The 144,179-nt window shown below is 44.8% G+C and overlaps 1 protein-coding gene across 6 annotated transcripts; it reads right to left on the bottom strand.

Annotated features, from left to right (window-relative positions):
• Nucleotides 1-51,900: 51,900 nt before the first annotated feature.
• On the bottom strand, nt 51,901-121,293 carry P2RY1 (purinergic receptor P2Y1). Of its 6 annotated transcripts, XR_008318711.1 has the most exons (4): nt 120,819-121,292; nt 113,893-117,987; nt 55,387-55,523; nt 51,901-53,598 (listed from the first exon to the last, which is right to left on the bottom strand). XR_008318711.1 is itself a non-coding variant. In XM_053305323.1 (3 exons), the coding sequence occupies exons 2-3, from the start codon at nt 117,928-117,930 to the stop codon at nt 110,134-110,136; spliced, it is 1,068 nt and encodes a 355-aa protein (XP_053161298.1). In that variant the 5' UTR covers nt 117,931-117,987; nt 120,819-121,293; the 3' UTR covers nt 105,083-110,133. The 6 variants fall into 6 exon arrangements, 3 of the variants coding, with proteins under 3 accessions (XP_053161298.1, XP_053161299.1, XP_053161296.1); XR_008318708.1 differs by lacking the exons at nt 51,901-53,598; nt 55,387-55,523 and adding an exon at nt 105,083-110,171; XR_008318709.1 differs by lacking the exons at nt 51,901-53,598; nt 55,387-55,523 and adding an exon at nt 105,083-110,171 and having other exon boundaries at nt 116,668-117,987.
• Between the last annotated feature and the right edge of the window lie 22,886 nt (nt 121,294-144,179).

Raw genomic sequence — 144,179 nt, 5'->3', positions numbered from 1 at the left:
AGGTTTTATTTTGGTTTTGCTCAACCCCACCCCCACCCCGTGGTTCTAAAAGGTTCTACATAGGGTATAATGGGGACTCAAACTGGCCAATTACTCCATATGTAGAGCACCTAGGGGCACAAAACCAGGGTGGGTGGTAAGCACCCAGGGGTGTCAACCACCCACCAAACCCCAAAGCAATTGGACACTTCTGTGATTATTGATGAATTTCTGAAGATTTTTCCAATTTTTGTATTCCTCCCATAGGGAATAATGGGGATTTGAGGCAGCCCCATTTCCTCCTTTTGGGGTTCCAGGGCACACCAAAGTGGGTCTGGGAGCATGGCAGGTCTGGTCTCAACTCCACCCCGGCACCCCCAAGTTTGTAAGATTTATTGTATATTTTTAAAGAATTGTTTAAAAGAATGTTTGCCTCCCACTGCAATGCATTAGGAGGAGTATCTCCAGTCATAAGTAGAGCTGTGTGTGACCTAATTACTGTGAACTCTGCACTCAGATTTTAAAGCAGTAGCCAGCCATCAAAAGCAAAAAGGGTGGGGGAAAGTGCAGACTGGGTTAGGGAAATGGATGGGCCAGAGAAAGGCCTCAGGCCAAAGGGCCTGGGCCCCTCTGACCCAGAGGAGAGGGGAGAGAGAGAGACACAGGCACTCACTCACTCACTCAGGGGGAAAAATAAATAAAAACAGCAGAACAAACACACAGCAGAACAGACACACAGTGGGGGGAAAGGTTTAAAGCAGGGACAAAGAGAAACAGGCAGAAGAGAACAGGGGATTGGGGACAAAAACACAGCAGCAGCAGTCTGCCAAGCAGACTCTCACCGCACCAGCAGAACCAGTGGCAGGAGGCCAGAGGAAGCCAAACAGCAACTGCAGCCAAAGTGATCTTACTAGGCCAGAGGCTTGGCATTAAATAGAATTTGAAACTCCCTCCTTTGGGAGCCCCACTTTTGCTCTCCCCCCATGGCCAAAAGGGTGCCAATTCTCAAGTACTGGCACAGTGCAGAGCCTACCAGAGAGCCAGACTCATCTGGCCAATCGGGGAAGCAAGAGCTCAGCCAATGAAATCAAGCAACACAAAATGGAGGACAAGATCTAAAATGGCCTCTAGAGCCTTTGAACCGGCTCAAACTGGCTCGAACTGAACCGGGCTCGATTGGTTTGAACTCAGACCGGCATTGCCAATGCAATGCCCTATTTGGTCTGAGTTCGAACTGGTTCGAATTCGAACCAGTTCGAATTCAAGCCAGTTTGCACATCCCTAATATACAGTACCCACTGATGAATCCCCTCTATAGTTCTCATATAGAGCACAGGGCTTATTTTTTGGCAATTGATGACCCTTATCTTTAATTTTAATTTATTCAATGTTCACAGGCTTTACAAAACTATTTTGTGATATAACCAGAACTGCCTCCATTTTTTAAAAAAAACAAACCACACACACACACACACACACACACACACACACACACACACACACAAACACCTTAACTCTCATCGCATTGCTAAAAAGCCTGAAGAGCTGCTGCCAGCTAGTGAAGACAATACTGAGAATGGACCAATGGTTTGAGCTATTCATGTTTGTATCTTATGGATGTCTGGAAATTGTGCATGGCCTGGCTTTGTAGCTGAGTGCAAAAAATAATGATATATGATGTATTCTATGTGAGAGAGAGAGAGAGAGAGAGAGAGAGAGAGAGAGAGAGAGAGAGAGAGAGAGAGAGGCAAATCTCACTTTATCTTGCATCATTTCATGTCTGATTTGGAACAAAGTGGATGGAGATTTCAAAGTGGATGGAGATTTCTTGTCTGGTGATTAAAAAAGCTTTGTAGCAAGTGGGGTGGCTAAAAGCCTGAACAAATTTGAAAAGAGAAAGAAAATCATTTGGGATTTGAAAAATGTATCGAAAAAAAGAGGACGTTTAAAACACACTGGCTGCCATAAATCAAGATTCTGTATAAAGCAAATGTCACAATTGCAAGTTTGCTTATGTCCCTATCCAAAATCAGTCACTCAAGGCAAACACAAACTGTGGTTCAGATTTAGAAGACAGATGGCACATTCACATGTAATGGGAAACTGGAGTTAAATGGGGCAGAGGTTGGATTTCTTGTATGTCTGAATGCATGGAACCTCTGTCCTGTTCAAAAAGTGACCTGATGTTTCCCTACCCAGACTCTAATTTGAACCCTCAGGTCATTGTGAGTTACACTGCTCCTGCCTGAGGTTTGCATTCAGCAGCATTGCATCTGAATGCTCAACTGGAGGCAACCTTCTCCAAGACCAGAGTTGGAGGAAGGAAGCTCCTTCCTCTCTCCATTCTGATTGGCTGACACGGCTGTCCCCACTCCTCTTTGTAGTCTCCCTGACTGCAGTTCGGGTCCTGGGGGTTACAACTGAATGTGTGGCGGGTGGGGGGGCAGAACCACTGGTTTCTTGGATCCTTGGTTCTGTATTACGTGTGAATGCAGCCAGAAAGTATCTAGAGCCAAAAATTGAAAAATGCAATTAAATTCCAAAACAGTATAAGCTTATATGCTGAAGCAGAATACAAATGTAGAAAATATTCTTTTCTTGGCAATACCAATGCCATATAGAGTGCTGCTGTGGCTGTAGCAGTAGTCTTGGCTTTGTGTGATGAGTCTTCTCTGCCCGCCTGTCGAGAGCAGCTGGGTTTGGAGCTTGGGAATCCCAGGCTGCACTGGGAATTCGGTGGGAGTAGGGGGTGGGTGGGTGCAGAAAAGAAGTGGACCAGTGGGAATGGCTCGTCCATGCTTGCTGCATGTAGCCAGCATGGTGTAGTGGTTAGAGTGCTGGACTAGGACCAAGGAGACCTGAGTTCACATCCCCATTCAGCCATAATCCTTGTTGGGTGACTCTGGGCCAGTCACTTCTCTCTCAGCCGAACCTACTTCACAGGGTTGTTGTGGGGAGAAACCTAAGTATGTAGTACACCACTCTGGGCTCCTTGGAGGAAGAGTGGGATATAAAATGTAAATAATAAAATAATAATAATAATGTTGTTACCCCCTTCCCCTTGGCTTCTCATGCTGCCAGTGGCAGGGAGGAGGAGAAGGAGGAGGAGGAAAACTTCTAATAAACAAAGCAGGAGGGGGAGGGAGAATTTGGGGTGTCTCCCCAGGCAAAGTGCAATCCAGTCAAAAGCCCCCAGGAGAGGTGAGCCACCACAGAGAAAGAGGAAGCAAGAAGCAGGCGATACCAAATTGTTTAAAATGCCCCAGCTCCCTCCCAAAATTGAATGCTAACTCACTTGACTCTTCACCCCCCCCCCCAAATAAATCCTAAGCACAGATGGCTCTCTCATATTGCCTCCAGTTAGCAGCAGACTGTCCAGTCCTTCTGGCAGCCTTGTGTAATTCAAGTTTAGCCTGCTTCCTTCCCTGCCTGATTTCCATTTGAGCATTGGGAAAGCAGCACCCAGATAGAAAGCTAGATCCATGCGCTTTTAACTGCCCCAGCCACCCAGTCTACTCCTGTTAAAAATAGCCTTCTTTTGGGTGACAAGTTCCCAGTGCCCAGTTTAAGAAAATGTATAGGAAATGGGGCCAAGTCAATCAGGGGAAGTGAGGCCTCTCAGAGGCCAATTGCGCAGGTGAGCGGCCTCCAAAATGGCCACCATGCAGAGGGGGAAGGCCTGAACGGGCTGAAGAGCCAGCCAAATGGGCCAGCTTGGGCTGCATTGAGGCCAGTGGGGGGGAGGGGAAACATCCACGTACACCCCCCCACCCCGCCGCCTCCAACAACTCCCCCCGAAGGGGTAAGTGCCTTAAAAATTTTTTTCCAGTTAAAAATAAAAACTAAAAACTCACGAACCCCCGAACAGTCGGGGGGGGGGGTTCGGTCCAGGGTCGGACTGAACAGGGTGGTTCGGTTCGACCCCAAACTGTTGAACCGAACCAGTTCGACATCAGACTGGCTCAACGTCAAGCCAGTTCACACATCCCTAGTAACTGACAGCTCTGGGAATTCTCGTGAGATTTCAGCTGAAATGAGATCTCATTCTGAAATCTCAAGAGAACTCAATCTCATTGAGTAGCAACTGGTCTCAGACAGGGCCATTCTGGAAGCCGCCCAGCTGCAGCCATCAAATCAGGCAGCTACATGGGCGAGTGGCATGATGGCTATGCTCTTCACCATATCGGGGTAGGTTTTTTTCCATATTTCCCTGCCCCACGCCCATCATGTCCCAACTGTCATTCTGATGACTAAGTGGGCAAGTACTTTGTTTTAAAACTGGTTCAACTGAGATGTGTAATTAAATGTTCTTAAGTGTAGTTTAAAAAAAACCAAGAAGAGGCATTGGGTTGCAATGGCAGATTCTGTATTTGCACAGCCGCAAGTAACTGTACACACACACACAACGCCAAATTTCTTTTTGTACAAATCAGTGTGACATTCATCCTAAAACAGTATAATTGCATCAAAGGTAGAAAATTGAAACCTCTTCAAAAATGTCAATATACTGGCATTATGTGCCAAGCACCTGCAGTGTGATTACAAGCCACATGATTGGAATGGAAGAAAATTATAGATTTTATGTTCTCCACCGACAGTATCTCTTCACGAACTCACCTTAAAAAACTAAACTGGCTAAAGCAGAAAAGATAGTGATAGTGTATATAACTGATGACATATCTAATTAACCAGGGAGCAAATACCAACTCAAGGAGGGGATTCAGATTTAGAAAATGGTAGAGGGGAAAGGCTGAATTCTCTCCCCAAACAGTGAGCCAAATCTTAAACAACCCCTTGAGCAGTTGCGTTTAGCCTTTTAAACCCACACTAGAAGATCCAATCTGGGCTCTCCCAATGTCTTGTCTAGCTAGGCCCTAATCAGTGCATAAAAACAGGCACAGGTGAAAAAGGCCCTTTCAGGGCACAAAACGCACCAAACCTTCTGAAAGGTGCTTCACCTTTTGTGCAATGCAACATGGGCAGCTGGAGAACCGCCCGCACTGCTGTGTCAATATAAACACCATCAACAGGATCGCACACCAGAACAATTCTGTTCTGTCTGAAAGTTGTGCAGACACAGTAGCATGATGGGATGTCTATTGGAGATAATGGCCTTGTGTGGTATGTGAGTCCTTAAAATGAATTACCTTTTTATTTTGAGTCACTAGGCATATAGGCAGGTTTCAAACACAGAGAACAAAACCAGGGCTTTTATGTATGCATAGTCAACGTTTGCCCTCCTCTGTAGCTTAGTGGTAGAGCAACTGCATGCAGAAGGCCCCAGGTTCAATCCCAAGCATCTCCAGGTGGGGAGAGACTCTTACCTGAAACCTTGGAGAGACACTGACAATTAGTGTAGACAGTATTGAGCTAGATCGATCAATGGTCTGACTCAGTATAAGGCAGCTTCCGATATGAACTTCTACTTGTTGCGCTTGGATGAGGGTCTTGTGGAAGCGAGCATGAACTAAGCAGGGTCTGCCCTGGTTGCATTTGAATGGGAGACTACATGTGTGAGCACTGCAAGATCTTCTCCTTAGGGGATAGGGCTGCTCTGGGAAGAGCACCTGCATGTTTGAATGGAGAAGGCTCCAAGTTCCCTCCTGGCATCTCCAAGACAGGGCTAGGAGAGGTTCCTGCCTGTAACCTTGGAGAAGCCACTGCCAGCCTGGATAGACAACACTGAGTTAGATGGACCAATAGTGTAAGGCAGCTTCCTATGTACCTATTGGCAACTATATCCAAACAAAGGATGCATAGATTGGAATGAATAGAAATTGTTTTTTGAAATAGGTAGGGTAGTTACTACTGATGGTGTGTCAGGAAGAGCAAAGAATAGGCAGTCTACAATCACATACCAAGTGAGCCAACCAAAGTTTCAGTCACTAGTCTTTCCACCTTATCCCTTTCAGTTTTGTCAGGAGTGGATAATCTCAGTGAAGAACAGTGTTTTAAGAGTCATTTAAGGATACGCTTAATTTCCCCATGGAAATTAATAGGATGTGAAAATACAGTACCTGGTCCATTCAGCTATAAATAACAATTGCAACTTTTTCTCCATATTTGTGTAGAATGAACATATTTGGAGGTTCAGGGCCACTGTTCACACATTTTGTTAATTTAGAAAAAGTTACCTACTGCTTTTCAACAACAACAAGAAAAGTTTTCAAAATGGTTTAAACAGCAAAACCGATGGTTCCCTGTCCCAAGGGGGCTCACATACAAAGAGGAAAGACAAGTGAGACACTAGCAATAGTCAATTGTGACGGACACCATGTTGGAATGAATAGGCTTAGATACTATCCCCGGGCAGCTTCTGGACTCTAAGCACCTCAGGGGTGGCCATTACTGGTGCCTGCCAAGGTCCTTGAAGAGGACAGGGACAAGCTAGCAACCAGTGGCCAGAGGCTGGGTTGTCTCCTCTCTTCTCACTTTGTTGACAGCTGTGGTGGTGGATGGAGGAGAAAAATAGAAATCCACATCTGTTGCCACACCTACTACTAAGATCTGGGGGGGGGGGGTTTGCACTCCAAGGTAGGAGGTACCTTGCCAAGGACACCCTCATGTCTTCTGCTGGACCTGGAGGGTACCATTTTGGTAGTAGGCTCAACTTCCTGTCCAATGCCCCATTATTAGAACATATGTAGGGAGCCCATGAGGGTTCCCTACAGATGTTCTAATGAATATGCCTGTACATAAATGAACAACTGAACTCTTGTGTATAGTGAGTTCAGCAACAGCAGAAGTAAAGGTACTCCTGAAGAATAATCACATGGGGTCCAAAACACAGAAAGAGGATGAAGACCCTACCTCACCCTCCCTAAATGATGCTCCTATCCCTGTTTTATATTTTCAGAAAAACCTCAACTCACTAGAAGGAAGTTCTGTTGAAATGGGCAGATCAAATTTTTGTATATACATGTTTATTTTTCTACTTTATATTGACTTCTAAGTCAGCCTTTCTAAAAATAACTCATGATACTTTGCAACCATTAAAACAATCAACATAACAAACAAAAAAGTAAGGCAATTAAGGTGTAATTGTGGTTCCAGGAACATATTTAAAACTTTATTTTCTTGAGATTGGAACGGTTCCTTCAAAGCTTTCCAACTCTACTGGATGCATATTTCATATTATATATTAAAACTAATGGATGTTTCTATCCCAGGGGCTGTTAGCTCCATAGGAACAACTTAAAAATCCTGTTAAGAATTTATCTGAAGAATAACTAATGCACAGATACACTAGTCACTTTTCAAAAAGTTCAGTCCCACAGATAATTTGGCAGATTCAAAACAGGAGCAGCTGTAATGATGAGCATTATGTTTATTTGGACAATCCATTAAGTATACTTGGTTCTGTAGATTGGATTTATAAATAGTTTTCATATAATAGGTTCAGTTAAAAAAGAGGAGTGTAGAGTGCTGGTGCAGTTGAGAAATTTGCAACTTTGCACTGACATGACTCCTGCCAGCACAGGTGGGAACTAAAGCTAGAACATCCCTTGGGAGCTGGGATATCACTGCATGTCTCAGCAGCTCTGGATAGGGCTGCTGTATTCCAGTCCCCCAAATCCAGGTGGCCTAATTTGTATATAATGCAAATTGTTTGCCAACTATGCCAACTGTGGTGGGTTGGGGCAAGATTAAGCAATGCCTCTTTTCCCACTTCAAATCACTTCCAATTCTGCTCTGTGGCAAGGAAATGGGCTGTTGGGTGTTTCTTCTACCTTTTTGCCTGTAACGTGTAGCTGAACTTTGAAATGGTATATAAAAGTGAATGTAAGAACAGAGAAGGTCTTCTCACAATCTGTGAGAAGAGCTTCTTCCGGGTCTGTAGGGAGACCCGGCTTAGTCTGCTCTCCCCACAGACAATCCTTCCTAGAGCCCTGGGTGGCTGGATCGGCCGCCCACATGATTGCCGGCTCTGTCATGGAGCTGGAAGGTTTGGCAGGGATTGGGGGTCGGCTGGCCCCTGGAAGTTCCAGGATGCTCTGCGCAAGCATGCAGGGCATCCTGGAGAGATCCCCGAGCCCGGGAAACTGCTTGCAGCCTCACGGTCGGGGGACTATTCGTCTGTCGCTGCGTGCTGCGGCAACACATGAGCAATAAAATGTGGTTAATGGTGCACTCAATCCATTAACCTCATTTAAGGGGAGGGTGTTTTAGGAGGGTTAGCCACCTTGGGAGCACTGAGCTCGCCCGCAAGCCCAGTGGTTTCCACGATCAACAGAAAGCGGGCTAGGACCCGCTAGCCCACTTTCTGTTGATCGTGGGAATAGCCTCAGAGTTTAGTAGATTAACACTCAGTGCACTTACATAGTCTGCAGTGTCCTTCATAATCTCTGCTCCTTCTCCTTGGTTTCTAAGGAATCAGCAAACTCCTTATGCACCCTAAAATGGGGCTCTTTTCCAGGACAAAATTGGCACATGTAGCACAATGAAATTTCTACTGAAATGAAAAGGGTGTGTGTGAAGGTACCTTTTTCCATATGTGGTGGACTTGTAGGAAGGCTAAGGCCTATTGGGATATGATATATAATGAGTTAAAGAAAATATTTAAAATGACATTTCCTAAGAAGCCAGAATCCTTCCTGCTGGGAATAACACAAGGAGTATTTCCCACAACTGACTTAACATTTTTTAATGTACGCTTCTACGGCTGCCAGAATAATATATGCACAGAAATGGAAGAGCAATGAACTCCCTTCAAAAGAAGATTGGCTGATAAAAATTTTGGAATATGCGGAGATGGCAAAACTTACAGATAAGAGATCAAAATTTAGAATGCTTTAAAGAAGATTGGAAACCATTCTTGTTGTATCTAAAGAACTATTTTCCTACTATGGATTTTACAGCAGGGTTTGAAATTTAGTAATAATAGCAGGTTGGGTAGATTAAAAATGTGTTTGTAAGGTTTAAATTTATGTTTTGAATTATTATTATAGCAAAGGTTAATTTTATAGGTGATGATTCACGAAGAGGTGTGAGCGGGAAGTCCATATTTGTTTATTTGTTGTGAATGTTAATAAGAATATTGTCAAAATCAATAAAAATTTAATTTGCAAAAAAAAAAAAAAAGAAAGAAATGAAATGAAAAGGGGCTGGGGGGGGGGAGAGGTGAACTGTCCTGCAAGTTTCATCCCATTATTCCAAACTATGAAAAAGTTATAGGTGTAACCTAGATGAAGTATTCCTCTCTCTGATCGGTTGTCAGATTTCAAAGGGAGAATTTTTACTCTGTCTGCACAGAAACTTTAAAAAGAGAGGAGAGCCGGTCTTGTGGTAGCAAGCATGACTTGTCCCCAGTGGCGGAGGGAGGCCAGAGGCAGTCTGTGTTTGGCCACCGCCCCCACACCCCACTCCTGGATCTGATGTCAGATGTAGGGAGCATTTAGCCATGCCCGTACACCTGATGTCAGACGTGGAGGTGTGGTTTAACTCCCAGATGGGGTCATTTGTGGCATGGCTGGAGAGACTTTCCCTGCCTTAAAGCAGCGAGAGCCACTCCTGGCCTTGCTGCAAATGCAGCGCTGGCTATCTAACTCCTGAATGGGGCCACGTGGCTCCGTTCAGGAGCTAAACCATACCCCCTGCACCTGACGTCAGATGCAGAGGGCATGTCGGTGCCACGAGGAATGGCCCCTGAGGGACGACAGCCTGGGTTCTTTGAACCCTGTCACCCAATTGTGGCTCTAGCCCTGCTTGTCTCCTTTGCTAAGCAGGGTCTGCCCTGGTTGCATATGAATGGGAGACTTGATGTGTGAGCACTGCAAGATATTCCCTGTAGGGGATGGAGCCACTCTGGGAAGAACATCTAGGTTCCAAGTTCCCTCTCTGACATCTCCAAGATAGGGCTGAGAGAGACTCCTGCCTACAACCTTGGAGAAGCCGCTGCCAGTCTGTGTAGACGATACTGAGTTAAACATACCTATGGTCTGACTCAGTATATGGCAACTTCCTATGTTCCTATGTTCCTAAACATGAGGACTTATCTGCCGGCAACTCATGGGAAGGGGGTGCTTAAGCCATTTGTACCCCCAAATGACTACAGTCCCTGTAACCTTCATCCAATTTAGTCTCAAATGAAAATGTTATAGATGTTTTAGTTATTCCCCATTAGAGTCTAGGGCCAAAGTAATGACTCCTATTTGAATCGACCCCTCCAAATCAAGATGCATCCAATCATAATGGCCTTCAAAGCCCTGAATGGAATTGGGGGGTACTCTGAAGCACTGAAGTGGCCTCCAAATATAATCCTTGCTCTGTTGCACAATACTAATATGTCCCACCAGTTGCCATGGTCTCAACCTTGAGTTACAACCAGGACTCAGATTATGAGGGGGAAGAGCTTGACAAATCTCACTCAACAACACCAGCTGCCAAAGTTTAAGAATGAGGCCCCAGTGGCAAAGATGAACCAAGTAATGAGCAGTAGGGATGTGCATAACCAGTCCGCGGTCCGGGGGTTCGGTCTGGGGGTTCGTGATTGAACCGAACCCTGCCCCCAGTTCCATCTGGACCAGAACCAAACTGCCGGTCCGGTCCGACAGGACCGCAAATCTTGTTTAAAAAATTAAATGAAAAATAACTACCTGTAGCCCCTTCGGGGGGCTTGCTGTAGCCGTGGGGGGTGTGTGCCTGTGTCTGCGCGGGTTCCCTCTCCTCCCACCAGCCTCCTTCATCACCACCGCATCTGGGTAAATGTAGTCTTTTTGGCCCTTTCGGGCCTCCGTAAAGGCAAACGGCAGCCATTTTGGCCACCACCGTGCATGCACAAATGCCCTCTGCATGGCCTGGCATGGCCTACGGCCTCACATAGGGCAGTTGCGCATGCGCGGCAGCAGCCAAAATGGCCACCACTCACCTATACGGAGGCCTGAAAGGGCCAAAAAGACTACATTTACCTGGCCGCGGTGGTGATGAGGGAGGCCGGCAGGAGGAGAGGGAACCTTTGCGGACACCCCCCTTGCTACAGCAAGCCCCCTGAAGGGGCTACAGGCAGTTATTTTTTATTTTAATATTTTTTTAAAAACCGCGGACCTGTCAGACCGGACTGGATTGGGGGGGTTCGATGGGGGCTGGATCAAACTGGCCCAGTTCCGTTCGAGGCTGCTTCGGCCTCGAACCGAACCGGGCCAGACAGTTCCATACACACCCATAATGAGCAGCCCTCGGACACAAACCAAGACTCCTGATGAGCAGCCCCAGACATGAACCCAGACTCCCCCTTGAGCTGGACTCAGTCGAGGAGTTGAATTTGGATGCACCACTCACCCTTCAGTGCCCTCTCACTGACACAGGGAACGTATCAGCCAAGAGGTCACTGGGAAATGGCAGAGTGTTTGACTCTGGGCTCCATACTGTAACAGAAGGGTAGAGCCTGAAGGGAAGTAGTCAAGGTGAGGAAGCATAAAAGGGATCAGTTGGGACTCAGTCAGATCTGCTTGCTCCTTTGGAGCTCTCCAAGGTCCTGCAGACTGGCCTTGTCTTGCCTTGTTTTACTCTGCCTTGCAGGAGACCAGGACACCTGATCCTGAAAACTTCAAATGCTTTGAAGACGGCTGCCATAGTTCCAAAAAGGAAAGGAAAGGCTGGTTCTGCAGGGCTTTTGAAGTCTTCAAAGCATTTGATCAGTTAAATCCAAAAAAAGCTATTGGCAGTCACACCTTTTAATATCTGACTTAGATCTACTGAGGGAAAAATAGTTGACAGAATTTACTTTAAGGCCTTGAAATGCCCACTTTGTGATTTGAATTGGGTTTCAATATTCAGTTAGACACTGTTGTGACAGAAACATGACTTAACAATAGATAAAGAACAATAAAAATGTAGTCATTAAAAATGGTGCTGCTTCGCAATCCTTTTGGCTTCAAATCCCGGAAACAAATGACATGCTTCTTGTCACAAACACAAAGACTGTATTTGGTTACTTCAGAAATTATTATAACGTGCCCTCTATGCTATCCTTCCATTAATATCTGCTCCAGAGATGAAGTGATCCAAATCATGTGCTTCCAGCAAAGTCTCTCAGTTTTTAGAAATGCATCTCAATAATGAAATGTAAATGGTGTCAGAATTGATGCCTGTAATATTTATGCTCATGGTCAGGCCTGTCATAAAGCACTTTGTCCCAGATGCCCTTATGGTGCTACAGTCCACATGTTTAGAATTAAATCAAATAATGAATCTCAACACAGCCGCCTTTTCTGATACCCACCACACCTTCTATCAAGTCTTGGTCAACAACACGGCAAACTGAACATTCAGCCCTATCACTACTTTTTTTAGAAGACATACAGCTTAATCTCCCAGCTGGCTCCTTTGCTACTGGCAGGTGTTAGAGGCAATGTGGCTTCTATCTCAAGTAAGAGCTGCTTAAGTGTAGCAAAGAGATAGAAGTTCTCAATCTTAGGCGTGGAATGCAGTCATTGATCTTATGCACACTAACTTGGGAGACAAACCTGTTGGGCTTAGAATTGCATTACACCAGGGGTACATCTAGCTTAGTATTGTCTACACCAAGGGTTCTCAACCTGTGGTCTACCAGATATTGATGAACTACAACTCCCATCATCCCCACCCACAATTTTGTGGCTGAGGATTATGGGAGTTGTTGTTCCTCAACATTTGGGGGACCACAGGTTGGGAACCCCTGCATTACACAATCCTACAGAAGACAAGCCTTCTATGTTCTGAATTCTCCGACCATTTTGATTGGCATAGTCCTTCAGCAACATTTCTCTAGAGAGCAATTCATCATTTTGGCTTGAAATATCAGCAGTCTAAGTATTAGTAAGGGCTGTGCAAAGCTTTACTGCCTAATTAAATTCAGCCATATTTGACTCAGTTCAGTCCAAATAAAAATTCTATTCTGTTCAGGCCAAACCAGAACCCAATCAAAGCTGATCAGGTAGCTTTGTGTTGGCCTTTGCCCCCTTCTCTCCCCCCCCTCCTTAAGATACTTACTGGACTTTTCCGGGTGCAGGAGACAAGCACTTTCCCCTGGAGTCCTGGGAAATGGCATGGGTTCTCCTAGAATTGTTGTTTTTCCCTAAGTACAGCCATTGCTGTGAATACTGGCCTTTAATCCTTTCTGTTTGACACAGTGGTGGGCTTGGATGGCTGATGAATAGCTTCTTCAATGCCCCTTGGACGGCCAATTGAGAAGTCACATTAATCACACAATTAATCCTGACATGTTTGCTATTTCTGATATAAATACTAGATAGCACGTGTGGGGAACCAAATCTGGATTGGGACCATATCAGGGGTTAAAATGTGCCATCAAGTTGGTGTCGACTCCTGGTGCTCACAGAGCCCTGTGGGTTTCTTTGGTAGAATAGAGGAGTGGTTTACCATGGCCATCTCCCACGCAGTATGAGATTATGCCTTTCAGCATCTTCCTATATCACTGCTGCCCAATATAGATGTTTCCCATAGTCTGGGAAACATATGAGTGGGGATTCAAATTTTGAACCAGCATCCTCCGGCTTGCTAGTCAAGCATTTCCCCGCAGCGCCACATAAGGTGACCTCATATCAGGGGTTAAGGGGGCTTTAATCGTTCCTCCTACTATCACCATGATCATCATGGTCTGGACTGGGCTTCCCAGTACATGCTGTTTACACAAGGACCCATTGCCTCCGATGAGAGCTTATTGCTTGTGTACATAGCAAGTGCCCAGAGGGTCAGATCAGGACTAGAGCAAAGCAGAACAAAGGACTGAAGTCCTCCATTATGCTCCCCATCTTCAGGTGCCCCCCAAATGAAAAAAGAACTTACAGGTGTACAGTTTGTGTGCTCTTAGGCTCTTTCAGACCTTCAATTCAATGCATATCCAGGCAGGAGCAGAAGCAGTGGGCAAGAATGGGTGTGATCTCACTTCTCCCTGTATGAAGAGTGATGAGGACTGGGTGTACACATGGGCATGTGCAGCCCTGTCCCAGAAGAACACAGCTGCTTCCTGACACCTCTGCTCTTATGGGCACAGCCCTGCAGGAGATGAGGACACTGGCAGATGGACTGATAAGGCAACTGGCAGTTAGAGAAGAGAAACAGAAGATGAATGGTGAATGAGGGGTGTCATGGGAAGAGCTCTTCTGAGAGAGGGGCACTTCCCTTGGCTGGGAGTGACAGGCATTTCAGACCCTATTTAAAGATGATTGGGTCAATGATGAGAGTTTGGAAGCCAAGGACTGGGGAACCTTACTGAATGCAGTGAGGTCTGAGAGACCACAGCCCAGAGCACTAGAAAGAAGGGGCTGCAGTTCCAACTCTGAGGCTCCATGGGAGGCATTGATACAGAGGATGTCTGAACAGTGCTTCTGTCATACTCTTGGAGGTTTTGTGCATAATTTCTGCTTATTAGAATGCATTTTTGCAATAGCTATTGATAAGTAAAATTTCTAGCTTGACTTAACTTTAGCACAGGCCTGATCTACCTGCAATAAGATGGTAGGCCATGTTTTTCTGCTTTTGCCTGCAAATCTTTTGCTGTTAAGTGAAAAACATGTAGTTGGGTAATGGAATATTTCAACATGGAGGCGAAAAGGGAGTAAACAAGTAACCACAAACGTCTGGGACAGTGACGTGGCGGTGGACATTCTTGGGTGGTGGTCATGTAATGTTTGTAAGCATGTAAAGATCCATAATTAAAAATTATAAAAAATAATTGTATTATATGTTAAGGAGTCCTTTCACAGGTCTCTCATTGTTGGGCTAAACTGTTCTTGTGGCGTTCAGCTTGAATTGTGGCAAGTAATGAAATAGACTTGTTCTTAATCAAATAGACTTGTTCAAAATTAATAGACTTGTTCAAAATCTTGTCTCTGCCAGAGATTATTAAGGAAATCTATGCCTAAAACTTAGAATCAGTCTTCTGATGGTGATGCTTCTCATTGCATTTAGGCCATGCTCAGTGTGAACCATCCCTATAGCAACAATAAATCTCTTTCAATACATGCATACTGGTTAGACCAGACATCCCCAAACTGCGGCCCTCCAGATGTTGCTGAACTACAACTCCCAGCATCCCTAGACACAATTTTTTGTGGCTGGCTATGCTGGGAGTTGTAGTTCAGCAACATCTGGAGGGCCGCAGTTTGGGGATGCCTGGGTTAGACAGTTATTATTGGCATACTTGGCACTAGACACAGGTTTGCCCTACATAGTGTTTTAATGTTGTGTTGTAAGTCGCCCAGAGGACAATCTGTAATGGGGTGGCTAACAAATAAGATGATGATGATGATGATGATGATGATGATGATGATGATGCTAATGCTATTTACACACAGTCTCCCAGATGTTATTGACTGGACTTGGTACTTTGATTATCAGGCTCTTTCCAAGGGTCTAAGATAACTAAAGAAAAAATAAAGATAGCATTGTTGTATTAGTGCTGTCCCAAGTAGCATGGCCTTCTCTAGCTGATGTGTTGTAATTTTATTGATACCCAAGGTGTCAAGATGGTGTTCAAGTTCTTTTGGTACTGCACCAAGGGCACCAACAATGATTGGCACCACTATTGTTTTCTTTTTCCATCTGAAGGTCCTTGTATTTAGTTATTTTCTCCAATTGTTTTTCGTCAACTCGTTTATTAATATTAATATTATTAGTGTTAGTATTATTGTGTGAAATGCTTCTTGGGGGGGAAACATTGTTTTTAATAATTTGGCAAGCCCTTAATTTGAGTCACAAATCAGTATCCAAAAACAACCATTCATACTCAGTCTCCTTGACAGGTTTTTTGGGGGAAAGTAAAGACGTGGCTCTTAAATGAAAGTATTGTTTTTACTGCTGCTGCTTTGTGTTTTATGCATTATGGTTTTAATGAGTTCTTAGATTTTTAAATAGAGATATTATTTTTATATTTATATTATCTGTACTTTTGTATTTTAACTATGCATTGTTTTAATTGTATTGTAAACCACTTTGAGACTATTTTAATGAGCCCTAAATTGAACAATAAATAAATATGCTATGTTTTTAGTGAAGAGCTCTGTTGTGAAAATGTACATGGCACATAACCATTTGCAGATTGGATATTACAAAAGAAACTGAAGGGTGTGACTCACTGTGAACAAACAAAGCAAATTGCAAGTTAACACAGGGGAATGAGAAAAGGATTTGAACTGGAAAGAAATCAAAGAACAGTAAAACGTTGAGTGTGAATCATACTGCAAATAGAGAACAAGAACGAGGTCAGCTCCAGCTTTGTTGTACAAAGCAACAGAGAGAGAGTTCATGGAATCCTTGGCTGTGTACAAACAATCACATCACTAGAGGAACTCCTCCCTTATTTCTCATTGCCCTAGTCCAGCATGGGGAGACTGACAACTATACAGGGGTGGGGGGCAGCACCCTTTCCACTGTACAGCCTTTCTGAAATGTTACATGTAAGTAGTTTTTATTTTTAATATTTGATCTAATGACAGAGTGTTTCTGAGAATGTGCAGAAACTTCTCCATATGAGTGGTTTATAATTCATTCATTCATTCATTCATTCATTAAATTTATAAACCACCCCATCCAAAGGCTCTGAGAGGTGTACAACAAATTTAAAAAGACATAAAACGCACACACACCATTTAAGACACAGTGCTAAAAACAATATAAAAACAATTTAAAAACATTTAAAACTAATTAAAATACTTTAAAAAACAATTTTCAAACCTTGGAAGGCCAGGCCAAACAAGTTAGTTTTTAGAGCTTTCTTAAAGGCCGACAGTGAGCCTAAACTGCGGATATCTGCCGGGAGTGCATTCCATAGGCCAGGAGCAGCTACAGAGAAGGCCCAGTTCCGAGTCGCCACCAGACATACTGGTGGTAACTGGAGACGGATCTCTCCAGATGACCTCAACAAGCAAAGGGGATCATACCGAAGAAGGTGCTCTCTAAGGTAGACTGGACCGAAGCCATTCAGAGCTTTAAAGGTAATAACCAGCACTTTGTATTTCGCCCGGAAACACAAAGACCTGAAAACCCAATGAGGGCCTCCTTGGAGGCTGCTTTCTACTATTTTACTGCAGTGCTGACATAAGTCAATGTCAGTAGTGTTTCATTGAAAACTGTGGTGGTTGCCATCTTATTCCCAGTGTTTGCACAATACTTTCCTATGTGTAATTAGCACTGCTGAAATGGGATAACCTGAAAGACTTCATTAGTATCAAAGGGGGGAACAAAGCACTCATCATATTATCATGAAAACCAAAAATGCTAAAATTAGAATCACCTGGTCGCTTCCATGCCAACGCACCTGATAATAGATTTTAATAAAGGATTTTTTAAAAAGAATTCAGCTCTATTTATCAAGTAATAAAGAGAATAAAGCACAGGCAAGGAAACTAATTTAAGAGACAGATCTGCCTGTTTGATTGCTGCAGGAAATATTAGTCCTATGGGGAATAAAACCTGCTTATCGTGGCAGGTAATAGGATAAATCCTAAGAAGAACCACTGTGTTTTCTGTGTATGGACACCCAGCAAACTGTAATTCAGGTATACTTGTAAAATATTCACTCTAAGCAAGCTACAAAGTGATTTTCAGTACTGGGTTCCAATGAATTAAATACAGTATTGATACTGGATATAAGGTCAAATTCTAGCTCAACTGTACCTTAGTCACATCACAATCTCTTGGCCTTAGTTGCCCACCTGAGGCCTAGTTTTCATGAACAGCTGATGATGCAGGCCATATTTGCATGTAATGCAGAACCATGGTGGGTCCAATGGACCCATGGTTCCATAGGCGGAACTGGGGGGGGAGGCAGGGCACGTGCCCTAGGTGCCACCAGTTCCGGCCACCCCCACCCCATTGCCCACCTGCCCAGCCCCATTGCCCACCTGCCCAGCCCCAGGGCCCCTCAGCCACTTGCCTCCAGGTCCGGCCTAGGATCGGTGAGGCCTAGGATCGGAGCAGGCTGCAAACTGCAGAGCTCTTCTCTCACCGCCTCTCAGCTGATCGGTGGGTGGGCGGGGCTTCCAGAGAGGCCTCCGAGTAGGCCTCCCTGAAGCCTGAACTCGCTGATAATGAAATGTTTAATTCAGGCCTACAAATAAGTATATAAAAATATATAAAAGTATGCATTAAAGTGTAACTCAAAAGTTTGGTTCACATCCCTAATGGAATATGAAACTAACAGGAGGCCAGAGTTAAGAGCAAGAAGCTCCCCTCCCAAGAATGTGGGTTGAGGGGCCCACCGAGGCAACAGGTACCAGGAGTGGTCAAGCACAGGCCATTAGTTGAATTCCTTCGCCAGCTGAAAGAGGGTCTGGCTGGTATGAAAAGATACCATAGGGATTAAAAGTTGTCAGAAGCCAGGTAGTTAATCATCTTCTCAGGCTCTAGATGACACCTCTGGAATATGTAAGTTTGATAACTAATGACGTGTATTAATCGCTTTATTGATATGCATGTATGTTTGAAACTTATAAAAACTTACCTGCTGTATAACTGGGGGCGCGCAGTATCATCCAGATGCGCTCTGATGATACTCGTGCCTTTCATGACTGAAACAAAGCGCTTTCTTTGAGCACGTACCCTTGTTGTTTGACTTCATTCAGTTGAGACAACAAGTATATTGGCGAGAATTGAGTCTAATCCTCTTTGGTTCTGGCAAGACGCCCCATTCTCTATCCAAGTGATAGACGGATGAAAGCAAAGTGGCTGAATCAAACAGGAAGGCTGGATTCTAGAGGGATCTTTTCCCCGCAACAATTTCCTGGCACCCCGATCAGATGGGACTGTCCACCCTGTCTGCCTGAACCCGGGAGGATCCAGTGACAACCAGCCGGCGCCAAACGGTGAGTTCACCATTGCTGGGACTCGGTGGGACCCCCTGGGTTGGGTAAGGCGAAAAGGACAGCTTCCAAGATTCCACATTGAGATTCAGGTGCGTGCTCTACAGGTTTTAAGGTACCTTAGGGAAGGATTCCTTGGGAGGGATCCTTGGAAAGGATGGGGACTGGACAGAGCAAAGGACTAGTTCCAGGAACCCCGCTAGCATACATGTATGAAAACTGGAGGGATTTGACAGGGACTGTGGGACTGTCACGGGTTCGGATGGTCACTCTTTGTACCTCCGTTTGGCCAGGATATACCTTTGAGACTCCTGCAAGACAATGGCCAGCAACTGGGTCATTTGAGCATGATCGTCTCAGCTATTTGCGAGGGTTCCTGGAGGTCCCACAGCCTGGGCAAATGGATTATTGGTTTGTCTGGGCAAACGCTGCTGAGAAGAAAGCAGGGGGGGGGGGTTCCCAGCCCTATCAATAATCAAATGGTGGCCACCACAGCTCCCCTTCCTCCTCCCTACCTTTCTACACAGGAGGATGGGTGGAGACCAAGCACTATGCCCCCGGCTCCTCTTCTCCTTCCCGGAGCCAGTCCTATGTTAGCTGGGGCAAGTCAAAACGTTCAGCCTCCGACCTCTCCCCCTCACACCAGGTCTGGGCTCCCCTTTGGAGCAGCTGGAAAAGATCTCACTGAAACTGCCTGTCAGAGCAAACTCATGCAGGAGCAGCAGTCTCTCTCTCTCTTGGAAACAGCAACTAAGGCAATTTCCACTGTCCTTGAACAAGCATTAGGAAACCAGCCCTCTCGAATGGCATCTTTTGGGGAGGGAAGTCCCCAAGTGATAGCCCCTCTCAGAACTTACCCTGTTCCCACTAATGACAGGATAGCACATCCCTATAGTCATGTCCCTTTTGCTGCAGCAGACCTGGTTCTGTGGCAGCAAAACACCCCGCGCCTGCGAGATGATGCAGAGCTGGTGCACTGAAGATTTCAAACAATCTTCAATACACACCAGCCCAATTGGCAAGATGTAGAGCAACTAATGTCATCCCTGTTAACCACAGAAGAAAAGGCATTAGTACTGCAGAAAGCTCAGCAATATGCAGTAGGGCAAAACCCAGCACTTAATCCATGGCCACAGGAGGACCCAAAGTGGGACCCAAATGATGAAGTTGACATGGCTCGCCTCCAGTCCGGACGGAAAACTATATTGGAAGGAATTAAAGTGGCAGGACAGAAGAGTGTCAATTGGGCAAAGGTGAAGATAGTGGTTCAGGGTCCTGATGAACACCCCTCTGAATACTACCATCGCCTCATGAAGGCTGCACGGACCCATGGGGGAATAGATCCTGAAGCCCAAGCCAATCAAGCCATGATGGCTTCCCTGTTTGTAGAGCAAGCTGCCCCAGATATTAACAAGTATTTTACCAAGCGTGCCCCAGGCTGGCAAGGAAAGCCACTCCCCGAAGTACTGAGCATAGCCACCTTTGTATTCAACGGGAGGGAGGAACAGAAAAAGAAGGAAAAACAGAATTCCAAGACACAAGAACTCAAGCTGCTGGCTACAATGTTACAGCCCCGAGCGCAAGGGGAAAGAGGAAGGAACCAGTTGCGCTATGGACAAAGGAGGGGTGGGGGACCCCAAGGGGGGCGAGAACGAAGAGAGAGCGGCGGACCCCAAGGGAGCGGGGAACAAAGGGGGGGCCTCTGCCACTATTGCAAGGAATATGGTCACTGGAAGCGAGAGTGCCCCTCCAGGCCCCGGGGCCCCCCTGGGCCAAGGTTCCCTGGGAACCCTCGGCCACAGGGAGGCAGGTCAGATCAACATCCATACAGCAATGAAGATTTTACTCAAGATATTATAGATTGACGGGAGGTGGAGGCAGAGGGTTTGTGGGTGGTTAGGAATTGGGATAATGCTGATGCAATGTCTTTTTGTTGTGCTGTAAATGATCCAACTTTGTCTATGAGGGTGGGGGAACAAGTGTATGATTGTCTGGTGGATACAGGTGCCGCTTATTCGACAATTCAGGTGGCTCCTGGATCTGACTTACAACCTTCAGGGAGGGGTGTGCGGGTGATGGGTATAGAGGGAACACCTTTCAAACTTCCCCTTTCACACCCCACCAAGGTTTCTATCGGTCCTCTCTCAGAGGAACATGCTTTCCTGCTATCCTCTGTGGGACCTGTTAACTTGCTGGGACGAGATTTATTATGTAAACTGCACGCCACTCTTGAGTGCTCACCATCTGGTATTCGAGTTGTACTACCTGTACATCGAGTTCCAGCCCTTCAGGCTGCCCTCCTGGAGGGACAAAGTGAACTACCCGAAGGAATACCTGAAGAATTGAGGCACCTACCCACTACCCTATGGGCAAAAGACTCTAATGATGTAGGACTCTTGCTATCAGCTGTCCCTGTCGTGATTACTGTCAAGCCCAACTCGCCTCCACCCCATGTTAAGCAATATCCACTAACCAAAGAAGCAAGAGAAGGCATACAGCCCTTGATAGATTCATATATGCAACAAAAGATTCTTGTGAGATGTCAGAGCCCCTACAATAGCCCAATTCTACCTGTAAGAAAAACCAAACCAGGGCCAGATGGGAAACCCGTGTACCGGTTTGTGCAGGACCTAAGGGCAATAAACCAACATGTTGTGGCTAGACATCCTGTGGTCCCAAATCCAGCTACTATATTCACTGGAATCCCTCCCTGGGCGACATTTTTCTCTGTTGTAGACTTATGTGCTGCCTTTCTAAGCATACCTGTGGCCCCCCAGTCCCAACCCTTGTTTGCTTTTACCTGGGGGAAGGATGGACACCCCACCAATCAGCTAACATGGCAGAAATTGCCAATGGGGTACATAGAAAGTCCTGGGATCTTTAGCCAAATCCTGCACCAGGACCTTGCTGACCTGGTACTACCTGCAGGATCGGTTTTGGTTGTTTATGTAGATGACTTGATGATTTGCAGTAAGACCCAAATTGACTGCCAAATAGACTCTGAAGAATTATTGAAAGGACTGGCACTGAGAGGACATAAAATTTCTCCCAGTAAACTCCAATGGTGTAAGGAGGAGGTGGAATACCTGGGCCATCTAATTTCTTATGGGACACGGAAGCTGACTGACAAAAGAAAGAAGGCCATTCAAAACTTCCAAAAACCCATATCCAAACGACAAGTTTGAGCCCTACTCGGGGCTGCAGGATTCTGTCGCCCATGGATACCTGGGTATGGGGAACTAGTGAAGCCACTAGTGAAAATGACCTCCAAGGAGGCAGAAGATCCTGTGTTCTGGGACAAGGAAAGAGAGTGTGCTTTCCATTCACTAAAGCATGCTTTGATGCAAGCTCCAGCTCTAGGTTTACCCGATTACAACAAGCCTTTTGTATTATACGTTCATGAGAGAAAAGGAGTAGCATCAGGGGTCTTGGTTCAACCTTTGGGCCCCAGGAAGCGTCCAGTAGCCTATTATTCTGCGCAATTGGACCCAGTAGCCCAAGGGACAGTGGGATGCCTAAGAGCTTTGGCAGCCACTGCCCTGCTAGTTAGCAAGGCCCAGGATCTAGTCTTGGGACACCCCCTCACTGTAATGGTTCCCCATGCTGTGGAGACTCTCTTGCTGCAACACAACACTCAGCATTTTTCTAACCAGAGACTGAATCGTTATGAGATACTGTTACTGACTGCTGAAAATCTGAAAATTGAGAGATGTAGCACTCTGAATCCGGAAACTCTGTTGCCAGGGCCAACTGAAGGGGAAGCCCATCATGATTGTTGCCAGTTGGTTGAAATGACTGAGAAACCCCGAATGGATCTAACAGATGTTCCATTACAGAACCCAGACTGGATTTTGTATGTGGACGGGTCCTCCTATATGACAGAAGGGACCCGAAAGACTGGGTATGCAGAAGTAACTGACCATTGGGTGATAGAGGCTGAACCCCTACCCCCTAGATTGAGTGCACAAGCAGCGGAACTTGTGGCACTTACCCAAGCTTGCAAGTGGGCCAAAGACCAAAGTGTAAATGTATACACAGATTCTCGCTATGCATTTGGGATCTGTCATGCTACTGGCCAGCTGTGGAAACAGAGAGGTTTTATTACCTCCTCAGGGAGTAAGGTAGCGAATGGGCAGCAGGTTCGAGAGTTGTTAGAAGCAATACAACTACCCTCTAGTATTGCAGTGATGCACTGTGCAGCCCACACACGAAACACAGACCCGGTAAGTGTAGGAAACAGGCTAGCAGACAACGCTGCCCAAGCCGCTGCTCTACAACCTCTCAGTTTGCAGGCCGTGCAGCAGTCCTTAGATGAAGACACCTCACTTAAAGGAGCCGTGCAGAGAATCTATGGAACAGTGCCCCAAGAGGAATTAGAGTCCTGGAAGAAGTATGAGGCTAAGATTGATCCTGATGGGGTTTGGAGAGTCCCGGATGGGAGACCTTGCTGAGAACCTTAGCCCAGTTAACCCATCGAAATGGCCATGCCTGCAAGACTGGGCTGGCTGACCAGATTCTCCGAACATGGTTTGCTCCAGGGATACATGTAGAGGCTAAAAGGGTGGCCTCCATGTGCCCAACCTGTCAGGCCTTCAATCCAACAGGCTGCAAGCAGAAAATACCTGGAGCCAGACAATGGACTTATGCACCCTTCCAGCATTTACAACTTGGCTTTGCAGACATGCCCCCACGACAGGGTTTTAAACACTTACTTGTCATCATGGACCAGCTAACAGGATGGCCCGAGGCGTTTGCATGTAAGCGTGCAGACACGGCTGCTGTTGTCAAAAGCCTGCTGAAGGAAATTGTACCCAGGTATTCAATCCCTGAGGTAATAGATTCAGATCGGGGGGACACTTTACTGCTAAAGTGTTGTCAGAACTGTATAAAGCCTTGGGAATTCAACAAGCTCTCCACACCCCTTGGCACCCGAGTTCCTCTGGGCAAGTTGAACGTATGAACAGAACGCTAAAGACTCAGATTGCCAAAATATGCTCAGAGACTTGCCTCACCTGGATAGATGCCCTACCTTTAGCTTTGTTTCATATTCGTACCCGCCCCAGGTCCAGGCTGAAGTTATCCCCCTATGAGCTCCTGTTTGGGCATCCTCCCATTGTCTATCGACCATTCTCTCCAGCCCACACCAGTTTGCTGGGGGGGGGGATGAAGAACTAATGGACTATGTTATTTCGTTACAGAGACAGTTAACCTCTCTTCACAGATATGCTGCAGTCTCTCAGCCAGTAGCAGTAGATACTGTACTGCATGACTTCTTGCCCGGAGACCAAGTGTGGGTAAAGAAGGTGTCCAGGAAAACCTGTTTGGAACCAAGGTGGCAAGGGCCTGTAACCGTGTTGCTAACCACACATTCTGCAGTTAAAGTAGCCGGTCGAGCGTCCTGGGTCCACTATACCCATCTGAGACATCACGTTCCCGGGGACGAGGAAGAGCCACGCAAGGTGCCCTCCCCAGAAGCAAGTGCAGCAGTATCTGGAGACCAAACTCCAGCCTCGAAGGAGCAACGCAGGGTGCCCTCCCCAGAAGCAGATGAAATACCACCAGGTGGTCGAGTTCCAGTCCTGAGACTCGGGAGAACCACAGAGGACGAGTGGGAAATCGATTCAGACATCGTGGGAGCAACGCAGGACTAGCTGCCTGGAAAGAGCTAGTCCCAGAAGCAGAGGACAACCAAACTGGACTAAGCTGCCTGGAAAGAGCTCGTCCCAGAAGCAAAGAGAAAACCAAGTTGTTGATTTTATGTACTGTTTAACACTGATGTAATATTGGCTCTCTTGCTAGTGTAAGAAACAGGGTGGGAATGAATCCACCCCACCCTTGCTGGCAAAACTATCTGTCATTAACTCCAGCCATTGACCTAGCCCCTACCATAGTTCTGTTTGATGCCAATTTTGAAGCCAATTTAGAAACCACCACTTTAGACATTTGGGAAGGTGTTCTGTCTATTTTCTTGGGTTTTCAAGTGGGGAAGTGTTTACTATAGCAGGGAAACAGAGGAAGTAATACTAATTTGGGAAGAGAACGTAGACACTGAAACCTTCCTCTGCCTAAAGGAAACAGGCACCTGGTATAGAGTCCCGGCCTTTTGGGAGAATAGGTACTGGCCATGGGAACTCTTAATGTAATAGGAGTCCTTGCTGTTTTTTCTGTGGCCAATGGAGCATGGACCCCCAATAAATATATTGCCCTGTGTGGACATCTTGCAGAACGCTTAAACAGATCCGAATGCTGGATTTGTTCACGACTTCCAGTATACCATGGGGGTGGGCTACCTCTTATTCCCCTTCCCCTTACAAACCAGACTTACATGCAACCAGAGTGGTGGGAGAAAGTTAAGGTGCCCCGGTTACGTCGCCCTAGCTCTTCGGAATATATAGCTTTAGCCTACACCCCACCAGGCGAAATTTGTCGAATATTAAAAGGAAAGGGGCCATCACTAGGAAGATCTAAGTGTAACTATTACTGGGCCCCAGCCAACAACAGCCTGCAGTAGGAAGGCAAGTGGTATGATCACTCACATCTATCCTCAATCTCAAAACCATTTATTGGAGCATTTTGCCAGATCTATTCCACGCTATGGCAGACTTCTAGAAATGAAACCTGTAACACAGGAGTTCGCACTGGAGTTCTCACCTCTTATATCACGGGGGATCCCTTCATCTCAGCCTTTACAGAAGACACAATACTTTTCAAATATTATGTAGCCCTTTGGTGGATCTGTGGGCAGCGTGCATATGCTACCTTGCCTGACAATGCCTCAGATACGTGCTATTTGGGATGGGTGGTCTCTGGAGTGAGAATTCTCCAGTCCTTTCCCTCTGGCTCACTACGTAACTACCATAGTTTGGGCCCCAAAAGCACTGGAGAGGCTTGGATGCGCTCTATCTTTTTTATGTATGGAACTGGAGCAAATTATGATAATATACACCGTGTGTCCGCAGCCTTACAGGAATTCATAAATGAAACTACTAAAACCCTTAGCCTTATCAACCAAGAGCTGTCCGAAGTCCGACAGTTTGCCATACAGAACCGCCTAGCCCTGGACTTTGTTTTGGCCTCTAAAAATGGTGTATGTGGCCTTTTAAAACAAGAGTGCTGTTCCTACATTTCTGATTATAAAGTCAATATCTCAGGTTCTATTAAACACATGGAGTCCATCAGTAATGAGCTGTCTCAGGTACAAAAGGGAGATGCTCCTGGATTGTGGAATTGGTTAACCGGATGGCTACCAAACCTGAATTGGCTCAAAGGACTCATTGTAATGCTTACTGCTTTAGCTATAGCTATATTAAGTGTATGCTGCTGCTTTCAATGCGTATGTAACTTGTGGAAATTGTGGTCTTAAACCCTGAATGGGCAGTTTCCCCAATTCCCCATGAGAACGCTGACTGAGCAGCAGAAAGCTAGGCTGCGCACAGTATATGTGAATGAAGCATATGAGAATGAGTGATCCTTTGCTCCCTATGCGGGACAGGGTCAAAGGGGGGACTGATAATGAAATGTTTAATTCAGGCCTACAAATAAGTATATAAAAATATATAAAAGTATGCATTAAAGTGTAACTCAAAAATTTGGTTCACATCCCTAATGGAATATGAAACTAACAGGAGGCCAGAGTTAAGAGCAAGAAGCCCCCCTCCCAAGAATGTGGGTTGAGGGGCCCACCGAGGCAACAGGTACCAGGAGTGGTCAAGCACAGGCCATTAGTTGAATTCCTTCGCCAGCTGAAAGAGGGTCTGGCTGGTATGAAAAGATACCATAGGGATTAAAAGTTGTCAGAAGCCAGGTAGTTAATCATCTTCTCAGGCTCTAGATGACACCTCTGGAATATGTAAGTTTGATAACTAATGACGTGTATTAATCGCTTTATTGATATGCATGTATGTTTGAAAGCTATAAAAACTTACCTGCTGTATAACTGGGGGCGCGCAGTATCATCCAGATGCGCTCTGATGATACTCGTGCCTTTCATGACATGAAATAAAGCGCTTTCTTTGAGCATGTACCCTTGTTGTTTGACTTCATTCAGTTAAGACAACAAGTATATTGGCGAGAATTGAGTCTAATCCTCTTTGGTTCTGGCAAGACGCCCCATTCTCTATCCAAGTGATAGACGGATGAAAGCAAAGTGGCTGAATCAAACAGGAAGGCTGGATTCTAGAGGGATCTTTTCCCCGCAACATCGGCAGGCCCGAAGGGAGGCACGAAGCCAGGAAGGAGGCTGGCAGCGTTCCCTGCAGCAGACCCTCTGCCCAGACCATCCAGTACAGCCTTTGCCAGGTAGGCTGTGAATTCCTTTTTGTGATTTTTGTGATAGGGCTTTGATATGGGGGGTGGGGCGAGACTGAGAAGTCTCTGAATATTTAATTTAAAACATGTACTGGCTTTAAAAACAAAAACTATCTAAAAAGGCCTATAAGTGGCTTGTTTCAGGGCAGAAAATTACAAAAACTCCTGGAACAAATATTTATTTATTTATTCATTCATTCATTCATTCATAAATGCACTTAGGTTCAAGTTGTTTTGCAACCCAGAAGGTCTGAGTGAGAACTGTGAAGCATGTGTTGTGCTTTTATTTTATTTTATTTTATTTTATTTTATTTTATTTTATTTTATTTTCCTTGTGTGCGAACTGCTCTCCAATAACTTGCAGGGACTTCAGGGTAAATCTGGCCAACATGTGAATGCAGCACCTCCATTCCAGAGGAGATGTGTGTTAAAGGGCTTTAAAAGCCTCGTGTGAAAAACCTCCTGGAATCAAACTTTACTGAATTTGTTCAGAATTCTGAGAAAACAAACATAGGCTCACCCTGCATGGTTGAAAGTCTCCTTTGCTAATCTGCAGCGAGGGGGCCATTTTAATAATTAGCATTGCTAGTGTGTTCTAGGCATTAAAAGTAGCACAAATATATAGTACTCAATGTATATCACTATATACTGTGAAGTGTGCATGTGTGTATTCGGTGAAATGTATTTCCAGGCAGTATACTTATTTTGAAATATCAGACTTAAATCCTTGGGGGCCTGGGATGTGTGGAGGCCATGGACTTTGAGGGGCTGGGGGCCCATTTTAAAATCTCATCTTGGCCCATTCGAACCTTGCTATGCCCCTGGCGGTCACTACACATGGGTTTCTGCACAACACCTGCACAGAAGAAACTTCCATGTAGAAAATGTGTCTCTTGTAAATTGACCCTGAATTTTCCATCCATGACTGGGATATTTGAGAGTTAGAGTCAATAATAAAAGAACAGCACGCTGCTTGTGACAGGAAGGGACAAATTACAATGATTTCTTAGTCTGGCAGGGGCTGGTTTTGGCCCTGGCAGAACTTGGCTATCTGCTCCTGTTGCAAATGCCTCTGTCTAGTGTGGCAAACTAATGTATCCTCCTCCCTCTTGGTGTCAAAGTAAGCACTGGTGTGGTGAATGCACATATACCCCATCATGAGCCAACAGTCATCATAAGACAAAGGCTGGCAAGAATCATTCACTGGTTTATAGACACCCCCACCACCTTTTTCTTCCCCTATTTTGCTAGTGGCTATTTGGACAGTTGACCCTCTAGGACAAAGTCATGTTTTTTTAAAAAGAATGAGATGAGACAGAGAAAATGACACTTGGAATCCTCGCATAACTCCTGACTGTTGTTCTAGGTCTTTTACAGAGATGGCTCATGTTTTCAGGTTTTGATCAACAACCATGTCTAGATCGTACAGTGTTCCTTTTAACAAGGATTTCCAGATATTGTTGACAACAAGTCCCATCATTCCTGTTTGGACAGGGGCGCAATTTCAGTGCTTGCCCTAGGTGCTATTTTCCCTAGTTACGCCTCCGCATGATTCCCCTCCCCACCCCACCTCCGCTCTCCTGTCTGGAGAGACTGGGGGAACTGGCTGTGCGGGCTTCCTTCTTGCATGAAGGACAGCCGAGACAGCGAATCATGGACAGAGAGAGGGAGGAGCTTCCCTCAACTTTGGTTTCAGGCAGCCCAGCCTGCAGTTCTACATTCAGATGTACTACAGGCATCGGCAAACCTTGGGTATGAGCAACCCAACATTTCAAATTGGAGTTTGGTGAGCAAAACCTTGAGTTGCTTTCTGTATGGGACCAGAGTTGCATGCATTCACACATGCAGTTTTAGCAACATCTGCCCCCTTCAACTCCGGTTTTCTATTACATGTGAATGAGGCCAGTGTAAACCTATGTTTGACTGTACCACTTCCTGCAGGTGGCAGTTCACATCATAGAAGACATGCTCTTTTTAAGAGAACAATAATGTGCACAGAAAATTAGCACATCAAAGAGAAGGCTTTGACGTAGTGTTCCACAGGTTCCAACCGTCCCTATTGACCAGGGGTAGCCCTTATTTTCTGGGATCTATCCCTGGTAAATCATTGCCCTATTTCATCCCTTTTTTAGTCTCTGGAGGATGCCTTTTGATTATGGTAACATGAGTTGTTAGAGCCATCATTCTTCAGGATTAAATCTGCAAGTGGTGATGGTGGTCTCTTTGTGCACCTGCATGCACAGCACTAAAGGAGTATGCAGTCAGGGTTGACTCCAAGGAGAAGAAAGGGGTAACAGATATTCCCATAATATTTCACACTCCCCCACCCACCAGACTGGAACTTTCCAACAAAGAGTCAGACAATAACGTCATAGAATACTATGGTCCTATAATATTGAATTCATGATTTCAAAAGGCCTCCATTGTTTAAAGAGGCATCATTCATTTTGAACTTTTGAAGAAACTTGCACTGGATCCCTCCGAGTTAGCTAATTACAGACCTGTTTCTAACCTTCCATGGTTGGGCAAGGTGATTGAGTGGGTGGTGGCTTCTCAGCTCCAGGCAGTTTTGAATGATGCAGATTATCAAGACCCCTAGATTACCTAAACTGGCTTTCATGTGGGCTATGGGGTTGAGACTGCCTTGGTCGGCCTGATGGATGATCTCCAATTGCCTATCAACAGAGGGAGTGTGACTCTGCTGATCCTCTTGGATCCCTCTGCAGCTTTCAATACCATCGACCATGAGAGGGATGGGATTGGGTGGCACTGTTTTACAATCATTCCACTCCCCACTCCTACCTCTCTGGTAGGTTCCAGATGGTATCACATGGAAACTGTTGCTCTGCAAAGTGAGTATGGAGTTCCACAATGCTCTATACTGTCTCCAATGCTCTTTAACATCTACATGAAACCGCTGGGAGGGATCATCAGGAGGTTTGGTGCAGGGTGTTATCAATATGCTGAAGACACTCAGATTTACTTTTCCATGTCAACTTCATCAGGAAATGTCATATCTTCCCTAAATGCTTGCTTGGAGGCGTAATGGGCTGGATGAGGGATAACAAACTGAAGTTGAATACAAATAAGATGGAAGTACTGAGTGTGGGAGGTTGGGACCCAAGAGATAGTTTAGATCTGCCAGTTTTGGATGGGGTTGCACTCCCCCTGAAAGATCAGGTGAATGTTCCTGGACCCAAAGCTTTCCCTGGTTTCTCAGGTTACGGTGGTGGCCGGGAGCACTTTTTATCAGCTTTGGCTGATAAAGGACGTCAACTATGTCCATTTCCAGATGTGAATGACCTTAAAACAGTGGTACATATGTTGGTAACCTCCAGACTTGACTACTGTAATGTGCTCTACATGGGGCTGCCTTTGTACATAGTCCGGAAATTACAATTGCTACAGAATGCGGCAGCCAGATTGGTCTCTGGGACAACACGAAGGGACCACATAACACCGGTTTTGAAAGAACTGAAATGGCTGCCAATATGTTTCCATGTGAAATACAAAGTGCTGGTTATTACCTATAAAGCCCTTAACAGTTTGGGACCAGGCTATTTAAAAGAGCGCCTTCTTTGTCATGAACCCTCCCACCTTTTACGATCTTCTGGAGAGGTCCAGTTATAGTTGCCACCAGCTCATCAGGTGGTGACTCAGGACCAGGCTTTCTCTGTGGCTGCTCCAGGACTTTGGAATATGCTTCCTGCTGGAATAAGAGCATCTCCTTCTCTGTTTGTTTTCAGGAAGATTCTTGAGATTTTCCTGTTCTCGCAAGCTTTTAATTAGAATTTTAATAATTTTAATGATTAATTTTATATTGTTTTTAAAATGTTTTATGTATTTTAAGCTCTGATTTTAATGTTGGGACTTGTACACCGCCTAGAGATTTACATATCAGGTGGTAAAAAAATATGATAAACAAACAAACAAGTCAATCTTCTATCCTAGAAAACTTCCATTGAATTTACTTTTGGAGACCTCAAATACTGATACCTTGGCTATCCTGGTCCACCAGGTAGCACTCATGCAACATGTATTATCCAAGGATCATACTCGATCAACCATTATCCAAGGATCATACTAGGTATCTGATATTATTCTTGGAACATGTTTTTGTTTTTTTTAATGTACGATTTTGTGAAGTGGTGCAGAAAAAGGGAAAGTTCTGATCCTGTCAGATGTGTGTTTTCAGATTGGCGGGGATGTGAAAAGCAACACATTTGTGTAGAGTGCAAATAATTTCTATAATCCTTTGGGGGAAATCCCCAAAGATTATCCAGATGCGAAAAACTGGATCTTTTCACACACACACACACACACACACACTCAGGTACAAAGGTCTTCTTAGGGGCAAATGGATTAAACCATCAAATTAAACATAGGAGGATTAGCTTTACCAATGTTATGCTCTCAATTTGATAAAATCTGATTGTAATCTGCTCAATTAGCAGCAAGCGTGTTTTGAAGAAAAGATTGTCACAGAATGCCTTTTCATTTCCTTTTTGTATCCATGAAACTGAAATTATATAAGAGCTTCTTTTCTGTTTCATTTATAAACCCATTTTTGAATAAGGGGAATTGGATAGGGATCATCAGTTGAACTAATCCATAATGTTAGCAGGGGCATAACTATAATAGGGCAAGGGGAGACAGTTGTCTGGGGTCCCACTGCCTTGGGGGGCCCCCAGAGACAAGTCACATGACTGACTCCCCCAGCCACGCACCCACCCAGGCTTCCTTCAGTTGTGTTCATCCTCCGAAACTGATGTGAGTGTTAAGACCTGGAGCTACCCGAACAGCATGTCTTTCTCTAGTACCATTAAATGACTTGCATCGTCCACAATTTACAAAACCTTTTAAAAAGTAATTTAGGATGATGTTCTGTTGTGGCACATAGGGTGTGTGTGTGTGTGTGTGTGTGTGTGTGTGTACACACATATAAACTATGCTTTTTGTTACCACTATTCAGCCTTATTTAAGATTTCTTTACTTCATGAGCTGAGTTTCAGTGAGGGGGGGCATTTTAAAATCTTGACTCCAACCTTGCTATGCCCCTGAATGTTAGTTCTTGGCTTTGACCTATTAAGCCCTATATAAAGAGAGCCAGCATGGTGTAGTGGTTAGAGTGCTGGACTAGGACCGGGGAGACCTGAGTTCAAATCCCTATTCAGCCATGATACTAGCTGGGTGACTCTGGGCCAGTCACTTCTCTCTCAGCCTAGCCTACTTCACAGGGTTGTTGTGAAAGAGAAACTTCAGTATGTAGTACACCGCTCTGGGCTCCTTGGAGGAAGAGCGGGATATAAATGTAATAACAACAACAACAACCTGAAGGAGCCCCTCTCTAGGTATGGGCATTCTTGTCATTTATCAAGTGGAGCAGCAGACTGAATGAGTTGAGCTCTGTGGGGGTAAAGGTGAAGGAAATCTACCACAGCTCCATCTTGCAAACTTTTAAGAAGGAGCATAAAGCCTTTAGAAATCTGCTGTGATAAAAATCCTGAACTTTACTGACACAAAACAACTCACAGATTTTTGTGATCATTCCCTATGTTTTCCCTATGATTACACTGCACTTAAATTTTCAACTCTCTATTTACATACCTGTAGCTGGTACTATATCAGGCAGCAGCGATATAGGAAGATGCTGAAAGCCATCATCTCATACTGTGTGGGAGATGGCAATGGTAAACCCCTCCTGTATTCTACCAAAGACAGCCACAGGACTCTGTGTTCGCCAGGAGTCAACACTGACTCACCAGCACAACTTTAGCTTTACATTGCTATCACTCTCCATTAACTTCACTTGCCCTCTGTGATGACAAATCTGAATAATGTTGCATTGTAACTGCATGACACTCTAATTGGGGAGATCCCTGATTGGCTGGTATTACCTTTGTGACTAAACTGGGAAGGAGGAGGAGGGGAGGAGGAGGAGGAAGCAAACTGGCACAGAAGTAGCAACAGCCAACTAGTGTGAAACAGGATTTTAAGAAGTCAATATTTTCATGACTCTTTTTGGGTGGGGAGGGTGGGCGGGGTGAAAGCAGGGAAGAACCTACCTTCCCCCGAGATGATGTATGGTGACCTCTTTGGGTGCACCGTCAGGCACCCACATAATCTATGGCACTTTACTCTGTGTGCACTTGCATGGCAGGGAGCCCTAGCACACACACAACCCTGGCCCGCGTACCCTCTAATCTATAAAGGGCCGGGTTAAAAACTTGGGCTAAGGGTGGTGCTGCACATGAGCAGCCCAACCCAAGCTGGGCTGCCCTAACCTGGGTGGGCTGCTTGTGCAAACAGCCTTTATGTCCACTCAATAAAAATAGTCTTGGAAACTGAAAACTGAAATGAGGTATCATTTGGCACAATTCAAACATTTACCGTTTTTATTTGTATGTCTGTTTGTCTGTTTGTTTACTGCATTTATATAATGCCCTATACAAAAAATTCCTGGGTGGTTCACAATATAAAAACCATTAAAACATTACCCTAACCACAACAATTCAAAATACAATAAAAAATCGAAAGAGCGAAACTTTAAAACTATAAACTAAAAGTCTGACTAAACAGGTATCTTTTTACTTCCTTCTTAAAAATATTCAGAGAAGGAGAAATTCTAATTTCATTAGCAAGCGAGTTCCAGAGTTCTGGGGCAACTCTGGAAAAGATCCAGCATCAAGTCGCCACCAACCGAGCAGGTGGCAACCACAACCAGACCTCCCCAGATGATCTTGAGAGGTGGAAGGGTTAGCGAAGAAGAAGGTGTTCCCTTTTATACATCAGATCCAAGCCATTAAGGGCTTTATAGGTAATGACCAGCACTTTGTATTTTGCCCGGAAACATATTGGCAGCCAGTGTGATTCTTTCAAAATGATATGATCTCTTCGGGCAGCCCTGGAGACCAACCTGGCTGCTGCATTCTGTATTAACTACAGTTTCCAAACTACATATAAAGGCAGCTCAACATAGAGGGCATTGTAGAAGTCAAGCCTGAATGTTACCAGCATATGCAATCCTGTTTTAAGATCATTTCTCTCCAGAAATGGACATAGCTGGTGAATCAGCCAAAGCTGATAGAAAGCACTCCTGGCCACTGCCTCAACCTGAGAAATCAGGGAGGGGTCTGGGTCCGGAAGTACTCTCAGACTACATACCTGCTCTTTCTGGGGGAGTGTGATCCCATCCAGAACAGGAAGATCTAAACCACTTCCTAAGTCTCAGCCTCCCACAATGAGTATCTCCAACTTGCTTGGATTCAGCTTCAGTTTGTTCTCCCTCTTCCAGCCCATTACTACCTCCAGGCAGGCATTTAGGGAAGTTAGGCCGTTTCCTGATGAAGTTGACATGGAGAAATAGATTTGGGTGTCATCAGCATACTAAAAATCCCCTGCACCAAATCCCCTGATGATCTCTCCCAGTGGTTTCATGCAGATGTTAAAGAGCACTGGAGACAGTATGGAGCCTTTGGGGTCTCCATACCAGAGCTCTTGTTCTGAAGAGCAACAGTCTCCAGGAGACACCATCTGGAACCTACCCAAGAAGTAGGAGCAGAACCACTGCAGAGCCGTGCCTCCCACTCCCAACCCTTTTAGATGTCCCAGAAGGATACCATGGTTGATGGTATCAAAAGTTGCTGAGAGACCCAAAAGAATCAACAGTGTCACACTCCCCCTGTCAGTTCCTAATTGGAGATCATTCAACAGGCTGACCAAGGCTGTCTCAACCCCATAGCCTGCCTGAAAGCCAGTTTGAAATGGGTACAGATAATCCACATCCTCCAAGACAGCCTGGAGCTGAGACACCACCCCCTCTCAATCTCCTTGCACAACCATGGGAGGCTGGAGGCAGGCCTATAATTGCCTCCTGCTATCCTGACCAACTTTGTCCTGCTGCCTTACTGCTGGGCCTCATGGGTTCTTTCCTGCAGGATGGGAATGGACAATCTAATGCTAAAAATATAAATCTCAACCGGCAATGAGATTCCTGAAACCTGGATGACTATTAGCACCCACAGATCTGACTGTGGAGTGAAAGCTGCAAATTCTTCTTCATGCATTGAAGCTATTCCCACGACCACTGGAAAGCGGGCTAAGGGAGCTTAGCCCGCTTTCCAGTGGTCATGGGAACCATCACATGGGAACCATCTCTCTCTCACAGGAGAGCTCTGTGCTCCCAAGGCAGCTAGCCTGCTCAAACCACCCTCCCCTTAAATGAGGTTAACAGACTGAGCACTCCGTTAACCTCATTTTGTTGCTCATGTGTCGCCGCAGTGTGCGGTGACCCATGAGTAGACCCCCAGCTGGGAGGCTGCAAGCGGCCTCCCAGGCTCGGTGGTTTCTCCAGGATGCCCTGTGCGCTCAAGTGGGGCATCCTGGAACCTCTGGGGGCCATGCAGCCCCTGATCCCCGCAGCCCCTGCTGGCTCCATGATGGATCTGGTAGTCATGTGTGGGTGGCCAATTTGGTCGCCCAGCTACGAGCGACTGCTCGTCTGTGGGGAGAGCAGGCTAAGCCCGCTCTCCCCACAGAACCTCCTCAGGTGCTTCACATGTGTCATGTGAACTGCCTCATTGCGTTTGAAGCAGGGAAAGAACAGAGGTGAATGATTCATTCTTCCACTTAGACAAATGGTCTTGAAGGTCACACTTTTATGTTGCTTAGGTATACTTCTAGGATTTTAAAATATATATACTAAAAATGTGCAAACAAGAGAAATACATGTTGAGAAAGTATATCAAATGGGTATATTCACTGGTGAGCTGAGATTGGCTGCTGTCAAATCATAAGTGTGCCTACCATGAGGAAGTGAGGAAGCTGCCTAGGGTGGAAGAGTTTTGGAGCCTCACCAGCCACACCTGCATCCCCCTTCTGCCCACCACCTGGGAGCAGCTCTTCACTGACAGGTGCCACACCACTAGGCAAAGAACTGCTTCAAGATGGCCCTCCTTCTCCTGGAGCTTTTTCACACCACTTGGCAAAGCTTTTACTTAGCATCTTCTCCGGAATGGAGGGGGTGCATTCATATCAAATTCACATATCAAATCTTATAAATTTGGGGCCAAATTTACCCCCAAATCCCTAAGAGCTATCAGGGAGCACTTCACATACAATTCAGGTTTTTCATTGTGCGTCAGAATGTAGCCCGATTCATATCTGGGGCGGTCCACTTTTTGCATTGGTTTTTGGAGGCAACTTCGAACTTGCAGTAAAGCTTGTAGTAAACCTGGGGCAAAGCCTGCAGTCTGGGAAAGCTCCTGCTTGCACTCTGCTAAAAAGCAGAGGCTGGCAAAAGAAGCAGAAGGATGTGGACCAAACCAGTAGAATGCTGTACTCGAGCATCCTTGTGGCTACATTAGTAGTCGTCATAGTAGTTGTCTTCATCATAGTATATACTACCCTTCCTCCTAAGACCCCAGGGTGGTTAACAACAAGGTAAAAACAATCAAATTCAATTTAAAAAATACTATCAAACCAAACCAAACATAGCAAAAAGGTTTAAAAGAGCAGGAGACAGCTCATTGGCCAAAAGCCCAGTTGAAAAGGGCAGTCTTCACTTTCCTTCTGAAGGCTGGGAGTGAGGGAGCCATGCAGATTTCGGCAAGTTCCACAGCCTGGGAGTAATAACTGAGAAGACTCTGTCTACTTCCACATGCTCAACAAACAGGTCTCAGCAGGTGCTGGAACATGAAGCAGAGTCCTCCCAGCCAGTCTAGTCAGATGGGTAGATTCAGCTGAGAGTAGGCCTGTGGCCCCAGTTGTTAGAGCTTGCTGGCTCAAAACACTTCCTCCTTCGGCTCCCTTTTATGGCAGGAGCAGAGGAACTAGACAGGAGAGTGAAGGCAGTAAGTGTACCCAATTTGGTTCAAATGGGTTTGACCTTACACCTCAGATGTTCATGTGGCCACCATCTTGTTTTAGAGTGGATGGCATCATCACACACCACACCAGGCCTGCTCAACTTCGGCCCTCCTGCAGATGTTGGCCTACAATTCCCATCATCCCTGGCTATTGGCTGCTGTGGCTGAGAATTATGGGAGTTGTAGTCCAAAAACAGCTGGGGGGCCTAAGTTGAGCAGGCCTGCACCACACCATTAGGGCATCCCTATGTGTCCCTACAGCTGTAGTAAATTTGGTTCAAATCGGTTAGGCAGTTCACAAGTTAACCCATTTGCACCTCAAAAGTTTACATTTCTACCATTTTGGATTGGGGTGGATAACATCATCACACACTATGCCGTTGAGGTGTCCCTATGTGTCCCTACAACTGTACCCGATTTGGTTCATATGGTCCAGGCATTGCGAAGTTGATAGCGGGGGACACACAGACACACACACAGAATGCCGGGTGATCTCTTAAGCCTTCTGGAAATTAGGCTAAAAACTAATAATCCATAGTATGTAAAGTACTTTTTGAGTATGCAAAACACTTGTGCTATCTTGATGCAACAACCATGCAAGTCGAGTAACTTTATTGGGGTGCTGAGAGGAAATACCTTGCCTAGTAGAACCCTCATGCAGTGCTGGGTTCTTCTTTAGAGGTTGTATCAGCCTTGGACGGTGGTGTTCTCAGTTTTCAAACTGAGACTTGACAGCCATATCTCAGGAAGGCTGTGCCAGTTCAATGCACTGAGCAGGGAGTTAGACTAGAAGAGCTGCAAGATTCCTTTCAGCATTAATATTCTAGGTTTCTACATGAGAGCTGAACCACGGCATTGCTAATTTGCAAGTCCGTTTCTTAGCCACCACACAACACAGCTCTCAGTGTACCATCTGCACAATTAAAGCCAAAGGAAAATAAGTCCCATTATTTATAGGATGGTGAACATCTGCTTCCCCCCACCCTTTGGAAAGTGGTGGCAGCTCAGAGCTGGGAAATGAGTGAAGCTTTTCAAATAACCAGAGAGAGAATCTTCTCTATTAAAATTAATAATGAGGAGGAGGAGGAGGAGGAGGAGAGAAGAATACCCTTTTCAGAGCATTATCCATGATGTTTTCATGTTTACTGAATGGATTTTCAGGGCTGTGTGCATGCATCACATGTTCTATTTTTGACAGATTTGGAGCATGAAGGTTTTGTCTGTGCCTAACAAGATTGCAGCTCATCTCCATATGGCATGGAATCAGAGTACAAATGATGGAAAAAAACACATTGTGAATGATCACATTTCTGACATTTTTATACAGTATCCTTTAGCCCAGGCAATGAATGAGGCTGCATGTCAGGAGTAGCAAAATGTCCTTTATTCATTATTGCCACTGCAGCTGTGAAAGGCATGAGGAGCTGAAGCCTGTAAAACCGAAAACAATAATGAATTCAGCTTGTGGCTTCTTGCTTCAATGCCCGGAGCAAAGAATGCACAAGGGAAAGTCAATGATAACATGGTTGCCCTCTCCCCATGCCAGTTAAGGACCACAGTTGTGTTTAATTGAGTTTGAGCACATTTTATTTCTGGCATTTAAATCTCTCTTGCTTGTCCAGAATGAATGTGTGCCAATTTAAAGCAGAAATGAAGATTAACAGCCAGGGGGGAAATCATCTGGCAGCAACACTTGCCGGCGACAAGGAGGGCACAGGTTGGTCAATGTTGCAAAGGCCTCTGGGAGCTCCGAGAGGACCAAAGCCAACTCAATAACTAGTGAGCCACCACCACTGCTGCCATTCTCAACTTCCATCTCACCCATTCCTGACAATTTAAACAAGTATTTGTTGTGCTGTACATAGCAAAAACTATTCATGATTGTGGCGTTTCCTCTTCGCAAGCCTCACAACCCCTGGGCATACAGGCCTCAGAAGGAGGCGGAGTGGGGTCTAAGCACCCTGTTCCTCCTCCAGCTTCCAGGAGAGGAAATGCCTTGATCCTCCCTGGGAGCCCATACAGGCAGCTACTCTCCATCTCCACTAGTCCCATCACTGGCTTCAAGCCCATTATAGATGTTCACAGGGTCTGCCGTCACCCCTTAACCCCTCCCCTGCCTTCCCTTCCCACCCTCCTGTATTCTGCCTGTTGGCTCTTAAAGGGGCTGCCTTACAGGACTCCATTTCCTCTCCCTGCATCATCCCCCAGGGTTCTGCCGAGGGGAGGGGCCTGCTAGCTCCTGGCTGCTGCCAAGCAATGGCTTGTTGAGCCATTCTGGCCCACTTAAGGCTGGCTGTCTTCCTGACTTCCTCACCTTCCCCTGCCTTCGGCTTCATGCACATCCAGGCAGCCCCTAGCCAGCCAGGTGAGTACCCTGCCCCATCCTGCTGGGTGTTGGGGGAGAGTCCCGATAATGTACATTGGCACTGAGTCATCTGATATTGTTTTTGGTATAGGGAGACATTTATGTGAAATAATGCCCATATGCAGGGGCATAGCAAGGTTGAAGAGGACCCTGGGACAAGAAATAAAGATGGGCCTCTGAGCCCCTTGCCTTCTTCCCCCCCGCCCCCCATGTCTTTGCTGATGAACTACATAGACGTTGGTTGGTTGGTTGGTTGGTTGGTTGATTAAGTGCCGTCAAGTCAGTGTCGACTCTTAGCGGCCACATAGATAGATGTCACATAGTGAAAATAAAACATTCTCAGCATGTTCTTTCTCTTGCTTCTATGTAAATAATATCTCCCACTCTCCACACAGTGATCAGGACGTCAGGAGCCAGCGCTTGCCATAAGTCAGGGAGATGGGAGGGGGGAGCAAAGAGTGGACTGTTCCCCAGTCAGTGGGCCCCCCTCCCTCAAGGACACAGGGATATTTGTGTCATCCCCCCACCTTGTTCTAATATAGCTACAACCCTGCCCACATGAGAAGCTCAAAGAATACCGTATTAGAGCCCCTCTCTTGAAATCGAGTTAAATCAATCCACTAAGTACTCCTTGTAATAGACAGACATTTTTGGTTCTTTTGTTTTAAAATCCTGTGCAGAAACATTTTCCTCTCCTTTTCCAGAGATGGGGAGGGGGTGTACTTGCTACACTTGCTTGCTTGTCTTATAGAGCCTTATGATTTACAAGGAGTCATTATCCTTAATTAAAATAAAGCATCCGGTCTCAAGCAATGTGGCAGTCACCAGTCAAATTATAGGGCTTGTTTCTATTTAGCATTTCAAAACATATTAGCTCAGATGTCTACTTCATCAGTTTTGAATTCTGTTTTTTTTAAAATCTGCTCATTAAAATGGAAATGCAGCGGCTTTAGAGGTTCTTGACGATGGGTATCCTATCTAATGTATCTGCCCTTTTTTTTGCTGATTTGAGCTCTGAAGACCATACACTGTCTTGAAGACCATACACTGCCCTTATATAGAAAGATTCTTAGGCAAATTGTGGATTTGACTGCAATAACATTACTGACAGGGCACATTCTGCAGAGCAGTAACTTTCAGGACTAGAAAATTTAGAGTTCATAAACTTAGAATCACAAGAATGCATCGCAGACCCTTTATTGGTTCTCCTCAGATGGCCCTTATATTCACGTTCAAAATACTTGTGAACAAAGCAAGAAAAAGAATCTCACATTATTGTGTATTCCAGGGGCGTAGCTAGGGGAGAGGGGGCCCGTGTTCATCCCTATCTCCCCGGGGCCCCTCGGAATAAGGGAGGTATTGAAGAAAATAGGGAGGGTGTAACCGGGGGCTGGCGGAGCTCTTTCAGGAGCTGAGGCCCCCGGGTTCTTCGAACCCATCCACTCAATTATAGCTACACCCCTGGCATATTCATTCACAGACAGATCAAAGCTCAAAGCTCAAACAACAGTCATGCATGGTCTACTTTCTTTTATTTGAACCCCTGTGATTCACTAGCATGTTTTAAATGTACACAGCAAGAGTGCATAGCATACTTGGGAAGGATCTCTTACCAGATGAGGCAGAATCATCTGTGCTAAGTGGTCCTGAATATACACTCTTGTTTTAAAATGTAAAGGCCTGATCGCAGCAAAGTCTACCCAGTCCAACATCTTTTGCAAGCATCCCAGCAACCATGAGGGGCTAGGTAGAAACAGGCCATTGGTTCATTGGTAGAACACACTGTTTACCTTTGGCCCACTGCCATTGAAAGCGAGGGATGGGATCACAGCTCAGTGGTAGAGTTTGCATGAGGAAGGTATCAGGTTTAATCCCTGGCATCTCCAGGTAGGGCTGGAAGAGACTGCTGCCTGAAATCTGGGAGAGCTGCTGCCAGTCACAGTAGACAATACTGAGATAGATGGACCAATGATCTGACTCCGTACAAGGCCCTATGTAAAGGACTGAAGTCTTGTTTCCCTTCCTTTCCTCTCCTTCCATAATAACAGTGTGTAAAGTGGAATGTTATAGCCCCTCTAAAATAGAATGTGGGAACTACCTGGTGTAGTAGTTGGACTTTGACTGGTAGGATGTTCAAATCCCTACCCAGCCATACAGCTCACTGGGTGACCTCAGACCAGTTGCTACCTGTAAGTCTTATTTCACAGAGTTCTTTAGAGGACAAAATGTGGGTGGATGGGTGGGAGCTCCTTCAAAGACGGCTGGAATACAAATGTCATAGTGATAAGGAAGCCATGAAGCCCAGTAAGGCATTTAAGAAGCGTCTTTGTCTCCAGACAAATTCAGGCATCTGCCCCACAATGGGGTATATTTTTCTCAAATTCAAGTACTAGTTTTCTAGAGTCTGGCTTGGGTTTACTGTCTAGAAATTACATGATTGCTCTGCTAGTAGTAATTATGTACCTACTTAACAAGTACATATTTCATTTCCAGCATTTTAAATTATGTAATAATTTTAGCCTAGATTTTACAAGGAAAGAAATAGACAAGACGTTTTTCATTTCCACAGGACAAAGGCTTCCTGTCTGAGAGCTTTGCAAAAGGAACACTTTTCCGATTAAGTGAGAATTTGTTTCATCATTACATCTGCCTTCTGTCTAAGATAAGTGGTCTCTGTACATCAACAAAAATTGGAAAATTTAATGGTGGTCGCATGATTAACAGTCCAGAAAAGCTTAATGGATAATAGATAGCATTAGAAACCACTGACGACCAATGGTATTAGGGATGACATCACAGAAGGAAAGTCAACTGCTCTCTGTACAACAGGGCTGTTCAACATCAGCCCTCCTGCAGATGTTGGCCTACAACTGCCATAATCACTGGCTATTGGCCACTGTGTCTTGGGATTATGGGAATTGTAGTCCAAAAACAGCTGGAGGGCCTAACCTGAGCAGGCCTGCTATACAGGTATGGAGGGGAGGACGCTGGTCAGGATGTGTTACTAGTAATTCAGGAGATAGTGGTATTTCCTATTGCAGTTGCTAGATTCTACACATTGGCCGCATTCTCATTTAATGCGAAACCAGAGGTCTCCAGACGCATGGTTAATTTTTGAAACTGTGAATACCATCACAGACATTTGTCCAACTGCAGTCCAGCAACCTCCAGTTGTAGGGCAGGGAAGCCCCTCTCTCTTCCTCCTCTGCTGAGGCCACAGTCCAGCAAGCTCCATAGCACTCATGTCGCCAGACTGCAGACAAGGCATCAGCATGTCACTAGAGTGGCTGCCATTGGCCACAGTCTTAAAGGGGGCATGCCAAGCGTGATCATGCCTTTTTGGAATGCTCCACTCATCCTTGGCAGGGAAAGGGCGTTAAAATCCCTTTAAATGCTATGCCAGTGCTTCTTCTGACAGTGATTGCACCACCACCCTCCTAAGAGCCTCAACACAAAACTGTCTCACACAAGCACAATTTCTGGTGAGTAGGGGTCCTGGGGGGCAGTTGTTACTCAGGAAAGGGAAGGGAATATGATGGCTTCCTAGGATGGGAGATAGATAGATAGATAGATAGATAGATAGATAGATAGATAGATAGATAGATAGATATGGGCAAAGGATCCTGGGGTCTGGTCTGCTGTGACTAAGGATGCTCTTGTGAGGTTTCTCCCCAACAAAGCAGTCAATGCAGACCAAATCACACTCCTGCCCCATGGGAGCTTGCCACCAGTGGACTAGGGCACTCATGAGAGTCTAGCCATGTGTGCAGACTGAGGAAACACTGAGGTGGGGTCTCACAATCAGTGAGACCCGCTTCAGCTGGTTTTGTGGGGAGAGCAGGCTAAGCCCGCTTTCCCCGCAGACGAGCAGGGCAGGAGCCCTGGGTGGCTGGATCGGCTGCCCATGTGACTGCCACCTCTGTGACAGAGCCGGCGGGGGCTTGGGAGTTCAGGGGCCCCGAGCCCCCCAGAAACTCCAGGATGCCCTGCATGAGCATGCAGGGCATACTGGGGAGACCTCCTAGCCGGGAGGCTGCTTTTCAGCCTCCCGCCGGGGGTCTACTCATGAGTAGCCATGGTGCAGAGCCACAGCACGGCTACTCATGATCCCAAAAACCGGGTTTGCAGAGCGCTTGCTCCGCAAACCCGGTTTAAGGGGCGGGCTACTTGAGTGGGTTACCCGCTCAAGAACCACTAGGTTTGCAGCCGAGCCTGGTGGTTCACACGATTGTAGGAAATCGGGCTAGCGGAGGCTAGCTCGATTTTCTGCAATCGTGTGAATAGCCTCAATATGTGTGGGGATGGATCTTTACTCTCATTCAAAATTCCTGAGTTCAGACAGACATTGTGCTGTGTGAAGATCTACCACTGTGGAGAGGGAAGCCCTGATTTCCAGCGAACCCAGGAAAGTGGGGTCACTGTTCCTGGCACAAACAAAGGTGGACATGTTCAAATGGGTAGATGGGCTGACACAGGCCATGCTTTGACAGCTTCTTGGTGGCAGTCACTAAGACAGGGAGAACTGTTGATGGTGTACCCTATATAGAGCAACCTGGTTGGACAGCATCTGCCATCCAGCCCCCATGGCCTGACACTCTCGTGAGAGAGCAATCCATGTAAGAAGGGGGACGGTTGCCACACATTATTAGAAATTTTGCCTGACACCCCTGTCCCCACAGATGGCTATTCTCATGGGTTTTGGAGGGGTATCCTCATGGCCTCATACTCTCATGAGTGAGTGGTCCACTCCAGATCAGCATCCATCCTCATCACATATGAGGAATCACTCTTTTCACTTGAACAGTGTCGATTCTGCTGCCCAGCATTTATTAGGAGTAAACTTAGGGACCACACAGGTACCTCCAAGGGTACTGGGCTCCCCTTCCCCAACATCATTGTACAAAAAGTAGTCCTTGGCCTTTCAAGAATCCTTGGTTGGGGCTGGCTTTTAAACCTGATCTCGGATATCCCCACCCTGCCATATGTTTCCATCCTAGTGCTCTAATGGGGTTGCCCTGCCTGTGTTGCCATCTCAAAGGGATGTGCTTGTGAACATACATCATTGTTGCTTCATTTTGGGGGAGAAATCACTTAATACCCATCTTGACATCCCGTTCCCTTTCTCTCCTGCTTGCCAGGAGGAGGGAGCAAGGGGCAGAGTTGGAAGAGGAATGCTCCTGTGTGACTTCACTGCTTGACAGGCTTTGAAGCTTGGGACAGGACATGGTAGCATCCCTGTTGCCGGGCAACTGCTTTGTTTGAGACAGGAGACAGGAGGGGTGGAAGCAACATCAAGACAAAGGGCATGCCCACACCTCTTGCCTGTGGGCTTCTCAAAAGCATCTGGTGGGCCACTGTGTGAAACAGGATGCTGGACTGCCTTGGGCCTGATCCAGCAGGGCTAATCTTATGTTCCTTCCCTGGCGTGTCCAAGATAGGGCTAAGAGAAACTCCTTTCTGCAACCTTGGAGAAGCCGCTTCCTCCAGCCTGGGTAGACAATTCTGAGCTAGGTGGACCAAGGGTCTGACTCGATATAAGGCAGCTTGCTATTTTCCTATGAGGGCAAGCCAGTCATAGTACTGTCAGAACAAGCACTTTCAAAATTGCCGGAGCAAGCAGATTGTCGGAACAAGCACTGTGTTTTAATTTGTAAACTGCCCAGAGATTTTATATGGGGCAGTATATAATATACATGCAAGCAAGCACTTGCAAGGCTCTTTGAGGAACCAAAGCTGCTTTATGGAAGAGACAGGGCTGAGCCCCCCGCCCCACCCCTAAGCAGCAGGGTATAAAATCTAGCAGCCTGGTGGGAGAAATTGCTGGAGCAGCTGACTTTGTTGCAGCACCAGTGCCTGTATTTCCTGGTTGGCTCTGGCTGAGGTCTTGATCTGTTGCCCTTGCAGCTATCCATGGCTGGCCTAGTGCATTCCTGACCTCTGCCTTAGAGGAGACCATGGCTCGGCCTACAGCAGGATAGTTTGGCATTCTTTTAATGTTATTTCCAGGATATCTAAAACACTGCCTTCTCCCATCTGAATGTCTCCACCTTCAGAGAGCTCCAGTTGCTTCCCCTTTCTGAAATCAGGGGGGCTACTAGAGACATGGTCTTTTCTGTGGAGCTGCCTGAATCTATGACTTCACAGCTGCTCTCACAAACTCTCTTTTCCCTTAGATGATAGATAGGAACATAGGAAGCTGCCATATACTGAGTCAGACCACAGGTCCATCTAGCTCAGTATTGTCTGCAGAGACTGGCAGCGGCTTCTCCAAGGTTGCAGGTGGGAATCTCTCTCAGCCCTCTCTTGGAGGAGCCAGGGAGGGAACTTGGAACCTTCTGCTCTTTCCAGAGCAGCTCCATCCCTTAAAGGGAATATCTTACAGTGCTCACACTTCTAATCTTCCATTCATATGCAACCAGGGCAGACCCTGCTAAACTATGGGGACAAGTCATGCTTGCTACCACAAGACTAGCTCTCTTCAGCTCTCTCCTGAAGACTGGCCTTGGGCTTTTACTAGTACACTACATGATATTTTTTAATGGCCTTTTATCTGCTTTTCTTTTATTGGTGTATCTTATTGTCTGCTGATTTTGATGTTTTACTTAGTTTGATAGAATTGCATTTTTATTTTTGTTAGTTGCCCGGAGGGCATGTTGTGTCAAATGGCACAACAAAAATGTTCATTCATTTATAACACACTGAGTTGGTATGGCACTGCTAGTTGAGGATGAGGGCCTGGTTTTCTTATACTGGTGCAAGCCAAGGGGCTAAGGCAGCCATATGAGCTGGACTATAGAGTTATAACAAGGATTTCTGCTTTGATCTGCTTTATAGTACTTGTTTCTACTGGTAAATGATCAGAGTCAATCAGGGAGGATTGACCTCCTGCCCTTCCCCTGTTCTTGATGAGCATTTTTTTTTTGGTCTGTGCTTCCAGGTTATTATGTCTAATGCAAGTAGATGAGCCTAGAGGGTAATGAACTTAAATCCCTGCATAAGTGCAGCTTGTCATACACATCACTTTCTTTCATATCTCGCGGAGATCTTTCAAGACTACATTTAAGTCCTTCAATGACAAAACACAGCCTTGCAGGGAAAGCAGCAGTCTTTAGCATTAGCTTCTGGTTCGCAGTTTGACAGACTCAACCTAGCACATAAGATACTCAAAACAATGTTGTGCCAGCTTCAGTAGGTGATCCCTGTATGAAATTAAACAGGATCACAAGAAAGCTGTTGCTAGCATGTTGTCTCCTTAAATTGTACAGAGGAATCAAAGGTAACTGCAGCACTTAGAGGTAAGACACCTGCAAAATTGCTTCCTTCGTGAACAGAGTGTTAGTTCAGAAGGCAACTTGACAAGTGCATCTGCATTAGCATTCACATCTCTAATGCAAAATCTGTTACACCCATGGAAGACCTTCTCTCCTATAAAAGCAAGCACATTGCTTGCACAGAAAAAGCCTGCTTTGAAAACTGTTTTAATTTTCATTGCCTGGTTGGCAGGGATTCTAGGCAACAAATATAAAATATTATGTAAAAAGAATGATTGCTGTACAATCCAGTAAACTTATCAGACACCCGAGGAGTATCTTTACATTGAAATAGCTTGTGGTTAGGAATGTGCACCATGATTTGACAATAAGAACAGCCGTTCAGGATCAGGTCCAAAGCCCATCTAGTCCAGCATCCTGTTTCGCACAGTGGCCTACCAGATGCTGCTGGAAGCCACAGGCAAGAGTTGAGGGCATGCCCTCTTTCCTGCTGTTACTCCCCTGCAACTGGTACTCAGAGGCATCCTCAGATCCTCCTCTGGTAGGCAGAGTACCAGACAATGAATCAATTACATTCGAATTGGGTTGATTTGAACATTTTGTCCACTAATCAAATCACCATTGACCTCAATGGCGATTCTAGAGGTCAAATCGAATTGACCCTGACTCAATTCAAACCGATCCATTGATTCAAACCACCATTTTGTTTGCCCATTCCACTGGTTTTCTGTGGGGAGAGCAGGTCTACCAATAGGTTTTCTGGGAGAGCAGGTCTACCCATTAAACCTAACTGGTAGATCAACTCTCCCAAGAAAAACAGTACTCGTATGTGCCCTACTTGTGGGCTGAATGGAGAAGTGAATCTCAGCATGCCCTCTTGACAAAAAGAAAAACAGAGTAAGGGAAGGCCAAATGACACATTACCACTAACACATGACTGGCCCTTGCATGTTTCTTTTTACAGCAGCTGCATTATTGGCAATGAGAGGTTTCTTCCTGGGACAAACAGCAGCCATGGTGGGGTGACTGTCTAGATGGACCATAGTTAGCGCCAAGAATTAAGGGCCCTCGCCACACACAATATGGTCTCAGTCCAGATCCCTCCTTTGGCTGCAATTAGGGGACAAAAACACACGCAAAGGTCAATCACATGCTTGTCCTAACATGTATTTTAATCCTGAGACAGTAGCCCTCTTTTATGTTGTACAGTGGACCCTCGACTTACGAACTACTCGACATCCGATGTTTTCGACTTACGAACGACAAAAATGGCCGCACGCTTACGAATTTTTCGAGCTACGAACGGAAACCGTGGGCGGTTTAGATGCGGTTTCCTCGACTTACGAATTTTTAGATGCGGCTTACTCGACTTACGAATTTTTTTAAACCTCCGTGGGTGCGCTTTTCGACTTACGAAATTTTCGACCTCCGAACGTGCATTCGGAACGGATTAACTTCGTAAGTCGAGGGACCACTGTATGTGTGTTTATGCGAACAACTGGACTTGCATTTATTTTAAAAGTGAACCTGGGTACAAGCCCCTCAAATGCAGGGTGCAAATCGGAAATCTACTGCTATACCTGTGTTCAACATAACACAAGAATAACTCAATGTGCATACAGATCTGTACCCAGTAGCAGTCGGTGAGTGCCCCTCCAGGGAGGCAGTGAGGGTGGAAAAATATCACTTTAACCAGTCACAAACTTTGCTGCCACCAGTACTTGGAATGCTGTGCGGGACAGAAGAGCTCATCTCAGCATCCCACAGAGAGACTGCTCTGCCCCCGCTGCTCAGTTGGTCTCTGCTCATGCGCTGAGGCCATTCGAGGGGTTAGTACTGCACAAACCCACCATACTAACCCCTCAAATGGCCTTGTGCATGTGCAGAGAACAATTGAACAGTGCGGGTGAGGCAGCCTCCCCGTGGGATGCTGGGTCGAGTGTCTCCACCCTGCACAGCATTCCAAGTACTGGTGGCAGTTAAGTTTGTCACCAGTTAAAGTAATATTTCCTCGCCCTCACTGAGTGGCACTCACCAACTGCTACTGTTTCAGTCTGTATACACTGTCGTCGTAGAAGTGTTGGACATAATGTGTGAATACGGCTAGTATCTTTCTGGCCTGTACCACTGTGTTCCATCAGTCCAATTATAGGCCATCAGCTATGTATGATGGCTGACCAAAGTCTCAATAAATGTTCATTTTAACTTTTTTTTTAAACTGTCACTAGGTTTGTGCATGGAACTGGCAGGGGGAGGTTCGAAGGCAGGGTGGCATACCTTTAAGGGTGGGGGAGGGTGCCCTTACCCCTCCCGCCACGTTTCCCCTGCTGGCACTCCATTTAAAAAGTGTCTGTTGGGGCGGCAGTGTACCTCCCTGCTGCCCTGGTGTCCTCCTCGGCCGGAAGTACCCAGAGCGTGTGTGCACACCAGGCACATGTGAACACTGGGCATGCTGACGTGCGTGTGAGTGAGCGCGATGTGTGTGTGCGCACACTTGGCATGCATATGTGTGCTGCATACTTCTGGGTATTTCCAGCCGAGAAGGACACTGGGGTGGCAGCCACCCCGATGGACACTTTTTAAATGTAGCGCTGGCAGGGGAAATGTGGTGGGAGGGGTAAGGGCACCCTCCCCCGCCCTTAAAGGTATGCTCCCCACCTTCATACTGGCTGAGCCGTCGGTCATTTGAACCAGTTTGGAGGCCCATAAAGGGCCTCCAAACCAGTTCTGTGTGCATCCCTATTACTCACTAAGAGAACTCAAGGCAACATTTGAAAAGTTAAAATGAGCATGATAAGCTGCTCTGTACGATAAGCTTCTGTGCCCATAGCCTCTGTGCAGTGGTGGTGGAGCGATTCTCTCAGCCAAGACAGTTGCTCTGCAGTCGCCTCCTTCCTGCCTTCCCATGTGCCAAGATAAGCCCTATCACGAATGTTGGGGCCCCACTTACGTAGGAGGGAGCCCATGGAAGGCAGTTTGCCAAGGGGTCCTTGACGGCTGGAGCTAGCCGTGAGCATTAGGGAAGAGAGCTGGTCTTGTGCTAGCTAGTAGGAATGTGCCCAAACCGTGGTTCAAAGCATAGTTTGAGCACTTTTAGGGGGAATGAAAATGGAACTTTAAGAAAAAAGAGAATAGGTGCTTATCTACTCTCTGCAGCCCATTCCAGCTAGCTGCTTGGGAGGCGCACGTCCCCAAAAGCCCCACATGCCAACAGCACGCAGAGAGCGCAGGCACCATTTGCGTGGTTAACAATCTCATGCTGACCACGCAAATGGTGCCCACACTTGCATGGATGCCATGTGCATGCTGATGTTGCATGGGGCTTTTGGGGTTGTGCGCCGCTCCTGCAGGTAGGGGCAGCGGAGAGCAGGTAAGCACCTGCTTTCCTTTTTCCTTAAAGTTCCCTTTTTGTTTTCCCTAAAAGTGCTTGAACCACACTTCAGACTGCACTTTGGGCACATCTCTTGTAGCTAGCGTGAATTGGCCCCTTTGCTAAGCAGGGCCCACCCTGGTTTGCATTTGAATGGGAGACTACGTATGTGAGCACTGTAAGATATTCCCCTTAGTGGATGGGGCCACTTTGAGAAGATCATCTGCATGTTTGTATGCAGAAGGTTCCAAGTCCCCTCCCTGGCATCTCCAGATAGGGCTGAGAGAGACTCCTGCCTGCAGCCTTGGAGAAGCTGCTCCCAGTCTGTGTAGAAAACAATGAGCTAGATGGATCAATGATCTGACTCAGTAGAAGGTTGCTTCCTATGGTCCTATCTGCTATGTGTTTCCTATTACTTGGAATTTGTCCATAACAATCTTGGACCCAACCTTAAAGCATCTATTTAGAGAACAAGAAAAGAGGGCTACGTTAATATTCAACATTTGGCTCTAGCCATAAAGAACTATGCAAGGACTAAGTTGTACTGTCCTGAGTAGCCTGTCCTTTTTCCAAGCACAGATATAAGACTCCAGAAAGTGTATACTTTACAGTTATTAATTACAAAAGGTGTTACTTTTTGCAGATGTTTCTGAGGGGATTACGATAACCAAGAGATTTACTATTACTACATTTATTTATTTATTTATTTATTTACTCATGCAGACCTAAGATACTGCCCTTCCAAAAATGGCTCAGGGTGGTTTACATTAAAAACAACACTAAAATCAATTAACTGTTAAAATCGAAAACTGTAAAAACAACATAAAACCATTATTAAAACAGTTAAAACAGTTTTAAAAATCCTGGAAAACCAGGCCAAATCTTTATGGTTAAAAAACAATTAAAAAACAGTTTAAATACCCTGGAAGGCCAGGACAAACAGATAGGTCTTAAGGGCTCTCCTGAAGGCCAAGAATGAACTCAGATTGCAGATTTCTGCTGGGAGGGCATTCCACAGCCCAGGAGCAGCCACAGAGAAGGCCCGCCTCTGAGTCGCCACCAGACGTGTTGGTGGCAACTGAAGATAGGTCTCCTCAGATGACCTTAATGTGTGGTGGGGATCGTACCGAAGAAGGCGCTCCCTAAGATACCTCAGACCTAAGCCGTTTAGGGCTTTAAAGGTAATAACCAGCACTTTGTATTTTGCCCAGAAACATATCGGCAACCAGTGCAGCTGTTTCAAAACGGGCATAATATGGTCTCTCTGAGTTGCCCCAGAGACTAGTCTGGCTGCCGCATTTTGAACTAAATAAAGTTTCTGAACTACTGTCAAGAATGACCATCTGCTCTGTTCTGTTTTGCTTGCTTAACTTAATTAATGTGACAGTGAACTTTTTATCAAAAAGTTTAATAACTAGGTTCTACCTAAGGGATTCCAGATGCATGTTAAGGTGGGGGCGGGCTCAATGGTCAGGATGTGATGAATGTTGTTTTGGGGTTCATTTTAATATCTGTTTATTTAACAGGCAAATAATACAGACGGAAACTATTTCATTATCGATTTGCCTGTTCTGGATGGGGTCACACTTCCCCGGAAGGAACAGGTACGCAGTCTGGGGGTGATTCTGGATCCGAACCTCTCCCTGGTATCCCAGGCTGAGGTGGTGGCTAGAAGTGCCTTCTATCAGCTTTGGCTGATGTGCCAGCTACGTCCATTTCCTCAGATAAACAACCACAGTGGATTGAAAGATCAATAGATAGATAACGTTTATTACGGCCATAGACGAGCTAATCTTTATATTTTGCAAACTATTCGATTGAGTAATATAGACTTTGAGAAGCTTACAAACAGTAAAACAAAATTTGGCCACATTAACAAACATCTCAGGTTTTAAATTGGACAGCAGATACTCCAAGTAGAAATGATCCGTGTGGACATATAGTCAGTCAGTCAGTCAGTCATTTATTGTTACAGTCACAGACCAGTACAATATGAACAGTACATTAAATAAAAGATTAAAAGAACTTAAAATACATTTATATCTAAAATTGAAAAAGTTAAGACAATGATAATTTCTTATTAACCAAACGCCAAGTATTAATAGCAGCAACACAGTATCTAGCAACTCTGTTTGTAACTGTAAGCTCAGAGTCTGAAAGTAACAAAGAGCAATAAAAATGGCTCTGCCAACCTGGAATTTACCTAATAATGGTGTAATAAATGCTGCACAGATATCCTTATAGAACAAACAGAATAATAAAAAATGTTTGATGGTTTCAATCTGATCCAAACCGCAAGGGCAAACCCTCTCTGAAAAGGGGATCCCCCTATAATGACCCTCAAGAACTGCTGAGGGTAGACTGTGACAACGAGCTAAAGTAAAAGCTGCTCTGTACTTGGGGATTTCGAGCCGTGTCAGATAATTCATTGGGGAAACTAAATATCTACGTTCTTCTGTGATATAAATTTTTGAAACCTTACCAAGATCAATTTGTCTCTCACAATCTAGAATTCGCTGTTTAATTAGCAATTTTGCTTGATCATATCCCACATTACATAGGAATGAAGAGGAAAGGCCCAATGTAGCTATTTTAGCCTCAGTAGTCTGAATCCATCTAGATTGATGGTTGTCTTGTAAAGCTAAAGGGGCTAACCCAACAGGATGATAAACTAATTTAAGCCAATAACCTAAAATAATCATCGAGACATTGGTCTCAACCTTAATCATACCTGTCTCCAGGCAGATAGCAGCATTAGATAGAAATATTGGAAGGCAAAGTGCAGTTCTTAAGAATTTAGACTGCACTCATTCTAAAGTTTCCATGTTTGGAAAAAGCCCATACTGTGCACCATAGAGAAGTTGGCCTAATGACTTAGCTTTAAACAATTTCAGGGCTGCAGGTAAATCGTGGCCTCCTTTTGTCCTAAGATATTGTAAGATGGCAAACAAACTTTTCTGAGCATTGGAAGCAACTTCTGGTACCAATAGTCTGAAAGATTACTCCCCAATACTTAAAGAGTGTTACTTGTTCAATTGGGTGTCCCCCAATTCTCTAAACATGAATCTTGGGCCTCCTAGTGAAGGCCATAATTTTAGTTTTCTGCAGATTAACCTCCAGTCCATCCTTTTTACAATATAAGCTCAATGCCCTCAGCACTTTTCTTAGACCAGCCGGTGTCCTAGAAAGAATAGCAGCGTCGTCTGCATAGAGCAGGGTAGATACATGTCTCCCTGCAAGCTTAGAAGGGTGAAAGTCTGGGTCGTTAATGTGAGCCACCATAGAATTTATATAATCATTAAATGAAAGTGGGGCAAGAATACAACCGTGCTTGACACCCTTCTGAGTTAATATCATAAGAGCAGCCCTGCTGGATCAGGCCCAAGGCCCATCTAGTCCAGCATCCTGTTTCTTACAGTGGCCCACCCAATCGCTCTCATTAAATGTCCTTGAGGATTAGATCAGACCTTAAGGGAAGTGATTTTATATATGATATTACGTTTTTAATGTATGGTGTTTAGCATCTGTCTCAAATACTGATCTGACAGCTTTCAGGTTTGAACATTATCTACAAATGTTAAGAAGGGAAGCCAGCACTCCAGGAAGTAATCTTTATATTGGGAATTCTTTGTGCCCAGATCTGCAATGAGATTTTGTCCATTATCATTAGTTCATTAGTTCCCAGACTTTGTCAAGTAATAACAACAACAACAACAACAAGCCAACCCCGCACAGAGCATCTGTGCGCTCTTTGGGGCTGGCGGTTACTTCTTCCCCCCCACCTTCTGCCCCAGTCTCCACTTCTGGGCCCAGCCGCCTCTCCTCCCCACCGCCTCTTCCCCCCCCCACTTTCTTTCCCCCCTCCTGGGCCTTGCCTCCACTCCCGGGCCAGGCCCACTGCCACCTCTGGCCTCCACGGCCAGGCCTGCCGCCGCGGCAACCAATCATCCTGGGTGCGCCTCAGCCAATCAGGCGCATCCGCCACCCAGCCAATCAGCTGGGCGCTGGGACGCACATTCCAATGCACACCCAGGAGATAGATAGATAGATAGATAGATAGATAGATAGATAGATAGATAGATATAAATAAAATATGATGTCTGGATAAAACAAACCAGTCAATAACACCTGTCTGACTGTGTAAACAATAATAATAATACTAATATCTTATTTGTATTAATATTATTTTAATAATTCACAACACACTCAAGCCTTCCTATATAATAAAGGCAATACTTTTTCATCTATATGCAGTTCTTTTTCTTGCAAATGAAAAACTATAAACTACAAAATGAAGGTTCCTACCACTTCTTCACAAATAATTTATAATATACCCCACACTCGATTATTTTTAGATAGATGCAGTGTAAACTGTCTGTATTCATAAACTCTGTAGATAATAATAACTGACCCATATGAGAGCCGATTGAAAGAAGATTATGTTTGGGCGAAAATAAAAATGCAAATAGAGTCTTAGAAAGGAATTTAGAATAAAACCAGAAAAGATATTTCCAGTCTCTGGAGTCCTGATCCTAATCCTTGTGCAGTGTGATCTTGCATGTTTACTTGGAAGTAAGCCCCAAGGAAGCCTCCCAAGTAACTGTCTAGCATTGCAGTCTTTGTCTTTGTCTACAGAAGCTGAACAACTGAGTTGTCATAGTAAATTGAGGTGGTTTTTTTCTGGGTGACTGGGTCCTTTACTGCATATAAATTGTTGAAGAACTCCGCTTAGAGTGTCATTCTGCCAGAATTGGTAATGACTAATATTTTAATGAGTTCAAAAAAGTTCAAGCCACATTCATGAAAGATATAGAAATGATGCTTTTATGTGGGCAAGTATCCCAAGTCATAGGATATGCCTGCCTTCTTGCCATGTACTTTTCAAAATCCTGAACTCAGCCTAAGGTGACCTGTTCAAAATGTTCTTCACACATGAGGTGTAGTAGAAAAGCAGACTTGGGATCCATCTTTCTTCTGTTCATGCACCATCTTTGGAGCGGAGCCATAGTCCAGTGGCAAAAGACACATAATTTACATGCAGATGGTTCTGGGCTCAGTCCCTAGCATCTCCAGTGTAAAAAAAAGAAAAAGAAAAAGGCTGAGAAAGACCTCTCTCTGAGATCTTGGATTCACTACCAGTCGATAGACAATGACTGGTATCAAAGGTGGGCACCTCAAGCAGCTGCTGAGGAGAAGCAAGTGGGCTAGCAAGCAAGTGGCAAGGGAGAGGCAGAGCATCTGTAGCCATATTTGCACAGAGTAAGCAAGCATCAGGGGTGGGGAAGGGCCCAAAGGGAGAGTACAGGCGGGTGGGCGGGCAAGTGGGCAGTAGCGTGAAGAGCTGGGCTTACTGAGGAAATGTTGTCAAAGGCCTTCCAAAAACCTGGAGTTGACAGTGGAATAGACAGCAGGTGCTGACGAGATGTACCTGTGGTCTGACTTGGTGTCAGCTTCATATTTTCAATGCCATTCCTTCAGCTTTTAGCTCAAGCATGAAATAAACTTCTCAAATGATATTTCTGTTTGGCCAGCTCCCTGCTGCAGGACACGGCTATCCATTCAGACCTAACACACAAAGTCCACAAATACAGAGCAAATGTACCTTCAGTGCTGTGTTCATCACTCACTAGACCCCTCACTCTCACAAGCAGTGAAATGTACAGGAGAGCTAGCAGAAATAATGCTTAATCAGCTTTCCCCTCACTCTGCAGGATTCAGCCAGGGGCGGATTAACCTTTTCACCGCCTATAGGCAAAAAGTCTTTTGCCACCCTAAAAAAATAAAAGCAGCTGCTATGTGGCAGCAGCAGTACTGCCAGGGGTGGGGGAGAGGAAAGTTCCACCCTTTTACTTCAACTTTTTTTAAGGCCTCGGCAGTGGCAATAGCTGCAGGGAAGGGGGCTGAGAGGAAAGTCCCCCCCACCCCTTTACTTCAATTTTGTAAAAAGTCATGGCAGCAGTGGCAGTAGCTGCTGTGGGGAGGGGAGGGGAAACAGGTGAAAGGAAAGTGCCCCCTCCCCCAAAAAAGATTTCTGCTTCTGGCAGCAGGGTGGGGTGTGGTGGTGGTGGTTGGCTGCAGGGAGGGTGGGCGAGGAGGGGGAAATGCCCCTCTTTAAACCTCTAAATGCCTGTGAGCTCAGCTCCTGTGAGCCTGCGAGCTCAGCTCCTTGACTGCAGCAAGCTCAGCTCCTTCCTCCTCCCAAGTGAATGCACTCGTGCTGAGGCTCTGCTATAGACTGCAGCCCATTTCTGGCTTTCCTTCCAAGACTGGTTGCCCCCCCCCCCCCGGTCCTTGCAGCAGCTACTACCACTGCTGCTGTGGCTTTTAAAAAAATTGAAGGGGGGGGCTTTCCTCTCACCCCCAGCTGCTGCCCCCAGAGACAGAGAGACATGGCAAAATTTGAGGAGCCGCTCCTCAAATTTTGCCACCATAGGCAGATGCCTCCTCTGCCTCTGCACTAATCTGCCACTGGATTCAGCAGGGCATAGATTGCACTTCAAAGGTGTGCCTTAGTGAAGGAAAATTGCTCTGTACACCACCATGCATGCTAGTTTTGTCTAGTAAACACTTCTCATTGAGAGCTTGTTGCCAGTCATGGCTTGTCAACCAGTATACACCCAACACCTGAGTTATTTTTATACATGATATATACCAGTGTACTTCACCAACGTACACCAGTGTACAACAGCATGAGTGAAGCAAGTGACTTGAATACACACAGAGAGAATAGCCTTCTTCAGACACGACATTCCTTATACAGGAAGGGTTTTGGAACACAGAAAGAAACTCTTCCATGAGAATAGTGACTTTCCTGATTAACTGGTTTGTTTATTTTTAATTCAGCCCTTGTGATTATAATATTAATCTATATGTATAAACTGGTTAGGACATGCAGCTGTAAATATAATACTGTGTTACTTGGACAATTGAGGGTAAATTTCTGTACTACTGTGTTACAATCTCCCTCAAACATTTGCATCAGGATACTGGTTTAGCCAGGTCTTTGATCTGACCTAAAATGACTGTTCATATGTTCATTGCAGTGTTTTGTTTCCAGAGTTCATGAAAGGCCAGCATCAGTGTGGTAGCATTCCAGTCTCTGAATGCAGCAGGAACCTGATCCGAATACAAACTGCTACACTTTAAGTTCTGACAGTTTCTTGGATGTGTTCTGAAGGAGATCAAGCAAACACAATCATCCATGAAACCGGTTGGCAATTACATATAGCTGGCCCCAAAACCCAGGGGTTCAAGTGCAGAGGAAGAAATTTGCCTTCTTCCGCTTCCCACCCCTCCATGCCAAAATCTTAAAGGCTTTTCTGTACAGAATACATTGAAGCTGAACCTTTGTGAGCTGTTTCAGATACAAGGCATCAGTCCAGTTCAGTTCTTCAAAACCTCTTCTGTGCATGCTGATACATGGAGGAAGTGTTGTCTGACTGGCTCAGCCATGTTGGTTGTTAATGGAACTGCTCCTGGGGAATTGGCAAACACCCCTGACTACTTTGGGGCTTGTGTGGGGATCTAGCAAGTGTGAATGGAGCAGCCCTCCTCAGAATAAATTTGTGCAAAGCTTTGGTCTCGGAAAGAACTGATAGAGAATTGTCAGTTAAACAAGTTGTTTCTAATAAGAACTAATCAGCCTTCTTTCCTTTCACTGTCTCTATATCTGGAATAAATGTGGTGCAAATTAAGGTCTACAAGTTAGATCTCTTGCACCTCAAATGTTCATGTGTCCGCCATCTTGGATCGGGGTGGATGTCATCATTACAAACCATTGAGGTGTCCCTGTGTGTCACTCACTACAGCTGTTCCAAATTTGGTTCAAATTGGTTAGACAGTCCACAAGTTAGCCCATGTGCACCTCAAACATTCATGCACCTACCATCTTGGATTGGAGTAGATGACATAATCACAAACTATGCCATTCAGGTGTCCCTATGTGTCCCTACAGCTGTAGCAAATTTGATTCAAATCAGTTAAGCGGTTCGCAAGTTAGCGTACTTGCACCTCAAAAGTTTATGGATCCACCATCTTGAATCAGGATGGATGACATCAACACAAACCACATCACTGAGGTGTCCCTGTGTGTCACTCACTGCAACTGTACCTAATTTGGTTCAAATCAGTTAGACAGTTCACAAGTTAGCCCACATGCGCCTCAAACATTCATGCGTCCACCATCTTGGATTGGGGTAGATGACATCATCACAAACTATACCATTGAGGTATACCTATGTGTCCCCACAGCTGCAGCAAATTTGATCCAAATTGGTTAAGTGGTTCACAAGTTATCCCACTTGCGCCTCAAAAGTTTACACGTCCATCTGACATCATCACAAACTATGCCGATGAGGTGTCCCTGTGTGTCACTCACTGCACCTAATTTGGTTTAAATTGGTTAGACAGTCTACAAATTAGCCCGCTTGCACCTCAGATGTTCATGTGGCCACCATCTTGAATTGGAGTGGATAACATCACATACCACACCATCTGGGCATCCCTATGTCCCTACAGCTGTAGTAAATTTGGTTCAAATCAGTTAGGCAGTTCACAAGTTAGCCCACTTGCACCTCAAAAGTTTACATGACCGCCAACTTGGATCGGGGTGGATGACATCATCACAAACTATGCCATTGAGGAGTCCGTATGTGTGCCTACAATTGTACCTGATTTGGTTCATATTGGTCCAGGTGTCGAGAAGTTGATGAGGGGACACACGGACGGACACACGGACACACACACAGAGAGAATGCCAAGTGATCTCATAAGCCTACAGGAAAGTAGGCTAAAAATAGAATCCGGTTTATTTTAGGGTTTACAGGTACAGGGAATGAAATATTGGTGAACAGTCAACACAATATTAACTAGCAAAACTAACAAGACCAATAAATAAATAGGACTAAGTTATGGCTCACGAAAAGACAATTTGGCTTGAAATTCATATTGAGTCTGCTCAAGGCTGACAAGAGAAACAATTTTAGAGAAAAGCTTTGGATTTTAGAGGGAGCAAGAAAGGAGGGAAGTAAGAAGCTTGAGGGCAGAGATTAGTTATATACCAGAGTCCGTCTGATGGGGTGTATGGATCCTTGTAGCTCGACTGATGTCGAGGGATCTCTCTCCTCTAGGATAGGCAGGAAGGCAAAAGGCAGGAACAGGGACCTAAGGGCCAAGTGAGGAATCAGGAATCAGGCAAAATCCAAAGAGGATCTGATCTCAGGGGACCAATATCTTGCAGCCGGATTGGGCTTGGAAAAATTGGGCTGACCTGACCAGATTGGGCTGACCTGGAGGCGACAAGCAGAATGGGAGCAAATCAGCAAAAGTCCAGGCAAGGCAAGATGGAGTAGATGCCCTTTGGCATCCAAGATGCCCTTGGATTCACAATTGGTGAATCCGAGGAAGAGACACACTGATGGATTGTGTCTTAGCTGGAAATAGAGAGCATCATGCCTTGAGGCAGAATGCTGACCACACCTTTCTCTTGACAAAGGTGACAACTGGGATAGACAAAGAAATACATCTTTGTCCTGATCAACTTTTCTGGTGTGCTCTTTCAACACAAAAAAGAGACTAGTTTTCAGAAACTTGTGTGGGGCGAAATAAAATGGGCGCACCAGAGCTTATCTCATGTTTTCAGAAAACCTTGAGTGACTAGGAATGTTTTAACAAGCTTGCTTCCTGTGCCCCGAACCAGCCATTAACACTTTGTAAGGAGATGAGCTTGTTACCTCTAGGGATGTGCAAACCAGTTCGAATTCGAATCAGGGTGGTTCGAAGGTTCGAATACGAACCGAACCAGCCATCAGGTTCGAGCTGCAGGTTTGAATTTGAACCGAACCAGGGGGTGGTTCGATTTGCACTAGACCACCACTCACTCTGGGCCACCCCAGCACCCCACAAGTGGCTTTAAGGTTTTTCTCCATAGGGAAGAATGAAGGTTTCAGCAGCCCCATAACTGCACTTGGGGGGTGCTGGGGTGGCCCAGAGCGAGGGTGCCAACCACTTCCATGGGTTGCTAACCCATGGGGTACTGGGTTTTGTTGTTTCTGAAGTGTTCTGAGTGTAGATTCTTTGGTAGCATATAAGATTTTCAATGACAAACTATGAATCCACTCTCATTGCTAACCTTAAAGACACATAAAATTCAAAAATCACTTAAAAATCAGCCCTTTGCCCAATTCCTTTCAAATAATTCTGATAGCTACCTGGCCCCTCTTGGGCACTACCACCCACCACACTCTGCTCTAGGCCACCCCTTTTCCCCCGACGTGAAGCTATACATTTGCTGACACCTCCACGCTTCTTTATGGAGAAAAAACTTAGTTGCGTAAACTCCAAAAATCACTTTAAAACCAGCCTTTTGCCCAATTCCTTTCAAATAATTCTGATAGCTTCCTTGCCCACCTTGGGAACTACCACCCACCACACTCCACTCTAGGACACCCCTTTCTCCCCGACGTGAAGCTATACATTTGCTGCAATCCTCATTATTCTCTATGAGGAATTCCAAAATGATTTTAAAATTCACCAATAATCAGAGGAGTGTCTGATTGCCTTGGAACTTTGTGGATAGTAGGCACCCCTGGTTTTCTACCACCTACCCCACTCTTGTGCCCCTAGGTCCTCCACAATAGGGGATATGGGGTGGTTCAGGTCCTATTATACCCTATGAGAAAAATGATTAAAAATATTTCAAATATTCATAAAAAAAATCATAGGGGTGTCTGATTGCTTCAGAGTTTGCATGGTTGTTGGCACCCATGGGTACTCCACAATAAGGTATAATGGCCTGGTTCAAGTCCCATTATATCCTATGAGAAAAAATAGAAATAATTTTCAAAAATTCATAAAAAATCGTACGAGTGTCCGATTGCTTTGGGGTTTGGATGACAGGTACCCCTGGGTGCCAGCTACCATCCTACAAATTTTGGGGTGTCTGAACCAGTTCAATCCAGTTCTAACTGGTTCAAACTGGTTCAAACCGGTTTGAATCGTTTCGAACCGGTTCGAATTCAAACCGAACCAGGGGGAGGTTCAAGCAAAACCAAAACCGAACCACCCCCTCCTGGTTCAAACCTGGTTCAAATTCGAACCGAACCAGGCAAACCGGTTTTGTGCACATCCCTAGTTACCTCTTACATGTCTTCCTCTGAAGGCAATAAGATTGAACTGATCCAATGTGCCAACAGAGCGGAGAGTATTTGGCTAGTTCTTGAAAAGGATAGTGCTTAATTACCCTATGTTTACTCTGGCTTCCCCACCTGAAAGGCAACCAGGGAAGCAAGCACAGGGATACTTCTCCTGCAGGTTAAACTTGACTTAGAGCCAGCTACATGCCAGGTGACATACCTCATGAGTTAGCTCACGTGAACCAAATGGTGAGCCCACAATCCCATGAGTTCTGAAAGACAAAAATGGAAATGACAGGCCTGTAGCTTCAAACAGGTGTAGGAGTGCTTCTGGGAACCCCCAAACACACTATCTCAGTAACATGGTAAACACTGCTTCCTGGCAATGAATGATTACTGTGAATACAGTAAGTAGCAAATGGGCTGGTGCTAGAATGCGGCATTTGCCACATTTGTTTAACAGGGATTTAAACATCATTATTTAACAGGAAGGGGTATCAATTCTAATAACTCACCATCCTGGTGTCCTGGCCTACTCCAGAAAAGATAACCTAAAAGGTCTAATAGACAGCACAAGAACAAAACCCTAGGGATGTGCAAACAGGTTTGACCCCGAACCTGTTCAAGGTTGAATTGAAACGCCCCCCCCCCCCCGTGGATCGGGGGGTTCACGATTAAAAACACACACATTAAATTTATTTTTTTAACCTCTAGCCCCTTTGGGTGGCTTCCACTTAGCCACCGGAGGGGGGGGGGATCTGTGAAGGTCCCCTCCTCCCCCAGCCAGCCTTGGGCATTTTCTAGCTGATTCGGGCTTCCTTAAGTTGGCGCTGCAGCCATAGCCATTTTGCCTGCTGCCGCGCATGCACAAATGGCCTCTGTGAGGCCCTGGGCCATGCCAGGCCTTGCAGCGGCTATTTGCAGATGCGTGGCAGTGGGCAAAATGGCCACCGCACCCAACCTTCAGAGGCCCAAACGGGCCAGAAAATGTAGTAAAACAGGCCACAGCGGTGATTACCACAGATGGTGGTGGGGAGGGGGAATGTTCATGGACACACGCCCCCCACAGCCTAGAGGAAGCTTGGGGGGGGATTCACAACCCCCCAGACCGGACCGTGGGGGGTGGTTCAAAGGGGGGCTGGACTGAACTGGTCCGCTCAGGTTCAAGTCTCCTGTCCAGACTTGAACTGAACCAGGCCAGCCGGTTCTGTGCACACCCCTACAGAACCCTAGAGAGCTCCAGGTGAGCAACCTGCTCCAACCAGGGCCAGAGTTGGAATTATATACCTCCAATCTTCCCTTCCCCCGCAATACTCTGTCTAGGGAGCAGGTTGGCCTTGTGGTAGCAAGCATGATTTCTCCCCTTTGCTAAGCAGGGTCCACTCTGATTGCATTTGAATGGGAGATGAAATGTGTGAGCACTGTAAGATATTCCCCTTAGAGGATGGGGCCACTCTGGGAAGACCTTCCAAATGCTTGAATGCAGCAGGTTCAAAGTTCCCTCCCTGGCATCTCCAGATAGGTCTGGAAGACACTCCTGCCTGTAACCTTGGAGAAGCTGCTGCCAGTCTGTGCAGACAATACTGAAGGTCTGACTCAGTATAAAGCAGCTTCCTATGTTCTTACCTAAAGAGTGGAGAGTTCTAAAGGGCCACTGCCCTTGCATGGAATCCTGCTCTCCTCTTCTACTCCATCACATTAGTGGTCTCTTCCTCTCTCTTTGGAGATCTTCAATCAGAAGCTGGGCTGCCATCTCTTGGGGATGATTTGCATCACTCAGGGGGTTGGATAAGATGCCCTAAAAGGCCCTTTCTATGGTTCTATGATCCCTACCATTGCTAGGGTGCAGGCTTGGGTGAGCGAGGTTCTTGGTGTGGAAGGGGCTCATTCTTTGAAGAATGCTTCGGAGGTCCTGGTTCTGGGGTCTTGTCACTAGCAAGCCCAAGCACTACTTTGGAACTAGGGCCTCAGGCTGGTGCCAGAGCTGGTCTTTCTCACCTGACTGCTCCCACATGTTCAAGGCTAAGTTCTGACCTAGGGTAGAAGCCAACACACTCTTATATGTTTCTATTTGAGGGGAGATTTGGGGGATACCTGTTTAAAACATGGTTGTGTGCTAATTCTAGCAAGCAGTCATCCTTCAAGTTTCAGCTTGCCCTCTAGATCTTTAGAAGTTAAATCTAAGTGGAGCTGGAAGCATCTTGACCTGGTTACTTATTAATTTTTAATTTATTAATTTGCCCTAGAACTTTTTGTCTTATCTCATCAGTTTGAATTAATTCTTCTGAAGACGTCTCAGAAACACACAGTTTTGGCATAGTCTGATATCTTCTGCTGGGAAGACCAATGCAAAGAATGTGTTCATGTTCTCTGCCATTGTTCTGTTACCCTTCAGTCATCTTTGAGTAACATGCATGAACATGAAGGAATCGCATAATACACAGCCTGCTACTTTCCTTGTTTTTGGAACTGTTAAGCATCATAACGTATAATTATGGTTGCTGGCACAGCCATTTCTTTGTCAGGCAAATTGTTCCTAATGGCCCAGGATGGTAATTTTTCTTGCTATTTCCTCAATGGGGGATACTTGGATCTCTCACTTGAGTGTTAGTATTAGAATTTCGAGGTGCTAATCCCTCAAGTAAAAGGTGTGTGGGAGGGAGGGAGGGGATCTCACCGATCTCAGCATATCCTGACCGGTTTGTTTCAAAGAACCCAAAATCTGCACCCAAGGGTTGAAGAGGGTTTCAGATCTCGGGTTCTCTGAAGCAAATAGATTAGGCTATGCTGAGACTGGTGGGACCACATGTCATGACCAGTCTCAGCATATCCTAACAGAACATTGTCTCAGACAAAGACAGAACATAAGGCTGAAGTGCCTCTCTCTCTCTCATGTGGAGCAGCAAATATGCTGCCCAACAGGAATACATATTTGAGCTTTATTTATATATGTTTGAATTTATATCTCACGTTTCACTTATGCTCCTTGCTGCTTGGCTCCACTTATGCTCTCCCAGATTGAACCAAAGATTACATAATAATCTGATAAATGATATAAAGATGGTAACAATGACAGAGGTTTCTAGTGCTTGTGCGGAGGACTTGAAGATCCTTGAGCATTAACAGAGAATCCAAATATCATATACTGATTTTTAATATAATCATAATAAAGCCATGTGTTTAAAAGACTGTGCAATTGCATGCTGTAATAAATAGATCTGTGTGTTTCAATAAAATGTTTACAAAATAATCATTAAAATACTCTATATCCAACTGAAAAGAGTTCATTTCGAAGATATCTTATTGTTGGTAAAACAGGAGAACAAGTGGATATTCCCAAGATGAAGTCTCATGTAGTAATTTTGACATCTGATGAGTCCTATATTCCCACGATACATGTTTCAACTCTGTTGAGTCTTCTTCAGTGGCAGTTTCCTGGAGAATCTCTTTCTACCCACCATGAGGGTTGAGCTGTTGTTAGCTTCTCCCTTCAGCTTGGCCTTGAAGATCCTCACCTGACTTCACATGCTGGACATTTTACCTAGTACCCAGTAACCAAAATGGCTGTAAAAGTAACCAACAACACCTATAGAGCTCTCTTTCTACATATCCAGTACCCAGGTCCATACACTTACATTTTATCCATTGCAACCTTCTCTGTTGCCACCTTGAGGCTTTGGAATGTTTTCCCTTTGGAAGCCTCCCCATTAGGGGTGGGGAGCCTCCCAAGCCTCCCAAACCTGCCCATGGACCCCGCATTTTCTGAGGCCATTTGCATGGTCACACAAATGGCCTCCATGCATACACAGAAGCCAGGCGAATGCTGGAGCCATGACATGCAGGATGCTGGGTTGAGTGCCACACCGCTCAAGGCAGCAGCAGTACCACCAGCCCTAGATTGGTAAGAATTTTAACATTTACTTTGAAAGGTGCCTCTCACCACATTGCATTTGTAAAGCCCTGTGTAAAGCAAAAGGGGAATCCTCACTAGATTCCCCTTTACAATCAACTTTTAACATGACACAAACTGGCAAACAGGTCCTCCGTGAACTGGGCAGGATTTGGTTCAGTTTTGAACCAGTCTGCCTTTCCTGATGGCCAGTCCAATTTGCGGTCAAACCTACTAATCAGTTCATGCACAGACCAGTTTGCTTCATACCATTCATGCACACCCCTACTCCACATCTCTGGCAGAATCTCTTCAGGGCATTTTCAAGATTACACGCTGCAACAGTTTCATGATGTGTCCGCTAAGTGCCCCTCCATATTACCTGTGTTTTGACATCACAGTCGCTATGCTGTCAGCAGGGTGCCATTCATATTTCCGATGCCTTGTTTCGGATTATATTGATGGGTTGTAGCCCTGTAATGTTGTATATGTGTTGCTGAAAAGTAGCTGTATTTTTCCATTGTAGGAGGCTTGCGTTACATAAATCATCATTTATGCGTTGCTGTGTGGTATGCTATGGACGGTTCAAATCATGGTGCAATGATTTGTTGATTTTTACAGCCCCTTTCCATCCAGTTCATGAAATAATTTTTCCATTCCATTCATGAAAGGATTAAAAAAAAAAAAAAACCACCACCCGCGTTCTTGGGCAAAGGTGCTACCTGATTCTCATCTGCTTTTGGCTTTTGATTTTGATCACATTCGCTTTTGTTTTTCATCAGACTTATTCTTTGGACTCGTTCATGTTTCCTCAGCAAAACATGTTTCCTCCGAAGGAAAGTGGCCTTATACAGAGTCAGACCATTGGTCCATCTGTCATCATGTCCCTTGTACTAGCACAAAGCAGAGCAGATGGTGGCTTTGCGCAATGTCACCAAGATTTTTTTTTTAAAGGGTCCATTGTATCAGCGGTTCCCTGCCCTCTCCACAACCCTATTGGTCCGATATGGAGAAGGAGTGGGCAGTGAATGCAATTCCGATAGAATATGGATGCCCCCTGCCTGGAATACCCACTGCAGTGGTGGGCAATATGAATGGCCAAAACCCTGTCACAATGCATTGAAAAATGCATCAAGAAACTCTGTACTCGTGGTTTCAAGCTGTTGCCTCTTACCATCACACTTTGCATAACTTTAACCGGCGCAAATCTTGTAGTCTGGAAAATGCCAAGATGCATTTATTCACCCAAGAGTTTTAATTAAAATTTTGGGTTTAAAGTCTTCTAATGTTTTAATTTCTGTTTTCATTTGTTTTATGTTTCTTGTAAACCACCCAGAGATGTGCATTTGGGGCAGTGTACAAATATAAAATAAATAAATATAAAATAAATAAATTAATAAAATAAATAAAATTAAAATAAATAAGTCTCTAATTAGATATCTTTTAACTTCTGTTTATAACAATAAACCCTTTTGAACGCTTACGAAGAAACTAAACTCTTTGCAGCTTGCTTCTCTAAAGGAACCCGAAGTCAGATAGCACTAGACCTTCTAGAACTTCTCATCACTTGGTGTCACTACTCGCAGCCATGACTCTCATCCACTATGGACAAGATCATGGATGAATAAGGAGATGGGGTGCAGGACCCCAAAACCCAGCCCTTCTTTAAGGCCAGAAGACACTGCACTGCCTCCAAACTCAGAATCAGAGGAACCTATAAGTGAAATGGAGCAATCCTAGTCTTGCCAGGGCCAGGTACTACACAGCAGGTGAGGCCACTTTAAATAATTCAGGTCTTGCTTTGGAGTATAGTCCCTCCAAACCTGGGCTATGTTGCATCAAAGTCTGCAGTCTGCTCTCGGTCTCTTCAGGAGCAACAGCTTATGTGGAGCTTTTCCTGAATCTACTGCCTTCAGTCTGTTATTTGGTTCCCAGTCTTGACTGGCTTGACCTCAGCCTGCCTGACTCTGCTTTTCCCTCTTTACTTGCTGTTCATCAGTTTGACCTTGGCCTACTTGACTCTGCCTTTCCTGTGCCCTCTGTACCTGCTGCTGATCCGTTCAACCTTGGACAGTCTGATTCTGTTCAGCCTTGCCCATAGTACTAGCCATCTTTTGGGGTGATCCTGGACTGTCTGCATGGTTTCTGCTGTGCCTCCCGGTAGTGCCATCTACTTCTGGTGAGTGGCAGTATGGACAGAGCAGAGCACTTGGAGCAGTGGAGAGTACACAACAATTTTATAGGACAGGATTGCTGAGTACATTAATTGAGGATACAACAGGTTGACAAAAATCATGGGTAGTGCATTCAGTTCTCTGTGTGTGAGAGAATGTTAGTGTGAAACAAGGGGGCTATTCTCACGATCAGCAAAAATCGGGCTAGGAGAGCCTAGCCCGATTTTTGCCGATCGTGTAAACCACCAGGCTCGCAGGCAAGCCCAGTGGTTTACAAGCAGGTCACCTGCTTCTGTAGCCCTCTCCTTAGCCTGGGTTTGCGGAGCGAGCGCTCCACAAACCCGGGCTATCTGATCGTGAGTAGCTGCAGTGTGGCTCCGCACTGCGGCTACTTGCGAGTAGACCCCCGGAGGGGAGGTGAAAAGCCACCTCCCAGTTCCAGGGGTCTCCCCAGTATGCCGCGCGGCCCCCGAGCTCCCCAGTGCCCACCAGCTCCATCATAGAGCAGGCAATCATGTGGGTGGCCGATCTGGCCGTTCAGGGCTCCCGCTGCGATTGTCTGCGGGGAGAGCGGACTTAGCCTGCTCTCCCCACCATAGCGGCAAAAGTGGGTCTCGCTGATCGTGAGACCCGCCTCAAGGTGTATTTGAAGTACAGAAAGCAAGTACCTTTCTTTCCATCCGTGAATGCTCGCATCAGACAATTGGTCCAGCAGATCAGACGGCAGACGGGCGCGTGCACGCCCGCAATGGGCGCACGCGCACTTGCTTCTTCCGGCCACTTCTGGCCAATGACAGAAACAGGGCGGCAGGGAGGAACACTGCCGCCCCGAGGGGCTTAACACTGACAGAGCGCCGGCAGGGGATATGCGGCGGGAGGGGTAGGTGCACCCTCCCCCGCGCTTAAAGGACTACCCCCGCTGGTGCCAAAGAAACTTCGTGCACATCCCTACTGCCCACACAAGATGCATGTGCTCAGGATGACGCTGAAATGTGATGAGATCTCTGAAATGGATCTTGGACTAGTTCAAATGATCTGGCCACAGCACACATGTAGAGGAAGAGGATGTGCTGAGAGTGCACCCATCAGGACATTTTCATGGATATCCCAATGGCCTCCTGGCACATACCTTGATCATTCCAAATACATTTCAAAAGAAGTATTTGGAGTGCATGTTTAGGGGCCATTCAGATTAGCAGCCGCCACACGTGATTAAGGAATGTAACAGGAGGACATTGGGACATCTGTGGAAGTTCCTCCTTCTTCACATGTGCTGCCACTAGTATTGTTTGAACCAGCCCATTGACACATAGGTAAACAGCAGGAGCTGCAGGGGTTAGATCTGGGAATCCCTAGCTCAGCATGTGGCTTCTTAGCATGGTGAGCCAAAGGTTGGGGAATTGTCCTAGACAGTAAAAGATTCCTACCACAGACCCAGACTTCTTGTTCAGGATGGGAATTTGCCTGGGCAATTATAGTATTTCCTGCATTATGCTTGTTCTGACTCAGGTTGCATTCACAAGAAATGCAGAACTGTGGGTCCAATGGACCCATGTCCCCCCCACCCCACTGTCTGCTTTCAGACATAACGGAGCGCAGGTAATCTGCAGTCAGGGAGACTGCAGAGAGGAGGAGGAACTGATTTTATTATTTCTTGTTTACACAGTCAGACAGATGTTATTGACTGGTTTGTTTTATCCAGACATTGAGTCCTTCCCAAGGACCTGGGATGGCTGAATTTTATTGTCAATACTGTTGGTTATTATAGATATTGTCGCAAAATGTAGGCTGTTGCCAGTATAGTTGCTTTTTGTAACTGGCTGATGGTGATTTCTGTGGCCCCTATGGTGTTGAGGTGCTCTTCAAGTTGTTTTGGAATTGCACCTAAGGTGCCAATTACTACTGGGAGTATTTTGGTCTTTTTCTGCCACAGCCTTTCAAATTCAGTTTGTAGATCTTTGTATTTTGTGATTTTTTTCTATTTCTTTTTCTTCTATTCTGCTATCCCCTGGTATTACTATGTCGACTTTAACTTGTTTTTCTTTCTTCTCAACTACAGTTATCTCTGGTGTATTGTGTGGCAGATGTTTGTCTGATTGTAGTCGGAAGTCCCATCAGGGGTGTAACTACAATTAGGCAAGGGGAGGCAGCTGCCTGGGGGCCCCCACGCCTTGAGGGGCGCCCCAGAGGCAAGTCACATGTGAAGTGAGTGTGTGTGTATCAGCGAGGGGCCCATTTAGAAATTTTGTCTCTGGGCCCACTCCAGCCTGGTTACGCCCCTGAGTCCCATAATATTTTTGCATCTTCATTTTCTACCACTTTTTCAATTTTATGGTCCCACCAATTTTTGGCTACAGGTAGCTTTTATTTTTTGCAGATGTTCCAGTGTATCATCCCTGCTACCTTGTCATGCCTTTCTTTGTAGTCAGTCTGTGCGATCTTTTTACAACAGCTGATTAGGTGGTCCACTCTTTCATATGCTTCTTTACAAAGGCGGCACTTGCTGTTTGTTGTTGACTTTTTGGCTTTTGCTCTTATTGCATTTGTTCTTAGTGCCTGTTCTTGTGCAGCCAGTATTAAACCCTCTGTTACTTTCTTTAAGTTGCCATTCTTAAGCCATTGCCAGGTCTTGGTGATGTCTGATTTTCCACTTATATTGTGCAAATATTGACCATGCAGTGGCTTATTTTTCCATTTTTCTGCTCGGTTCTTGACTTGTTCTTTCTTGTAGGCCTGCTTTGTTTCATTGGTGTTGAATAGTTTCTCGTTATTGACCATTTGAAGTGCATCTTCTTCACTGTCCTTGATATATTCTTCAAGGCCTCTTTTCTCCTCCTCCACTGTTTGATGGACTTGCAGCATTCTTCTTCCACCTGAGCTGCGCGGGAGGTATAGCCTATCGACATCACTGCGGGGGTGCAGAGCATGATTGATGGTCATGATTTTCCTGGTCTTACTAGCGTCTCTAGTTCTGCCTGGCTCCAGTCTATTATTCCTGCAGTGTATCTGATAACAGGTATAGCCCAGGTGTTTATGGCATGTGTGGTATTCCTGCCATTGAGTTTGGACTTTAGGGTTTTTCTAACTCTCTTGATGTATTCATTTCCAATTTATCTTTTAACTTCAGCATGTGCAATCTTATCAGCCTGGAGAATGCCCAAGTATTTGTAATGTTCTTTCTCTTCCACGTTCTTGATGTTGCTTCCATTGGGCAGTTCTATTCCTTCTGTTTTTGTTATTTTTCCTCTGTTCATTCTTAATGCAGCACACTTGTCTAGTCCAAACTCCATTGCTATATCGCTACTGAATATACGGACAGTGTTTAGCAGTGATTCGATTTCTGACTGGGACTTTCCGTATAACTTCAGATCGTCCATGTTCAGCAGATGGTTGATTTGACTTGATGTTTTAGATGTTTGGTATCCGAGGCCTGTTTTGTTTAGTATTTGTGAAAGTGGGGTCATGGCGATTACAAACAACAGAGGGGATAGTGAGTCCCCTTGGAAAATGCCTCTTCTAATGCTAACCTGTCCAAGTGTCTTGCCATTGATTGTTAACTGTGTACTCCACATGCTCAATGCTTTTAAAATAAATATCTGAATGTTTTTGCTGACACCAGTTGTTTCTAAACATTTTAGTATCCATGTGTGAGGCAATGAGTCGAAGGCTTTCTTGTAGTCAATCCATGCAACACTTAGATTGGTTTTTCTTCTCTTGCAATTTTGTAAAATCATTTTGTCAATCAGCATCTGGTCTTTTATGCCTCTGGTGTTCGGGCAATTTCCTTTCTGTTCAACTGGAAGCTGTTTGTTAGTTAATAAGTGTTGCATCACTTCATCTGCTATTATTCCAGTTAATAATTTGAACATGGTTGGCAGGCAGGTTATCGGTCTATAATTACTTGGAACTGCACCTTTTGCTGGGTCTTTCATGATGAGATGAGTTTTCCCAGTTGTTAGCCATTGTTCAATATCACCTCCTTGCAAAATGTAATTGAACTGTTTTGATAGTTGTTTATGAAGGCTTGTTAGGTGTTTAAGCCAAAAGCCATGCAGTTCATCATCGTCTGGTGCAGTCCAATTTTTAATTTTGTTTGCTCTTTCACTTATTAATTCTGGTGTTATTATTAGATCTTGCATTTGTTGGTTACATTTTTCAACCTCTTTCACCCAGCCTGCTTTTTTATTATAATCTCTTGGATTGTCACATAATTTCCCCCAGAATTGCACTGTTTCTTCTTTATTTGCTGTTTCTAGGTTTCTTGCAGTTTCTCCTTCTATGCTTTGGTAGAAACGTCTCTGATTCGACTGGAATTGGAGATTCTGCCTGTGTTGTGTAATTCTGGCTTCGTATCTGCTAATCTTCTTTGACACTGCTGTTATTTGCTGCTTTATTATTTCCAGGACTTCTCTAATTTTCCTTGAATCTAGGTGGTATTTTTGGATCAGATACTGTTTGGTGTTTTCATTCTTCAGCTTCTTGTCTTTCATATATTTCAGTTTACTAGCATCTGATATAAGCCTGGAGATTTTATTTTCTAATCTAATCTTCCATTTAGGTGATGTACTACTTTCTTTTTTTACAGGTCCACTGATCTTCTATCCGAGCTCTTGTGTTGTTATTGTTGCTGCACTGTACATTAGTTGGTTTGTTTCTTGAAAATTATTGGTTGTTATTTCTGCAAGTGCAGCATTGACATCTTTTAATGCCTGAGCAAGTTGTTTTTTGGCAACTGTTTTTAGAGCTGGAAGTCGAACCCTGGTGGTTGTTTGGTTCATGTGCTCAGTTATTTTTTTGCTTTAGTTCTTGTTGCTTTTCTGTTAAATGGCGTTCAGGTTTTTGAGGTGAAGGCAAAGGGGTGGTTGCCTGGTTTTGGTTTTGAAACAGTTCAGCAACAGTGGCATCCTCTGTTTCCATCACCTCCTCCACCTGTGCATGAGCAACTTCTTCAATTGGTGGTAATTATTCTTCCATATCTTGAGCCTGTGTTGCTCTTTGCAGTTCTTCCAGCTCAACTCCTGTGAATACTTTATTTCTTATTATGAATCTTCTCTGGTCTGCTAGCCTTTGTTCTGTTATTTCTGTATCTGGATGCTTCTCTTTCCAAACTTGGTACATTCTTTTTAAATAACCTCTTCTAGTTGGACTAGACATGTAATAGCAGATCATTATTTCCTTGTTGGCATTTTTTGTATATATTTTTTCGGTTAAGTGACATTTCTTCCAGTAATCTTGCAGTCTCCAGCCTGGTTGCTCAACTGAAGATCCTGAGTCCTGTTGCCCACTTGCCACCAGATGTCCATGGACTCCAGCACCTCTGGTGTGGTCTTTGTTGACCCAGGCGATGACAGATCCGGTATAGATTTATTAAAGTTACATCTCACCATTTTGTTGATCGGAGAGGCACTCTTTGTCTGGCTCCTCTGGTGAGACCTGTCCAGTATGGTTGGACCTCTGGCATAGCTCTCACCTTCCTCAGAGCACGCAAGCCCCCACAACCACGCCAATCCTGCTCTTCCTCCAAGGAGCCCAGAGCAGTGTACTACATACTTAAGTTTCTCACCACAACAACCCTGTAAAGATGGTTAGGCTGAGAGAGAAGTGACTGGCCCAGAGTCACCCAGCAAGTATTATGGCCGAATGGGGATTTGAACTCAGGTCTCCCCAGTTCTAATCCAGCACTCTAACCACTACACTCTGCTGGTTCCACGTTGATTGTGTGGGCTTCCTTCTTGTTCCTTCAAGGACAGTCTGCACAGCCAATCACAGCTGGAGAGAGGGAGGAGCTTCCTCCCTCAACTCCGGTTTCAGACATCCGAGCTGCAGTTCGCATTCAGATGTACTGCAGGTGGCTGTTAATCTCAGGTAGGAGTGGCTAAACTCACTACAACTCACTACTACAAACTCAAATTGGAGAGCAAGACCTTGGGTCGCTCTCCCTGTGGGACCAGAGTTTCATGCATTTGGGTGTATAGGTTTGGCAACCTCTGGCCCCTTTAACTCTGGTTTCTTGTTATGTGCAAACGGGGCCTCTGTCTCCTTCTTAACAGTTGCCTGGGGCTCTGTTTCTAACAATAAATCATGTTTCTGAAATTTCTGCTTGTTATTGATATCTAGTGAGGTCTCGGAACAACTGAACAATGCAGCAAGTGACCAGACAGGTTGAGGAACCCTCTTCCTTAGATGTTTCCGAGAAAGAGTTGGGCAGGCATCTGATCTGATTTCATTATAAGGGGCCAGAGGAAATAAACGACTGGTCGTTTCATGTGTTTGGGGCAAACCTAGGTGTGAACAAGTAGTTTGGCTGCCATTGGGTTAAGTTTGTTGCAGGTCTTCAGTAGGTTTCTAATGAATATAGGCGAAAGAGCAAATGTGTTTTGCTCTGATTTTGCTTGCTCTGTTGCTGATAATTCTGAAATGCTGAATTTTTAGTCAGCATGTTCAGGAAGCTGCTGTGTACAGCTTAACATTTTCAGTTTGATGGCAGACCCAAAAGAAGAACTGAAACAAAAACATTTTCCTTTGAAGGAGAATTTAGTAGCTGTTTCCCACAGAGGAGGGGAATATTTTCAGAGAAACAAAATAGCTCTTTGCATAAAAGGAAAGATTGAAAGAAAATCCTCTTTCCCTGAATATTACTGATGTTTTTGACTTCTGTTGTAATTTAATTCTCCTCTTCTAACTAATTCTTTGTGAGTGGTGATAAATGACAACCCATTTCTAGTCTGTCATCTTCTTTTGGTCATTCTTATGACCAGTATTTTGAAAAGAATATTTCTTGAGGATAGATAGTTCAACAGGCAAGATTCTGTTTATCAAAATAAAGCATTGCTGTGGTGAAGAGCTATATAAGGCAAAGAAGTAATTGCCAGAAATGCTGAAGATTTATACTGATCCTGTTGGAAATGAAGGGTAGACATAATGTTATATTTTTAGAAGCAGTGAGGCTGGTTTGGAAGCACCTTGTCTATGTTCAGTGCAAACCCACCTTTTCCTCTCCTGAGGCAAGCTCTGAAACTAGTTCTACAAGTCTGCAGTTTGAGTGAGGAGATTGTCAGCTGTGCAGAGCATTAATTGGCTAGCATCTATTCCATCACTAAGTCACATTTCTACATGCCTCCCAGGAGCAGTTTTGCAACTGGTTCCCCTGCCCCTGCAATATGTGTGGCTTTTTTAAAAATAAGGTAAAGAATGAACATATAAACAAATAAAAGAAAACTTGACACTTAAATAAAAATTGGAGAGTCTGCCGGAATCATAAGGGAAGGGGCAAGACTGGTGGCTCCCACACTCTCTCTTGAGCTTTCAGTGTTAGATGGTGTTAATTTCCTTGTTTGTCAGCTCCACAATCCCTAATTGCATTCTTTATACCCTTTCAGCTTCTTTCCCTTTCCCTTCCAATTTCAAAACATTAATTAATGCAAACCAGAGTGGAATGACCCTGGCAAAATGCCAGCAACATCACAGATCAATCAACGCTTCTCTGTCGATATAAGATGTGCAGAGAATGGGGAAATCTCCAAATTTGTGTTTTATTCTGTGTTTTAGTTCTTTGCATAACTCTTGGAACAAACACAAGGGTATTGAACCAGGTGCCCTGAGGAGGATATCAACATACTGGTAGGGATGCATTTTGGATAATATATAATGGAGAGAAGATATAATGCAGCAAAGAGAGTTTTATTGTTATTCATATTGTTTATATGTATTTAAAATGTCTTTCATAGGAGCCAGAGTTCCTGTCATCATGACATCACCCCACTGTCCTGCACAGTGGCTCAGAATCAGACCCTGAGGAGAGGGGAACAATCAGCTTGCAAGAACAGCACCCAGAACCAATCAGACCCTGACACCAGACAGATTCCAGAGCCAGAGACCTCAGAACTGGAGACCTCAGAGCCAGTGCTCACTGAGCTCAAACCCCATGATGAGCAAACTTCTTCCACTCCACATACATCATGTTCCTTCAAGCCTGCACAACCGTGCCAATAACAAGCCACGAGGGGATATGATGGAGCAGAGGAGGAATGCGAGACTCCAGGCCAGAGGACTGGCCCTTTAATTCTCTCTAGCTCTTGAGAGGCAGAGCCTGGAGGTATTTAAGACCTCATTCCTCCTCTGGACCATGCGGAAGCATATTGCTTACTCCAAACTCTCCAGGGTTCTGCAGTATCAACTGCCCTGCCCCACTGTGGCTCCAGTTGGACCTTATGGATTCTTGCATGCAGGATGGGGCCCAGGAATTGCACAGTTTTAATGGACAACTAAAAAAATTGGTGGGCATCCTGGCTAAATTTTCTTGAGGAAACCCCATGGAAATTAAGAGGATGAGTTAGGCATGCCTAACTTGTCCTTATAATGTCCATGGGACTTCCTTAAAATGTGTTAAAGTTTTTCTGCAGAGAGTATTCCCCAAAGAAACTTTAATTTAAACAAGTAATCACAGTTAGGCTATAACTCTAAGCTATAACACTTATCTGGAAGTAAGTTCCATCGATTTCAACTGGACTTCTTTTGAAGTAAGCATGACAATAACTGGAATGTTAATTGACCTACTTGCCCAAGGAAAAATTAGCCATAATCCAGGCAAGTTGGTCACGACTAAGGAGTTTTTCTCATGATCAGTGAGAAGAACTCCAGGGCAATCTGTGGAGAGAACAGGTTACACTTACCCTCTCTGCAAACAATTGTCCTTGCTTCCCTGGGTGGGCCAATCACCCGCCCAGACATCCGGCAGCTGCTCCATGCAGCTCTGAGGGTCAGGGTGTCGGGATGCGCCGCTGTGCACCTCCCCACACCCTGGAGCCCCAATAATGCACTGCATGAGTACGCAGTGCATTACTGTGAACCCTCCTCCTCCCCACCCCGCCCCAAGAGTGGCAGCCGTGGCTGAAACATGCACAAATAAATGAGGTTAAGGGAGCGCTTGCTCCATTAAACTCATTTTAAAGGGAGGCTGCTTAGGTGGGTTTGCCGTTGTGTAGCCATAGGGATGTGCAAACAGGTTCATTATTGAATGTGTTCGACTTCGAACCTTTTCGGTTCGACTGTTTGGGGTCGAACTGAACCATCCCCCGTTTGGTCCGACCCTGGACTGAATATCCCCCTGACTGCTCAGGGGTTCACAGATTTGGTGTTTTTTTTAAATTGTGCAGGCACGGTGACCTCCAAAATGGCCACCGCGCTGGAAGGGGAAGGCCCAAACGAGCGAAGAGCTGGCCGAATGGCTGGTGGTGGCATAAAGGGAAGCCAGAGGAGGGAGGGGGAACCTCCATGGACCCCATCACCACCTCCAACAACTCCCCCAAAGGGGGTAAGTAAAAAACTATATTAAAAAATTGTTTGTGAACCCCATGGACTGAACCAAACCAGGGGGGTTTGAGGGGGTGCTGGACTGAACTGGCCCAGTCTGGTCCAGACTTGAACCGGACCAGCCGGTTCCATGCACTCCCCTAGTAGCCACTGGGATCAGATCCCAGCAGTTTACACGCACGTGCAAAACTGGGCTGGGCTCCCTTCGCCCGGTTTCGCACCATGTGTGAATAGCCTCTAGGTCTTCTTGAAAGCAATGGAACAAGTTAGACGTGACTAATAAGTCCTACATTCAAGGAACCTGGGGTACAACTAGAAGTGAGGTAGGAGATCCATGATTAGAATCTCTCCCAATTTGTTTTAAATATCCAAATCTATGTGGGATCTATGAGCAACAGATCAGGACCATTGTGCTGGGGAAGAGGGTGTTAATCCTTTCCAATAACAATGCTTCCCTGATTCACACACTCTATTTTCCACAGGAGAACATGTTTCAGATGGTTCCTGTAATGTTTTCTCCACAAGTTAAATAGCAATAGCAGGGAAATGTCATAGCATACCTGATTACAAAACTCTCCCCCATGCTGAGGACCCAATCTGGCTTGGGTTCCATATCTCTGGCTGAAATTAAGAGGAAGAGCCACAATAAATCCGAATCAGGTCCAGTTGAACTCTTAGTCATGATAAACTTAGTTGGACCAACATGACAGGGCAGTTGTTTGTCCAGGCTAAATTTCTCATTGTTAATACAGTTAGGGCACTATTCCTTATTGATTTTGGAGGAGGAGGTGTCTCAGGTTATAGTCAAATAGCTTTCTTATTTACCTACTCATTCATTCATTCATTAGTCCATTCATTCATTCATTCATTCGATATATATACTGCCCTTCCAAAAATGGCTCAGGGCAGTTTACATCAAAGTAAAAACAATTAAAATCAACTAAAAATTAAAATCAAAACTATAAAAACAGCATAAAACTAATTAACAGTTAAAACATTTGAACAGTTAAAAACCCTGGAAAACCAGGCCAAACATTTACAGCTGTTAAAAACAATTTACAACAAATTAAAAACCCTGCAAGGCCAGGCCAAACAGTTAAGTTTTAAGGGCTCTCCTAAAAGCCAATAAAGAGTTCAAATTACGGATTTCTGCAGGGAGCGCATTCCACAGTCCAGGAGTGCCTACAGAAAAGGCCTGCCTCTGAGTCACCACCAGACGTACTGGTGGTAACTGGAGATGGACCTCCTCAGATGACCTTAACGTGAGGTGGGGATCATGTAGAAGAAGGCGTTCTCTAAGATAACTCAGACCCAAGCCGTTCAGGGCTTTAAACTGGTATTAACCAGCACTTTGTTTTAGGAATGGAATGTCTAGTATGACAGCACTGGAAAACAATTTATTTTTGCAGTTCTAGCTTTGACAGTTGAAACGATGGTATATTTGCATACTTAGTGACTTCATCGGTTTTGCATGGTAGTGAAGCAAGTATCAAGTTGGTTGTTATCTTGCCAAAATAATTAATGAGGTTTCCATTACCAACTGCTTATAGGCATTTACAATCAGAATGAAATAACTTTCTGGAAGAAAACAGGTTTGAACAAGCAGTTGGTATTGACCTGGGGGTAAAGAATATTTTCACACCTTCATGTAATTTCATTGTGGTTTTTTAAAAGCATGATATATGCCCACCAGTATTTTAAACCAATGCTATAGCAAGATATTTGTTTAAAAGATATACTTATTAGTGCTGTCCAACTAATAAAAAGCTGAGCATTCAATAATATTTTCTGGCACTCGTCAAACATAAGATAGATATCTTGGAAGAAGACACTGGGGCTATTCTTATGATCACAAAATTCGGGCTAGGAAAATTCTAGCCCAATTTTTGTGATTGTAAGAACCACCGGGCTTGCAGCCGAGCCCGGTGGTTCTGGAGCGAGCCCGGTGCTTCTGAGCGAGCGCTTCTCAAACCCGGGCTATCTGCTCGTGAGTAGCTGCAGCGTGGCTCCGCGCTGCAGCTACTCGTGGGTAGACCCCCGGCCGGGAGGCTTAAAAGCAGCCTCCCGGCTTGGGGGTCTCCCCAGTATGCCCTGTGTGCTCGCGCAGGGCATACTGGGGCTTCTGGGGGTCGTGTGCCCCCCGAGCTCCCCAGCCCCCGCCGGCTCCATCTTGGACCGGCCATCGTGTGGGCGGCCGATCCGGCCACCCAGGGCTCCCTGCCCGCTCATGAGCGGGGAGAGCGGGCTTAGCCCGCTCTTCCTGCTCAGCGCCCTAAACTGGGTCTCACTGATTGTGAGACCCAGTCCAAAAGCTATGCTCTAAAGAATGCATAAAAAAGAATGACTGGAATTAAAAGTCACCAACTGATCTTGGGAGAAAAAGCTACAGTGGCCAGATCCTTTGGCCATTGTGGCTGAGGCTTATGGTTGTTGTGGTTCAACAGCATCTGGTAACCCAAGTTTGAGAACTCCTGAGTTAGAAAGATTGGCTAAAAAAAAAAGCCTTTTTCATCAACTAAAAAGTTGCCCAAATTAATCAGGTGGCAGACTCTTTTAACAAAATAATAATGCATGTAGTTTAAATATTCAGATGCCACATTTCTTCTTAGAAATATATTTTCTATATTAAGATGACTACGGACAAACCAAAATGGCACACACACACATTTTGCCACATCATTTGCAGGTGATGAAATGGGAGGGCATTTTTGTAGTTTTTCAGGGGTGGGGTGATTTTGGGGAGAGGGGTAAAACTTAATGCATCCACTTCAGTGCTCTTCCACATGACCACTGGCTTGTGACCTCCCCTCCCCAATGTAGGATATTATTCCATCCTTATGAGAAGCATTCCAGGGTGGGGGAGAGGAATGGCAGCCATTAACAGAAGCATCATAGCCACTGAGGCCAATTAGGCAGTGATGGTAGCTAAAAAGAGTGATGTCATGACCAGTGGTGTAGCTAGGGGAGAGGCGGCCCGTGTCCACCCCTTTCTCTGACGGCCCCTTGGGGTGAGGGAGATAATGGAGAAGATAGGGAGTGGTGGAGCTGGGGGGCTCTCAGGAACTCGCGGCCCCAGGTTCTTTGAATCCATCTGCTCCATTATAGCTACACCCTTGGTCATGACCCCAGATCCAGGACATACACACACTTGTGGATGAGGCAGAGAGTTCAGGGAATGAGGCAGGCTGGGAACAATCTAGGATCCACACCTCTGATGATCCCTTGCACTGGGACCCTCCCATACACCAGAAGAATCAGGGGGACCAGAGCCAGTACCCCCACCTCAACCCCAGCACATAGTCCTGTCTTTGTCTTCCAACTTGGAGGAGTTCCCTGAGATTCTGCTAGTTTTGCAGAGCCAGTATCACCAAAGCCAGAACTTGTGGAATACGACAAGGCCCCTTTAAGGAACAAAAGCTTTCCAAGGGAAGGGGTGTGGCCAATTTACGCTGCCTGGGCAGCAACTGTAAGAACTAGAAGTCTGCTGCTAGACTTTGCTGGAGCAACATTGCCATGTCTGCTACGTTTCCCTGTGCTGTTATGCTCCCTGGACCCTTAGCTATGACACACATATGTGTCCTTTGAAAGCAACCTTAGCTTCCAACCTTAGCTATGACACATATATGCATCCTTCAGAAGCAAAGAGAACAAGCTTTTTGCTTCGGAAGTATTGTTTTTACCCAGAACAAATATATGAGACTATAAGAAATAAATTAATAAATGCACTGATTAAAATCCAAATGAAGAATTAAGATTTAAAAAAAATAAAATAAAAAAATGGCTAAGAGCTCTAGTTATTGCACAATTCTGAGACAATTCAGCCATAAGGACACAGTGCTAAGAAAATAGGTTGGGCACAAAAGTGTATGGAACTTATAGTCTTTTTTCCAGAGAATTTCCCTGGAACAGGTAATGAATTGGTCTCTATTTTGCTTGCCTAGTGCCCAGAGGAGCTGTCTTGATAAGAGAACCAAAGCCACTCATTATAGACAAGTTCTCCAAAGTGAAAAAGCATAATCTGTTTCCATTTCTTCTTCTCGATCCATTCAGTGTTGAGCAAAGAGGCTCACTGTCAATCTGATGGCTGAGATTTCAAGAATCTTCACTGGTTTGAGGAGTCTGAGCATGTGTGAGCAGTGGATAAAGGCAGAAGTCTGCCAGGCAAGACCTTCAAGGCAAAGTGCCGGTGCAGGGATTAGATGACCAGTCTGCCCAGTGTCATGTTCCATTTTCTTGCACAAATGCACAAGACACAACACATTTCATGAGATATAAATTTGCCAGGAACTCCAGGCCTCAGCTGCAAGTCTTGAGGTCTGAATTTGGGCTACTTCGGACATAGAAAAAAACAGGGGAGGACAAACTCAGCCCCCATGACTGGTAAATGGTATGAAGCCACTGGACTGGGCAAGCCTAGTATAAATACTATGACTCTGACCTTCCTATTTGCCTGGTCAATTGACCAACAACTTATGCTTGCTCCACTCCTTGAAAACCTAGATTTGGTTATGGCAACCCACTGGCCTGGCACTGACAGCTTGTTCCGGAGATCCAGTGAGCACATACATGTTGAATACATGTATATATGCATAGATTCTCATGCACTTAGCTCTATCAAGTTCATCACCCACTTCGGCACTACTAGAGAAATAAGTACAAAGGTCAGCAATGGTGCTGCACAGTAGGGATGTGCACAGAACTGGTTCGGAGGCCTCTTATGGGCCTCCGAACCAGATCAAAGGATCAGCGGTTCCACCGGTTCGAAGGTGGGGGGGTTGAATTTAAAGGTGGGGGAGGGTGAACTTACCCCTCCCTCCACACACACACTCCAGGTGCTCTGTTAGCTGTCAGGGCAGCAGCTCACTTCCAGGTACTTCTGGTGATATAGGATCCAATGAGGCAACAGAGCGGCAGGGAAGTATGCTGCTGCCCCGGCAGACCCTTTGCTAACAGAGCACTGGCGGGGGGGGGGAGTGGAGGGAGGGGTAAGTGCATGCTCCCCACCCCGCTCTTAAAATCAACCCCCCTGCCTTCGAACTTCCCCTGTCTGGTTCCATGCACATCCCTATTGTACAGAGGGATTTGTTGTATTTCAGATGCCCTTACAGAGCCTATAAATGCCATGTGCAGACATGCTCTTGGATGATGTCCTGTTCTGTTCCATAGCAGATAACCTGTGAAGTGAGTCACAGCACCCCAGATAGCTCCAACAAACAAATTGCTTTGATACCAGTCAAAGGTAGACTAACCTCTGAGCTTGGGCTACAGTCCTGGGCTTTCCCTTCCTGCCTTGAGTGTGGAAACTTTAAAGAGGCAGCCTTCCAACCAGGAATCAGGCATTCTTTCTGCTCGCTTACCACCTAGCCCGTTGTTGGTGCTGGTGTGCAGAACCTGAGGAGCACAAAGGTGAGGGAGGGATTGGCTTTTTGAGAGGCTCAAGTTCTGAGATGGCTTTTGTGGGGGTTCCAGTTCCAGGGTTCTTTCAGGCTGTGGTTGAGTGTTGGGTCGTGGGCCTGTATTTAGTTCTGGTCCATCTCCTCACGACTGAGTCACAGTTGCTACTCAGGGCAGGGATCAAGACAGACTATGTGCAAAGTCCCTGATGTGTAGGTCAAAATGAAAAGCAGGAAGAGATACCAGGGGCCAGCCTATTTGTAAGAATGCATTGGGCAGAGGACCAGCTGAACCAACAAATGGAAACAGAGGCAAGAGGTCTGGGATAACCCAGGAAGAAATAGCCGGACCTCTTTTGGTGCTGTCAATGGTGATTGGTAGCCAATGAATTACAGGTGGCCAGGATCATGGACCAATTGGAAGCATTGTTGTGCATGAAGAGACATGGAAATGAACAACTTTCCCACCAAACCTGTATGGGCAGGGCAGGCCTCAAGCTGGTGCTTGAAAACAGCAGTTTGTTATGTGAACATTGCCCTATGCACTTTGGGCACTAGAACAAGCAACATATATTCTAAAAATGAATATTACAATTAATACAAAGTACTAAAGCAAATCGTAAAGATCTGCCCTTAAAACAGAAAATATGTTTGATGTGGTGTTGTAAAAACAACTCCGAATATTTACGATTCAACATTCATGAAGCACCATACAACTGATTACCCACACATTTTTGGAACGTGGACGGATGGACAGTGAAAAGCAATGTTATTTTTAACCAACTATGTATTATCTCAATTGTATCCGTGACAACTGTGTGTGTTTTCTCCAAGGATAACAGAGTTATATATATGTAATTGAGAAGCAAACATAATTAGAGTGAAACATTCAGAAATCAAGTCTCAAAACCAGGGCAAGTGTAAGCATTTAATAGAAGCATAGAATGGTTGAGTTGGAAGGGACCTTGGAGGACTTCTCTTTCAACCCTCTGCTCAGTGCAAGAAACTGCAACAGCATCCCTGACAGATGGCCATCCAGCCTTGTTTGAAAATCTCTAGAGAAGAAGAGTCTCCATGGGGCTATTCTGACGATCAGCAAAAATCGGGCTAGCCTCTGCTAGCCCGATTTTTGCTGATTGTCGGAACCACCGGGCTCGCAGCTGAGCCCGGTGGTTCTTGAGCGAGTAACCTGCTCGAGAACCCCTGGTAAAAAGCAGGTTTGCGGAGCGAGCGCCCCATGAACCTGCTTTTTACAATTGTGAGTAGCCGCGGTGCGCCTCCGCGCCATGCCTACTCATGAGTAGACCCCTGGCCAGGAGGCGAAAAGCCGCCTCCTGGCTCGGGGGTCTCCCCAGTATGCCCTGCGCACTCGCGCAGGGCACACTGGGGCTTGTGGGGGCCACGCAGCCCCCGAGCTCCACCGGCTCCGTCATGGAGCCGGCAACCATGTGGGCGGCCAATCCGGCCACCCAGGGCTCTCTGCCCGCTCGTCTGCGGGGAGAGCGGGCTTAGCCCGCTCTCCTCGCAGTTTCTATAAAAGCGGGTCTCACGGATCCATGAGTCAGACTGTTCCACTGTCAAAGAGCTCTTAAAGTTAGATAATTCTCCTAATTATTGTTTTTAAATCTGCTCCCTTGTCATTTCAACCCATTGGTTCTTGTCCTATCTTTAAGAGCACATAGAACAAGTCTGCTCCTTCTTCTTTGAGACAGCCCTTCAGATGTTCAAAGAGGGCAACCATGTCACTGATAGAAACATAGGAACATAGGAAGCTGCCATATACTGAGGTCATACAGACAATCAAAAACTGTGTTCTACCCAGGTTTGGGAGCTGTGTGTACTCCCAATTTTTGATTGTGTGGAAGCAAGGTTAGAGGAAAACCTGGGTAGCTTTCTCTCCTACCTTGCTTCCACACAATCACTTCTACTAGGTTTTCCTCTAACCTTGCTTCCACACAAACACTTCTACCCAGGTTTTCCTCTAACCTTGCTTCCACACTATCAAAAATTGGGAGTACACACAGCTCCCAAACCTGGGTAGAACACAGTTTTCAATTGTGTGAATGACCTCATTGTCTACCCAGACTGGCAGCAGCTTCTCCAAGGTTGCAGGCAGGAATCTCTCTCAGCGCTGTCTTGGAGATGCCAGGGAGGGAACTTGGAAACTTCTGCTCTTCCCAGAGCGATTCCATTCCCTAAGGCAGGGTTTCTTAACCTTGGGCCCACAGATGTTGTTGGACTACAACTCCCATCATCCCCAGACATGGCCTTTGTGGCTGAGGATGATGCAAGTTGTAGTCCAACAACATCTGGGGGGCCCAGGTTAAGAAACCCTGCCCAAAGGGGAATATCTTACAGTGCTCACACATCAAGTCTCCCATTCATATGCAACCAGGGCAGACCCTGCTTAGCTAAGGGGACAAGTCATGCTTGCTACCACAAGACCAGATAGCTCTCCCCTCCTTTAGTCTTTTCTTCTCTAGGCTAAATGTGCCCTGCTCCTTCAACCGTTTCTTAGATGATTTGGTATCCAGACCCCTCAATATCTTTGTTGCCCTCTTCTGAAGCAGTTTATCTTCTGAAATTATGATGCCCAGAACTGGACACAGTATTATAAGTGAGGTCTGACCATTCAGAATACGACCACTGACATGATGGTGAGCGGGAAGGGAGCCCTGGGCGGCCGGATCGGCTGCCCACACGATGGTCGGCCCTGTGACGGAGCCGGCGTGGGGTGGGGGAGAGGGGGCTGTGCGGTCCCTGCAAGCCACAGTATGCCCTGCGTGAGCATGCAGGGCATACTGGGGAGACCCCCGGCTGTGGGACTACTCATGAGTAGGCACAGCGCGAAGGTGCGCCGCAACTACTCACGATCCTAAAAAGCTGGTTTGCTGGAGCGCTTGCTCAGCAAACCTGCTTTTTAGCAGGGGTTCTCGTGCGGGTTACCCGCTCAAGAACCACCGGGCTCAGCTGCGAGCCCGGTGGTTCTTACGGTCAACAAAAATCAGGCTAGCCTCTGCTAGCCTGATTTTTGTTGATCGTGAGAATCGCCCCGATGTGTTGCATCCCCAGGGTGGAGAGTTACAGTTCCTTAATACTGCACATCATGTGGGCCAATGGAATTATTATTATGTCTTGTGATCTGGACACTATTCTTTCTTCTTTGGTTGCAGCAGTAATTGGAGTCAGTGAAGACAGGACAGCCTATTTCCTATCTTTGAGACTTTTTGCATCCATATAAGCTGCTTTTGCCAGGAGCCTTTCAAGTACAGTGGATGACCACGTGGCATTAATACAAAAGTGAACTTTGACAGGCAAATTGTCAGGCTTTGTAAAAAAAATCTTGGCGCAGAACTAGGTGTTGTGCTTGAAATGCCACAGAGAAAATAGCCCATGTTGATCTCGTAACATTTAGGCTCAGGTTCAAGTTGTGAAGTCATCACATCATCTGTCCCCCCCACTGGCTGCCACTGGTGGGGAGATGCAATATTGCTTACTGTTGGGGAGATACAATATCAGTAAATGTGCTTAAATTATAAGCCAGGATTGGAGAGAACTTCTCAGAGGACTGCTGATTTCAGCAACTGGCCCCTATCATGTGTGTGACATCTGGTTCCACCCTTAAACACCAGAGGGAGGCTTAAAGAAAAGAAGAGAAATCTGCCCACCAACTGGTATCTACAGCACTCATGAAAAGGAATTGCTAACAGTTGACTGCATGCGGTTAAAACATGCAGATTAGCTGACGCTGGTCTTCACTTTTGAACAAGTTGCCCACCCTTCCTTTGGGCGATGAAAGTCATAGCCAGCATCCAGATTCACATGTTGGAGGTGGTTGGAACTTATGCCAAGTAGAACCCAAACAAAGGGATTATTATCTTTGGGGCATTTGGCAGGGGCCGGTTCCTTGGCTGAGCCTAGAAGACAGGAATGGGAGCACTTCTGGGGTGGTCTCAGGGTCAAACTTCTTTGAGTCTGTATAAAGCTCATTGTCTTTGCTGGGAACAGTTTCCCTTTCATTCACTTGTAAATTTCAGAGGATTTTTCAGTACACACTGTGCTGAGCTGAGGAAAGGTCCTGAGCCACATCCTTTTCACTCTGCTTTAGTCTTTATGTGTCCAATGAGCTTATAGAACACCCCTTCCTCAAACTGACCATTGATCACAATGACCCGCCATGGTCAACTTTTTGAGTTGCTATTTTCTTTTCCTCTGCCTTCTTCCTTTTTCTTAATTTTGAGCACTAATGTCAAGAAACAGACAATTTTCCTCTTCATTCCTGGGTCAAACATTTCAGCATAAAATGTGGGGTGGGGGAGAGATGAATGAAATGCAGATACTCAGACTCTTATGTCACTGGCTGTGCTAACAGTGGAATTATTGTAGGGAAAACAGAGAGGAAGAACTGGCATCATGTTGCTGTTTGCAGATTAACTGGGCTTTGAGGGAATTGTTTTTGGCTATAACCTCCAATGCTGGCAATTGTACTTAAGATGGCAATTGTTGACCAAAAGGGATTTTGAAACCTTCATGGCTTGGAGTGACCCACACAATCCATCAGCAGCTCATCGTGTTCCACAAGAGGATAGACACATCACCACAGGGAATGCAAGGTACCTCCAAACTACACAAGATCATTACTGCAATGGAGCTAAACTACATTTACAAAAGAAAATACAAACAAGCCAAGCTTTGCAAACCAATCAAATACGTAGGTTCCCTGTTAACCGAGCAAAAGAGACACCTTTTAAATTAGTGATTCTCTTATATGTATCGGGGGGCAGGGACCAACTGGTCCTATTCAGCCTCAGCACAGCATCCCTCCAGTGGCTGTGGCTGTTGTCTACTTTATGTTTCTCTTTAGATTGTGAGTCCTTTGGGGAAGGGGACCATCTCATTTATGTATTATTTATTTTTCCATGTAAACCACTTTGAGAACTTTGGTTAAAGAGCAGTATATAAATAAATATACGTAGTGGTAGTGGTAGTAGTAATAGTAATATTAATATGGAGGCAAGTTTCTTCCTGTCTTGAAGTGTCATGATCAGAGCAGGGGTGCATAACTTTGGTGTTTCAGCTGTTGTTGGACTACAACTCCCACCATCCCTAATTATGGTACCCAGTAGTCAGGGATGATGAGAGCTGCAGTCCATCAACAGGTGGCAGACCAAAATAGTGCAGCCCTAAGTTAGAGAATCAGCATGAAATGGAACCCATTCAGAGAGTCTCACAAAAGGAAATATTATTTGAGCAATCTTGGCCATACTACCCAACATTCTGTCTCTGTTAATGATGATTCCTGAGGAGCCTGAGAAATGAGATGACCCAAATCCAGGGGTTATCAAAAGTTCCCAATTTTTCAAACAGCTATAGGGCACAAATCATGAACACAGCCTGTTGTTAGCTCTGTTAATAGCTCTGTAGCAAGTGGCATCTGTTTGCACTTATTAAAAAGTCATAATGCTGTTAAGTCAATTTGCACTAACACTACACCATTTGGAAGCTCTGGCCAGTAGTTTCTTATGTCAATTTAGTAAACATTGCTTACTGACCTTAGAATTCAAATTCTAAGTTGCTCCCCTTAGCACTCAGGTGGCTAACCACAGATCATCTAGTTCCTCTGTGACATCACTGAAAATAAGCCAATGATATTTCAAGCCATTGTAATATACCTCAAAATGACATAAGAATGACCACTATTTACAAAATTTATGGCTGTAAGCATGTGAATTCCAGCATACATTAATAACAGCTTTTTATATTTTGAGCACTCAACATCACAACAAATTGGCAATTTGCTGGGATTTTGCAGTGGAACTTTGATTTGTTTACCTTGTTAGTTCTGTAATGGCTTACATGCTGTATACAATGAATGTTTGACTGACATAATTTCAGTGAGAATGGTTGTTTCTTTCAAAACTGATCAAAAGAACAAATTTTCTGGCATTAGCCAAATGTGTCTTGACTCATTTTGGATGAAGATAAAAACTGCAATTCCAAATAATGTGAGAAGTGGGTGTGATGTGATCCACATCCATTAAAATGAGTGGAGTGATTGCAGCTGAAAGTCAATCCATATGTCCATAGTGAGACTGCTTGTTTTTGATGAACTAGGCAAGTAAACAATATGTTAGAGCCTGCCCCTCCAAAACAGTCCCTATGGTGGCTGAAATAGATAGATAAGCAAGCATTCTATATCTATCTATGTACCTACCTATCTATCGCATTTGTATCCTACCCCACCTTTTTTCCCCCACCTTGTCTGAGAAGTAGAAGGGTAGAGACCTGACTGGGACTAGAATGAGCTTTCTCTTTGCTGGTGTTCCTGTCTGTCAGTTCAGATGTGAAGCCAGCCTTCTAGCAAGGCTGAAGAACATGTTTATATTACATTTGTTTAGTCCCCCAATAAAGATCTAAGTAGAGAGTTTAGCAAAAGTGACCATAAGTTCCTGAATTCAGAAATAACTCATGAACATAGTTTCAAGCAGACTGTTCCAATCAGTCCTCTTAATTTAGCCATAAACAAGAAAATTGTCACTGGGAATATATATATCTGTCATGGCACAACAGATAATTTCCTTGTGAATGCTTGTGTGGCATGCATTTGGGCTGGCAGAGGTAGTCTATAAAAGGGAAAGTATGCTTTCCAGCTTGTATTTGGTAGAAAAACAGACTTCACCATTCCCGTTGAACAGTGAAAGCCCATCGAAGGACAGGATTGAGTCTTGCAGTATTGTTTTATTTCACCGAATGAAAGAAGAAGGAACCAAAAGTCTGCAATGATGATTAGAATCCCCAGTCAAGTGCATTGTGTTGTGGGTATTTCTTCTAAGCTCACACCAGTAAACTAGGCTTGGGTCCCTCCTAGATTTCAGTCATGTAATTTCCCACAACATCACAATCTATCCAAATCAGCTCCCACTAGGTTTGAAGTTCTGAAAATAGCACACCGAGATTCATTTGTTCTCATTCATCTGACAGAACAGATGAGAATTGCTCCAGGGGAACAATAGCATACAGGACCTGGGAAAACAACCAGAGTCTTCAAAGTCCAAACTGCATCCTAACAGTGTATCTTGTAGAATCCCCACTTTTAGAGTAGCAAGGGTAGATGGTGCAAGTACATGTGAAGCAGCTTATACTGAGTCAGAGCCTTGATCCATCTAATTCAGTTTTGTCTACCCTGACTGGCAGAAGCTCTCCAGGGTTTCAGACAGGGGTCTTTCCTAGCCTGCACTCTAAACTTCTCATTATGAGATTAGAAGAGCTGGTTGAGTGCTATTGCCTGAACCAACCTATTATGTCTACAAAAGTAGTGGAAGCTCTCTAGTTAATTAACAGAGAGACTAAGACAGCTGCCTCGCCACCTTCCCTCCTCACAATCACAACGGATTCCGACTTGAGCCAATCACAGCACACCACCAGTGCTATGTAAGTTCCAGTCAGGGAAAACATGAAGGCATGAGAATATAGCACTCTGTCCACATGTTTAGAGAATTCAGATCATGCAAGTGGGGAGACCCTGATTATAGGAACTCTGGTGAGTTGAGAAGGGCCAGTTGGTTGGTATCGTCCAAAATCCAATACCGACATCAAGGACAGGACGGATCCCTATGCAAACAGAAGTGACTTAAACCCTGTTCTTCCTCTGTCATGCCCCAGAATTCTCCAACTTTTGCCCCTTGTACTAACAATGTATCAGAGGAGTGATTATGCTGGTGCAACATAATACTACTGCAGCAGTATCAATATGCTGGTGCTAATGCACTATGGCAGATTTTTCTGTATTCCACCAGTGCAAGGGGATTTAGTAGCAATCTTATCCTCCCCCAACAGGAATAACCTAAAAGATAGGATAGGATAAGAGAGGAGAGGAGAGGATAACTCATTAAGAACACTGGTTTTTAAAATGAGATCCTGAAAATGCTTCAAAACCATATTGTTAGTGAACATAAAGAAGATGCACCATAATAAAATCTAACAAAACGGTCAATTTTGTAGTATCTAATGTCTCTTGTTAGGAAAGTATTAGTTTATAATGGATTCGGGACTTTGAATAGCTTGGAATTCATCACAAATACTCTACCTAGCTCCTAGTATTCCTATGCTGCTGCCACTAGATAATAATTTAGGCTACTATTGTAAGTATAATTATTCTCAGGGTCTGCTGAGTACAGGAATAGCCAAATGAATGCAAATTTGTCTTAAATGTTTACCTTGAATGTTTTGCATAAACTCAACACTTCTCTGTGCTGCAAAAAGTGGTGCTGAGTGAAATAGCGGCATTCCAAAGACCTGTGCAGCATCTCAGGGGGTAGAATGTGGCTCTAGAGTTTCTCTCGAAATGCGTGTTCCATTTCACCCCTGATCCTGAAAGTATGTTTGACATGTGTGCTCTGTGAATGGTGAGCAAGGAAGGGGTGGGGAGAACAGACAGAATTTAGCCTCTTCTTCTACAGCATGGGACTGTTACAAAGCTGTGCACAGACAACCACTTACGCATGCCTAAGATAACGTCTTCTGGACTGCCAGTACAAAGTGTTTTGGATTGCTTCTGGCAACTCTCCACCTAGCTACTTGTGGAATTAGGATGGCAGTGAGTTCCAGGATATTTGTTTTGTTTCAGCTTCTATCCCATCCCTCATTAAAGACTTGGGGCAGAGAGGAGTAATTTAAGAATAGGACTTTAAAAACACTACTGCAGAGTTAAAAAGCCAGTTAGGAAAATCTAGAGGCTGTTCTCACATGCAGCCAAAACCGGTCTAAGGAACCAAGCCTGGTCTTGCCTGCCCATAAGAACTGCCGTGATCACACCCAGTCCTGGCAGCGCCTCGGCAGCAAACCTGTCAAAGAGGCCCACCTCCTAAATGAGGTTAAGGGAGCAAGTACTGCCTTAGCCCAGTTACTCTGCTCATGTGCAGCTCTGGCTGCTTTTAGCTGGTCCTGTAACACTGACAGATGCCCACCCACCAGTGTAGGGAGCCCCACAATGCACCATGCACTCAGGTGGGAGCTTCGGGCAGTGGGATGATGCGTCCCAACCCCTGTACCTCCATGTTGCTGGGCAAAGCAGGGGACCACCTGGGAGTGCGGGATCATGTGCCATGACCCTCCCAGACCGGTAGCCAGATCATCTGCAGGGAAGTCGAACTTCTGCTGCCTTCCTTGCTGCCCCCCGCCCAGCCCTTCTCACTGATAGTGAGAAAGGGCTCATTATGTGTACAGACAGCCTTGCTCCATGCAGCTCCGTGAAGCAGAGAGCAGGGTGGAGGGATCTGGGGCTGGAACTTCTTGTTCCGGCCTCCAGGCATTCCTCAATGCAATGTGCATCATGTGTGTAGCACTGGGGATTCCCCCATCACGCAGCCTGAGGAATCACACAATACCTGGTAGCTAGGGTAAGGGTGTGAGAGGGATCCACAAGGATCCCGCCACTTTTCACGACCAGCCTAACCCTGCTTGGGGCAGACCAGGCAGGCTTCGGCTGGTCGTGAGAACAGCCTCACAGAATGGTTCAGCAGGTTTGTAGCTTCACATGCTTTCAGACCAGACCCTGGAATGAATGCCAATCACAGTGCTATTAAGGACAGAAGAGCAGGCCAGGCTGCTTTTCTGCTCAGTTGGCAACCCTATTTGTACAAGAGGCCTGGAAACAGGCAGAAATCTCTGGATCTCATGTCACTCATTGTCAAAATCAATAAGTTTCTCTTTCCATCATTTTCGCTTTTTTTGTTTCTACCCACAAATGTTCTTTGCAGATTCTTGGGGTGTTTCCAATAGCTGTTTCCTGCAGCAAGAGTCAGTACATTTTGTGAGCGACAGGCCTTTTGAGCAGCAAGTGCACCAAACACTTGCTAGCTAGAAAGATGACATGACACCAGCAGAGCAGACCTTTATCTTTAAATATGGGCCTGCCCCAATCACATATATGAAATCTGATTTAAAGAGCCATATAATGCATAGGAAGAGGACGTGGGTCACTTCAGGCACTAGAGCCTGGCTGAGGGAAAGTGGCACGATGGGAAGATGAAGGGGACACGCTAAGCTGTAAGTAAGATAACTCAGCTTCGATCTGCTCATGAGTGTCCTGTGGATTCTGAATCAGGCACACAGAGCAAACTCTTACGGTACCTCTTCTGCTGCGGTACTTTCATTTCCTGCATTTCATGCTGCTGTGTTGGCAGACAGCAACCATCCAAAGATGCCCTCATGGTCTAGCCCATTATTGGAAGCATGGGTAATAGCTTTTAAGAATGAAACCATGACTGCGAGCTGGTTGTGCTAATAAAGTTTCAGGGAGGTAAAGACTAGCTTAACTCTTAGTAGGTTAACAAAGAGCCCTTTCTCACGATCAGTGAGAAAGGGCTCCGATCTGCAGGGGTGAAAGCCTTAAAATGCTTACCTTCCTGGCAGACGATTGAGGGCTACTTCCTGGGCAGGTGGATCACCTGCCCAGACAATTGCCAGTGGCTGGTAGCATGGAGCGTCGGGAGCTGGGGTGCATCTCCCCAGTACCCGGAACTCCTATAACGCACTGCGCAAGAGCAAGAGTGCAGAGTGTGGTGCATTAAGGGAGGCTACTCACATGTAGGTACCGCACAGAGCTGCGCAGTACTGACACGTGAGCACTAAGCCCGGGTTAAGAGTGCCCTCGCACCCAAAACCCATGCTAAGTGGCAGACTCCCTAAGCAGGTTTGCAACCACGCTGCCTCTGGGAGCCGCATGGCTTCTGGCTCTTCACATGCCCTGGCAAAACTGGGCTGGGCTTCCATAGTCCAGTTTTGCCTGCACATGTGAATATCCCCATGGGATATTAATCTATCTACAGCAGGTGGGTTCCAATGATACATGATGAGGGTTGGGATGTCCCGATTGGGACATCCCGACTGGGATGTCCTCCACAGACATCCCCATGCCCTCCCAGCATATCCCCTGATTCATGCGAGGGCTGTTTATCCAAATGGCCCCTAAATAAGCACTCCATATTTGTTTAAACAAGAATTTGAAGCGCTTGTTTAAGGGCCATTACGATGAACTGCCCCCACACATGATCAAGGGATGCACCAGGAGGGTGTCCCAATTCTTGGCATGCCCCCTCCTCTATCACATGTGCTCGGGCTGGAATTCTTTTAATCAGTCCAATATTTGGTCTACTTGTGGCCCATGCCAGAGTGTGGCTCTAGCAGATGCCTTACCATATTGACTGCTGATACCAGGTTGGGTCACACAAGCAGTGTGCATTATGCTAATATGTGTTATATGTATCATAATCCTATATGCCTAATTTATCAGTATGTTTGATCTGTTTTTTGGGGAATGGTGTATGCCATTTGCATTTTACCATTTTTAAGCTTTAATGTGTTTTATCAGTAATTAAATGATGCAGTATGTGCACCTCAATATTCTTATTTTCTTTCCTCCTGCCACTGAAAATGCTATGCAACAGCTCTTGCCCTTAGCTTAGCTTTAACTGAAAGGTTCATTTTGGCAATGTGTATACTGTGCGACATGCCTATTATTAAAAATTGAAAGATGATAAGACATATTGTTAATTATTTAAATTAACAAGTGCCAAACATCCCTATGTTGAGACTAATTTATCTGAGGCTACAATTCTGAGAGGTTTTCTGGGCATGTTAAGCAAGCGGTCATTTCACAGGGTGCTGGTGCTGGCAGGGCTTGTGAGAGACTTTGAAGCTTGCTGCTATTTATGAGGCAATGAAATGCCGGGCAGAAAATGAAACCATGTGAGCAGATCTGAGATCTGAGATCCTGTTAACTTGGTTCACAGCTCACTGCAGACCCCTTGTTAATACTATCTCCATTCTGCCAGTGCAAGGTCCTGTGATTTTATTAGGCAGTCCACTTCTGATGTCAGATTTCCCATGGATAGGACAGCAAATTGGCAATTATTTAGTTGGAGAATGGATTTGGATGCTCCTGCTGGAAGAAGCAAAAGGTCTTGGGTTGTCCCTGAGAGATCTCCCCAGTCCCCACCACAGCGTGCACACAGCCATGCACTATACACATGGATGTGGAAATACTATTTTTGTATGCCTAAGCTTATGCACATGCAAGCAAGCACAGTCTCTCTTTTACAATGTACCCTCTCTCTCCCTCTCTCTCTCTCTCTCTCTCTCCAACAAGCATCCTCTTGATTACAGCCTGTGCAAATCAAGGAGGAATCTGCTAGTGAAAATGGTAGCAGGTGGTGAGAGGCAGAGGCAGGAATAGGGAGAAGATGATCTAAGTCATGGTTTCTTAACCTTGGACCCCCAGATGTTGTTGGACTACAAGTCCCAGCTGCAATGGCTTTTGCTTGGGGATTCTGGGAGTTGTAGTCAAACAACATCTGGGGGCCCAAGGTTAAGAAACCCTGATCTAGGGTGATCATGTGCCAGCCACAATCTGGGTAAGCCAGGGAGGGGTGTGCTTTCCCTCCACCCTTGATACAGAGCTGGCTACATGTTGTGAGTTGGCCACCAACCTCCTCCCCAGATTGTGGCCAGCAGTGGCAGCACATGATCACTTTTTGCTGACACATAGCTGTTTCCCAGGAATGGGCACCAGGCCTGGAGACTGGTTGGACGCTCCTTGTTAGTCACGAGGACAAGCCCACCACAAGCGGTAGGATGCACAAGACCACATTATCATAAGTTTGACTGCTATGAGACTTAACATTTAAATAGCACTTCCAGAGTATGCCAAGCACTCCTTTGTACAACAGCCCTAGAAGGTCATCCTTGCTCTGGTTAACTGGAAACTGAAATAATTTTTCTGTGTTGTGATTCACAGCCAGTAAAGGCACTTTGAAAACATACAGGAAGGATTGGCCATGGTCTGCTAGCCAGCCACTTTAGCTGTTTGATTTCATTTAGATTTCATTTATAAACATGTGTAGTGAGAAATTTATGTGGCAGTTCATTTGATTTCATGTTACCATAAATGCTTCTTTTTCTTTGCAGAGCCCCCCGCCCCCCACAAAGTGAACGAGTTTCCTTCTTTTGAAAATATTTGCTGATCTTTACAACTATCAGCTTACTTAGCATTTGGTTTGAACAGATGTTTATCTACCAGCATCAAACTTCCTCTTAACTTCCATTTCTTGGAACTGCCACTGCAGCCATGCACAGATATTAATTAAGCAATAAGAGTCAAGCTGTTATTGAAATCAAGGAGAAATTGCTTCCTCTGAATCACTTTAAAGTGGTGGTGAAGGAGGACGAGGGGGTGGAGGGGGTGGTGGGGGTGGTATCTTACCAGGGACAGGTTCCAGGGACTATCCCAGTTAACAGTGGTAGTTGAACCACATGGGAGCAAATGTTCTTATTACATTTGTTGACACTGTCAAGTTTCTTTTATGTCTGCTTTATGTTTGTTCTATGTTTGTTTCACATCTGTTTTATGTTTTCAGCATCTATCTCATGTTAAGGGGAGTTCTGTGTACATTGAGACTTTTGTGGGGCTTTGGCCTTCATGCTACCTCTGTTTTACTCTAGCAGTCCCTGAGTAGATGTAGAACTGAAGTAGCACCTGGGCCAAAGCGCTACAAAAATCTCAGTGCACATGGAGCTCTTGACAAATGGAAGCTTCTCTCCGTTCCCTTCTGGGTAGGGCTGCCAACGGTCCAGAACTGGGTGGGGTGGGGGGTCTCCAAGAATAGCTTCTGTGCCCAGCTTCTGTGCTGCAAATTCATGCATGCATGCATTTATATCCCTCTTTGTCCAAAGACCCCAGGGCAGTTAACAAGATAAAAAACAGTAATATCACTTCAATAAAAGCTTCAGTATTTTCCATGGTACATCATTATACCCATGGACCTATTCCCAGTAGGGAAATTAATATGGAGTTTACAAGGGGTGGCCCTACAATGAGACGGGGTGAGGTGGTGCCTCAGGGGCAGGTATTGCATAGGCAATAGCAAGTACCTGACCCCAACCTCCACAGGCACCACCCTATGCAACATTCCTGCCACCTACGCCCACCAATGGGTGGCAATCTTCCTCACTCTGCTGAGAAATGCTTTTAATTTTCCCAATGGGTGCCTCTTCGCCCCTGACACAAGCGAGGAATGCCCCTGCCTAGCCTGGTGGTCTAGTCTAAGAGTGCTCATGTGCAGCCAGTACCACTGCCTTGGCAGTATGGCCTGAGAGTGTTTCCTGTGACAGGGATTCCCAGATGCTGTTGACTACAACTCCCATCATCCCCAGCCAAAGGCGGTAGCAGCTGGGGATGATGGGAGTTGTAATCAACAACATCTGACTATCCCCATTACAGGGAATACTGCTGAGCCCCCACCTGGAGATGGGGGGAGCATCATATTGCCCTTCACCTTGGACCATTCCTGTTGTTCCTTAATGAGTCCTGCAAAGGAAAAAAAATGATATGTGTATGTCCTTTAGTTAAAGGATGCGATCTGCAGTGCAGGCTTTGAAACTCCACAGAGTTCTTTCTCAGACAGAGAAGGAAACTAAAAGAATGGGAGGCAGGCTGGAGAACACACATAGACACTGAATCGGGTTAGTGCCCATCATTTTGTGCCTGAGTTTTTACAGACCTTCATTCTTATGTATATTTATGTAAAATGAATCCAGAAGGCATTCAAGTGACTATGATGGACATGTTGCACTTTAAAAATAGGCCCTTATTTTGGTGGCCTGAATCAGAACTGTTAAATACCAGAGGAAACTGGCAATATTGAGCACATCTGAATTCCATTTCTGCTACAGACAAGGGCTAGGCTAAGAATTGCAAGGAAGAGATGCACTCATACCATGCCAACATTTCATAGTTGGAAACATGGGCAATCCTCAACTTGTGACACCTAAACCAAGATCCACTAGCAGACCCTCCCCACCCCACCACCAGATCGCCTTGATTACACATTGAAGTCCCTTCATCTTACATATACCGAACTCATTGGCTGTGATTGCCTACCCTGAGCAAGCAATGCCAAACCAAATATTACTGGTTTTTAAAAAAATGAAAAAAGAAATAGGAAGTGCTCATAGAACATTTCATTTCACAATGGAGTTTGTGATATTTGTCATAGAATAGCTGTAACAAAACACATTGGGGAGAAACCATAGCTCAAAGGGATGAACTGTAGCACAGTCGTTGAGCAGATGCTTTGCATGCAGAAAGTCCCAGCTTCAGTTTTTGGCATCTCGAGGTAGGAAATCCAAACCCTCGAAAGCTGCTGCCAGTCAGTGTAGGCATTATCGAACTAGATGGACCAAGGGTCTGATCCTGCATAAGGCAGCTTTACAGTAGCTTTATATTCATTTCAAAAGTGTTTTCTTTTTGATGAGTGGTTATATGGGACACAATACAGAAGTGTTTTGTATTCATGTGCATGTATTTCTCTGTATCTGCACTATGGTTTTGCATTCCATCAGGTTCTGTCAGCTTCTAAAGACTCTCAAGAAGAGCAGATACCCGAAAAGCCTGAGTGCACACGTGTGCACAGTAGCAGAAAAGAAAATCCAATACTTTCCCCAAAAGATGAATAATGGACAAAATAAGAACAATGGCTTACCAGGGACTAGTACCAGAAACCTAGATCTCTCTCTGGCAAATCGGGACAAAAGTGTAAGTGTGTGTGTGTGTGTGTGTGTGTGAGAGAGAGAGAGAGAGAGAGAGAGAGATGCTGAAACTCCTGTGAGTCAGGAAGTCCCTGGTTGGGAGCTCTAAGCCTCTGGTTTCTCAGCTGCAAGCTTCCCTCTCCCCTCCACAGTATGGACATAAGAATACAGACCATCTCTGCAGAATAAGGCCTGGTCTTCAAATGCAGCAGAATTAGGTGGTAGAATCCCAAAGTGACAAAATATACTGTACCACTTTAGGCCACAGGCAGGAGATGCTATTTTTGAACACTCCCTTATGTAAATAACCCTGCAAGTAGAAAACTAGCACATCAGAGAGCAGTCTTTGCTAGTTTTCGACTTGTCTGAGGAGTTTTTATGCAAAGGAGCATTCATGAGTAGCATTTCCCACCTTCAGTCTGAAATGGTACAGTCCATTCTACCGCCTCATGCTAGCCTGGTTAGACCAAGCTAAACTCTACTGAAATCAACGTGTTTTGCACAGAATGGTTAGGCTTAGGCTGTAATTTTGATCCTACCCTCCCCAGCCACATTTGGTTCCTCGCGTGCCTAGACAATATTAAACATCCATATGGAAGTTGGACTGTTTCTATACAAGGGGACAGACATGGGGGTGGTCCAGAGGATATGTTCCATTCTAATTGTGTGGGAGAGAAGTGTGGGCACACATTTCTCCCCCCACCTGGTGCACTGTTGGCTAACCATGTGGCAAGACCGTTCATTTGAACTGCCCCCTGCATGCATGGACTAATTTGAAGGTGGTGGGGTGGTGCACTGGATGGGGTGGGGGAAATTGAGTATTTTCACACTCCTCCCCCATATTAATAGGGCACACCAATTAATGTATCATTAGATCAGCCCATTACTTATGGTGTTAAACAAAACAGCACTACTCACTTCATCGTGCGAACACAACTCGTTCCCATCAGCTCATCCAACCAGGTCTCGGTCGCACATACCAGGTCAGCATGCTCATCACAATCAAATCATGGATTAGAAATGTTTTAGCATTTCCTGACCTGACATTCCACAACAGCACCCTAATTCTGGAGGGAGTGTTTCCAGAGCTCCCTGGGGCTGCAAGTTTGGGAGAAGAGCTGGGGAAAGGAACAGGGAAAATAGAAAGGAAAGTGAGGGAGGCTTGGCTGTTGTGCACATGGGACAGGGCCTTCTCAGTTGTGGCCCCCAAACTTCTGAATGCTCTCCCAGTTGGCATCTGCTTCTCAGTCTCCATCACAGTTTGTAAAAAGCAAGTGCATAGCATAGTCTTTATTTCGGTCTTTGACCAGCATAACAGCAAAATGGACAAAAACGGTTCAAAAAATCTACTCCTACAGAATAATAAAAAGTCTCTATAAAATTACTTAGTATAATAAGTAGAAGAAGCTAAAAGTTAAAACTATGAACAAAAAAGCAAGTGAATTATTAGCACTTAACTCAGGCTTTTATTAGTGTTTTTGTTGCTGCTACTCTGTATTTTATGGTCTCATTGTATATGTTTTTAAAGCATTTAATTAGATTTGTATTTTTATATTCCGATTTAATATTTTTATTGTGTAACTGTTTTAGCGTTCTATATGTTTTAAAGTGTTTTGTAAACCGCCTTGAGATTGTTTTAATGAAAGGCGGTATAAGAATCTAACAATCAATCAATCAATCGGTCAATCAATCAATTTCCTCATGAAATTTGTCCATAAAGGGGTGAAGAGATCACCACTTGGGAAATAAATGTGAATTCCAGAGGTGGGGTCTTGGAGAAAGCCTTTCAAAAGCCTGTCATATACTGTAGCTCTTGCAACATGTTATATTTTTAGCTTGCATTTAAGAGAAATATGTTCTTCTTCAGAACACTGCTGCTCTTCACCTGTGCTGAACCCTTAAGCTTGCGTTACTTGCCAAGATGTAAACAACAATAGGTAGAAAAAAAGAAGATGAGAAAAAGAAACTGGAGAGAGTGAAATGGCAGCAGCCAGAGAAGAAAAGAACAGGATTATTTTTCAATGTACAGATCAGCATGTCCCCCCACCCCAAAAACAAACAATATTAATGCTGATCAATTCAATTGCAACATAACCAGTCCTGAGTATTTGGTAATATTTCATTAACTCCCTTTTCAACTGGCAGCAGTTACATCTGCCTTATTCCTCATTCTACGGCTTATGAAAAAAGGAGAAACCAACGATCCTTGCATAAATGGTAAAATTACACTTCATTTCTTGGAATGTTTTACTTGCAAGAATCTACCTTAGCAGTTGCAAGCAAAGGGGAATTGCCTAAAGAAAAGATTACAGCCATCCTCCCACCTACAATCAAAGCTTGCATGGTTGTGTAGGGAGGAACTCTTGTGTGTTCGAGTTTCCTACCCCTTCATTTTAAAGGAAAGATAATGAGAATTTGATCCAAGCTTCTATCTGCTGCCTTCAGTTAGATGGCAATTAGCTTCAAAGAATGTTTAACCATCATCTGTGGACATTTTCCTCCGCATTCAGCCAATGCTCCTTGGAAGAGAAAGGTGTGCAGCAGGTTTATTTTCTGATATAAAACCTGGAGAATTGTTTTGTGCATTGGGCACTACTTTTATGTATTGATGGTGAAAGTCTCGTGGTATTTGGGAGATCCATGATCAGACTGCCTCTTTCAAGCAGGGCTGTGCAACTTTGGCCCTCTAGCCATTGTTGAACTACAACTCCCATCATCTGCAGCCTAGGGATGTGTGAACTGGTTCTGTTCAAACTGAAGTTTGACTCAATCCGGGGGTGGGGGAGGGAGATTTGAGTGGTCTGGGTTCAAACCAAACTGGCCCCAATTTGAACTGGACCATTTGGGGGGTCTACTGGTAAAGGGGGAATACAGTGAGGATTTCCTTTTACCAATAAAAGGGCAGGGGGGCTTCCCTAGAACTAGAGGAGGCATACTTACAAGAAGGATCAGTGGCAGCGGCCATGGAAGCAGCAGCAGCTCTCCCCACTCCTGCCAGCCTCCCCCAGAGTAGGGGGATTCGAGTGGCTCAGGTTCAAACAGGTCCGGCCCCCTAAAAGGGGGTGCTGGTCCGAGTTTGAACCGGACCAGCCCCGGTTTGAACTGGACTGATTTGGACCAGTTTGGGTGTCTATTGGTAAAGGGGGATCTTGATTCCCCATCACCAGTAAAGGGATGGGGGGCTTCCCTAAGGCTAGTGCAGGTGGGAGGGGAGTCAGGGGTACTTGCAAGCATAATTGGTGGTGGTGGCGGCTATGGGTGGGGAGGCGGCAGGGGCAGCTGTAGCCCCCCCCCAACCCTGCTGGCCTCCCCCACAATAGTCTGGTTTGTGCCTTCTCCGGCCCAGGCTACTCTGGAGGAAGCTGGTGGGGATGGAGTGGAGCTGCCTCCCCTCAACCCCATCTCAGCTGCCCCCACCAATCATTTTTGTAAGCACCCAATTCCCCTCTTGCCCCTCTAGCCTTAGGGAAGCCCCCCTGCCCCTTTACTGGTAAAGAAGAATCCTCACTGGATTCCCCTTTACCAGTAGACCCCTGAACCAGTCCACAAACCAGTTCAGACCAGTCTGGTGGTCGAACTGGCCCAGGCTGGGTCAGTCTGAATCTGTTTTGGATTCAAACTGAACCAGCAAAACCAGTTCCGTACACACCCCTACTGCAGCCACAGTGGCCAGTAGTCAGGGATGATGTGAGTTGTAGGCCAACCTCTGCAGGAGGGCTCAAGTTGTGCAGCCCGGCTTTATCATGTCCATGGAGTGCCCCAATTTTGATTGGAGCAGCAATGGTGGGGGAGTGGGTGTTTAATTTAATCAATAAGTGAGAAAATTCAGGCAGCATACAGGGACTGTGTTTCCCCCAAAGCAGGACCAATAGCAGCTTCAGGAGATGATGCATATCAAGGAAACAGCATGGGGTGGAAAGAATAACAGACTTCCTTCCCTGGTGCTCTGCTCCAGTCCAAACTGGAGCTCAGCCATTGTGCATTATAAAATAAAGACTATGTAGAATTTGTGTAAGGGAAAAATAAGATCTGAATATACTTAACATTTTGAGTTAGATGGTTTCTTCATGCTAAATAGACTTCTAACAGAATCTGGAGGTACATAGTTCAGTAATTACACATCAGTGCCCCATAGGCAAACAATCTGAATTTGAATCTGACCTACTAGCCTGATGAAAAGGGCACAATGCATCTGTGTATACAATTTATTCAAAGTTTTTAAGCTGCTGTAACTCAGCTGTTTATTTATTTTGAATTTGGGGGGGGATGGGGCAGCTCATGAGGCAGATTCTCATTGCCAGATTTCATAATAAGGACAAATCCTCCTCTTGATTTTCTGATGAAAAGAATTTTCAGGCTATATAACAGAACATTGAAAAAGTCTGTTGTCTAAAAATATACAGCCACTCTTATGGCTCATGTACCTGAGCTACCAGGGTTCACATCTTATAACGGCAAGGGTGTTTTGCACAGGGGGATACAACCAGCTAGATTTGCTCTGCTCCCTAGGAGTAGGATCAGTGATGAAAATCTCTTCTTACAGCAATGCAATTGTGGCGCTATATGGATACACTGCCCAATTAGCTCAGTTTTATACCAGGTTAATTGTCACGGATTTCCCATCAGAAGCTTGTGTGGTAGTTTGAAGGACTACCTTCCTCTGGAGCAAGGTTCGTAATGGTTCTGGCCCAAATCATGAATAAGAGCCCACAAGGCTAGTCAAGGCTGGGCAAGGCAAGTAGCAACACCATGGACAGCTCCATGAAACCAGTTGTCCCAACAGTTGAGCTCTTAAATACTTCTGAACTCAGGCTACACTTCCTGGACTCTGCCTGCCTACCTAGAGAGAGGAAGCCTTAAAAGGGTGACTCTCTGACCCAGAGTCCGGCACTCCTCCTTCACTCCCTTTACTCCTGCTGAGCTTGTTGCTGGCATGGATGTGCAGATATCAGGGAGTGCAATGGTGTGGGTGGGGCCAGCTCTCCAGGGTGCTTGGGTCCAGAAGGTGCCATTCTAGGGGTACCAGCACTGCGGGTGCTGTTTCAGAGGGCTCCAATTCTGGTGGTTTTTTTTCAGGCTCTGGCTCAGTGAAAAGGTCTGGGACTAGGTCTACTGCTGGTCCTGCCTTCTCTGGATCAGACTGAGATACACATGGCAGGAGTTATGACCAGTGTTCCCTCTAACAAGGATTCCCAGATGTTGTTGACTACAACTCCCAGAATCCCCAGCTGCAATTGCTTTTGCTTGGAGATTATGGGAGTTGTAGTCAACAACATCTGGGAATCCCTGTTAGAGGGAACACTGGTTATGACACTGGTAAACACTCCGTTTCTTTAGTAGTAGGAGGGAGCCCTCTAGCCCAGATGCTGTTTAGCACACAATCACTGCTGTTGCCTCCTTCCTTGTTTTTAACTCACACATGAGCAGAAAACAGATGCATGCACAGCTCACGCACTAGAGTAGGTTGCTTCACCTACCCTATTCATAATTATGAGCGTGAAAGATAGCGACATGTAAGGCCACCTCATGGCTGCAGCGAGATTTGAATGGAGAACTTCCAACTTTATAGCTCAGACCCCGAATCACTACTCTTACAAGCTTACTATAATGACAATTCCCAGAGGGGCAGGAGTGGGACTCTGGGTGTGTTTTTTTAAAGAACCATCTTGAGTTGTCTCAGCTAAAGTTAAAATTGTACCCTTAGCTAGCTTGTGAAAGAGAATGTAGGTTTTGCTGTTCTCTCAAATTATACAGCTCGCTTCTCATAAAGGTAAAGTGTGCCATCAAGTCAACTTCGACTCCTGGGGCCTACAGAGTCCTGTGGTTTTCTTTTGGTAGAATACAGGAGGGGTTTACCATTGCCTCCTCCCGTGCAGTGTGAGATGATGCCTTTCAGCATCTTCCTATATCGCTACTGCCTGATATAGTACCAGCAGAGATTCGAACCAGCAACCTTCTGCTTGTTAGTTAGAACATTTGCCATAAATATTCATTGTATATTCACTCAGAAATACATTGTAATTCACACAGAAAGGGATTATTTTATGGAGACCTTTCCCCCCAAGTGCACAGAATTAGGAATGCTTCCTACATGAGGACCCAGCATCTGATTTAACAAAGACATGTGTGGCCATGAAGCAAGATGGTAACCAGGTAGCTCGCAATCCCATCTATAAATGTAGCTGGTGTACGTGTTTTCTCCAACCACATTGCATGGGCAGCTCTGTGCGTGTCTGTGTGTGCGTGTACCAAATGTTAAGCCTATTCAGTGATGTGTGAATCACTGAATATAGAACAAGGCTGTGATCAGATGGTGGGTGGGTGGTTGTGCTTGTTCTCAAAACGTCAAGAGCTGATTTGCAACAGGATCTTATGAGCCACCGTGTAGATATTGCATCCCAACGGATGGCACAAGAGCTGGCATTGCGACACCACATCAGTAGCAACCACTGAAGCTGCTGTGTCAGTGCTTGCTGGGAAGAAATTTTAAGTTGCCAGCCTTGGCATCACACCAGCAATAACACTTCAGACTCACCAGACATGTTGGTCAGTGATATAATCTTCCATTTACCAGAACGGCAGAATATAATCTCCTGCAGTGAAATCAGAGTTGGAGTTCATGCATGCACACACAAACAGAATCAACAGAGATTTGAGATTTTAATCTGAGATATATTGTGCCACAGACTGCCTTCTGTCAACTCGGGATTATGTCACTGTATTGTTCATGCATATGTTAGAAAGAAAGAAAGAAAGAGGGAAAGTAGCTGAAACATGCAAGTTACAAAATAAAATAAATGTAGAACTGTAAACTGAGTACTGGTGAAAAGTAGTTTAATGTGTAAACTGAAATGCACAGGGGACCCATTAACAGATAATATTTCTCCCATCCACAGTTTCTTCATGGTAGGAATCATATGGAAAAGAGACAAAAATGTGCATTCTTTCCCCAGTCTCTGGGTGAATGGCAGCCACTATCAAATGCCACCACGAAAGTGAGTTGTTTGTAATACCTCTACACTACATTATTATCTAAGTTCCACCAGCATCTTCAGTGTAGATTGTTGACTTCTATAGATAGTGGCTTACATTTTATGCAGCAGGTGTTGATCCTAGGGAGAGGCACGCTCACTGCTTCCTCAGCACTTTAAACCCTGCTGGTGCTGCTACCAAAGGCGGGGAGGTTCCTGCTTACTAAGGAGTGTACCATCACACTTCAAACAACACACCCATCATTCCCAATTAAGAGTACCATCTGTGATGACGCACTCCTTAGCAGACACGGAGCCTTCCTGCCTTCGGTGCCAGTGCCTACAGCAGTGAGTGCACTTCCTCTATGGACCAGCAGTTTGCTGCACAGAATGTAAGCCAGCTTTTTTTTTTTTTTTTTAAAGAAAGAAATAGGTCAGACCAGCAACAGCCACTGAGATACCCAAGCTAAATGACATAATTGATGGCTTTGCCTTGTGACTGATTCTCTTGTCTCAAACACAGTAGTACCAAATCAATACTGTTCAAAGCTCTCCAGTGTCTTCTATTTTTGCATCCTTATCTTCCAATGGAATTCACAAAAGGTAGATTTCTGTTTTAAGGCAACTGGTGGATTTGAATTTGCTGTAATAATATAGCAGCCAGCAAATCAGAGTTCCATCACTTTATTAGATCTTGTTTACTCTTTAAGTAGCTCAGTACAATGCTAGAAACTCTTGTGGAAGCAGTGCAGTTCTACTGTCATTAAAAAGTTACAAGATGCTATTGCCATGCCTTATACAAAATTCGCATGCAACCAACACAGTGTTTTATACCAAAAAAAGGAGAAAAGATAACCTTTTTATTCATGAGAGTTATGCACAGTTAGTTGTTCTTTCCCCCCCTAATCTACTACTAGTTTCAATCCACAACAGAACCTGAGAAGCTTAAATATCAAGTAACACTGTCTCTTTAGGCAAATCAAATCAAATGGCACTGTTAACCACAAATAAATCTGAGTTACTCAACATTATAGAATGATAGAAAAATAAAACATTTCCACATATGCACTTGAAACACATTATAAAGTCCGAATTTGCAAAACATTTAGTACATACATCACACTTTTTTTCCTTCATATTAGTTTGAAATGATGCCGATAAAAATTACACCCCAGACATTATATTTCTTAACAGATACAAATTGAGAAACAAAAGTGTCATTGGTGATTCAGAACATCCAAGCAGCATTCCTGCCACCCGCTACTTAGGTGTATGGATGCAAAGGAAACCACTTGTACGGAAAATCCCATCATTTCAGGATTAGCATCAGGAAATTAAAATGCAATACAAGAAAGATTAAGAGCAATGCAATTCAGGGCCTGTTTGTGTCTTGTCAGGAGAGTTAAATTGTGCTCTTCATTTATGCATGTGAATCTCCCACCAAATGCTTTTGCATATGAGGCTGCATGCTATAGAGAAATGCACAGCTATGTATACCCGCTTTTTTGCTGCCTAACTGAATGTCCCTGGGCAATTTAACTTCTTTGCTTCCACTTCCTATCTGGACAGTAGATAAGATAATACTGTCTGGCTCACAAATACATGGATGTGCAAACTTCTCTACCAATGCTAGGGATTCATATTGCTACAGCTCTCTTCCATTTCTCTGAGGACAAGGTATTTGTATGAGGTCTTCAGATACATTGCTTATTGGTATGGAAGGAAATGACTGGGTACCAAGTAACTGGAAGGCAGAATTTAGCCCATGGGTAGGGTATCGCTCTCCTACAAAAATCTACTCAAGGCACTAACGGGGAATAGAATATATGAGAACAGAATGTATCTGGATTCAGTTGCTTTTTGTTGGAAATGATGCAGTTACTTTGTTCTTTTGATGTATGGAGTGTTTTACAATTATTCTCTCTTTTACCCTCCCAATAAGCCTGTGAGGTGGAATTGTATGAGCGAGAGAACAGCATGCCAGGGGCCACCCACTGATCAAACAAGGGTTTGTAATTGGGTCTCTCACACAGGGCCTGCTCCAAGTTTGAGGGGGTCCTCAGCAAAGTGTCCTCTATAGGCCCCCTCTCACCTGAGAGCCCCCCCCCCAATTCATGGAGGGGGCTTACTTTTGGTGCATTACAAGTGATGGGAAGAAGCAAAGCTCCTTCTTGGTGCTTCCTTCCTTTCTCCCCTCCTTTCCCCATCCTCACTGGATGCCAATGGAGAAGACAATGAAGGAGCAACTCTCTCAGCCACGGAGTTCTTTTGTCGCTGTTGCCCTAGGAAGGCTATGGGCACAAGTGATCAGAGGCTGGTGGTGGACTCTCCTACGGTCCCAGGGTCCTCAATGGCTGCCCAAAGAAGCCAGTCTCCTACACATACATCCAAATTCTGTGTGTCACAACACAATCAGGGCAGAGAAACATTCTACATCTTCTGTATATTATTAGCGCAACAGACTAGGAAACCAAGGTTGGTATGACTGAGCTGTAACATCTTTCCTAAGGGACCCTGCAGACTCACAAATGAGTAAACAAAAAGCACCAATTTTACTTAGGGTAGGTGCAAAAAGCACCAATTTTACTTAGGGTAGGTGCATGCGTAAGGGGGTGGGCTTCTTCCAACAATGTCTCCCCCACACAGAACAAATTTCCACAAACAGCTTTAACAACTGTTAAAGGGTATGATGGCACCAGCACTATTTAAATAAGTTTCCTGCTTAACCAGTGATTTGCTTCAATGGAAGTTCTCTGTCCCTTGACTAGTCCACACAGCCTAGCAAAATGACAGATCTCCGTTTTGCTAGTGGAAAACTCCAGGTTTGTGCAATCTCAAAGCTACAGGATGGGGTGGTAGATTTTCCCCAAAGATGGAGAAATACTGTGGGGTCATTTTATCTAATGGATCCAGCACTTGTGCACAGTGCCGAGGAAACGTTGCCGACAGGTAAGAAAATACAGTTTTAAAAGGCAGTTGCTTTTAGAGAAGACTGCAGATTCCCAGCATACTATTTGTGTAAAGACCAATGGTTTTGTGATGGTCATGCAATCAAGACTCCCCTCACCTTCCAGCATACTATTCTCCATCTCTCCATCCCCTCACCTCCCACCAAAACATGTATTTCTCTATAAGAAAAGCATTAAGTGGGATTACCCCATAATGCTTTGGTTTGTTTGTGCTTCTGGAAGGCATGATATGATCTGACCTAATGTAACCTTTTCCACAGAATTCAACATAAGATGGAATTTCAAAATTTGAAATATCAAAATCTGAAGTTTTAACTTTTTAAAATATATATATATATATACACACACACATACTTTTCCTCAGCTAACATTTGAGATTTCGAAACCAGATTTCTGAATTTTGTCACCAAAATGAATTTTCCTCCTTCAGCAACACCTCAAATTACTCAAAAACTCAATTCTTTGTGTGAAAAAAAGGGGAAAAACAGATTTCAAATTTATTTCACCTCAGTTTGGGACCAATTCTTTTCAGACAGAACCACTGTACACAGTTCTCCTAAATCCATCCTGATGCTCAAGTGAGGCTTTCCTCAAATTCACTGGGTGTTAGACACAAACTTGAGGATACTGCACTACTGCGACTTGTGTGTTTGGATTTTCAAATTTAAATAGCAGCCATGTAGGGCCCCAATCCAGATTACGACCACAGTATTTTATTTATTTATTTACATTTTATATCCTGCTCTCCCTCCAAGGAGTACTACATATTTAAGTTTCTCCTCACAACAACCCAGTGAAGTAGATTAGGCTGAGGGAGAAGTGACCGGCCCAGAGTCACCCAGCAAGTATCATGGCTGAATGGGGATTTGAACTCAGGTCACCCCGGTCCTAGTCCGGCACTCTAATCACTACACCACGCTTGCTCTCCCTAGTATGGGGAGAAGGGGACTTTAACTCTTTGCCCCTATGGTCCTTAAGTAGGTCTTTCCCCGCTGTAGCTGCTGTTTCACATGGGGGGAAAGTTTCCATTGGTGTCAGTGGGATCTCTCCCCAAGGTCAAACGGTATACACAGGGGGCCCAAACTGTATTGGGACCAAGGGGAGCAAAAGACTAATGGCTACTTTTTTACACAGCCATCTTGATCCAGATTAAGGTCCCACATGATGATATTTGGAAAAACCAAGCACAGAGGCCCTAATCACACAATAGGTGTATCATCTAGTTTGGCCTTATATGGAGTATCCAAGGGTAGAATTGGGCTTTTGCAGGGGAGGGGTATAACTGTGTTCATGCACTGTATTCAAAGTTATCACAAATCCGTGAAATCAGCTATCTTTTGATGTTTTGTTCTGTAAAGAAGCAACTAGTGGTGCTTCTCAAATTCATAGAACAAATCTGAATGTTCATTTCCTCAACCAGTTGGAAACGATGCAAATCCAGGAAATATGCAAACTTTGAAGTTCCCTACATACTTTCATTCTGGCTTTGCACGCCAATTAATTACATTTTAAATGCATAAAGGCATATCAAACTACTGAACTTTCTCAAATAATCACCAGTTCATGTATATAGTACCTGACTTCCTAAATTTTATTATTGCCCTTCATACTTCCTGACTGCGTAACGAATGCTTCAGATGGCTTAGTAGAACTTATTTCTATGCACATCACCATTATTCACTTTGTTCTTGACAATGTTTATCATTCTTCTGATGGTTACCTTTATATTTTGAAAATGATGAGAATAAAGAAAGAAAAAGGAATTCTCAAAAGGGATCATATAAAGTTTTTCAATGAAGGATGTCTCGACACTACAAACTTTAATCAGTTTTATGCCAGTATTAGTTTTAACCATTTCCTCCAAAGGATCTTGGGAACTGCAGTTTGGTGAGGCACTCTCAGTTGTCTATAGGCCTTCTTCAAAGAACTGTAGTTCCCAGGATTCCTTGGAGAAAGGGTATGGCTTTTAAATATGTTTAAGGCTGTAATCACATGCAAACTTATCTGGGAGGAAGCTCCACTGAACACAGTGAGATTTACTTCCAAGGAAACATGCATAGGATTGCACTGCTTACCTGCAGTGTGTATGTGTCCTTAAAGATCAGGAAAATGAAAGTGCTTGTATCCCTGCAAGGCTAGTCTCAGAAGGATGCTTTTAGAGCAGGGGTTCCCAACCTGTGGTCTTCCAATGTGGCTGGGATAGAGTGGCTGTGGATGATGCGAGTTGTTGTTCAGCAACATCTGAAGGACCACGGGCTGGGAACCCATTTTAGAGGATCTAAGAGAAGGTCTTTTCTCTCATGACCTTGCTGCCGCTGCTTCTGTGAGTAAAAGAAGGGATGGGTTGGGTTTGTTTTGTTGTGTTTTGAAGAGAAGCACTAAGTCTTGTAATGCTTTATAATGTATTAATATACATTTTAGTTACATTTAACATTACATACCTGTGTACTGTACACACGCTTACCACATTCCCCCTTGCATCTAAACTATCAAGGACATTCATTGTATAATGTATCAAAACATACATTACTGTAGGTCCTGTGATATCCAGATCTGTCTCTATTTGGCCAAGTCCTCTTCAATATGATGGAACAAAATGCAAAGTGCTGGCATATCAAAGGCACAAAGTGATCTTGCAGGGATTTGGTGGTTTTGGCAACTTCTGTTATTCTTATGGACTAGTGTCATGCAGGACATGGGCCTAACATCATCTCAGTAAAGTGCACAAGGAAGTGGAGTTGGGCAAGTCATTATCTCTGGATCTGGACAGCTCTGGGGCACGCAGGAACTGCAAAGAGGAAGGAAAGTCCATTTTAAAGTTGATATAGGCTTGATGCAACTAAAAAGAGCCAAGATTTGGGATCAACAAATGGGGAGATTGAAATTCAAATTCTAAACACAAGTCTGTTTCACTTCAGTGGAACTTCTTTTCAACTCTGCTTAAGGTGGCAGTTCCACTTCCACACTCAGCATCATAAAGCATTCCTGACAACAGTGAAGGCTGGATATCAGTACTTGGAATCTCACTTCCTAATAGTTATCGAAAGAAACAAGGTGAGCATCTATCAAGGGAGGTTTCCATCTAGTCAATCCTGCCATTAAAGTGATTGGGCTAAATGGTCCTGAAGAGCTTATGAAAATGTCTTCATCCAAATGCTGTCTAACCACAACTGACCATCATGTTATATCAGACGTAACTTTTAAAGCTGGTAATATTAGACAGGAGATATTAGATAGGATATAAGATAGGAGACATGGGAGTTGCAATGAAATCCTTGCATCAGGAAAACACTCCACCATTTTGTACCCAGAAGAACAATTTTAAGAATGGGATAAGAGAGCTGCTTCGCATTCCCACTCAGCCCTAAATTGTCACTTGTCAGCCTTGAGGAAACCACTGTCTCTCAACCCAGCCTGTGTCAAAGGACAGTCAGAAGGAAAAAGGAGATAAGAACTATAAAGCATGGTCTAGATCAGGATCAATTATAGAAATAATCCAAAAATAATCATGTGGACCTGGTTGCCAACACCTCTAATAAAAACCAAAGCACTAAAGTCAAGACCTGGAAATCTGAAATATTTTTCAGCCATGATAATACTGAGGGTAAATGAAGTCTTTATTTTGACCCTCTACAGCATCTCTGAGAGGGACCTACGGATTCAGCAAGGTTGTTCGTATTGTACTTTGTGTTGCACAACGGGGCTTTCGCCTTCTTCTTTGGCTTACATTGTACAAGAAGCCATTTCTAAAACCTGATGGGAATTTGGAAACTGCTTTGAATGTGGCTCAGAGGGGAGGTGCTCTTAAGAATGGGGTTGGAAACCTTCCTGCACTTGCAGATATTTCTAGACGGGTGATGTACACCCAGAGGCATAGCAAGGTTGGAGTGGGCCCTGGGACAAAATGTGAAGATGGGTGCTTTCCCTCCACCTTCATCTTGGGAGACATTGGATGGGGAGCCTGAAGAGAAGGCTGTTGCCCAGCCAGTGGGTTCCTGTCCCTCAGGGGCCAAAGGCATTTGTCAGTTACTGATATGCTCCTGAGAATATCATATTCCTTGAGAAACCTGTCTCAATTTCGGAGAAAGGTTTTATATTATATATATATATATATATATATATATATATATATATATATATATATATATATATATATTCCCCAGGTTTTCCATACAACAGATCAGCAAAGAGAGCATTGCTATCATGATACAACTGTGCCCTTAATGCTGTCATCGGTGTTGAATTTAGAGTCAGTAACACATCCTCAGTACAGTATATGCTGCTGGGCATGTGGCTCTCCCTGTATGTAGCCCCTGCACAGATGGTGCAGTCAGTTTTTGACACTTTTGATTTAAAGGCAGGATGGGGGTGCAGGGCTAGATCCTGCCCCCTTACGCCAAAACAAGTGATCAGTGTTTTCAAAATGGCTTGCTGTTGGACTTGGGGGTCCTACAAAGTGAACTTCCTATGGCTTATGGAGGACCTGATTTGGAAGTGGATCTACATGTGAAAACTTGCTTCCATGTGAGAATCACAATTGATGGATCATGGTCCTAATGTATAATTTATAAATAAAGAGCCACTGGAATTTAGAACAACCGTGACGCACAAATACATAGTTTTTGCTGGGAGGAGCAGATTTCACGAGTTAGCAGTATTTGGAAATGTTTACACAACAATAGTAATTGCATGGGGCAAGAAAAAACAGGATAGGGAATTGTGTGGATGTTAGCAGCATGTTAAAAAACAAGCAGAAGGGAGCCGTTTCAGAGGAAAGAGTGAAGAATTCATTCCCCCTTCTGCCCTCAATTCAATTGCTGTGCTCGGCAATGCATGTCTCAGTTAAATTTGGCTTAAGAGAAGTGTCTAATGTTACATGGTTCTCATTTACATGGAAGGCTTCTTCACATTCCCCTGGCATTATCACAGAGCCTTAATATAAACGTCTTGTTGCAAGGGGTTAATTAGAAGAACGGTATCACTCTAGATTATTTATCAAGGCTCTATACTTTCTTGGCTTTTGAAATTCTCTTGAAATTATTTGTTAAGCAATAGTGTCATCCGCATTTATATCAACACCAAGAAGCAGCCTTGTACAACTGTAATTTACAATTGGTTATCAGATGTTATGTTAAAATACAAGCCTTTTAAATAAAGCATGTCTTGTACCTTAGCTCAATAGGGCCAAATTCAGAGATGCAGAATCAAGAAGCAGAATACAAAAGGCAGCACAGTAATGTTCATTACCGCCTCCTTGCAAAAATAAGTTAAGTAAATAGATTTTGCAGGTTCAGTCGATTTTTCATTCATGAATTTAAGCTGATTTGCTGTTTTGCCAAGAGATATTCAGAACAATTTCCCTTCCGCTTGTATTCAGCCTTTGGAAATTAATAAGCAAGATGTAAATAGTTTATTTTTATCCCTCCTGTAAAGCACAGGCTTTTGTGCGGATTTGCTAAAGCCATTTATAAGATTACAGATCCTCTTCATTTTGTACACAAAGGATGTATAAATGATTCAAAGTATTGTTTTTCGAGAGCAGAACCTCTTTCAGATAGATTTTGTATCTTAAGGGAAGAATAGGACTCTTTTCACTCCAGCTATTTGTCTTTTTTCCTGCCAGTGTATGCTTGCTCATTCATTCTTTTTGACCCAGTTTGGGTTATACTGTTCCCTAACTTCTCCTTAAGCACAGTGAGGGGTAAAATCACAGCCTCCTGACCCATCCACTAGGCATACTTGTTCTACCTTGATACCTCCAGACACCCACACATGAATGCATGTTTGGATAGCATGTACACACATAAAATCCAATGTACACAAGCCCAAATTATGCAGCTGATTCCGCCTCGCCCAGATCTGAGAAATCAACCCCACAGAATCCTAGAATTTTAGCTGGAAGGGACTCCGGAGATCTTCTAGTTCAACTACATCATCCCTGACAGAGAGCTGTCCAGCCACTGCTTGAAAAGCTCCAGTGAAGAAGAGCATACCACTGCAAAAGAACATAGGAAGCTGCCATATACTGAGTCAGACCATTGGTCTATCTAGCTCAGTATTGTCTTCACAGACTGGCAGCGGCTTCTCCAAGGTTGCAGGCAGGAATCTCTCTCAGCCCTCTCTTGGAGAAGCCAGGGAGGGAACTTGGAACCTTCTGCTCTTTCCAGAGCATCTCTATCCCCTGAGTGGAATATCTTACAGTGCTCACACTTCTAGTCTCCCTTTCATATGCAAACAGGGCAGACCCTGCTTAGCTAAGGGGACAAGCCATGCTTGCTACCACAAGACCAGCTCTCCTCTCCAGAGCACCAGTGGCAGAAATTGTCAAACTTCACTGTCAAACATCTCTTACAGTCAGGAAATTCCTCCTAATTATTATCTTAAATCTGCTTCCTTGTCATTCCAACCCACCGGTTCCATTTCTGCCCTCAGGAGCAACAGAGACCAAGTCCACTCTTCCTTCTATGTGACAGCCTTTCAGATATTTGAAGATGGCTTTCCTATCTCACCTGAGTATTGTCTTCTCCAGGCAAGATGCCCATCTCCACCGTTCCTCGTAAGATTTGATTTCCATATCCCTCACCATCTTTGCCGCCCTCTTCTGACTCTGTTCTAGTTTATCAATGTCTTTCGTAATTGTGATGCCCAAAACTGGACACAGTATTGCAAGTGAGGTCTGATCAGCAAGTGTCTGATCACAGTATTGCAAGTGAGGTCTGATCAGTGGAGTGATCACTTCTTATGATCTGAACTCGATGCCTCTGTTAACGTAGCCCAAGATTGCATCAGTTCTTTTCGCAGCTATGAACTGGAACAAGATTTGAGCCTAAGTAAATTTGATTCTGCAGCCTAAGAAAACATTTTATCCACATGTGGGTGTAAAAGAGGGATTGGTATCTTCAGAGGGTCGGGTAAAAAAACCCACAATTCCACTCCCCAGTGATTCAAAGGGAGAAGGTAGGGGACCGTATTTCCCAACCAGACCTTCCTTAATCTGATCTTTACTACATTAAAATGGGGCATACTCTTTGCACAGTGAAAATCAATGGCAGTTTATTTTTCTATTCTGGGTGGGAGGGGGAAAACATAAAAACACTAGACCTTAACTTGGAGCAGTAACGATTTGCCAGAAAACCAGCTATTGTTCCACAAAGTGCTTTATGACAAAAAAAGGGAGAAAAACAAAATTACGGCTAAAAATAAACCAAATGCACATCTTTATGTCAACATGAATACAGGTATTGACAATGAGATATGTTCAATTATTTTATCCATTGGAGAATGCACACCAAGTCTCAAACTAGACAAAGGAGCTACAGGGGTTTCTGAACAGTTGTCTAGGAACTGCAGCTCTTGCATAAGCATGGGGCTTTCAGCTAGCTGTATTATGATCTGAGATTTTTTATAATTTTCAGTCATAATTGTAGAAAGTCTCAGGGGTTTGGGGCATAACATATAGTGCCACTTCTTAAAATCTCTCTCTCCCTCTCTCTCTGATCAGACTTATGATTTTTATTTTGTAACTTCACATTTTTAGTATTAGCCTCCAGTGAAAAAACAGGTATATATGGCCTATTCAAGGGAGAGTCAAGCAAATGGTAGCCATGGGAAAAGCACATCAAAAGCCTGTATGAGGCAGCCCAAGCCTGTGGCAAGCGGATAGCTGCATCCACCAGCATCCACAGGATTTAAGTTTCAATGCATGTTGGGAAGGACCGTTGCTCAACACATGCTACAAATGGAATCCTGCTTATGGCAATAGATGCACACTACTAGACCATCACAGCTTGGGAGCTACTATGGTCAGGCCTTTCCCATGAACACCACATGGTCAGATGGCTCTGTACATAAGACCTGAGTTGAGAATTAAAAATTATGATCAGCTCTCATAGTGCAATCTGCTAGAATCACCTCACCACCACTAAAAACAAGCTGTTAACAGAACATTACTCTCATGGCCTTCTGTATCATCAATATGCTTAATCGTATCAATGGGTTTTGGGGAGGAATTTTTGGATTGGATGTGGATTGGAACTGAAATTTGGATTGGGAAAATTTTCCATGCAAATTTGCCCATCATTTGCATAAAAGCTGCCTTGCTTTTTTTCTTCTAAAATTTTTATATATATATATTTTTTCTGATGCCCCAAATAGATTGTCATCTGATTTGGCACGTTAACTTACCCCCACCATATTAATTTCCCCTCGCTGTATCTCAAAAGATTTTCAAGTAGCCAAGGAAAAATTTCTACAGAAAAATAAATTATTGGGGGGTGGAGGGGGGGTTGCAGAAAATGTCCCCCCACCCCACATCTCTGTACTTGATAGGGACAGGACCATCGCTCAGTGCTGGAGCACTTGCTTTACATGCAGAAGGTCCCAGGTTCAATTCCTGGCATCTTCAGGAAGGGCTGGGAAAGACCTGCCTGAAACCTTGGCATTCTGCTACTAGCCAGAGTAGACAATACTGAGCTGGGTGAATCAATGGTCGGATTTAGTATAAGGCAGCCTCCATTGTGCTTTCAAGTGTGTTTTGAGAGACTGCCAGACAGCTCTGTGGCCAGGGAGCTTGTGGTGAGAAGGGTGGGGGCTACCACTTATCAATCCAAAGCAACAAATTCAAACTGCCTGATATGCTTTTGAAGTCACATCATTATGAAACAAAACAAAAAAATGTACAGACTGAGATCAGACAACCAACAGTATAGAACAGGCTTTTTTTTTAAAAAGCAGCTGGCTACATATGCAGCTTCCTTATACTGAGCCAGACCACTGGGACCTCCTGCATGGAAAACACATCCTCTACCACTGAGCTATGACCCCTTGCTAAAGGGGGAGGCAGAATACCATCAACAATTTTCTCCTAGTACTTCTGTAGGTAGAAGGGCTGCAGTCTTTTGTTGCTGTTGATGTGTTAAATAAAACCTGAGAATTGAGGGAGGGGTCCGGTAATATCCCTGATGGAAATTACACAGCCCTCACCTTCCCAGGGCCAAGGCCAGGCCAAACCAAGCCAAACCAAACAAGAGGTTTGAAAACTGGAGAATGGAGCAAAACCCTATAGGACCCTTCCCTTCTATCGGCATTCATGATGTCTTATAACAAGGAGATGCTTTTAACAGAGGGGAAATTAAAGTTATTGCCCCCTTTTTCTCAAGGGGGTTTGCTTTGTTTTATTGTATGTACTGCCAGTCTGTCAGATAATTAATCTTTCAGACTGCTAAGGATTAAAACTGAACCATCCCCTATTGTTTTCCTTTAACATTTTAAAAATGTACACTTACTTTGCTCAAGTTCTTCCTAGGCTCATAGAGCGTGTCTTTAAAATAAACAAACAAACATAAGCTGTCCGCTTGTTAAGTTTTCTTGAAAATACATGACATTAGAAAGTCTTACAAGGGTTAAAACCAAAGGGGGGTGGGAGGGAAATGTTACCACTTGCAAATCTTTGTCATTCACAAGCTTGTGTCTCCATTCTGTTTACACTCGGATAGAATACTGAGGGTCATATCCTCACTTTTGGATTGCACATTGAGCTCACTTCGTCTCGAGGCTTTTCTGGTTGCTCGTGAGAGTCTTCTTCGAAATGTGTCTCCTGCCAAAAAATACAGAATAGGATCCACACAGCTGTTGAGGCTCGCTAGCCCTCGAGTTACTTGATAAGTGGCATAAACCCGGTTGTTGAAGGCACACATTTCTCGAGTCTGAAAATCCAGCCTGGCTCGGAGATTCAAGTTTTTCATCACATGAAAAGGAAGATAAGACACAGCAAAAACTGCCAACACTATAATAACCAGGTAAATCGATTTTCTCCTAAGTGGAGAATTATCTAAATCTTTGTAAATCAGTGCTTTCACAATTAATCCATAGCAACCAAGGATCAGTATGAATGGGATGCAGAACAAGAAGACAGTGGTGCACATGCTGTAGATGAAGTAGCTTCTCAGGAAATCATCTTGTGTTGTGTCATAGCAAGTAGTGGTTCTGTTTTTCCTTTCCCCAGTCCCAGAGTAGAAAAAGATTGGAGAAATCCCAGCTACCACAACAATCCAGACCAAGCTGCTAATGTAAACGGCATTCTTTTTTTTCAGCCTCCCCAGTGATTTTAAAGGATAAACCACACCTGTGTACCTGTGTACACTGATGCACGTGAGGAACAAGATGCTGCCATACAGGTTGACGTGGAAGATGAACCTCTGGAGTTTGCACATGAAGCCTCCCAAGATCCAGTCCGTCTGATTGAAATAATAGAAGATCAGTGCAGGAAGAGTCAGGACGTACAAGAAATCCGCAAGTGCCAGATTGAACATGTAAACGGAGATGCCACTCCAAGGCCTCATGTGGAAGATAAACATCCAGATTGCCACACTATTGCCCAGAAATCCAGTTATGAAGACTACAATGTAGACAGCAGGCAAGTAATAGAACTGGAAACCAGTTTTGGTCAGGGAACATCTGTTGGTGGCATTGCCTGAGGTCCATCCGCTGCTAGCCAGTGTGTGGGTTTCAGTCACATTCAGGAAAGCTGACAAGAAAACTTCAGTCATGGTGTCTCCAACAAAGTCACATAGATGGGTCTAGAGGTCTGGTATCAGCAAGTGTCTCTGGGGAAATAAGAAATCATCTAAGTTACAATAATATTTTTTAAAAACACCACCAAAGCCAGGAACCAATTCAGCCTCCACTTAACCTTTTCTTTTATGGCATAACCACACAACCGTGATAAGTGCCGATGAATTTACTTTGTTGGTGTGACAGCAGTTTTTATGGATTCCCTCTCCCCATATGTCTGTCAATATGATGGCTCACTGCTCACATTTCAATGGTGTGCAAATAGTCCCTTGTACATGTTTTCAGTACACGAGTTTGCTCAGCTCTCTCTGTTATTCCTGCTCCTTCCATGCATCCAAATTTAGCACAAGCCATTACCTCTTTTTATTAACCATTCTCTGTTAATCCACAGGAAGCAATGTATCATGATTCTTTTTGTCAGAACAGCTGCGATCCTCAGCTGGACATTACACACCAGGTAGGCAGATGGAAAACAAGAGGATTCACCTGCAGATTCTACCACCAAATGCTACAGTGGCCTGAAATGTCTTTGAGAAGCTGAGCTTACTCACTGCTCCAGTCAACTGTTCCTGCACTGGGGATACTGTACCTCCTTCCTGATATAGTTTGCCATCAGCAAAGAACCAAAACAAGGAAGTGACAGCCGGGCCAAATGGGGGTTGAAAGAGAAGTGATGGAATGGAGAAGAGGCAGGAAAGAGAAGATGTTCTGGGTATATTTACAGATATATATTAAAAAGAAGTTGAAGAAGCAAAGACGGTATGAATAGCACTGAGGTTTTGAAACTAGTATGAAAACTTCCACTAATGTACACAGATCAGGGCTACATAAGTGATGTGGAATAGAAACATTGTGCTGTTCGGTTTTTACTGGGAAATGCTTCCATTTCTAAAAAAAAATAAATGCTGGCTTCATGCAATTAATCATTAATATAATGAATGGATACAATGCCAGTCAACTTGGGCAGCTTCTACATTGTAATTAACCTTTTGTAGGTGATTATACCTAGAAAGCAATTTAAAGGCGGGGGGGGGATGTAAGGGAAGTGGATGCCATTGAGTCTTCACATATTTGCATGGATTCCAGTAAAAAAAAAAAAAGTTTGAATTTGATTGGATTTAAAATTGGAATCACATTGAAGGCCAAACAATATGTTATATGAAATGCATTGTTTGGCCCTGTGTTTGTTATTTTTAAGTTAAATAACAGCTGCACAAGAGAATCATGAGGACTGGGACTGTAGGTCATGGAAAGAGGGTATTTAACCCTTTCCTGCTGTGCCACAGTCCGAATGAAAATCGTGGCCCCAAAACTGCGGCCATTAGCCGCAGTTGGCACCAATGGAAGCTTCCCTCCCGAGGCGAACATCAGCTTTGGGAGTGCAATTTTCATTGGGACCACTGTGCAGCAGAAAATGGCTCATATCCTCTCCTTGCTTGCCACAGTCCTGATCCTGAGCGCGCCTCCCATGAGAACACTCTGCCAAACTACACTTTTAACACAACAGGTACTTTAATCGCTTTATTGATTTTTCCTAATCAAGTATTTTGGTTCATCTACTTTGGGCTATTATTTACTAACTGCACGGCAGCAGCAGCAACAACAACAAACCAAATTAGATTCCAGATGAGGACATTAAAAAATCGGGGGGGGGGGGGCTAGAAACAATTTCAGGGGGTGGGGGGAATCCAGATAACTCTCCAGAAAATATGCCACTTCAAGATTTTCTGAGAAAACTTGTTTCTGGGGAAATTGTTTTAGCCGCCATGTCACTGGATTGCATTTGAGAGGTGCTGAAAGAGGCCAGCTAAGGAGACAAGATAAGTGGGAGGGGAGGATAAAATGGGATAGGGGGCAATCGAAGTAAGGGTAGGATGCAAAGGGGCCACCAGGCACAGTGAATAAAGCAACACATTTCAGAGCCATGCATTCCTGAGTATCTCCTGCACAAATGTCCCCAATTGTGACCATGTCTGACCTGCCTATGAACACATCCCCAAATACCCCACTTCCCCAGCCTGGCCGCCCATCTGCGCTCCACGTCCTCCAAGACCCTGATTCCCAGCAGCATCTTCGCCTTATTTCTTTCTATGGCCAGTGAAAACATACAAGACACAGGCAGAATCGGCGCGCACTCCCCACCTCTCCTCTTTCCATAGCTGGTCTTAATTTAAGCCAGTTCTGGAGTTCTTAAGCCGAGTTTAATTCATCCTGGGAACCAAATCAAGCCCAGTGCACTAGACACGCTTAGAAGTCAGTGCCATTTCAGCCAACATTTTACCTCGGAGCAAGTATCTGTTTAGAACTGGGGCGTTAGAACTGCATCTAGTCCTCACCCGGGTGGGGGGTGTCTGAATTTTAGTTCGGTGGTCTGTTTCCAAACCCCTATTGTTTTGTATCCCCACTCCCCCGCCTCAAACCCCCATCCCCACCCCACCCCTTGTTCGGGGGCATCCGTAGGGGGAAATGAGCACCTTTCCCCAGTTGGGGCTGCTCCCGAGGGAGAAACCCAGATTATATACCCAGCCTGGCATCTCAGTCCCAAAGCACAAACTATCTGGAGAAACCGATAAGGCTGGCGGGGAAGCGGCGACTGGACCTATATTGGTGCGTGTATAAATGGATTCTATATACACACGCATATAGACACGCACATTAAAAAAAGGGGGGGGGGAGATTATGCGATCGCCAGTTCCCCAGATCGGGGAAATCTTTTGAAAATTATGTCTGAGAGCCTATTAAGAATCAAGAGATGGAAGCGACCCAGCTCCCTTCCCGCGTCTCGGTGCATTCCGCAAGACAACAACTGCCGCCACTCTTTCCGCCTGGCGGCGGGCAGGCAACTTTCCGGGGTGATCCTTACCTGCGGGGCACTTCAGCTCGCCTTGGGATGGCTGGCAAGGCGGCGCTGCGCTACTGCCTCCTCCATGGCGCCGCGGTTCTCGCTTCGCAGCCGCGGGCGAGGTGGGAGAAGGGGCCCTTCTTCGGGGCGGCGCGGTCGGAGCATGTGCGCCTCAAAGCCCGGCGTGCGGAGCTCCGCTTGGCGACCGCCACATTCCCACACTGGCAGGAGGCGGGCAAAGCGCGCGCTGCCTAGCGCGGCTGCACCCACCCGGGCGAGGGAGTGCAAGCGAAGCGAGCCGAGGGAGGGTGCGAAGGAGGAGGGAGCAGCAGCAGCAGCAGCAGCAAACAGCCTTCCCTCGGAAGCCTCGCAGACGGGAGCGACTCCCCGGCTCCCGCCCACTTAGCCCTGCCCAGCGCGGCTCTCACTCTCCCGGCCAAACAGCACGCTGCGAGCAGGGAGAGGCGGAAGGCGACGCTTTCTTCACACGCGGGCCGCGCTTCTTCCTCCAAATCCTTCCAGACAGCAAAGTTACTGTCGGGGGTTGGCGAGAGCCTCGCCTCACCAAGGCTGCGCCCCTCGGGAGCCTTTTCCAATGGGCAAACAGACACCTCTGAAGTCATAATCAGGAGGACACGGCCTCTGAGCACGTGCAGTGTGTGCTGGCTTCATTCCAGCCGGCTGCCACTTCCCTCAAATCAGGGGCTAAGGCTAAGTGCCTGACAGACTAAAGGCCGCCTGAGAAAGCGAGCGTTGCTGGATGTAATCTTGGTCTTCACACATATCACTAAAAACGTGTTTGGGTTTTTCTTTTCTGTTTCTTTTCTGTTCGCAACTGTAAAGTAAACCCCATAATAGAGGAGAGCTGGTCTTGTGGTAGCAACCATGACTTGTTCCCTTAGCTAAGCAGGGACTGCCCTGGTTGCATAGGAATGGGGGACTAGAAGTGTGAGCACTGTAAGATATTCCCCTCAGGGGATGGAGCAGCTGCTCTGGGAAGAGCAGAAGGTTCCAAGTTCCCTCCCTGGCATCTTCAATATAGGGCTGAGACAAATTCCTGCCTGCAACCTTGGAGAAGCAGCTGCCAGTCTGTGTAGACAATAGTGAGCTTTATGGTCCAATGGTCTGACTCAGTATATGGCAGCTTCCTATGTTCCTATATTGGCTGGACGATGTACAGTTTGCTAGGAAAAGACTCTTCTCAATTAATCAGTGATGAATCAATTGAAATACTGCCCCCCCAAAGGCACTCCCGATTAATCGATTCGCAGATTTTTATATGTGCCTGGCAGCTGATTGATTCATCAGAAACACCTTTTGCGTACATGCATATGCACACACTCATTTTTCTAAACAGCACAGATGTCAGGCATCCACTTAAAAGAAGGCCATTATTTTCTCTGGATGAGAGGGAAGGGACAAATGTCTGTTCTAGGATGATAAACATGTTAATCTAAAAAACCCTTCCCCCTCTCTTTAGAACTATTGTTTCCTCATATGGAAATTTATGCAGATTTAATTAATTCATCCAAAACTCGGATGGTTGTTATAAAGTAATACAAAAATTACTTTAATTGAAGGACAGCATTCTTTCCACAAACACTGAACAGTAGCAACACAGTGAGCTGCTTTGTAAAGCGAGTTGGACCATTGGCCCATCTAGCTCAATGCTACCTATTCTGACTGGCTGTGGCTCTCCAAGGTTTCAGGCAGGAGCCTTTCCTAGCCCTGCAAGTCCAGGAGATGAAGATGCTGAAGGGACACTAAACCCCTTCTGCAGGCAAAGTCAATCCTCTACCCCTTCAGTCCCATGCAAATGAGCTTCAGTACCATATGTATGAGCTTCAGTCCCATCCATATGAACACGATGGATATATATATATATATACATACACACACACACACACCACTTTTCAACCAAAGTTCCCAAAGTGGTTTACATACAGAAATTAATTAATTAATTAAATGGCTCCCTGTCCCCAGAGGGCTCACAGTCTAAAAAAGAAACATAAGAAAGACACCAGCAACAGCCACTGGAGGGATGCTGTGCTGGGGTTGGATAGGGCCAGTTGTTCTCCCCTTGCTAAATAAAGAGAATCACCACTTTTAAAAGGTGCCTCTTTGCACAGTTAGCAGGGGACAGGGAACATCCATGTCATGCGAAATGCCCCTTTTAACTGAATCCAGATGTGGGTTGTAATCAGAATGGGCCTCCCATTCTGGCAGAGTCCCTTTATACATTGCAAAACTCTAGAGAGGTGCTTGGGTTCAACAGTCCCTGACCTGGAAGCATTGCCCCACAAATCCAGGGTGTAATTAGTGGTGAGAGCAGGGCATCAGGACCTGCTCAGACATCTTCTGGCTTCCAAGAATGAGCCCTGACTTTTAAAATCAGGGCCAAACCCTAAAAGTAAGCCCTGCCCTTACAAACAACTCATGGGATGTAGCAGGACTGTGCCCACCTTATAAGTTTTCCTTCCTTTTACAAATAAGATGTTTCTGGTTTTCATCATTAGATGTTGAACATAGATGTTTTTGCTCAGTAAATCCCGCAAAGTTCAATTTGGTGGACTAAATTAGATCCATGTGACTTTAATTTGATGAGTTGAATTTTATAATTAATCACCTTCACACTTCTCGGGTAGGTAGATGTTTATTATACATTTCCATACCAGTCTGGGGGTGGGGTTCCCTACAACTCCCTTCAAAAATTTCATTTTAAAAGGTCTTCTGAAAGAGCACGCTTTGTCTTTAAAGCAAATTACAAAAATGTCTTTTGTCTTTAAAGCAAATTATAAAAACTTACTTGCATTACATTGAGGAAGACTATTGGGTCCTCCTCTCCTCTAGTATTTTTCTGCTCTGTCAGCAGCTGTCCAAGGTGTCAGGCCCTGATCTTTCCAAGTCTGCTTCCCTGAGATCTTTTTAACTGGAGATGCTAAGGACTGAATTGAGGACTTTTTGCATGCAAAGCACATCCTATGCCACTGAGCTAAGGTCTTTCCTGTAAGCAACGAAGAGCAAGTCTGTTGGTCTGCTGTGTTATTTGTATGCCACTCCATGGAAGCTGGTGAAGCACAATGGCTAGGAGACTGAGTTATGGATCAGGAAGCCCTTGGCTTAAATCTTGCCTCTCTCACAAATTCACTCGTGGCCTTCGGCAATCTGCTCTCCCTTAGCCTCAGCCCAGCAGCCATCATAATACGGGGATAACAATCCTGACCTGTCTTAGAGGGCTGTTTTAAAAATTACTGAGATGATGTATCTGCATGCTCAAAAACACTATAAATGCTGTAGTGTGCCATGCAGGTTCCTTCAAGTGTTTTAGACAACAACTTTCCCCAAGCAATTTAAGTGAGAAAAGCCTACAGTCAGCTTCTAAAGTACTAACCCAGAATGAGTTCCAACTGTATTTATTTCTTCACAGTATACTTCACAAACTCATCCTCATCCATTCTAGAGCAGCAGTTCCTATCTGGAAGAGCAGATGAAATAATCAGTAGCAGCCAGCCCATATTTATTTAAGAGATGATTATCCCGTTCTTCTTCTGAGGAACAGGTCAGTGCATGAGGTCTCCGCTTTTATCTTAACAACAACCCTGTGCTATTGCTGATAGGCTGACAGAGTAGCTGACATACTGTACAATGTTCCATTTGCATTTTAACAGAACATGCATGCAGTTGCACAGAAGACCGTGCAGATCGCAATAATGGTGCAAACACAGTTGCATAACTGACAGACATTGGGAAGAATGGCCATGCATTGTGCAACTGTGTTTGCACAGTTATTGCTATTTGCACAAGAGTGCCCTTGCACAAGTGCATGCATGCTCCATTAAAACAAACATGGAAAGTTGTGCAGTATGACAGCTAGTGACTGGCCCAGCGACAACTTGTGAGTTTCATGTATGAGCATGTGTCTGAACATAGATCTCTTCAGTAATAGCCCAACACATTAGCACAGAGCTTTTCGACTTCTTTTTTCTGTGCACAGAAGTGGATGGCTGGCCCCACAGTGGTCCCTGCAGTGAGGCCTCTCCAGTTGCTGCTGCCTTCTGATCACTCCTCTACTCTGCACCTTATTCCTCTCCTCTCCTGCCTCTTTTGAAGGGCTGGCCTGCCACACAACATACTCTTCCACCAATACACCAGCACACATCTCTACTTCTGATGACCAAGATTCAGTCCCAGCTGTGATGGTGTTGCAGTTTCTACCCAGGAGGTAGGTAGATCTTGAAGTCATTCACAGAGTCAAAAACTCTGTTGCCAGATTTGGCTTTTTAAAAGCCAAATTTTGGGTTACGGCCCATTTGACTCACGAGTATACCCCTTAGGTTCTGGTCACCCCAAAAACTGTGTTCTACCTGGGTTTGGAAGCTGTGTGTGCTCCCAATTTTCAGTTGTGTGGAAGCAAGATAGGAGGAGAACCTGGATAGAAGTGATTGTGTGCACGCCAGGTAGGAGGAAAACCTGGGGAGCTTTTCCTCCTACCTTGCTTCCACACAACAGAAAATTGGGAGCACACACAGCTCCCAAACCCAGGTAGAACACAGTTTTTGATTTGGTGAATGACCTCCTTAGCTGTTAAAATCAGCCCAAGCCCCAAACTACCTAGGAGTCAACAGGCAGGCAGCCATATTGCCAATATAAAATGCAACGGGGTACAATGAAATATATGGGGTCTTGCTTCAAACAAGCAGAACGGCATATGGAGCAAGCTATACTGGGCTATGTCTTCAAGAAGCAACTGTATTGCTATTTGAATGTGGAAACTGTAGAGCTGGCCCTTCGGCTGTAGCTCAGCAGTGGCACACATGCTTTGCATGCAGAATATCTCTGGTTCAGTCCTTGGCATCTCCAGCGAGATTGCCTGTCTGAAACCCTGAAGAGCTGCTGCTAATCAGCATAGGCAATATGGAGCTAGGTGAACCAATTGGCTGAATCAGTATAAGGCAGCAAGCATGTGTGTCTGTTTTCAAAGTAAAAGGGAATGAAAATGAATGTGCTGTGTTCATTTTCATTATTTATTTATTTTTGCATTGGAAATGAATGAATGGAAAGCAAAATGAATGAAAAAGAAAACCATTTGGTTTTTTCCTTTTGTTTTTCATTTGTTTTTATTGCCATTGGCTGACATGTTGAGGAAGATTACTGAAAGTAGTCCCATTGACATTAAAAGGAAAAATTAGACATTAGGAATGTGAACTACTGATTCACCTCAAACCGGGCTGGTTCGGAGGCCCAATCAGAGACAGGACTGGTGGCAGTTTGGTCTGCAATCAAACCGAACCAGGCCCAGTTTGGGCAAACCAGTTTGTCAATAAACGGGTGGCCAGGAGGCGGCAAAAAAGGTAGAAAGCTCCTTATATGGCTGGCACAGATGCTGGCACTGCCACTCTCTACTGCTTGCCCTCCCTGGCTTGTGTGCCTCTTGCCCTCTCTGGCTTGTGCACCACCCACCCTCCCTTCCTTGTTTAGGAAGCCACCTATATGGTGGTGGAGCAGTTCAAGCCCTTGAGCATGTGCACATAGCTTTTACACATCCACAGAGGCCATAGGAACATAGGAAGCTGCCATATACTGAGTCAGACCATTGGTCTATCTAGCTCAGTATTGTCTTCACAGACTGGCAGTGGCTTTTCCAAGGTTGCAGGCAGGAACCTCTCTCAGCCCTATCTTGGAGAAGCCAGGGAGGGAACTTGGAACCTTCTTCTCTTCCCAGAGTGGCTCCCTCCCCTGAGGGGAATGTCTTATAGTACTCGCACGTTTTTAGTCTCTATATGCAACCAGGGCGGACCCTGCTTAGCTAAGGGAACAAGTCATGCTTGCTACCATAAGACCAGCTCTCCTCTCCTCGAACTGGCCAGAACTGGTCTACTGCTGTGTGGACGGCTTCCTAAACAAGGAAGGGAGGACAAGTGGCAGGTGAGCCAGAGAGGGTGAGCGGTGGTGGTGGCAGTTGTGCCAGGCAGGTAAGCTGCACCAGCATCTCTTGCCGCCCTCTCCTGGCCACCCCTTACCATTGCCAGGGTCTCCCAACCCCTGTACTTATAAAGGGGAATCCTCACTGGATTCCCATTTACAAGTATTAGCTGCCTGAACCACCGAACTGGTTCAGTCAAATGGACCAGACCGGTCGGTCTGTACAACTGAATTGGTTCAGAAGCATGTGGTTTGGTTCTAATTCAATTCTAATTCGAACTGAACAGCAAGTCCTTATTCGTGCACACCCCTTTAGGCATTGCCTAATGCCTAGCTTGTTCTTTTAATTTCATTGGGACAATTTTGAGCAATTGTCCTCATCATGTCAGTTCTTTATTTTACTTGATTTGATTAATTTTCGTGGTAAACCTATCCAGGCTTCTGCTGTTTATATAGTCATTGTTTTCTAGCCAAATGGTATGAATATTTTCTGGGTCCTGCTGCTCCCTCAAGGCATCACACTTATTAAATTTCAGAAAGATTGGATAAGGGACCTCCATTTTAGAGGCAATTAAGGTGTACAGTAGTATAAGATTTCCATTGTTTTCAATGGGAGACAAAGACATTCTTCTGCTACTTGAAAATTTTGTGTTTTCATTTCCATTGACATGATTTTTAAAGGTGTTCTACAACACCTCTAAAGGATGAGACTAACCAGATTTCAGGCATCTAGGATAAAGGCTTCTTGGGTGATATGTAAATAAAATGGTGTACAGCTGCAAGCTGGGCATTGATTTCAGTGGGAAATACAGCAGCTATTGACCTGATTCTTTTCCATCTTAAAATTCAAGGCATTCTAAGACACTTCCTAACTATTAAGTCCTGCCAAATTTCAGATAGAAAATTACCCACTTTGCCTTTCTAGGCAAAGGCAGTCTTAGGTGTCAGAACTACATATTAGTGTCACTATCAGAGCAGTCCTAAGTAGCAGTAGGCACTAGTCTGTATGCCAGGGCATAAGCCAAAAGCAGCAGAGCAGGCTCAAGAGGCAGGCAGCCAGCCAACTTTGAAGGCAACTGCAACAGACAAAATGTGCCAGGGTGGAAAACTCTGGAGAATCTCCCTAGCTCTCCCACTGAAATCTATGTCTAGCTTGTACTACTAATTGTGTGCTTTTAAACAATTTTGTATGGGGCAGTCAACAATTAAAGTTTGTTGTTGTTGTTAATGATGATGATGATGATGATGATCATCATCATCATCATCATGTTTAAAAATTGCCCACAATATGAGAAACCTTATATTTCTGGAATTTGGCAAGTCTGCTTCTTTGAAGGGGTTGTAGAATCCCTAAAAGTTTCACACTAACAGGATACAAAACTTGGAAAGTACAAACAGCAGAAAAAATGAGTGGAAATCTCATATTATTGTACATCTTTTTTGAACTTCATATTACAATGGTTTGAGCAGTCCTCCAAGAATGCTTTTAGACTAAGCTAAACCTGCCCATTCATGGGATGGATATTACATTTTCCTTCAAGATGGCTTCAGACAGATCTGAACAGCAAGCTGTCATGTTAGAAAACTCATTCGATCTTAAAGACAAACAATGACAAAATATTTGTGCATAGTGAGCCTCCACATGTCCTAGTAAACAGTTTTCTGCAAGCATGAAAAGAAAAATTGCGAATGCATGATGCATTTTAAGTTGAAGCACTTCTTTAAGGGCAACTATGAAAATGTGCATATATTGGTAACCAAAACCCTCCCCAGTCAACATGTACACAGGTAACCGATGCAAATGATATACAATTGGGGTTATGTGATCCATCCTTCAAGCCCCAGTCAGCAACAGAGGTGGTGCATTTTGTGGAGGACCAACTAATATTTCTGAACTCTTCTAAAGAGCAGCTCCAGGTAGAACAAGTTGAAGTTACAGTAGCCCTGACTGGAAGTTACCAATGAGTGTGGCTAGGTTTGACCACATGGTAATGCAAAGTATTCCTCAGGTACATTCTCCCTTGTGAAATTCTCCCATAGGTCGCTCCTGGTACAATTCCCAGTCTCCCCAAAAAGGATGTATTGAGGAATGCTTTGTAGGAGGAGAAAAACTATCTTTTCCCGTTCCTCATGTCTTTAAGCCATGATCTTCAGTTTTTCAAGTGGGGGGCCACGTTGGCAAAAAACCAAAACATTCAGTGTGAGAGCCATTTCCCACTATGCTGAACTCACACAGTACTGTGCTTTTATCAGGGCTGGGAGAGCCCTTTAAGGGAGATGGAGTCCTTGGTTAAGAGCTCTAGTGGGAAAGCACCGAGAAGGGCTACACTTCCCCGTACTCTGTGCACGCTTTCCAAGATGGTGCAGGAGCTCCAGAGGGCTACATTTCCTTACAAGAGCCCCCGGTGCTGGGCAAAGCATAGCACTGCATGGTGGGAATGTTCGTCTCCACGTGGTGCTGGAGGACTCTGCTGTGTATTCAGCTTTGGCCAAAGCTTCACATAGGCCCAATAAGCAATTAATCAGCAAGGCACATGGTTGATGGGAGCTGCCACTGGCTCCTGGAGAGTGTTCCTTCTAACAGGGATTCCCAGATGTTGTTCACTACAACTCCCAGCATCCCCAACTGCAATGGCCTTTGGCTGGGGATTATGGGAGTTGTAGTCAACAACATCTGGGAATTCCTGTTAGAGGGAACACTGCTCCCGGACCTGACAATAAGGAATGCTGCCTTAAAGGAAGCTTTGTCAATTTCACACAGGGTTGGTTCCTACACAGAAATTCTTCACTTGATGGCCACAGTATCAGGTGATGATTTAAAAGCTGTTACAGACTTAAAACCACACATGATTTTTTCTCACTGAGATTCACTGGGACTCACTGAAACCAGCTATTAAAATGCCAACACATTATCTTGTGACTTTAAACATAAATATAAATGGCGTTAAGTATAAATGCAAAGTTTAAACGTGAATGTAAAATGACTTCATGTGTGAAGTGCTGAGTGTTTTCCTTTGCTCACAGTTAACTACCGTTGCTCTCAAACATCTGGGATTAGAGGATAAGGCTTTCAAGTTTAAGGATAAGGCTGTGGTTTCCAGGCAATGCTTGAGCTTGTCACCACCAATAGAAAAATCAGCTTCTGCCAACAACAGAACTAGAGAACAAGCAAACAAAAATAAAAAGAGGGAATTGCTGACTGCCAGAATGTTGCATGAGAAAACATGCTTATTGTCTACATATTGTCCGCGGATGCCTCTGTTGCATCCTCAGTGTGCAATAGTTTTTCATTTGTTGTGGAGAATAGAAAATCTCTCCTTATAGTGCTGCAGGGTATTGCATTTTCCCAGTGATACCACAAGTTATCCTAATTGTGTGTTTAAGAGATGTGCTTAAAAGTGAAAGTGTCTCTTCCCTTTAACCAAAAGAATCTGTAGAAGAAGCTCATTCAGATGAGCACATTTGCACCAAAAATAGCCACTTTGGAGACAAACAGATGTGTTGAAGGGAGATTATCATCAAGAAAACAGCATCAGGGAAAGGGCTTATGCCGTTCACCTGTTCACCACTGTCCCAGTCTGAATTGAGGTCTTATTTTGGTGAAAGAAGCTTATTTTGGTGAAAGAAGAGGTACTTCCTCTTTTATGCATGCCTCTTAATCACACAGTTAGAAGAATGTGTGCAACCCTAAATGGAAATGTGATGCTTCTTTCAGACAGTGCTGCCATTTCAACTGTGATTGTCGTTATGTGAACGTCATGTGTGTCCACTTGATACCACAATTATCACAGTGCAGACAGACTGTGATAATTTCCAGTAACTTTTTAAAAAAGTTCTTTGCTTGGTGAGCACTCCCCAGCTTAACTGCTCCTTAGCTAACCATCTTTTGGGCAGAGGGTGGACGCAGCTTGCAGTTGTCTGTATCCATTCTGGGAGCTCTGAAGAAATCTCCTGTCTGTGTCAGGGGACTGACAACAAATCCAGATAAAGAGTTGCTTTAGAGTTTTCCTGGAGACTTTAGCTAGACTCATTGCAGACACAAAGATGTATAGACCTCACCTCCCTATTTTTGGCAGTCCAATGCATGTGACACAAGTGGTATTGGAAGAAGGGGGCTATAGCATCTTTAGGCAGAAGCAGGAGAGGCCCAGCATCTTTGACCTGCTGTACTCCTACCTACATCTCCCATGCAACATTGCTGCTTGCATGCTGGCTCAATACACTTAGAGGAACATTGTACAGAAAGTCTTCAGATGTACAACACAATTAGTACTTGAAAACTGTGTCTTAACTCAGAACCTATTTCCCATAGGAAACAATGTTATAAATGGGGTTCTAGTTTATGAACCAAGGCTGGATACCTTGTCCCCCCCCCCCCGCTGCTATCAAAGCTGGTGGCGGTGTCTGTCAGTTTGGAGGAGCCAAAGCAGCAGCTGTGGTGGCAGGTGGAACCTCTTGGGTGGGTGAGTCACCCAATCCCGCCACAGCCTCAGACAGAGCTGCCGCTGCCTGGACTGCTAGTCTCCATGACAACATTAGGCCGAGTCGCCATTGTCACCATGTTGTAAACTGCCCAGAGACTTGCGTTTTCGGCAGTATATAAAGATGTTAAATAAAATAAAATAAATAAATGGTCACCTCCTCCTCCTCTAGTCCACACACCAGCAGCCGACTAGCGGCGCCTCCTCTCCTGTGGTGAGTGTTGTGAAGTGAAACACAGTTGTAAAGTCTATGCAAGGTAGCAATTTACAAAAAAGTGCCATTCATCTTACCTCTGTCTTAAGCGGAGGAGTTCCTGTAGTGCTATTGGAGTGGCACTAAGGGTCAAACAAGGTTTCCCAAGCTGGGGCCCCAGATGTTGGACTGCAACTCCCATCCACCCCATTCATGGTGGTCAAGGTTGGGAACCCCCTCTACCAGATGATACATAAAAACATGCCATCTCTGTCATGCTCGGTTAAAAAAAAGAATTAGCAATAGCAACTGCAGGAGGATAAAAAATTATCCAAATTGGGAGTGTGGTGCATGGGGGCAGGTGTTCTGATCCTCATGGCATTCTTCTACAAAAAATAATTAAGGTCATTCTCATAGGAACATAGGAAGCTGCCTTATACCGAGTCAGACCATTGGTCCATCTAGCTTAGTATTGCCTACAGGGTGAGGAGAGCTTGGTGGGGGAGGTAGGAGTGATCTTAACCTTCCCTCCAGATGATCCATGTAAGCTTCCTGGTAGTGCTACTTGCATGCTCACACAAGTGGCGCTGCTGGGAGAAGAGTGGTGGTCTGGAGGCTAGGGAAACACAGCCCAGCCTCCAGAAACCCCACAATGCACTGCTCAAGGAGCACAGGGTGAGGAGAGCTTGGCGGGGGAGGTAGGAGTGATCTTAACCTTCCCTCCAGATGATCCATGTCAGCTTCCTGGTAGTGCTACTTGCATGCTCACACAAGTGGCGCTGCTGGGACTTCTCCCAGTGGTGGTCTGGAGGCTAGGGAAACGCAGCCCAGCCTCCAGAAACCCCACAATGCACTGCTCAAGAAGCACAGTGCATTGGGAGAGTCCCCCACAAGCCAGGTGCTCTAAGCACCCGGCTCTGTGTCTGACTGGGCTGCAAGCAGCCCAAGCAGATCCATGACCAGGTACCTGGGTAGAAGGTCACGAGTGCACCCTTATACCTAGGTAATAGCACGGTGTGTGTGTGTGCTCCACACAAGCAGCCCTACCTGGGTAGGGCTGTGCAAGCCTGGATAGGGCTGCTTGTGTGAACAGCCTCATCTACTTAATCTCCTATTTGCCCCCAAAGGTACCATTTGCTGCAATTATGTGTTTAATGTATCATCTAGCTCGATTCTAGTATTTTGGATTTTCTAGGGTTACCCTTGTGAAAAGCTGGCCAACCTCATTTTAAAGACTTAGGTTATGTTCCATTCTTCTACTTTTCCTTAAAAAAAAAAAAAAAAGGCTCTGTGTTATCCTGTCCTGTATTTTGTCTGGAGGGTTTTTAAAAAACACACTACAAAATTAACATTCAATCATTTGTTTATTTATTATTCATTCATTCATTCATTCATTCATTTATCGTATTTCTATACCACCTGATATGTACATCTCTAGGTTGTGTACAAAATTTAAAATATTTAAAAGTTACATATTAAAATACATAAAAAGACAATAGAATAAAATAAATATTAAAACAAGTTTTAAAAGTATTAAAATTAATTCTAATTAAAAGCCTGCGAAAACAGGAGAGTCTTGAGGTTCTTCCTGAAAACAAACAGAGAAGGAGATGCTCTTATTCAAGTAGGGAGCATATTCCAAAGCCCTGGGGCAGCCACAGAGAAAGTCCAGTCATGGGTCACCATCAAACAAGCAGGTGGCATCTGTAACCAGACCAAACGAGCCAGTGGCATCCGTAACCGGTTTACTATCAACTCCAAGAATTTATGTATTGATTTCTATTACACTATATTTCTTGTTTATTTTTCCACTTTCCTTCTATATTGCCTAACAAGTCTGAATGAGCCATTAAACCCTTTGCAACAATAAAAACCAACAACGATATATGCTTCAGATTAAATAAGATCTCCCAAGTAGTCTTGCTTCTAAGTAATAAGGCAGTGTGCAAGTGGAGTACTAATTCTCCTCTCATTTCTTTGTTGTGATTGTCAAGAAGTCCAAAGGCTTGTTAGATTCTGGTGCCTATTGTGCAAGTTTTTTTGTACCCTCCGGTGTGCCAGTTAGGGATGTGCGAACCGGTTTGAATTCAAACCGGTTCGAATTCAAATCAGGATGGTTCGAAGGTTCGAATTCGAACCGAACCAGCCATCAGGTTCGAGCTGCAGGTTCGAAGTTGAACGGAACCTGGGGGTGGTTCGATTCAAACCGGTTTGAACTGGTTAGAACCTGTTCAGACATCCAAAAATTGGTAGGATGGTAGCTGGCACCCAGGAGTACATGCAACCCAAACCACAAAGCAATCAGACACTCGTACGATTTTTTATGCATTTTTAAAAATTATTTTTCCCCTCATAGGGTATAATGGGACTCGAACCAGCCCATTATTCCTTATTATGGAGCACCCATGTGTTCTAACAAACACCTAAACCCTGAAGCAATCGGACAGTCCTACGATTTTTTATGAATATTTGAAATATTTTCAATTATTTTTCTCATAGAGTATAATGGGACCTGAACCAGCCCATATACCCTATTGCAGAGCACCTAGGGGCACAAAAGTGGGGTGGTTGGTAGACAGACAGGGGTGCCTACCACCCACAAAACCCCAAGGCAATTGGACACTCCTCTGATTATTGGTGAATTTTTATAATATTTTTGAATTCCTCATAGGGAATAATGAGGATTGCAGCAAATGTATAGCTTCACGTCGGGGGGGGGGGGGGAGGGGTGTCCTAGAGTGGAGTGTGGTGGGTGGTAGTTCCTAGGGTGGGCAAGGAAGCTATCAGAATTATTTGAAAGGAATTGGGCAAAGGTCTGATTTTTAAGTGATTTTTGAAGTTTATGTGTCTTTAAGGTTAGCAGATGAGAGTGGATTCATGGTTTGTCATTGACAATCTTATATGCTATCAAAGAATCTACACTCAGAACACTTCAGAAACAACAAAACCCAGTACCCCATGGGTTAGCAACCCATGGGGGTGGTTGGCACCCTCTTTGCACTAGACCACCACTCACTCTGGGCCACCCCAGCACCCCACAAGTGGCTTTAAGGTTTTTCTCCATAGGGAAGAATGGAGGTTTCAGCAGCCCCATAACTGCACTTGGGGTGTGCTGGGGTGGCCCAGAGCGAGGATGCCAACCACCCCCATGGGTTGCTAACAGAAGCATGTTTCCATACATGGATCTCTTGCTCGATTGGAAGCCAGTTCACACTATAGGAACATAGGAAGCTGCCATATACTGAGTCAGACCATTGGTCTATCTAGCTCAGTATTGTCTTCACAGACTGGCAGTGGCTTCTCTAAGGTTGCAGGCAGGAATCTCTCTCAGCCCTATCTTGGAGATGCTGCTAGGGAGGAAACTTGGAACCTTCGGCTCTTCGCAGAGCAGCTCCATTCCCCTGAGGGGAATATCTTACAGTGCTCACACCTCAAGTCTCCCATTCATATGCAACCGGGGCAGACCCTGCTTAGCTAAGGGGACAAGTCATGCTTGCTACCACAAGACCTTTCCTGTTCTCAGGGCCAATTGCATAAAGACTAGGCAGACTCACCAGTGGCAGGAGTTTAAATTGCCAGTCAGCAGGAAAACTCCCTTGAATGGATCCGGCAGGAGTCTGAGGGACAGCTGCACACTTCTATAGATAGTCAGCACCAGTGAGCAGATAGATGAAAACTGTACTTTTCTCCAGTTGGCTGAATTTTCAACTTGTATGAGATTCATGTGGTTCTATGCTTAGCCTGTGGAAGCCAGAATGACTCTTATGGGAGATCTCTGAACCAAATGATGCCAACAGAGACATCAGAGTTTGTTTTGTGGATAGAAAATTGATGTATTCAAATTGCTGGTTGAAGCCCAAGGGTTGAAGTGCATCCAACTGTTGTCTGGAGTGATTTCACGTCTGTGGACAATGCTGTGATACAGCAGTTTTTAGAAGATGTGTGTTTGACAATGTATAAATCTTTGGGTTGCATTTGGGATTTTAAGGGTTTCTTTACAATAACTTTTAATTGAGTTTTTAATAGTTTTAACATTTCAAATTTTAATTGTTGTGATATTTTAATCTTTTTATCTGTTTTTGTTGTTTTGTTGTGAACCGGCCGGAGACTTGCATTTTGGGCAGTATAAAAATGTTTTAAATAAATAAATAAAATAATAAATATAAATAAAACGCACAGGGACTGTTCTCCTGACCATGGAAAGATGGGCTGTAGAGAGACAAACAAGCTTTTAATAGCCATCTGGGCGCATGGGAAACCTGCACACTCACCCCATTTGGATGTGGGTAACCCGACTTTGTTATCCAGGTGCAAAGCTAGGCGGCAGGGTTGGGGGAGCTCCTCTCCTACCTGGGTGTGTGGTCATCTACATACATCATCCCAGGGTTTTGCAAATCCAGCTGGACCACCGAGTCCTGTAGGAAGTGTGGTTTTGTGGAGCGGAGCCACTGCAATGCTGCGGGCTGCCTCTCCACTGCCCATGCATTGCATTATGGGATACTGAAGGACTTCCTCCTCCGGATCCCACTTCAGGAGATTGTCACTGTGCTGCTTGTGTGGGGATATGAGCAATGGAGCCCTGAAGAGGCTCTGATTGTCTGGGGGAAGATAGGTAGGATCCTGCCTATTCTTGTACAATGCAGTGCAATGCAATACATTCCATGTAATACAACAAGGGCAGCATTTGGTAGCTCAGGAACTACTGGTAGCTCCAAGGTTTTTCGGAACTTGCTCTCTAGGGGTGTGGTCTAGTCCCATCCCCCCCCCCACTTCCCCCTCCAGCCAATATTGCAAATCTGATTGGCAGGCTGAGTAGGGTCATGGCCACATCTCCCTTTTCATCTTGATGGCTGCTTTTATGTTCTCTCCCCATTGATTCCCCCTCGCTTCAATTTCTTTTCTCACAAAGCAGCTTCTCTGCTGGAGTTCAAGGGGTTTTGATGCTAAAGTCAATGTGATGTTTTTGTATAAACTGCTATTTTGTGGGCCTACCTGCCCAAGCTGCTGTTTCCCAGTGATGGCACCTGAGGCTCTGGAAAAATGAAATGAAACCAAAAATCAAGTAGCTCCTAGAAGTTTTAAGTTAGCCAACCCCTGCAATACGATACAAATGTAGTGCATTGAACTGGAATACAGTACGACTCTGTTGGAGGTTCAAGCTTATGAATTATATCCATATATTTTGTGAGTTAGGCTGGTTCAATTCACTTGCTCCTAGTGGATATTTTACTGCCATAGAATATAGTGACTGACATCCTGACTAACGAAGAACCAGCTCAATGGAAGAAACACCAGTGTAGCTCAAGCACTTTTGAAGACTTCTGGACTTATGCTGCACTGGTGCTCGTGTGTGTGACTCAGCTACACTGTGGGGACAAATTTTGATGACCTTCCCTTCCCCTGAAGTCTTCTGTATCACCTGAATATATGTCCTCAAGGGCTGCATGACCCTCGTGGGCATATTTTTTGGTGGCACAGCACAATTCTTGGGGAAGGAGAGGTCATCCAAATTTGTCCCTGCAGTGTAGCTGAGTTTGTTTTGATTAGCTAAACTTTTCAGAAGTACTGACACTTCTGTCATTGCACCGGTGCTTCATTAATCAGGGCGGCAGCCAGTGCCTCAAATTCAGCAAAATGGCTACTTCACAGTAGGGGTGTGCACAGAACCGGCTGGTCTGGTTCAGTTCGAGTCCGGACCAGACACAAACTGGATTGGACCAGTTCGGTCTGGCAGCTTCTCAAACCCCCCCACCCCCGGTTCGGTTCAGTCTGGGGTTCATGACCATTGAAAATTTTTTTTTTTAAAAAAAGTTACTTACCCCCTTTGTGGGAGTTGTTGGAGGTGGCAAGGGGGGAGGTTCCATGGAGCTTCCCCCTTCCCCCACCGCCTTCTGCACTTCGGCCCCCTCTAGCACAGCGGCCATTTTGGAGGCTGCTGCATGTGCACAAAAAATGTCGGAGGGTATTCGGTCAGGAGTTAGACTGAACAGGGTATGGTTCGGTTAGACTCCAAACGGTCGAACTGTTTGCACATCCCTGCTGGGCTAGAACCTCTTTGCACATCCCTACTTCACAGCCCGCATCCCTGATTCTATGTTGGGTAAGGTAGGCTTCTTAGATGCACAAGACTCTGTGATATTATGATAGCTGTGGCATGGAAACCCTCCACTAGGGTGTGTGACAAACAGGACCACTATTATGGGCATGATTACTGATGAATTTAGTCAGTTGTAATGAAATGTGACACTTTGTGCCATGTGATGTATTAAATGAGTGCAAGAAGCTGTGAAATTGTTTTTGATGAAGCAAAATGGCACAATGATGGCTTTCACATCAATTAGATTCCAAACACATCTGTGAAGACCAAAATTCATACTGTGGAAGGATTATTAATTTAGAGCAGAAGTTATGAGAAAAGCAGGAATGTAAAGATAGTTGAGTACAATGACAGACTGAACAATTACAGACTTCAAATTTGAGCCTTCCCAGCAAGTTTCTCTCCTCTACTTTTTCGCTTAACATCCAACCTGATGGAGGGTTTTGATGAAAAGCTTGCTCACCTCTTTGTGATTTTTGTTTTTAGATTATTCAAATCAAGATATTGTGCTTTCATTGCTTCTGGGGTTTTTCTTCTTCCTTTTCTCTCTCTGTTGGAGCAACGTGACTTCTTGCAATGTTTTTCTCTTGAATATATCCCCTGGATGAATAGATTGGGGGTGGGGGACATCAGGACTTACTTTCAATTAAAAGAACAGTGCATGGCTAACATATTGCTTATTGGCCAAGCCACCAGGAGCTTTCCCAGGCAGTAGACTTTACTGTGGGTTTACTGTGAAGCTTTACTGCGAGTTCAGAGCGTATTGGATACTCCGATGCAAAAAGTGGGGTAGTTTTGTTTTTTTACATAAATTGGGCTAGACTGCAATATGCAGGGGAAAGCCTGAATTATGACCACTGATATGTTGCATGGACTTCAGGATAAATATGGCCAATATGTGAATGCACACTCTCACATTTCAAAATGTGAGCCAAAAGCCCCGTCAGGGAATGTTCCTGGTAGTTTAAACAGAATACTTCTTTCAAACCCAATTTAAGTGCATTTGTCAACCTCTGTAGCACTTCATGGGTCAAAGTAATTTTACTTAAATAGTCTGTGGGTTGCTACTTTCGTCAGTCTTTCCTTTTAGATATCATCTAAGCCTAATGCTTGGCTTAATCAATGTTAATTGATTTACCTAATAAATCAGGAAACATCACTACCCATTAAACTGCCATTGTTATAGGCATTAAATTCTTTCATGTTAAAAAATATTGTATCCTATCCCGTAAATAGGATTCTGGAGAACATATTGACCAATGGCTGATATACAACAGAAAACATACCCCATTATTAAAAGATCAGACTCTTGTTTTTCCTGGTTGCATCATCAAATATATATCTAGTTTCCAGCAGTGGTGGCACAGAAATACATAATTACCTGGTTCAGTATATGAATTTGTGCCACTTGCAGTGCATAGCTGTTTTATGAATCAAGCACCATTTTCACCAGGAGCTCTACTGTGCATGAATTGTTAGCAAGCCAGATGCTCATAGCTAGCTGTGGAGAAGTTATTTCATGTTCACCCCTTGGTCACATTGCATTTGGATTGTTGCAATGTGTTCTATGAGGGGCTAACCTGGAAAAGTATTTGGAAACTACAGATGGTGCAGAATGCAGCTGCCAGATTGATTTCTGGTGCTGCCTATAGTGCACACATAGCACCTATCTTGAAGACACTGCACTGACTGCCAGTCTGTTCCTGGGTGCAATTCAAGGTGCTGATTATTACCTTTTAAGGCTGTGCATGAACCCAAAATCACACTTCAGTTTGAATCTGCATTGAATTAAAACCGAACCCCGTGGTGCTGAACCGGTTCTTTTGAACCGACCAGCCAGTCTTGTCTGTTTGACCAATCCGGTTTTGGTGGTTCTAGCACGGCTATACTTGTAAAGGGGAATCTGCTGAGGATTCCCCTTTACAAGTAAAGGGGTGGGGTGGGGTCCTGGGAGGCCTGTAAGGAGCAGGGGGGCAGCAAGAGAGGTAGTTAAGTGACTTACCAGACCAGTGCTGACAGCACTCACTCCCCCCCACCAGCACAGTGAAGTGTGTGCCTCCTAATAAACTGCCCGTGTGGTTACAGTACGGTTCTGGACTCCACGAATGTACAAAGGCAAGAACCATGCTGCTGCTGTGTGGGCAGCTTGTTAGGAGGCATCATGTCACGTGCTTCACTCTGGGCTGCGCTGGGGAGGGGGTGAGCGGTGGCACTGGCCTGGTAAGACAAGTTCAATGCTGAACCGTCAATGCCAAACCCTCCCATATGAACCTGGCTTGGTTTGGCTCAATCATGGACTGAACCGCCCCCAGTTCACAATCGAGCGACCGAACTGGCCCAGTTTGAGATGAACCAGTACGGTGTCAAGAGGTTTGTGCACACCTGTACTACCTTTAAAGCCCTAAATGGTTCAAGTCTGTAATGTAATAAATGTAATAAGTAAATAAGTAAGTAAGTATGTAAGTCACCCAAGCTCTTCACCCAAGCTTTTTCAGCTTTTTAAATGTGTAGTTTTAATTTTATACTGTTTTAAGGCTTTTAGCTGTTTTATTGGTTCTACTGTGTTTTAATAGTTTGATTTTAATTGTTAATTTGTTTTAATTGTTTTTATCATGTTGTGAACCACTCTGAGCCATTTTGGAAGGGAGGTATATAAATTTAATAAATAAATAAATAAATAAGAAGTCTCAGCTACCTTAAGAACCATCTTCTCCCACCAGACTAGGTCATCTGAAAGGGCTCTGCTCCGTGTGCCAACATCTTCTGAAACTCCTTTGTCAAGCATGAGGGACAGGGCCTTCTCAGTGTTTGCCTCCAAGATATGGCACACACTCTTGGCTGATCTCTGCATGGCTCCCACTCTCTGATGGAGACTGTCCTTTTTATCCAGGCTTTTGACCAATGAGTAGCCCCTGGCTTTCCTTTTAATGTTTGTAACTGTGTCTGTTTTGTTTTGATGAGCTTTTTATTGAAATTTTTATGTTGTTTTTAACTTATTCACTGCCCTAGGTCTTAGGATAGTGTGGTATAGAAATGCAAGCAAGCAAATAAATAAATAAAACTCTAAAGTAAACTCTTGTTTGTTGGTGTAAAACTACAGCTTTATCCATCAGTTACCCCGCAACCATTCACTGGTCAGGCTTCCAATTTCCAAATCATGTGGAAGAGCCCTCCTCATGTTCAGTGGGATGTTGCACTGAGATGTGTCACCTCATGATAATGTTCCTTGGATACCTGGGGATGCAGCCAGCATGGGTGTCAGTATAGGGGCAGGGCTGGCTCGCATGCTCCCATTCTTCCCCCCCACACCATCACCAATTCTGTGAATACGAAGAGGGTAACTTATGAATAGAGCATATGTGAACTAAAGCCAGCTGCTTTGTAGCCACATGTGCAGAAATTCTTTAATATTAATGCTCATTTAAATGCCTGTTGATGGCTGTGAGTTATGTGATCAGACAAACCACTCAAGAAGACCTTTGTTTGGTGAGCATTTGCTCGGTTTGGACCAGCTCTCTGATTATGTCTTGTAAGATTTTTATGTTGTGTTGTTCCACATCCAGATCCAAAACCCACTTTTGTTTCTGGGAGTATTTGTTTGGTAGGGGATGAGTTTAATTCCCAAGCAGATGACTACCCGAAACCCAATTTCGGGGGTTTTAATCACTGTAATTGTTTAATTGTTGTTTTAAAATGTTTTTAAATTGTTAATTGTTATATTGTTTTTTAATTTGTTTTAGCTCTTTACTGTTTTAGTGGTGTGTTTTAATTTTAAACAGCCCTGAGCCATTTTGGAAGGGCGATATACAAATCAAATCAATCAATCAATCAATAATAAATACTAGGGATGTGCCCGAACTGCAGTTCAAAGCGCAGTTTGAGCTCAGTTGGGGGAATTTAAAAGGGGACTTTAAGAAAAAGGAGAGCAGGTGCTTACCTGCTTTCTGCCGCCCCTTCCAGATTCCTGCTGGGGTGGTGCTGGTCTCAAAAAGCCCCACGCACTGTCAGCACGCACATGGCATCCTTTTTCTGAATGCTCGAGCTGCTAAATCCTGAGTTGATTCCAAAATGAGCTTAAGGAAATTCACCACCACTAGTTTCCAGCAAGTGCCAAGCTAATTCCAGAGGAATGCTTCCAGGGTAACTAGGTAAGTAACCAAAGCAAAAAAGAGTAGCCTGATTCACACAATTGTTTGAATCTAGTTTTAATGTGGGCTACCTACATTAGTATGATTATGTGAACGAGCACCAAGGTAACCACATTGGTGCGGGTTCACACAATCATACTAATATCAGCCCAAGGTGAATCTGAGATTTCTGCCTTGGCATGCGTTCACACAATCACACTAAAGTTGGTAACCCATGTTAAACCTAGATTCAAACAGTTGTGTGAACCAAACCAGTATCTCTCTCTTAAAAAACAGCAGCGATTGTATTTGATAAACCTGGGTTAATGGAAAGCATTAAACATCTCATAGCAAAGTTCACAAAATAATTAATCCTTCCTGAGATTTGAGGAGGGAAAGCCTACAAAGGCTGGTGGGAACTATTCTGCATATCATGGGTTAAGTTCCTTTGATCTGTAAAAGCACAAATGGGTACCCCCAGCAACTGCTCTCACTGTCTTGGCAACACCCTTCAAGTAGCTGTCGAAGCTTGTCCCCTGCCAGCCCACCCACTCATGTAGGCATGTGTACCCTGGATTGTGCCCCAAAATAACAACCCCATTCTGCCGGTGTCTCTGGAGACTGGGATTCCTCGCTCCCACAATCTGCATATGGCGCAATACTGGATCAAACCTGGGAAGTTTGAATGGGTTTAAAGATCTACCCATGTATAAAAAAGATCTACCCATTCACTTCGCCCATGGACATGCATGCGGCCAAACTCTGACACATGGAGCATCTAAATCTCCTTTGGGTGTGTGTGTGTGTGTGGGGGGGGGGTTTGCAGCTATCTTTTACCATGGAGAGTTGGAGCCCTACACAAACGGGCCCCATCACTGGGTTATCTCAACTCGTGAGCTAATGCTCACTAAGGGCATTAGACCTAGGGGTTAGATCTGCATGGTCCTCCCCAGTAGCCTGGCCCTCTCATGAGAGGAATAGCCCACTGACAGCAAGCTGCTAGCAGAGCAGGAGTGTAGTTTGGTCTACATAGACAGCTTTGACAGGGTCATAACTTGCAACAGCATCCTAGCTCACAGTGGGACAGACCCTTCCCACTGGATCCTTTGCCCTCCCTCATATAAATATGCCCTCCTAGGAAGTCTTCGTGTTCCCTTCCCTATCCTGAGTAACAGAAAAACAGTGACCCCCAATATTCCCCACCACCCCAAAATCATGCTTGTGTGGGAATATTTAGGTGCAGGGTACTCTGTTGTGTGGTGGTGCCATCGCTGCCTGCAGAAGCACTGGCACGGTGTGGGATTTAAGTGCCTTTTCCATGCCAAGGGTAGGCAGATGGCTCTGAAAATGCACAATTGCACTTGGCACGGCCCCTTCAAGATTGTGGCCAATTGCAGCTGCTCTGCTGACGTGCCAACACTTTGTCCACAGTCTGGCCATGGAGCTTGCTGGGACTGGCCACAGTGGCCAAGGAGCAGAAAGGGGCTTCCCTCTCTTGGAACCGAAGGTTGGCGGACCACGGTTGGAATCTGTGGTGCGATCTAAAGTTTGAAATTGAAATCATGGGTCCGCCAACCTCCAGTTTTGTTTTTACATCTGAATTCAGCCATTAGGTTCTCGATGGGCCATCGGAGCATGAAGGCAACAGAAGTCTGCTGAGTAGCCACACCACAATCACTGATGCATTAGCTAGCCATGCCCCAGACATCTGTCCCTTGAGGATTTATTGGCAAAGGCAAGTTCTGAATACACAATTTAGAATTCTGGCTGGCCTAAGCAGGGCTTGTATGTTCTTGTGTAACTTCCTCAGAGGATTCAAACCCCACATACCACATCCAAGAAAGGTGTAAACAAACATAGTTGAGTACCAGCTGCAGGGGAGTAACCACAGGAGAGAGGGCACACCCTCAACTCCTGCCTGTGGCTTCCAACGGCATCTGGTGGGTCACTGTGTGAAACAGGATGCTGGACTAGGATCCTTGGACCTTATGTTCTTATGGGTTATAATTACTGCTATAAATGCTTCTTAATGCCTCTCTGTATTTCTGCACAGGTTAGGATGTTAGTTTCATTATCCAAAGTATTCTCCCTTCTCTATGCCAAACCACTACAGTTGTCTTGAAGAAAATAAAAAGGAGACATGTAAGGTTCAAAACCGAATGAACCATCTCTTGACTTTGGGAAATCGAGAGGCAGGATTCCTTGTCACTTTCATCTATAGCAGTGGGCATCACGTTTTCTATATTCAGACACCCTTTCCACAATGAACCATGTGCCAAGGTCCTCCTGCATGGCTTCTAGAAGAGTGTAGGACCCCTGCTAACTGTGCACTGAAGCACCTTTTAAAAGTGGGGATTCTCTTATATTTAGTAGGAGGTGAGCAACTATCCCTATCCAAACCCAGCACAGCATCCCCTCAGTGGTAGTTGCTGATGTCTAGTTATTTGATTGACTTATTTGTGAACCATTTTGGAACAGGGAAACCTCTTTTTAAAATCTTTCTATGTAAATTGCTTTGAGGTGTTTTGTTTTTTTTGAAAAGTGGTATATAAATATTTGTAG

This window comes from Hemicordylus capensis, chromosome 3 (assembly GCF_027244095.1).
Source record: "Hemicordylus capensis ecotype Gifberg chromosome 3, rHemCap1.1.pri, whole genome shotgun sequence".
NCBI lineage: Eukaryota > Metazoa > Chordata > Lepidosauria > Squamata > Cordylidae > Hemicordylus > Hemicordylus capensis.
Note: the sequence above shows the minus strand (reverse complement) of the source record. Positions and strands in the feature narration are given on the sequence as shown.

What these genes read in the sequence shown, in the direction of transcription:
- P2RY1 (XM_053305321.1), bottom strand. Translation starts at nt 117,930, where the DNA reads ATGACTGAAGTTTTCTTGTCAGCTTTCCTGAATGTGACTGAAACCCAC.